Below are 135,312 nucleotides of genomic sequence, written 5' to 3'. Positions count from 1 at the left end.
CAGGCCCATATACCACGATTACCTCCATTAGAGTATTCAGCGCTTTAAGACAGAGTACAACACTAACCCAAAAGATCCCATGGTCATAGGCAACAACATCGAAAATGTCCTTATTTGAGCCTATCAAGATCCCACCCGAGTGGCCCGAGGAAGGTAATACATGCCAATCAAATCTATCCATACCCACGATGGCAGAAAGTTCATTAGGGGAAAAGGATTCCTTAAAAGTTTCGACCAACCCCACGAAGTCGATATGGCTCGAGCGGATCATATCTTTTATTTGGTCACGACGCCCCCTAGCGCCGAACCCTCTAATATTCCAAAATAAGGCTTTCATTTATATGAAAGATTCTTAATGCGGAGACTAGACCTGCTAGGAGCCGCGCATGTTTTAACTCTTTTAGAAGTGCCCCTCCTGGAGGAACAGGGCTGGGGCTGGCCACAACCAGCACCCACACCCGCCTCCGGACCCAAAGGATTGATAGAAACAGTAGCGTCGGAGGCAACGACCTCTTTAGGTTTAGCAATGGCCGCCTGAGCCGCCTCGTTAGCCCGAATAATTGCAAGAAGAGAACTAGGAGAACAAACATTAGGATCAACCATCACTCCCACATCCGACATGACTTTAAAAAGATGATTATCCGAGAGAGTAGGTAAAACCAGGCGAACCGGAGAAGAACCAACGGAATGAGTGGGATGCGTACCTGGGGTAGGAAGATCCTTCGCGGTAGCCCGCTTTTCCGCCCGCTCCAGAACAGATCCACCCGAGTTGGCCACCCTCCGGCCTTTGCGAGCCGTAGACGCCGGCGACCGAATCGCCTGCGCCCGCGGCAAGGGGGAAGCCGAAGATGGACCAGAGCGAGACATGGACCCGAGATCCTTGTCGAGACGACGGCAGACACCGGCAGTGGATTGTTTAGAGCCCAGAGTATTCCTGCTCTTAGCTGAGAATTTGCGCACCAAGGATTTCTTCTTCCGCTGAGACTGGGCACCCACTGCATCACGCTCAGGGAAGGCAGGCAGATCCTCAATCCCGGAGCGGGTGGGGGTGATCGGGCGAGCCGGGAGGTTGGAGCAAGCACCAGACATAGGGGAAGCCAACACAGGCGGAATCTTCAGAGAAGCATCATCAGGAGCATCCACCATGGAATCAGTAGGAGGGATTGCCAAAGCCTCCTGAGGGGCAGCACCAGAGGGAGCTTGAGACTGGAACAATTCCCTTTCAGACTCAGCCAAGCCATCCCATTCAGATTGGGTGAAACGGAGATTGGAGCCATCACTCTGGTTGTTACCACCCATCGATCCATCCCCATCCTTATCGTGTTTATCCGTGGGATTAGAAGGAGGAGAAGGGGGAGGAGGGGGTTGATAGGCAGCCGCCCCCTCCACCCGCACCCTGAGCCTGATACCGTTGGGAGAGGGGAAAACGTCGACCGAACCATGAACACGACCCGGATCCAGACACCAAATCTTCATCCTAGCGGGGCCAACCTTGTTCAGAGATTCCAGATCCACCTCCACGGGCTTCCCAATAAGAACCCCCACCGCCATGAGAAAGGCAGACGAGCGGAGTCCAGCTGGTAAATCATCAATTAGAACCCAGACCTGAGAAAGAGGGCCAACCGCCGTACCATTGCAAGATGCCAGCTTGACTGAGACGACCAGTTGGTTGAGGGGAAGGGTAAAGCTAGTACAGGAAGCAATCATCCACAGACACTCCTTGGAAGGGAACACAACTGAAAACTCATTATCAGAAATCTGGGCCACTTGCCAATCCCATCCAGCCTCATCCCAGATCCGGAGCCCCTCGAGTAAGGTCTGGGGAGAGATCTTCTGGTCCTTCACCGAAACAATAGCAACATTTGAAAGCGAGGGGGCCACCTCCAGAGTAGGCAGATCAGAATCAAAATTAAAGAAGGCACAGCCAGGGAGGCCAGTGCCAAACTGGAGAAGCGAGGGAGGTTTCAGTCTATTAGAGCAGTTGACCGTGAGGTGCCCCTCAGATCGGCAAATCAGGCAAAACGGGGGGTTGGTATAGCGAGATTGGAAGTGGTTGGGCTTGTGGAAGGCGAAGTAGGTGAGCATCGAAGAGTTGCTGTTGGAGGCAGATGAGGGGCGGGGATGCAGGAGGGGAGGAGGAGGAGGCAGGACCCCGTCCCCCACCACCGGAGGGGAGGAAGATCCCGGGAGGGGGCCGGAGGGGCGCCGCGCCGCCCTCATGAAGGACCGAGGCGGCGGACGGGACCCCACGCCCGCACCAGCCGGACGAGGAGGAGGGGGGAAACGCCCCGGGGCAGGCGCCCCGCGCCCCGCGCCAGGCACAGGCAAGGAGCCCGAAGAGGAAGAATCCCCACCACCAGAGGCTGCCGCCGCCTCCCATGGATCCACCACAGGAGAAGGAGAAGGACCAGACCCAGGATGCAGAGGGCCAGAACCAGGGGCGCGTCCCCACTCCGAGCGCTGCGACCACTCCGGACCCGCAGCCCAGGCCGCACGGTCCCGAGCCGCCTGCTCCGCCTCCAGCTTGGAGCGGAGCTCAGCCTCGAGCTCCAGATCCACCGCCGACGCAGGCGACGCCTCGCGCGGCCACTTACTGCCCGACACGGCCTCGCACGACGAGCCCCGAGATTTGTCCATGGAGAGCACCGCAACAAAGGAGAGGAGAAGGGGAGGAGGAGGGCTAGATCTGACGAGATGGCGGATGGGAAAGCAGTGGCGGCGCAAATCTGCAGCGGAAGCCGGAAACCCTAGCACAGGGGGGAATGAGCCACTATGGATCCATAAGTAGCCGGTCGAAGCCGTGCCCACCTAGGCCCGGTGGGTTGAATGGGCCAACGAAGAGGGGGGAGGAGGCAACACAGCGGGTATCCTAACTGGGCCAGTAGATACTAGAGGGGGAAAATCGACGATGGACGAGAGAGGGGGAAGAGAGGGCCCACCTGGTGGGAGAGCAGCGAGAGGCCCAACAAGCCCACCAGAGGGCCCATCCAGCGGCCCACTAGCCAACGGAGCGGCCACCAGATCTAGGTCAAGCAGCATCGGCGGCACCAACCGCCCCGGGAGCACCGCCGCTGGCGGCGCGGCAGACGGGGTAGCACCACCGGAGGAAGAGGATGATGGGGAGCCACCAAGCTCCCCATCAAGGGCGGCGCCCAGAATCCCCGAACCAGAAGAGGCAGCCGAGCACAAACCGAACTTGCACCGACGACGAGAAACCCGGATCCAGCCAACATCGGGCTCCGCAGCCGCCAGAGGCCGTCCCCTCCCACCAGGAGCAAACTTACGGGGACGGGGCGCAGGAGGAAGGGCCAACGGTCGCCCCGGATCCGCCGGCGAGCAGCGCGGGGAGGGAGGAGCAGACCACGGCTCATCCTCAACGGAGGCGAGAGCCCAAAAGCGAGATCCCAACGCGGGTAGAGGAGAGGGAGGAGGGGAAGACAACACCGTTACGCGGGCAGGGGAAAGGGGGAGGGTCGCATCAGCAAGGGGAGGGGAAGACGCCCGGGCCGCCACCGGCGACGGGGAGGGGGATGGAGGGGCGGGGGTGGACGGAGAGCGCCTCGGGCGAGAGGGGGAGAAGGGATTCATCCCTGGAACCTGCATTAATTAATTAATTAACTAATTAAGCAACCCAATTCTGCATTCTTTCAGCCCTGACCAAATGTAACATGATATTGTTGTAAGAACAGAACAAAAACAGAGCGTCGTTTACAAAACAAAAGACAGCAGTCTAGCGTATATAACTCGTCTATAAAACTTGCTTGTTCTGATGAAGTATACAAATGCTACAGCAGATCCGAAGACACAGACACATGGCAATGATCAGAAAAGAGAATGCAAAGCATTGCTTACCAGCGCATGCAAGCTCACCTTGTGGTCACCGTGTTGAAGGTGGTGCCAAAATGGTTCAGCCCGAACACCTCCAACGTTATGATGAGCATGTTTTTATGGATATATAGATGGCTAAGAGATATTAATAATTTGTAAGATGAGCATGTGCAGAAGAGGCATGATTTTGCAACAAATTTAAGCATAACTACATTATGATCAATGATGAGACGGATTGAGTAAACTAAAATAAGGTTAGATGTAAGCCATCAATACTAATGCTTAATCATCACTGGACAATTTCTAAACTCTTTAGTTTTAGATATGCACTAATGACCAAATAAGAAGGAATAAAGACAAACAAGTCAAACCGTGCAAATTTTGACCGAATTTCTAGAAAAAAATTATCCAGAAATTGAATGCCAAATTAGTATCAGTAAATACATAATAATATTTTTTAATATTACTATTTTAGGGTAAATATATTCTTTAGTATTATAGTTATTGATAGTTTTTCCTACAAAGGTGGTCCACTTTACACCGCTTGACTATAGATAAACTTTATGGGCCTTCTTCTTCTGGAGTCAGATGGAGTACAATAATTTTGTCACCAGGTATGTTAGCTATATTTAATTATTTTATTTTTGATGGTATAGAACTAAGGCTATAAACAATTAATCAGATAATACTTAGTCTGGAGGAGAATAACTGGCTGAGGTTGAGGAACACTAAAAAATCATTCTAGGTCGCTAAATAGGATTTTTTTTGCTATAAACTTTTCTATAACCTATGTGAATATAATGGTATCTGAACACATTAACTTTGAAAAAAGAATATGTAAAACATATTTTTATAACGGTAAAACAAATCTAGCCGCACAAATGCGCGGGTTACCCTTAGGAATGTAAATGGCGGCGGCGGTGGTCGAGAGGTGGGCGTGGCTCGGATTGGCGGTGGCGACCGTCATCTTCCTCTGGTCCATGGTGTAGAACTACGTGCCCCCCAATCTTCCGCCTCGACCTCACCAGCTTGGCCTCCAAGCTCGCCGCCTGCTTCAACCCCTACCTCTAGATCACCATCTCCGAGTACGGTACTGAGCGCTTCCAGCGTAGCGACTTCTTCCCCACCGTTGAAGCCTACCTCAGCGATGCCTGCGTCCGCGCCACAGACAAGCTCAAGGCCGAGCTCGGCAAAGACAGAAGAACCTCAGGGTCTTTGTTGATGACCATGTTGACGACCACGAGGAGGTCGTTGACGACTTCTCTGGGACCATCATGTGGAGGTCATTGACGACTTCTCTGGGATCACCATGTGGAGGTCATTGACGACTTCTCTGGGACTCCTACTTTCCTTTCGCCCTCGGCGAGGGCCGCTCTGGCACCGTCAAGAACCGCCAACACCGCCTCTTCACCAACAATGCCAATGAAAGTTGCAACCCCTACTAGGGGAGTGAATAGCAAAAACCATCGACAAAGAATGCTTGGTTTGCAGGAAACACATGTTTACATTTTTGTGCCAACATTCAAATTCTGCACCTATTTTTTTTCTAGAAAAAACTGGTTGGTGGCTTAGACCATTTTGAGCGTGACTATGACAGTTGGGACCTGCAAATGGTGACGTAGCATAACTATTCACACGCAGGCTCCGTTATAAGGTGATAGACCGAAATGTTTTCGTCAAAACCGAACGAATCGTTATAGGGTCAAACCCCTACTCACTCCCACCCCCCCTTCTTCTCGCTCGAGCCCTCTCCTCTCGTGAACTCTCTTTTTGTTCTTCGCACAGTCGTTGCCCGACCGCCGGCCGATGCAATGCCACGTCATATTGTCTTTGAATGAGTTGAAAAGAAAAAAAACCAACGAGGGTTCCATCTAGCATGGTTCCTCCTCCCACGACGACATCCTCAAGGTTAGTTTGCTACGGCTAGGGCTTTCTAATTCCGGAGATTTTCACTAGGAGCTCTATCTCAACTGTTCCTTCCTATCTTTGCATGTTGTTTGCTCGTATAGATCCCTACTACCATGCATGATGTGGATTTCACCGGCAGGGACCCATATCTGAGTGTCTTGTGTGACCAAGGCAAGCCCTCGGAGAGATGCATTGTATTTGAAGGGATTCTCACATTTGCTGAGAAGGTGTGCTAATTCAAGCTCATTTAGATTTGTTAAGTGTGCTTAGAAATTTCGTAAGTGTGGTCTTAGTTTAATTAGTTGGTATTTGTATTGTACTATTCATTTGTTGCATGTTTGCAATCATGTGGTTATTAATTAATTGAGATTTATACTTTGCTAATTGTTTACATGCTTAGTGTTTGACTTTTAGTGTTTTGTTGTTTAGATAGTTCATTAGTTTAATAAGGTGTCTGACTGTGAAGTGGTCGTTGTTAATTGTTCATTGCTCATTGAGATTGTATTGTGTTAATTCTTTAGTGTTGATTGTATATTGATCATTGTTTTTTGCTGAATTTCAATGCTCATTGTTTGGCAGTGCTTAATTAACCATGTTTCAAATAATTCTCCTGGTTAATAGTTATCATTTAGTTTGTCAGTGAATATGAAAACTGTCAGATGGTGCTCAAGTAGTCATATTTTTATACCAAGTTTCAAACAACTGCCCTTGTCATTTTTTTATAACTTATCTGTTCTCCTCTAGTTTACTATAACATATCCAAGTCATTTAGCTTATTGCCATGTTTTTTTTCTTCATAATTTTGCAGGAAGGAATAATTATGGAGTAATTTAGTGGATTGGTTTAGAGTGGCCAGACTCAATGGAGAAGGCACTGGCCCCTTTAAGAGAGCAAGACATATAGGATAAGGGACGATCTGGGAGTTCATTTCAAGTTCACAATCTGAATCGAGAGAAAAGCAAACTAGAGGAGAACTATCAGAAGTTAGTTGTCGATGTCGACGGCCGACCTACCCAACTTTGCGCCAGCCGCTCATGTCGTTCAATCCGAACTAATCGTGCATCTAACAACTACTACCTTATCTCCTCAGCCGATCCGTGTCATCTCTCTCACCCGCATCTCTATCTTCCCTGCGCTGACGACCGCCCGAAAATCGCTATTCCACCTTTTAGGTATCGTGAAAAGTGATACCTGTGAAGATCGTGCATTTCAGTCAAATTCAGATCCGCACTATAAAAAAAACCTAAGTATTTTATTGATCAGGTGGCACCCAGATTTGAACTCACCTCCTTCTCCCCCGCGTCGACGGCCGCCCACCTCCAGCTCCCCGTGTCGATGGCCCCAGCTCTGCTCTCCAGCGTCGCACCCACGGAGCCGCCACCGCGCGCCGGATTTGCCGCGACCAGCGCCGCGCTTGCCGCGTACTCCCCGGCCTTGTCACGAGCACAACAAACACCGACGAGGCTTTTCCTTTAGCTGGAACTGACCAGTTTATTGTTGTGGCTGGCGACGGCGAGGCAATTTTGCTGGAATTGGCTTCTTTTTTGCTGGGCTGAAGAAATTTTTTGCTTCAACCCGCCAATTTTTTTAATAGATCTTGGTATTTTGAAAAATCAAAAGTGAAAGCTTAGAGAAAAAAAAGACTGACACCAATTCATACTTCTGGCCCCCCTCATGCACGACTTAACAGCAACTTAAGGTGACAGGCCCACGGCCTGGCCCGGCTAGAAGTATGTGATGACTGCTTTTTGCCTCGACAGACCCTGGACCAGCAAGCTGGTGTATATGCTTTGCGTCATCGGCGATACGTGTGTCGATACTAGGCTATTTAGACTGCGAAGTAGGCTCCAATGCGAGCGGTGTGGTACTAATTTTTGTTAGGCACGGTGTGGTACTAAAAAGTACGTACACGGCGAACCGAGCGGTGTGCTCGTTCCGGGCCCAGCGGCAGCTAAACGCTCGCTGGGCCACCTCCTCTTCCGCCCTCAACTCCTCCATGGCGTCGCCTGACCAAACCACTCCAAGCAAATCCTACGCGCCGCAAACCTGAACCTCCTCCGTCGTCGCCGCCGTCGTGCCATGCATCAAGTCATCTCTGCCTCTGCATCGTCTTCTATCTGGACAATAAACATACACCAAGAACAGTATTGCATGCTTGATGCTTCGTCTCGCCGACGACTGAGCACCGTGCATGTCACCTGCCGACCTCATGCATCGATCCCTGATCGATCACTTTCAAAGCTACTATTATAAGGAGTATTATACACATGCAAATTAATTACACTACCCTGTTGTGACAATATGCAATCAATCGTCTAAATAAGGTGACAAGATGCAGTTAACCATCGGAATCCTGACGCATCTGTGTTAGCAGTTAGCTAGTCTCTCCCTCTCACCTCTCCCCACCGTACCCACATACTGCATGCGATCGCCCACGATCCATGCACGTAGCCACGACCTGGTGCTCTGCGTCTTTGTTGTAACCTAACCCATATATACGAGTGTATAGATCGGAGAGTACCTAAGGTGCAATCTCCTCTCCTCATAGCATTCTACATGGTATCAGATGCAGGGCTCGTTCCTCGTCCCTGAAACCACTTCCGCTCCCCTCTGCACCTCGCGATCATGGCCGCTCCTCCACCTCCCCCTCCCCCTCCACCACAGCAGCCCAACTCTGTCACCGGCGGCGGCTCGCCCGCCACACCGCCCTCCACCCAGAGCTACCACCAAACCCCTCTCACCCCCTCTACCTTTGTGCGCGGGGCTCTCTTCGTGCCGGACCCGACGGCCTCCTCCTCCGCGCACAACCCGCTCGTCTCTCCTCTCGCCGGCGTCTTCATCAACCAGCACGTTCCCATCGTGCTCACGCTCAACCCCCCCCCCCCCCCCCCCAACTTCTCCCACTGGTGCACTCTCTTCAAGGTCACGTTCGCCAAGCACGCCGTCACCGACCACATCGCCGGCCTGGCGCGCCCCCGTGATCCGGCCTGGGCGCAGGACGACGCCCACGCCCTCTCCTGGCTGTACAACCGTGTCAACGCAGAGGTCTTCGGTCTCATTCACCAGCGCGGCGCTACTGCCGCCGCCGTCTGGGAGTCCATCTGCACTCTCTTCCTCGAGAACGCGGAACATCAGGTGGTGTTTCTCTCCACCGAATTTCGCCACATCGAGCAGGGTTCCTCGACCATCCTCTCATTCTTTGCACGGCTCAAGGACTGCGCCGACCGCCTCGCCGAGCTCGGCGCACCCGTCACCGACCATGATCAGGTGCTCAACATGTTCCGTGGGCTTCACCCACGTTTTCGCTATGCCGTGCCCATCCTGACGATGCAGACCCCGTTTCCGACCCTGCTGCGCTGCCGTGCTTTTCTGCTGTTGGAGGAGAGCCGTCTCTCTGCCGACGGCACCACTGAGACTGCCCTGCATGCCGCCCGCGTCCCGGCCAACAACAACAACAACACCCCGGGCGGCGGCAGTCCTGGCAACGGCCCTCCTCGCGGCGGAGGTGGCCGGTACAAGGGCAAAGGAAAGACCAACAACTCCGGCGGGGGCCAGTCGTCCCACTCCGGCGGGGGTGGGCATGCCCAACGCCCTCCTGCTCCTGCAGCTGCACCGTGGACCGACATGGTTCACGCCTGGCCGATGCCGTGGCGCGCCCACGCCCCGGGCGCGGGCATCCTCGGCCCTCGTCCTGGCGCGAGCACGCCGTTCGCGGGCACTGCCTCGCACCACGCTGCTGGTCCGAGTGCTCCGGGCATCCCTGCGACGGCACCTCCAATGGTCTGGCAGCACGGTGCTGTGCCTGCACACCCGCTGTATGGCGCCCCCAACACCGGTCTCTACAACCCAACCGCGCCTACTTGGGACCAGGGCGCGCTCATCCACGCCCTCAACTCCATGACGATGCAACAGCAGCAGCAGTCACCGCCGACCGCGGACTGGTACCTCGACACGGGGGCGACGTCGCACATGGCCTCCTCGTCCGGTATGCTCTCCTCCTCCTTTCCCCATACTTCATCTCGCATCGTTGTCGGCGACGGGACCACGCTTGCGACCATGCACACCGGCCACACCACCATTCCAAACTCCAGCTCGCCTATCTCTCTCAAAAATGTTCTTGTCTCCCCACACCTAATTCGCAACCTAATCTCTGTTAAAGCTTTAGCTCGCGATAACCCATTAAATGTTGAATTTGATGATCTCAGTTTCTTTGTCAAGGATCGAAGAACGAAGAGGGTGATCCTCTGCTGTAACTCGGACGATGACGAGCTCTACCCCATGTCGTCCGCTCCCGCATCTCGTGATCCCACACGCTCACCACCACCACCCGTGATTTGTGGCACCAGCGCCTCGGCCATCTAGGTGGAGACGCCCTCGGCCGCACTCTTCGTCTCACGGGCGTCGACTGCGACCACTCCGCCTCCGGTGTCTGTCATGCGTGTCAACTAGGGAAAAGCACTAGGCTTCCTTTCGGCTCATCTGGGCATGTATCTTTCTTTCCGTTTCAGTTAGTGCACTGTGATGTATGGACCTCTCCCGTGCAGAGCAACTCCGGTTGCCACTACTATCTACTTATTCTCGATGACTATAGTCACTTTGCATGGACTTTCCCGTTGCGACACAAGTCCGATGTTCTTCCCACGATCCGCACGTTCTTCTCCTTGGCACGCACTCAATTCAACCTTCCCATCCTCACTGTCCAAACGGACAATGGCAAGGAGTTTGAGAACGCAGCCTCACACGCTCTCTTCTCCTCGCTCGGCGCCCAGCTACGCATGTCATGCCCCTACACCTCACCGCAGAACGGGCGAGCGGAGCGCGCTGTTCGCACCCTCAACGACATCACGCGATCGCTCCTCGTCCACGCCCACATGCCATACTCCTACTGGGCCAAAGCACTTCAAACTGCCACTTTTCTCCTCAACAGACGGCCATGCCGTCCTCGCCACGATCACTCGCCATTTTTCCTACTCTACGGCGCGCACCCTGACTACACCTCGCTGCGTGTGTTTGGCTGTCTGTGCTACCCGAATCTCACAACCACAACTCCGCACAAACTAGCCCCACGCTCCATGCCGTGCGTCTTCCTCGGGTACTCGCACGAGCACAAGGGCTACCGGTGTCTCAACTGTGCCACCGGGCACGTGGTGACCTCGCAGCATGTCGTCTTCGATGAGGGCACGTTCCCTTTTCGCGCCACCGCAAGCGTCCACACCCAGCCAGATACATCTCTCCTTGACGACATGGTTCCCCAACAACCCCGTACCGTTCGTCCATCTCACTCATCCACTCCCACCACCGTGGACGCGCTCACACCAACACCGGCGCCCGCTGCCATGGCAGTCCCCGCGTCGACCCCTCCCACACCCGAACCTGTGTCAGCCCTTTCCGCGCCCATGACACCCGAACCTGTGTCTCTCCCCCACTCACACCACATCCGATCACGTGGAGTCAACCGCAACTCCTGCTGCCGACCCCTCCACTGCCTCACCATCACCCTCACCACCGCCTCGCCACCGTGCCTGCCCACTCCCAACACACCCCATCCAGACGCGCGCGCAAGCCGACAAGTTTCTCCCTAATCCTAAATATCACCAGAACCTCACAACCTCCACTACACCTGACATATCTCCGATCCCAAAAACCGTGCGTGCCGCCTTGCGCGATCCTTGTTGGTTGGCTGCGATGCAGGTGGAGTACAGGGCCCTCATGGAGAACAAGACCTGGAGGCTCGTACCACGGCCACGCGGTGCCAATATCGTCACCGGCAAGTGGCTGTTCCGGCACAAGCTCAAGGCCGATGGCACGCTCGAACGCTACAAGGCCAGATGGGTAGTTCGCGGCTTCTCCCAACGCCCTGGCGTAGACTTCGACGAGACCTTCTCACCGGTCGTCAAGGCGGCCACGATCTGTGTCGTCCTCACCGTGGCAGCATCTCGTCGGTGGCCGGTGCATCAAATGTATGTCAACAATGCCTTCTTGCACGGCCACTTGACGGAGCAGGTGTACTGCCAGCAACCGGCTGGCTTCGTCGACCAGGCTCACCCCGACCACGTCTGTCTGCTCGATCGCTCCCTCTACGGCCTGAAGCAAGCACCACGCGCCTGGTTCGCGCGCTTCGCCGCGTTCGCCCGCAACATCGGCTTCGTCACCTCTCGGGCAGACCCGTCTCTGTTCGTGCTCCACAACAACGACGGCACGGCCTACCTCCTCCTCTACGTCGACGACATAATTCCTGCTGCTTCGTCGACTGCGCTACTTCACCAACTCCAGCACCGGCTCTCGACGGAGTTCTCGATGAAAGATCTCGGTCCACTCCACTACTTCCTCGGCATCGCCGTCACACGCACGGCCGACGGGTTCTTCCTCTCTCAACGAAAGTACGCCGAAGAGCTTCTCCAGCGTGCCAACATGCAAGCCTGCAAGCCGATCTTGACTCCCATCGACACCCGCTCGAAGCTCTCTGCGACAGATGGCGCGCCGGTGCCCGACGCCGCAGAGTATCGCAGCCTCGTTGGCGCTCTCCAGTACATGACTATGACACGCCCCGATATTGCCTATGCAGTCCAGCAATGCTGCCTGGTGATGCATGATCCGCGCGTTCCACACATGGCACTGGCGAAGCGGATCCTACGCTATCTTCGGGGCACCACAAGCCATGGACTGTACCTACAACCAGCTGCCTCCCTCGAACTTGTTGCCTACTCCGACGCTGACTGGGCCGGGTATCCGGACACGCGACGCTCCACCTCCGGCTACGCCGTCTACCTCGGTGATGCTTTGGTGTCCTGGTCCTCCAAACGCCAGGCCACCGTGTCCAGGTCGAGTGCGGAAGCCGAGTATCACGCCGTCGCCAACGCCGTCGCCGAGAACTGCTGGATACGACAACTCCTCGCCGAGCTCGCGACTCCTCTTCGCAAGGCCAGCATTGTCTTCTGCGACAACATATCCTCCGTCTACATGGCTGCCAACCCTGTGCATCATCGCCGGACCAAGCACATCGAGCTTGACATCCACTTCGTCCGGGAGAAAGTGTCCCTCGGTGAGCTGCGCGTTCTTCATGTGCCAACGAGCCAACAGTTTGCTGATGTTCTCACCAAAGGGCTGCCCACGCCGGCGTTCGAGGAATTTCGGTCCAGTTTGTGCATCAGGCCACCCGACGCTCAAACTGCGGCGGGGTGTTAGCAGTTAGCTAGTCTCTCCCTCTCACCTCTCCCCACCGTACGCACATACTGCATGCGATCGCCCATGATCCATGCACGTAGCCACGACCTGGCGCTCTGCGCCTCTGTTGTAACCTAACCCATATATACGAGTGTATAGATCGGAGAGCACCTAAGGTGCAATCTCCTCTCCCCATAGCATTCTACAATCTGGTTGCCTACAAACTGAGCTAGCCAACTCTGCCTTTGCCATTGCATCCATGCCCGCCGGTTCTCCTGCAGCTCACCTGCTCCGGCGCCAACAACGACGACTACACGTGCTTAGCTAAGCTTCAATCGAAGCAAATCACCACACGAATGACAGTCACTGGCACACGCAACACGTACACGCATGTCCAGTCCAGCCCAGGTCACTACGGCTTTCCATAACCACACGATATCAAGAGGAGCTCCAGGAACGGCCATGGCCGTGGCGGTGGTGGAGAGGTGGGCGGGCCTCGGATCGGTGCTGCTGACCGTAATCTTCCTCTGGTGTACGTCCCTCGACCTTCTGCCTCCACATCTCCACCTAGGCCGCCAAACTCGCCGCCTGATTCAACCCCTACCTCCGTATCACCATCTCCGAGTATGGCGCGTAGCGACTTCTTCCTCGCCGTCGAGGGCTACCTTAGTGACGCATGCGGCTGCCGCGCGCGCAAGGTCAAGGCCGAGCTCAGCAAGAAAGCAAGAACTTCCATGTCTCCATCGACGACCATGAGGAGGTTCTCAGGGACTACCGTCTGGTGGTATGCCTCCAACAGGCCAACGCCATTAGCTTCTACCACGGCGAGGTTGTCTTCCATCGATGGCACCGCGACCTCATCGTCGACTCATACCTGCCCTTCGTCATTCGCAAGGGTCACGCAAAACCACCAACGCCGTCTCTTCACCAACAATGCCAACCTCTTTACCAACAATGTCAACGGCAGCTAGAGCCCCTACCATGGGAGTGAATCGCAAAATCCATCGGCAATGAAGGCTAGGTTTGCAGGAAACATGGGTTTACATATTCGTGCCAAAAACCAAATTATGCACCTACTTTTTTTTTTGCAGAAAACACTGGTTGGTTGCTTACACCGTTTTGATCGTGATTATTACAGATTAGACCTGCAAATGGTGTCGTAGCATAACTGTTCACACGCAGGTTCCATTAGACGGCGAACCCCTCCGATTCGTTCGGTTTTGACCCTGCTGGAATTGGCTTCTTTTTTTGCTCAAACCGATGATTTCTTTTTTTTGCTTCAAGCCAGCAACGCCGGCGGGATTTTTTGCTTTAACCCGGCGATCGTGGGGCATTTTTTTTTTCTGGAATTGGCTTTTTTGCTGCAATTGGCTACTATTTTTGTTACTACCTCGACCAGAAGGCGTGACGAAGTCAAACCGGTGACCATGGCGAGCTGCGTTAGGTCGCCGCGGCGAGCTAGAACCGTGGCAGCGAGGTGCTGCAACCGTGAATTGGCTTTGCTGGAACCGTTGCCGCGACAAGCTACAATGTCACCACGGCGAGCCCGCAAGCTTCGAGGCCTGCGGTGAGACGTTGCAACCACATACGCCATTGCTCCCAGTGCAAGTGTAGGCTGCGAGCGTCGGTGCGGCGGGATCCATGGATGCTGCAATCGAGGGTGGTGGCCCCGGCGAGGCGCGGTGCTTTGGACCGGCATGGCGCTGTTCCGTGGCCGAGGACAACGGTATCCGCAATATTGGCCGAGATGCGGGATGAGGAAGGGGCGCTGGGGAGCTGAGCGAAAACCATTTCAGCAAATCGAACGGCCCACGCAAGTCGCATCTGATGGCTACGGCACGACCGGGCCAGTCGGTGTGCGCCGGCCATTTTTACAGTATATGTTGATATTTTGAAAAAAAACAAAAATGAAGGCTTATGGAAAAAAAGACTGACGCCAATCCATACTTCTGACCCCTCTCATGCACGACTTAACAGCAACTTAAGGTGACAGGCCCACGGCCTGGCCCGGCCTCCCTATCTTTTTTACCATAAGTATTCATTTGATCTTGATCCTTGTGGAGTGAAAAAGACGCTATACTGGATCTGCACATACTTACTGACAATATCCATAAATGGCTTGTTTTTGGTAATCGGCGAAGATTACCATATTGATATTCGGGCGCATGGTAAACATCAGTACTCCAGTGCATTTCGCCGTCTGATTCAGAATAAATATGCTTTTGTACCCTTTCTTTAAAATGTAAAGTGGACGTTCCGGCACGAATCTCCGCAATTACTTGTTCGGATTTTACATATTGATCATTTTGCACTAGAATCAAGCTTTTTGAGGGAATATTCACACTATATAGAATATCTTGACTCTGAATAGTTACATGCAAGTCTATATAACATAGAAAAGCAGGCTGCCCATGACGGGTACGTGTGGGGTGAACCAAATTCTCATTGAATTTTATTTTTCCATTCGAAGGGGATCGTACAAGGTCGGCAGTACCCCTATGAATACTCCGCCAGTATGAAAAGTTCTTAATGTTAGTTGAGTCCCTGGCTCCCCAATTGATTGACCTGCAATAATACCTACGGCTTCTCCCAATTCGACCAGATCACTATGAGTAGGACTCCGGCCATAGCATAATTGACAGATCCAAGAAGTGCTTCGGCAAGTAAAGGGGGTTCTAATATATATATTGGTTGTGCTCGAAAGGCAGTTATGAATCGATTGACTAATCCAATTCCAATATCTTGATTTCGCACGGCAATGCATCGTGAACCAATATATATATCGTCTGCTAATACACAACCAATTAGTGTTTGGACAAAAAGTTTTTCCGTCATCCCATTTTGAGGACTTACAGAAATACCTCGGATAGTACCACAATCTCTTCTACGCACAATAATATGTTGAACTACTTCAACAAGTCTACGTGTAAGATATCCAGCATCTGCTGTTCGCGCAGCAGTATCTACAACCCCTTTGCGGGCTCCATAGCAGGAAATTATATATTTTGTCAAAGAAAGTCCCTCGCGTAAATTGTTTTGAATAGGTAAATCAATCATTTGTCCTTGAGGGTCCGACATTAATCCTCTCATACCTACTAATTGGTGTACTTGAGATGCATTTCCTCTGGCTCCTGAAAAAGACATTAGATAGACTGGATTAGAAGGATCCGTTATCCGAAAATTTGAATTCATTTCTTGTTTCAAATATTCACTTGTCGCATACCATATCTCAACAGATTGGCGTAATTTTTCTACCGCGTGTACAACCCCATAATAATAGTGTTTCTCCAAAAGAAAACTCTATTGTTCCGCGTCTTGGACTAACCATCCCTTAGAGGGTATTGTTAAAAGATCCTCGATTCCTAACGAAATCGATGTAGTAGTGGCTTGATGGAAGCCCAGAGTCTTTAGTTGATCCAGTATATGGGATGTATATCCCATTCCAAAATGATCTATTAATCTGCTAATAAGTCGTTTCATACCAGTTCCGTCTATCTCTTTATTATGAAAGACCAGATTGGCCCGTTCCGCCATACATAAGTACCCCCTTTTCGGCTGAGTAGGATTCGACAATGGGCCTGAGTCAGTGATTCGAAAATTTAATTAACTTAATTGCCTCAATCTCAATCTGGATTCGCGTGGCAAATAATGATGATACTAGGGAAATCGGAATGCCCCCCGAAAGGGGAGGGGCATCGCCGAATCTAACTTTCTTGTTTAGGTAGTGTATGAATAGGCCTGACTAAATCCTTGTATGGCTTCCTCTATTTCTCTATAAAAAGAAATATGACCAAGAGTGGTTCGAATGTATATCGAACGAATTTCTTTTTTTCTATTTCCCATTATTAGATAGTGGGCATAAATCTCATGATAAGTCCCCAAAGATTCATATTGAACTTCAATCGAAACTTCTCTTGACCCAATGACGCGTTGATCCAGGTTCCATCGTAGCCACAAGGGACTATCTAAACTGATTAGTTTTTGTCTATAAGCTCCCAGTGCATCATAAAAACTAGAAAAATGGGGTTCTTTATCTTTCCTATATTTAGAATTATTATTATTATTATTGTAATTTACTTTTAGATTTGGGTAGTTTCTGCAACTATTATATCTATTTGCACAAATACCTCGACGCTTTCCAATCGTTAATACATAAAGTCCGATAAGCATGTCTTGGGTTGGTACACAAATAGGATCCCAATAGCGGGAGATAAGAGATTCATATGTCTTGGGTTGGTACACAAATAGGATCCCCAATAGCGGGAGATAAGAGATTCATATGAGAAAACATAAGTAAACGGGCTTCTGCCTGAGCTTCCAAAGATAAAGGTAGATGAACAGCCATTTGATCTCCATCAAAGTCCGCATTGAAACCCTTACACACTAATGGGTGTAAAGAAATAGTACGCCCCTCTACTAAAGTGGGTTGAAAGCCCACGCAAGTCGCATCTGATGGCTGCATCTGATGGCTACGGCACGACCGGGCCAGTCGGTGTGCGCCGGCCATTTTTACAGTATATGTTGATATTTTGAAAAAAAAACAAAAATGAAGGCTTAGGGAAAAAAAGACTGACGCCAATCCATACTTCTGACCCCTCTCATGCACGACTTAACAGCAACTTAAGGTGACAGGCCCACGGCCTGGCCCGGCCAGAAGTATGTGATGACTGCTTTTTGCCTCGACAGACCCTGGACCAGCAAGCTGGTGTATATGCTTTGCGTCCTCGGCGAAACGTGGGTCACTACCACACTATTTAGACCGCAAAGTACGCTCCAAAGCACGCGGTGTGGTACTAATTTCTGTTTAGGCACGATGTGGTACAAGTCGGCGAACCGAGCGGTGTGCTCGTTCCCGGCCCAGCAGCAGCTAAACGCTCGCTGGATCACCTCCTCTTCAGCCCTATCCCGCTGACCCTAGAAAAAAACAGCTAACCTGCTCAACCGGTTCTCCTCGAAGCTCCTCCTCACCAGCTCCGACGCCAACGACGATGGCGCTTGGCTAGTTAGCTTCAACTTAGGCAAATCACGTACACGCATATCCAGTCCAATCCAGGTCACTACGGCTTTCTATCAAGACATGATATGAAGAGGAGCTCCAGGTCTGGTAATGACGGCGATGGTGGAGAGGTAGGCGGGGCTCGGATCGGTGGTGGCGACCGTCATCTTCCTCGGTTGACTTCTACCCCGCTGTCAAAGCCTACCTCAGCGATGCCTGCGTCCGCCGCGTGCCCAAGCTCAAGGCCGAGCTCGGCAAGGACAACAAGAACCTCCGGGTCTACGTTGACGACCACGAGAAGGTCGTTGACGACTTCTCTGGGACCACCATGAGGAGGTCGTTGACGACTTCTCCGGGACTCCTACCTTCCTTTCATCCTCGGTGAGGGCCGCGCTGTCACCGCCAAAAACCGCCAACGCCGCCTCTTCACCAACAATGCCAGTGGCAGCTCGAACCCCTATTGGGGTAAAAGCGTTTGGAGCCACATCCCCTTCAAGCACCCCGCCACCTTTGATACGCTTGCCATGATCCCTAATGAGAATGAGGCCGTCATCGACGACCTCATGGCATTCCAGGAGAGCAAGGAATATTACGCCAAGATCGGCAAGGCATGGAAGCGTGGGTACCTCCTTTACGGACCGCCCGACACCGGCAAATCCACCATGATCGCCGCCATGGCCAACTTCCTCGACGACGGCGTCTATGACCTCGAGCTCACGACAGTCAAGAACAACAGCGAGTTGCGGAAGCTCTTCATCGAGACCACAGGCAAGTCCATCATCGTCATAGAGGACATTGACCGCTTCGTCAACCTCACCGGAAAACGCAGCATAGAAAAGAAAACCGCAAGCGACAAGGACTCCAACAATGATAACAAGCCCAAGGTACCGGTAGAGCCGGAGAAGGATGATGTCACCAAGGTGACGCTCTCAGGCCTGCTTAACTTCATCGACGGGCTGTGGTCTGCTTGCGGAGGTGAGGGGATCATCGTCTTCTCCACCAACCACAAGGAGAAGCTGGACTAGGTGTTGATCCGGAGGGGCGGAGTGGACAAGCAAATCGAGATGTCCTACTACCGCTTCGAGGGCTTCAAGGTGCTCGCCATAAACTACCTAGATGTCATCGAGCACAAGCACTTTGGGGAAATTTAGCGGCTGCTCGAGGAGACAGACATGTCGCCTGCCGACGTTGCAGGGAACCTTATGCCCATGTGGAAGAAGCAAAAGAGGGAGCCCGACGAGTGCTTGACAGGCCTCATCGAGGTGCTCAAGCAGGCCAAGGAGGATGCGGCGGCAACCAAGGTGAAGGAGGCAGAGGAGGCCAAGGAGGCCGCAACAAAGAAAGCCAAGGAGAAAGAGGAGGCAGAGGTGAAGAAAGCCAAGGAGGAAGACAAAGGGAAGGACAAAGCACCGGAGGTAGCCAATGGAAATATCAACGAGTGAAGTGATCTCAAGCCAGGTAGCCAAAGGAAAAAGAGTGCGCTTCTTCACTATCGCTCCCTTGCAAAAGAAAAATGCAGTGATCTCACTTGTAATTCTGCTACATATAAAGCGTGCAACAAATACAAAATGCTAACAAGACCCACTGAAGGACAACGAAAGCAAGGTGATGCTCTCATGCTTGCTTAACTTCATCGACGGGCTATGGCAGCATCCGGCCGTGAGCGAATCATCATCTTCACGACGAACCAAAAGGAGAAAATGGACCCGGCACTGATCCGACAGGGCAGGATGGACAAGCAAATCGAGATATCCTATTGCCTCTTCGAGGGCTTCAAGGTGCTCGCCAAGAACTACCTGGATGTCGTGGAGCATGGTCTGTTTGGGGAGATTCAACGGCTGCTCGAGGAGACCGACATGTTGCCCACCGATGTGGCAGACAACCTGATGCCAATGTCGACGAAGAAGAAGAGGGACCCTAATTAGTGTTCATCAGGCCTCATTGAGGCGCTCAAGCAGGCCAAGGAAGACACGGCAGCAGCAAAGGCGAAGGTGAATGAGGAAGATGAGGCAGAAGTGGAGAAAGCTGAGGAGAAAGAGGAGCAAAGGAGAAGAAAGAAAAGGAGAAAGACAACAGGAAGGGCGTAACACCAGAGGAAGCTAAAGGAGGAATCAAACAAGGTGACGAGTGAAGTGATAGGAGTAGAGTGAGCTTGTTAGTGCTCTCTTACAAACACAAACAGATGCAGTGGTTGTCTAAATAAAATATGTATCACTCATCTTCTCGACTATTAATTCAGAAAGGAAGTAGCCATTATAATGTTGCTATGTACTAGTACATAATGCTATAATACCAAATGCTAACATGATACTGAGTGTCGTTTGCATATATATAAGTTTATTCTCTACAAAAGACAGCAGTCTGGCGTATATAACTCACCTACAAAACTTCTTTGTTCTGATGAACAATACAAATGCTACGGCAGACCCGAAACACAAACACATGCCATAATCAGGAAGGGGAGTGCGAAGCAGTGCTTACCGGCGCAGGCAAACTCACCTTGTGGCGACTCCTTGCCATAGAAGCGCCTTTGGAAACCAGAGCCGACGTAGAGCTATGCGTGGAAACCGGAGGAGATGATAGCGTGGCCTACACCCATGACCAGAAGCGTCGCTGCTATGAAAAAGGCCAGCCTACTCCTCGTGAACCTCCCCGAGAAGTTCCAGATGCTCCAGAGCGACACCAGGGTGCTGGTCTCCCTGCTCGTTTACTCAAAGAGAGCCCCTGATCTGGCTGATGTTGTTCACCCTGGCTAGCCCCGATCCCATTCCACAGGCCATCGCAAGGAAGAGCAGTCAGAAGTCAGTTTACACATGGCCTGCACCACATTCATGTTTTCTTTGTGCAACGACATGTCCTGACCAGATCCCATAAGCGCAATGCTAGAGCTGGCTCTTCTCATTGTTTCGATTCCGTCTTGTGAGCTGTTATAACAATAACTGCTGGATACATGATCAACTGCAGGAGTATCGCGAAGCAAACACTCTATCCAGCTGAACTTATCACGAATACTTGGTCACAGATTATGACAACCATCAGGTACCCGGCAACAGAAACGGCCATAAGAGCGAAGGCATCAAGGAACTTCTTGTTGTACCGCCGATGAGCGCTGTGGACGTCGACAAAGTACATGAGCAGCAATGCGATGGATGTGGGTAATATCGCTAGCATAAGTATGAAGCTGCCAGGATCAATATGGAGGGTGTGTTGCACCTGAACCAGTATTGCTCCACTCAACGCCCAGAAAACCCTGTTTGTAAAATGCATAGATCGTTTAATATTACCATAATAAAGGATTTGGACATATCTGTACTTGTGTAACGAGCCAAAACATGATACACTTGCCTAATAAATGCACCTTATGATTGCTAGTTTGCTACGTCTGTCGAGAAACAGAGTGCATGTTAGGATTATTGAGCAAAGCGTGTACAATGCTGGATCCACACAGGTTCACATCGTCAGAGTTGCGAATATAATTAGGTGAAAACTCAAGACAATAATGCTGAAAGTTCGTGCAATTAACACAAATGATAGCTCCGCCCAATGTGGCAGGTACAGGGTTTCAGAAAATAAACATGGCGCTGAAAGGACGAGGCCAGCAAAAGAAGGCTGCATTATTGCCTCTCTGATGTCTTTGGGCAGAGCAAATTATAATGAAACAGTGACTGCGCCTACACAATTGTACTCTTCTTCTAGAACCAGTGATGCTGCCTCCCAAAGGAGCAAGAATTCCTACCATGGTTATACTGTATGTATGAATTATACTATAATAATTCTAATAAATCACATTACTGTACTTTTCCAGAATAGTTTGTATGTATTTTTCTGCTAATTTCAGCATATACAGCATCTGCATACTGTGCTATGCCACCAGAACAGATTCCTCACAGTCACAGCACATAAGAAAGAAAGGAACTGAAAGCAAACAAAACACATGGTTCTTCTGATTTTTGATTCCTCAGTCACAGCAGAGGATGTGGCCGTTTTGATTTCACATGGATTTTTTGATACTTTTGATTTCATCTGTATACTTTGTTTTTTATTTCAGCATATACATCATCTACACAGGGTTGTATTGTAGCATGAATCGCAATAGGTCTAATTAATCACATCATTTAGGTACTGACGCAGAGGAGAGACTGAATACTGCATAATTAGCAGTACAGTATATAGAAAGAAAGCCAGCGAGGGGGGGGGGGGGGGGGGGATCAGGACGGCAGTACCTTCAGGATGCCGTTGACGATGCCGCGGTGGCCGGGGAAGTTCTCGACGGCGGTGACGACATCGGCCGTATATAGGAAGGTCCACGCCTGCGCGGCGAGCAGCATGTCGAGGGCTCGAGGCAGACGAGCGGGATCGGGGCCGGCGAGCCACATGGGGAGGTACCCGGCGGCACAGAGCGATGCAAGGGATTCAGTGGCCCACGGGCGCCTACGCGGAGAGGAAGCCGGCGTTGGCGCCCACGTCCTTGATCGCCGGCAAATATACACCGGATCAGTAGCTGGCCCCCGCGAAGCTGTGGATTAGTGCGCTCGCCGCGAGCGCCGACCATCGGCCCACGCGGCCATCGCCGCCTCCCCCCGCCGGAACAGACGAGGAAAAACAAAGCTTTTTTTTTTGTGTGTGTGGCTCCTGATGTATCTGCTTCAAGGCTAAAAAAAGAAAGGGCTCCTATGATGTGGGGCCTCTTTTATGTTTTTTTTAGCATCAGTACAGACACCAGCGCTCATATACACGCGCATACACGCATCCCTATAAACGCACACACGCACACCCTACCCCTATGAGCACCTTCGCCGGAAATTCTGAAATAAATCCAGAAATAATGCGAGCACCAGAATTTGAACCCTGATGGGTTGAGGATACCACTGTCCACGTAACCAACTCAACCACATGTTGATTCACGGGGCCTCTTTTATGTTGACACGTAAGCTGCTATGCACACGCAATAGCTGCCCGCGTCATTGACGGACGGCATGGGCCAACTGAAAGGAAACAACTGCATTTGTTAAAATAAAAAATTTGAGCATTTTTCTTTATAAAACTTTCAATTTTTTTTGGCTCTGATCTATTTATCATATCATGGCAGTTAAAAATACAAAAATAAAAAACATACATCTATGATCACAGACCATTTAGAGACAACTACAAATACCCGAGCGAGCCGACGGCTTGCCGCAGTTATCGCCTATCTCTCACCGAAGCCATACCAAATTTGTTGTAGTAGGCAATCGAAAAATCATCTTACTAATGCCCCACAAGACCAGCACACTAAAACAATAACCGTATTTATAGAAAATTTGAACATGATGGCAAAAACAAATGATTGATTTCTTTTGTGAAAATGAACCTATAGTGTTGTTCAAATTGTTTAGGGATTTTTATTACATGACTAGGTAATTGCCCGTGTGTTGGTACGAGAGCCGAACAATTTTCAGCTCAACAAAAGTAGTCTCATGGGAAAGGGAATATGATGTTTTGAGTTCACCGGACAATCTACTCGATCTTACAAACATGACCCACATTAAAATAAATAAACATAAATTTTACATAGTAGTGTCAAACAAACATTTACAAAGGACAGTAGAAACAATGATAGGCAAGTTCAAATTAAACGAATCAAATTCACATCATGATAATCAGGTCATCACAACACTCTCTTTCTCTCATACAATTAGTGTGTATTTCTTTTCTCTTTCTCTCCTTATATCAAGCATGTCATGAATCTCATTTGCCAGCCGGTTAATTACCACATAATTACCCTCTATTTCCTTTCTCTCCCTTCCCTTTGGCCTTCCTTCTTTTATCTCTCATGCAATATTCACGCCTTATTCTTTGCTTAATTTCCAAAGCAGCTCGATGCCTGACAACCTAAGAACGTATATAAATTGCAAAAAATTAATGTAAAATAGCAAGGTGGAACTACTTAATAAGTAAACAAATATGAAAAAGCCTCCAACCTGCACCTTGTCCGTCCCGAGGGCCGCAACGCCCGTCTCATCCCAGCATACCGTGCCCATCAAGCGCCCAACTCCCTCGGCCCGAGTACACTTGCTTTCTATTCTTTATATTAAGGAGCCGGACCCCGACATTGGCACGTCCACGAGTCTAGCTTGACTGGTGTGCTACGTTGGCATCTTCATAGCAAACTAGGGTTTGAACCCTAGTTTTCCCATCCCAACATTATTTTCCTATTTTTTATTCAAATACGCACACACACACAACCACGTGGGCCAGATGTAAAAAAATGATGGTGAACCCGACGACGGTTTTCCTATTTTTTATATATTTTTTCCTAGTAATAAAGTACGGATTGACGGCGGACTACTAGTGTCGCGGCGCACTGACTACCAAGGGGTGGTTGATCACCTAACATTGGAAATATATGCCCCATACCAAGTTAAAAAGAAGAGTTTTAAAAGAGTAATAGAGAGAATAGTTTGAAAAAAGGAACTGAAAAGCCTGTCTAGTTGATTGACAACAAATCAATTTGAAAACATCTTGAGAACACACACACCGGCTCTGAGAATCTCATACCAAAATCAATAAATTGGTAAAGATAAACCTCACCTTGTCTGTAGTAGTATCACGACAATTACATACTAAGTACTTATAATATAATCTACAAAAGACTAGTTCCTTATTTCGGATATATAGTTGCATCAACAGTACAACCTATATGACCCGACGACCATATCCGTCATCGTGACATCCCTTACCACGAGAGTAGGTGAGGGTTTTGCCGAGAAGCCACATGAGACCGTTGTCACGAATGAGATGCACTACGTGTCATGTCGTCGGGCCATAAGCCCATAAGCCCGACGACAGCGATCGGGGTGGGGAGAGGAGGATGCAGACAATAGTGGCAGTTAGGGTTTCTCCCTTAAAAAAACCCTCAAGAAAAGAACCCCTTGTCAATACTTAGGTGAGCGCGTGTGTGTGCGCATAGTAATTATTCTCATGAGCAATGTAGCAGCCGGTGAAGTTACAATGGCTGGGAGAAGCCAAGGAGTCTACAAATTGTATCTACTTTACAGTAGTTTGATTTTAGAATTTCATTTTGTAACCCTCTTCAGGCCAGGGAATACAAGTACTCGGCCAAGACTGCAGCAGCACCCCACCCACACACAGCCGCCGCCGCCTCTTCCCCTTCCACCCCACCATCTCGTCCGATTTTACCGGCCTTCCGCTCCCGTCGTCGGCGACCACTTCCCCTCCTCGACACCGCCGGTGGCCGGCAAGGAGATGGCCCCGACGCTGATGGAGCTCCCGGGCAGCCTCCTCACTGAAATCCTCCTCCGGCTGCCCGAGCCGGAGGACCTCGCCCGCGCCTCGGCCGCCTGCCCCGCCTTCCGCCGCCTCGCCACCGACGCCTCCTTCCTGCGCCGCTTCCGCCGCCTCCACGCCCCGCGGTTTCTCGCCTTCATCGACCTCGACGGCTTCCAGCCCGCGCTCCCGCCCCACCCCGCCGCGCCCGCCGCCCGCGCGCTTGCCAGCGCCGCTGACTTCTCCTTCTCCTTCCTCCCCTCCCACTGCCGCTGGATCCCGATGGACATCCGCGACGGCCGCGTCCTCCTCGGCCGGGACCACGGGAAGGACGCGCGGCCCCCGATCTGCAGGGAGCTCGCAGTGTGCGATCCCCTGCACCGCCGCTACGTCCTGCTCCCTCCGGTGCCCGACGCCCTCGTCGCCTCGGCGGAGCGCCCACCCCCCGTTCTACGCAGGCCCTCGGACGAGCCTCTCCTCCTTCCCCTTGGCGAGAACGGTGAAGGGACGGCAACGGCATTCACGGTGATCTCAATGGTGCATTGCGAGACTAAGCTGGCCCCCTTTGTATTCTCTTCGAGCACCGGGCAGTGGCGAGCGGCGGCACCCATGCTTTGGTCGGCCATGCCAGTGTCGCCGATGGATCCTGCTTATCTCAGGCGGCACCACGCATATGGCTGCTTCTACTGGGACTCCACCAATATCAAGAGGAAAGAGTTGCTCGTGCTTAACATCCAGAGGATGGAGTTCTCCATCGCCGAGCTCCCATCCTCTGGTTGGGGCACGCTAGGCGTGGCCATTGTGGAGGCAGGGCAAGGCAGGCTTGGGCTGTTTGGGATCCGTGATGGAACTGCAGGTGGCAGCAAACATGACCTCTGCTATAGCGTTAGGCACAACAAAGGCAAGAATTCCGGTCAGTGGCAGATGGTGAAGACCTTCTCACTAGGTCCTGAGGGCCTGCATTATCTCAAAGCGGCAACAGAGAGGTGTGTGCTCCTGATATGTTCTGAAGCCCCACGGCTCGTCGGCTTGTCTATGGAGATGCCAGACTTGTTGGAGTATATCTCGGTGGACGTCAAGAAGTTGCAGCTTGAGAGGGTCTGTGTCAAGCCTTTCGGGAAGTCCTTGTCCAGGACGCGCATATATGCCCACTTCCCGCCATCGCTGTCTTCGCCGACGATATGAAGTGGTATACTTTCTACTGCATTTCCAGTTATGTTATGCATTTCCCTTCATAGTTTTCACATGGATTGTCTAGTGCTTAACAGTTCAGTGTTGCAATTGGCCATTCTTATTTACACGGCCTAGTGGTGGTTATGTTCTTGTGCTCAATCATGAGAAAGAGAACATATTTGTGATATGTTGCCCTGTTTGTTTCAATTCCAGTTTCAAGAGAATCATACAAAAGAAAATCTCTGCCTAATTACTGTGTTCACAAATAACTGCCTGAGTCATTGCTCTTAATAACAAAGAAAGAGCAGTGTGATTTGGGTCAGTCTCTTAAATCAGTTATAGGCTTCACATCTATCATTTATTGATTGTGGCTAGAACCCCTGATATATTTTCTTAAGTGACTTAAGCTAGGCAAACACTAAGCTACTACCAGTTTAGAATGACCTAAGATTTTCAGTGCTGGTTTCTTTTGTGTACATTTCTCGGTCTTGTTACGTGCTCCAACCTGCATTGCAAATTACAGTGCTGAAGCTGAAGACACAACAGCGTCTCATATTTCAAATCCGATTTAGATGAACCTTACTGATGGAACGGATGCTGTTCTGCTGCCATATATAGCCCAATATAATGCCTATAATTCGTTCCTTTAAGCTCGTAAACTCTCGAATATGTGTACAAATTGGACCCCAAAAGTCTTCTCTGGTCTGACCTAAACTTCTGTCTTGCTTGTTCAGATTCGATGGAGCCGCAAACAGAGCAGCATTCTCAATTCAAGACGACCGTGATTTCAGCAGCATGGGGTTCGTTGGACGTCATCACCATGCCTACAGGATGACACTATTTACATTGCTTTGCCTAGCGATCGTCATGTATATGTTTTGGTTAATTACTGTAGCATCATTGCGGACCTGTTCTTTCTCTGAATGTGGCAGTGTTCGTGTCTATGTTATGTTCTTCCTTTGATACCATAAGAATGTTACATTTTTATTAATGGTCTCAATCAATCAAGAACTGTAGTAAATCCACCTTTATTATTTATACTGAGTGCAGATATACCGGGTGCATTGCGACGCAGCTGGTGCCGACGCCGGTCAACGGACGCAGCGGCGAGTGGCTGCTGCTTGTCCAAGTCCGCTGCTCCTTCATGGTCAATGCACCATCTAGCTTGTCGCCGTAGTTGTCATATCCATCTAATTAGGAAGCCTCCCGTGGTGACTCCAAGAGGTGGAGTGGGGCTGGCCATGGTGGCCATGGCATCGTACCGCTCATACATAACCGTCGCCTCCTGAGTCATGAACATCTAAAAGCTCCATGGTCTTTAGAAAGCTGCCTCTATTGTTGCCTAAGGCTTAGAAGCAACCTGTAATGGTCCACCCCTACACCAATTGAATTCTGGTGTGTTTGGTATCCTGAGTTTGTGTGTTTGGTATTAAAGTGGCAGCTGCTTGCATTTTATCCCAAACAAAAGTCATACATTTTATTTCCCTGTGATAATTTAGATGATTGATTTCTTTAAACTGAAGTTCTATTTTTGATTTTTCATATAGTTCAATGCCTCATGACAAGACCTAGCACAAGACCAATCTTGGATACATTTTAAACTACTTTATATTTCACTATTTCAATCAGCTGAAATATATGTTAAATAATTCAGAAATCAAGTGAAATAATTGAAATATGTGTTAATTATTTATGAAAATATTTAAATGTAACCATAAACATTGAAATTTATGTGAATTTTCACTTACTTTTTTCATCATTAAAAAACAACAACAATAATTCATAAATACTTTCAAATACATTAGTCACTTTTTATCATTTAAAAAAATCAAACTATAATCCATAAATATTTCACATGCATTTCACACATATTTTGATCAATTATTTCACACGATCTCAGTGCTATTGAATATTAACTCCATTCATGTGCTTTCAAATATTATATCACTCCATTTCAAGTTTTGAAATATTACACATTAATATTCACACAAATGTTAATGATTTTAGTTATATTTTAGTCAATTGTAAAAGCCTTCGACTTGCATATTTCACAGACATTCACACATATTTCAATAAATTATTTCACACAATTTCAGTGCTTTTGAATAGTAACTCCATTCTAGTGCTTTCAAATATTATTTTACTAAATTTCAAGTTTTAAAGTATTATTCATAAATATTCACACATATCCTAATCATTTTAGTTATATATCCATCCATTAGAGAAAACATTCCACCTGCACTGAAAAACGGTTTTCAGTTCCGCAGGTTAAGAGGTCTGCTAGAGATGCTCCCTTTCACCCACGTACATTTGCTTTTTTTAAAGGGAAACATCTTACTTTATTTAAACAAAGTCTGGGATCTCGTCTGCTAATACACTGAGGATACAATCAGGAGGCGAAAACCTCTAGACCAGAGAAACACCGTCTCCTACAGCTACCTTAGCCAAAGTATGGGCCGCTCGGTTTGTTGTTCGCCTTCGCCAACTGACTTTACACCCTATCCAGCCCCGCATGAGTTCTTTGATACCCTCCACGATTGGTCCCGCCACTGACAGGTTCCGGGGTGCAGAGTTAATCATGCTGACAGCTTCCCTACAGTCCATCTCCACATGCATCCGCTGGATGCCAAGCTCACGTCCGAACTCCAGGGCCTTGCGGCACGCCAGCAACTCGACGATCTCTGGCCTCGACTGGTTTGGGAAGAGCTGGGTCAGGGCACCCCGGAAGGCGCCTGCATGATCCCTGACCACCACCCCACCTCCACCATTCCCCGTGACAGATGAGACCGCGCCTTCCACATTTACCTTGAACCAATCGGCCTCCGGCGGATTCCATTTTTCTGGTGGAGGCGTAGCAACGACGCGAGCTTTCTTCGTCACCGCTTCTGCCCATTCGTCCATGCGTGTTGACACCGTGCCTGCAACATCTGAAGGGTTTTTGATACGTACCCCATCACACGCCTCATTTCTTGCCAGCCAAAGACCATAGAGACCCTGCATAATCATCTCTTTCTCCTCCTCTCGGGCTTCTCCCATCCAGTTCCAAAGCCACCTGCCAATAGCTTGGTTAGAGTCGATTCCCTCCAGAGGGAATGAGACCTGGATGCTTCGCTTAGCTGCCAAATCCGCCAAGAACTGACGCAAGTGAGGGCAGCTCCAGAAACGGTGCAGCAGCGACTCCTCCCTTCCGCAAGCACAACAAAAGACGCCCGGTTTAATTCTTCTACGCAGCAGTTCGGACCCAGTGGCCAGACCGTTGCGCATGATTCTCCACGAATGAACCTTAACCTTGTTGGGTACATGAGTGCTCCACATGGCCATCCAGTTCCTATGAGAGTTAAATGAAGAAGACGACCCCGGGCGTCCAGAATTGGCCCTTCTCAAGTTCATCGCCAAGTGATACGCCGACCGGACCGAGTAGACTCCATCCTTGGTATAGTTCCAGGCAAGGTAGCCGTCCACCCCCGGACCACAGACCGGGATTTGCTTAATATCCGCAACATTGTTCGGAGTAAACATCTCATCAACCTTGGCGTCATTCCATGCGTTTCCTTCCTCCGATAGCAAGTCAGCGACCCGGGTCGATCCAGGAACGAAGGTCTGGCCCAGTGGCCGAAGACTACTTCTATGAGGTATCCAATTGTCGTGATGAATAAGCACCTTTGCACCATCCCCAATGCGCCACACCACTCCTTCCCACAGCAGATCTCGGCCATGGAGGATGCTCCTGAAGGTGAAGGATCCATTGGCTGGGCATGTGGCACTCATAATCGACGATTCTTTGAAATATCTAGCTCGTAAAACCCTAGCACATAATCCTCCAGGCTTGCTTGCCGAGGAGGGCCTGGTTAAAAGCTTCATAATTTCTAAACCCCATGCCTCCCTCTCTCTTTGACAGGCACATCTTATCCCAGGGCACCCAGTGCACCTTGTTCTCACCATGAGCTGAACCCCACCAAAAGTTAGAAGAGATAGAAGTCAGGTTCCGGCATATTTTCTTGGATAGTTGGAAACAGCTCATAGTGAACGTCGGTGTCGCTTGTAACCCGGATTTGGCTAGCACTTCCTTCGCAACCTTAGAGAGACCCTGTCCTTTCCATCCAAGCACCTTGCCTTTTGAGCTCTCTCTGACGTATCTAAAGGTGCCATCTTTGGATCTGCCCACCGCCGTCGGTAGACCAAGGTACTTTTCGTTGAGGGCTTCAGAGTTGATGCCAATTACTCCCTTCAACACGTTTTCGTTGTCCTTCGTGCAACCCTGCCCAAAGAAAATAGAGGACTTCTGAAGGTTAACCCGCTTCCCAGACGCATGCTCATACACTTGTAAGATGCTCCTGAGGGTCTCGAGGTTGCCTTGAGATCCCTCCAAGAATACAATACTATCATCGGCGAAGAGGAGGTGAGTCACATGGGGGCTAGTGCCACCGAACGAAACACCCCTAATTCTCCTCTCCTGTTGGGCTCACTTAAGGAGAGTAGAAAAACCTTCAACACAGAGCAAGAACAAATATGGCGATAGCGGATCCCCCTGTCTGAGCCCCCGGGAGGGTAGAAAAAGCTCGGATAAGCCGCCGTTGAGCTTGACTGAGAATCTAGCTGTCCGAACACACCTCATAATCATATCCACCCATCCCTGAGCAAAACCAAGCCGCCGCATGACCTGCTCCAGAAAAGTCATTCCACACGATCATACGCCTTCATCATATCTAGTTTGACAGCACATAGCGATTTCTTCCTCCTGCGCCTATGGATCGCATGCACACACTCATAGGCAACCAACACGTTATCAGTTATGAGCCTCCCAGGCACAAAGGCGCTTTGTTACTCGGAAACCATTACGGGGAGAATAATCTTAAGTCTGTTTGCAAGCACCTTAGCCGCCACCTTATACAGGACATTGCAAAGACTGATGGGATGAAACTGGGTTAGTAGCTCCGGAGAAGAAACCTTAGGGATCATGACCAGAACGGTGTCATTGAAAGATTCCGGCGTAGCACCACCGGCAAGAAAATCGCGAACAGCCGCGCAAACATCCGTCTTCAGGAGAGACCAGTGTCTCTGGTAAAATAAAGTGGGCAGGCCGTCCGGCCCCGGGGCTTTCGTTGCACCCATCTGGAACAAAGCTCGTTCAATCTCCTCATCCGAAGTAGCCGCAGTGAGATCGTTATTCATGTCACTAGTAACCACCTCGTCCATAAGATCAAGGACCCTTTCCACCCCGGCTGAGCCTTCCGAGGTGAAGAGGTTGGCATAAAAAGTTCCTGCCATGGCCCTCATATCCTCGTTAGAGGTGCACCGGCTTCCATCATCACGTTTTAGTGTGCACACCGTGTTTTTCCGCCTCCGATGACTGGCTCTGTTATAAAAACATCGTGTATTCTGATCCCCCTCCTTTCACCAGCCAACACGAGATCTCTGTTTGTACATGATCTCTTCCCACTCATACAGCTCGCGAAGCTGGCTCTCCAGGTCCCGGACCTCCAGTGAGATACCGGAAACCAGCGCGCGTTGTCTAGCATGTTCATGGTCAATATTGAGCTTTTTAATTTGCCGTCGCACCGAGCCAAAAACGGTTCTGCCCCAATGCTGCATATCAGCGGTCACGGCCTTTAGCTTTTCGCATATGCTCACCGCCCCTAGCCCGTTCGCAGCCACTTGATTCCAAGCCTCAATGATCATTGGATCGTAGACTTCATGCTTGGTCCACATCTCTTCAAAGATAAATCTTCGTGGCCCATTCTGTCCGGCATCGGGAGCCATCTCCCTAGCCTTAGCAACAATGGCGTTGTGATCAGACTCCTCGGTGATGACGTGGTCAACCGTAGTGTGAGGGTACATGGCAAGAAACCCATCATTGCACACTGCCCTATCCAGGCGGACTTGAATATTCTCAGCACCCTCTCTTCTGTTATCCCATGTAAACGGGTACCCCAAGAATCCCATGTCAGTTAGACCACAATCAGCCAAACACTCCCTAAAAGCATCCATTTGAGCAAAACTTCTCATATTACCACCATGTTGCTCGGTCTAGAGAAGGGCCTCGTTGAAGTCTCCAAGAACGACCCATGGCTGATCATCCTATCTTCTAAGGAACCGGAGTGCCTCCCACGATTTGGACCTGAGCTCAGTTCTAGGTTCGCCGTAAAATCCAGTGATTCTAAAGGCTTTTCCTTCAAAGATAACCGCAGCACCAATGAAATATTGGCACCACGGCCGAATGGACACTTGCACGTTGTCTCTCCACCACAGAGCCGTTCCACCACTTTTCCCCTTACAATCAACAGCCACCCCCTCTTTAAACCCCAAACTCCACTTTAGCTTCTCCATAGCCCTGGCCTTCTTCTTCGTCTCGCTCAGGAACACCACCCTTGGGTTGTGGGACCATATCAGATATCTGGGTTCGCCAACTGTCGAGTCCAACCCCAGTCCTCGACAGTTCCAGCCAAGGAGATTCATCGCTCCCGGCGGGCCCGGCTGTCCAGGTCCGCCGATCCATCATCCTTCTCAACAATGCGATCAAACACTGAAGATGTCTTGCGTCTCGTATCACGAATGAACACATCAGCACCTCCGTGCTTGTCATTGCCGCTCTTCGCAACCCACATTTGCTTAGTCCTTCTTTTTCTACTATCAGCCTCCAGCCTCGAGTACGATGAACTGCCATGCATGGCATCAGACTCCATTCGAGGTTTCCTGACGTAGTATCCCTTGCGTCGCTGCCTCTCCTCATGCATATCGGATCTTCCATGCATAGCGGGTTCACCCAATCTGTCTTCATCATACGCTCAGTAGCCCGGATGCCTGTCCCCATAGTCGTCGTATCCCTTGCCATAAAGATGGCCTTTTCTTCTCCTGTCATAAGCCTCGTCCCGACCAGCTTCTCTATAACGATGGATGTTCTGCTCAATCATCTTCTCCCGCAGATCTCTCTCTTTTTTGTGCTCAAGGTCTTGCCTCAAATCACCCTGCTGCAGGTACATCTGTCTTTCCTCCCCCGATCTTCGGCCAACATCTCGATCCCCCTCCTGTCTATAGCGTCCACCAGTGCAGACTGCTGCAGAAGAGGTAAAGTCAGAGGACACGTTCCTCTTGGTAGGGAGATCCCTTATACGTGGGTAGTCAGTCCTAGCACCAGGCCCCCCCGTTCCTTGCGATCTCACAAAGCTGTTGCTGCTGCTAGCCACTCCACTTGTCGATCCATCCTTCCCATAATTGGTTTTCCCCAGCGATGTGCGTAGCCACTCACCCCAGTAAACATAAGTATCATCAGGTGGATTACACACCCCTCCCACATGTACAAGTCGTCCACAGTCAAAGCAGAAGTGAGGAATCTTCTCATAGTGAAAATCATACCATGTCCCTTCCGTATCTTCCTTGGACTTCTTCAAGTTGAAACAGCGGATTAAGGGGTCGAAAACTGAAATTGTCGGCCTAACACGAAGGTTCTGACCTCGTGCAATACAATCATTCTCAACGTCCACTTTCACCGCAGATCCAAGCCAATTGCCCAAAGCTCTCCCAAATTTTTCAGTCCTTTTGTCAGGTGGTAAATCACCATCTCCGATGGCGGCACACCACCTTCGTAGTCTTTCATTATCAAAACAGAGAAATCAAACTGCCAAGGTCCATTGTGAAGCACATGTCTCCAATCTCCCTCTGAACCAAAGTGTACAACAAATATATTGGATCCCATGTCTCTGAATTTCGCCTCCTTGTGTAAACCCCAAGCCCGGGGCATGGTTCTCTCCAGCACCGATTTCTTCAGAGGTTTCAAAGAGCATACCTTGCCAACGGCCGACCATCTTGACGCCTTGGGAAGAGATTAGTCTGTCTCTTCAAAAACCAGCCCGTCGGCTTCCTTGTCTAGGAGAACCATCCCACCCATCCTTGCTGCCGGGTCTGGGGTCTTGCACTCAGCCTGAGACTTGGATTCTCCCCGGCTTGCAGAATCCCCGATCTTCTCCGTCGGAGTAGCAGCCGCTACCGCCGTCGTCGAAACCGGGGCCGCCTGTTTCCCCATGGCGGCGGTTGCCCTTCCACTCGCCCTCTCCGCCATAGCTCCGCCCCTGGCAGAGGACAGCGTCGCCGACCAACGTCTAGGGCTGCGCTGTCGCAGACCCAGCCGCCGTCAGAATCTCTCCACCCCCAACAGAAAACCCTAATCCTAGCGCCGGAGCACGATCGCCTAGCGGTCGCCCCCAACCGCCTTAGCGCTTTCTCTGTGGTGGACCCACGCAACAATTTCCTAGCAGTACTGTAATCCCCACGTACATTGTTGGATACGTGCAGGCAGACGGAGGAATAGGATGGCGACAGCAGATGATTCCACCCGCCACCAACCCAATTTAAAAGGGTAAACTTCCTTCACAGTTCATCATCCAAAAGAAAAGCAAGCCTTTTCCCGATCAAACCAAACCTTCGTCTTGCATTGAGAACCGACGTAATATTAAAATTGATTGATTCATTCCTATATGTATACATGCATCATGGTACTGGTACGCTGCTGTTGCTACTACCTCGCTACGATTCAATATCACTTTTACAGAGTTGATTCAATCTCACTTGGAGAAGAAGAAAAGTCAGAGAGACTAAAGCTACAGAAGCAGCAAAGGACTTCAGTCTTGAGACGATGGCGATGGCGACGGCTCGGGAGGCCGGCACCGGCGAGGGAGGCAGGCGGGAGTTGAAGTTTCGGTTCCGGAAGGCGGCGTCCTCCCTGTCCGCACCATCGCTGTCACCGCTGCTGCCGTCGTCGAAGTTGAGCGCGTAGCTCAGCGGGTCGTACCTGAACTCGCCCGCGGCCGCCACCCGTCGCCTCCACCTCGTCCTGCCCCCGCTGTGCGGCCTTTCTCCCTCGTTGCCCGGCGACGACGGCGAGCCGAAGCAGCCGCAGACGGTTGTCCGTAGCTTGTGGCGCAGCGACGGCGGCGAGTAGGGCGAAGTGGACTCCACAGCGTCCATGGAGTCTGCCTCTGCCTTGGTGCGTGTGTGCTTCAACTGGTAGAAGCTAGAGATGGACGTGGGTTGTGTCAGAGACTCAGAGTTCTGGAGTGTGTGACAGTTTGCTCAGCTGTTGGAGAAGGAAGGCGGAGGTGGGCGGGACTAAATAGGTAGAGTGAAAAAAAGACAGATAAGGACAGGCGCCGGCGACGGCGTGAAGGGCAAGAGACGCGGGGAAGCTATCGCCGTAGCGCACGCGTGCGGTTAGACGTGAGGGTGTTCTCGGGATTTTGCGGGATTCGGGGCTCCAGAGCCGTTGGGGCGGGAGGGAGGAGGGAGGAGGGCGATGGCAACGGTCGGTCTTTGTGCAAGCTGTCACAGTGCATGCCCAGAGAGAGACAGCTGACCAGCTGACTGGTAACAGTGGTAGCTTAGCTGCAAATGCAGCTCAGACCTTTGTTCAGTGCACTTCTGGCTTTGATTGTCTTTTTGTTTACCATGATTGGCCGTTGTTGTCGTTCAAGTGTCAAACAGCTGGTAGTACTCTTTTTTCCCCTCAAAGAAGAAACAGTTGGCACTTTTGTTCTCTTTTGGAATTGGAGATCAACATCTGATGCTCACGGGGACGTACCCTATGCCTCCTCTAGTCACGTACTACGTTCGCATCATCATACAGAAAAGAGCATGATAAAAAAGCATTGACACGGCCGAATCGATGAATGTGAACGTCGACCGAATATAGGATGCCAAACCTCCCGGCCGGGTGAAAGGTTTCGTTCGTACGGCCCGCGCTGACAGACGGACGGACGGACAGGATCGATGCGAGAATCAATCCACGTCTGCCTTTCATTCCCGCGATGGCGATGGCGACGGCGAGTCTGCTCGAGTGAGCTTCGCGCTCGGTCAAAAACGTTCACCTTGCAGAGGCAGAAATCACGTATTTGACCCGAGAGCGAAATCAAATCACAAACTGACCTGCTTTTAAGAAAAAATCACTCTGCTGACCCTTTCGTGTGGCACCCGACAGCTAGACGTCGCACATTACTATGCAGTGCCCTTCCTTTGGGCGTCACACCTCCTGTCAGCGTGGCAGCCTTGGTCCAGTTGTGGCCCCACAGACAGCACTGCAGCGCCTAAGGCCTAGGCGGCACACTCGTAATGTGCACCACCCGTCTCTTAGGCGCTGCACAGTCTGTGTTCCACTTAGGCTGGCCCCACCCTCTCTCCCCTCCCACCCCACCCGGCCCACACACCCCCACCCCCCTCCTTTAGTCCCGGTTGGTGCCACCAACCGAGACCAAAGGAGCCTTTGGTCTCGGTTGGTGGCACCAACCGGGACTAAAGGGGGGCATTGGTCATGGTTTGTCCCACGAACCGTGACCAATGCTCCGTCTATATAAGCCACACTTGTGAAAATTTTGGTTCAGTTTCTTCGATCCCGCCCCAACGACGCCGCCAGGCTGCCCGTGCTCGCCGTCGCCGCCCCGAGGTCGCCGTCACCGTCACCGCCCGCTCCTCGTCGCCGCCGCCGCCCGCTCCTCGAGCCCGCGCCGCCCTCGAGCCCGCGCCGCCCCGGAGCTCGCCGTCGTCCCCGAGCCCTCCTCCCCGAGCTCACGCAGCCCCTCGAGCTCGCCGTCGTCCCCAAGCCCGCGCCGCCCCCGATCTCGCCGTCGTCCCCAAGCCCTCGTCCTAGAGCCCGTGCCGCCCTCGCCGCCCTCCTCCCCGAGCCATCCGCCGCCCTCGCCGACGCCCTCGCTGCCGCCCTCGCCGACGCTCTCGCCGCCCCCGCCGTCGCCCTCGCCAGTCAACCTCGCTGCTGTGAGCCGCCGCCACCTGTTTATCATTTTTTTCATTTTTTTGTACGTATATATAATGTATATATGTATGTGGCTATATGTATGTATAGATGTTCATATATGTGTATTTTTTTCAGAGCATTTTTTGTTCATATATGTATTTTTTTGTTTATGTGTATTATTTTTTTTGTTCATAGCATTTTTTTGTTCATATTTTTTTTCATAGCATTATTTCCATGTATATATGTATGTGGCTATGTATGTATAGATGGATAGCATTTTTTTTCCATGTATGCATGTCATTGTCGATATACCCCCTCCCCGTTAATTAACTTCGACAGGAGGGGGGGTCGATATAACCCTCCCCGATAACTTCGACATGAGGGGGGGTCGATATACCCCCTCCCTGATAACTTCGACATGAGGGGGGGGTCGAGAACTAGTTTAGGGGGTCGAGGGTTGAGAACTAGTTTAGGGGGTCGAGGGAAGAAGGGGAAGAAGAGGGAGAAGAAGAGGAGAGGAAGAAGAGGAAGTCTTCTCCTCTATTCTTTCTTCTCTTCTTTTTTCTTCTTCTTCCTATATGTATTAGTTTTTTTATTTAGGTTGTTAATTAGTAGATATTAATTTTGTTCATATATGTATGGATGCATGTGATATGTATGTATGTATGCATGTATTGGGTATGTCGTTGTCGATATACCCCCCTACACGATAACTTCGACATGAGGGGGTCGAGAGGGGGTCTAGGGTCGTCGAGGGTTCGAGGGGTCGAGGGGTCCAGGGTTGTCGAGGGTTCGAGGGGTCGAGAATCGCCGAGGGGTCGAGAGAGGTTTCCTAGTGTCAAAGTATTGAAGAAATCCATGGCTTCATCATTAGCCGAAAGTAACCAGGGCATGACGAAGTCCTCCAAAGTTATTTTGGAATGGTGTCCCGGATAGGATAATTTGCCTTTTTGTATGAATTTCAGCAAAGGCCTTCCAAATAATGATATTTGGAAGGTTCTTGCTGAACTTTGTACCAAAAAGTGAATTATCTTATTTGGGACTCCGTTCCAAAATAACTTTGGAGAGCTTCGTACCATCATGCACCTGTTACTTTCGCCTAATGATGAAGACATGGTTTTGTTGAATTCTTTGACACTAGGCAACCTCCCGACCCCTCGGCGATCCTCTCGAACATGAGAGGAAGAAGAGGATAAAAAAAAGAAGAGGAAGAAGAAAAAAAAAGAGGAGAAAAAAAATAGGGTCAGGGTCGCCGAACGGTAGAGGAAACCCTAAATAGAAAGTATCGTCGGTGTGAGATACATGTGGCCGTCGGTGTCGGACACTACATCCACGTCCCACAAGTGGCGCGGGCTTCGACGCCCACGTCACTTGTGGGACGTGGATGTAGTGTCCGACACCGACGGCCACATGTATCTCACACCCACGATATTTAGGGTTTCCTCTATCGCTCGGTGACCCTCGACGACCCTCGTTCCCGATAAAAAAAGAAGAGGAAGAAGAAAAAAAGAGGAGAAGAAAGAATAGAGGAGAAAAGAGGAAGAAGAAGAAAAAAAGAGGAGAAGAAAGAATAGAGGAGTTACTCCTCTATTCTTTCTTCTCCTCTTTTTTTCTTTTTCTTCCTCTTCTTTTTTTATCCTTGAAGCGTTGTCGAGGCCACACCAAACCCTAGAGAAGCAGCGTCGAGGCCACCCCAAACCCTAGAGAAGCAGCGTCAAGGCCACTAGTTAATATTAGTTCTACGTTTTTGCCACTAATATATCCATCTGTCATGTTTGAATAATAATTGCCATGTTGTCAATATTTATAGAAACTATGGACACCGCCCGAGACGAAGTACAAGAAGAGTTGTTGGGGGACATAATCGCACGAGGAAGTGATGCCATCTGCTTGTTGTTTCTCAACGAGACCGATGGTCTGGAAGCAGCTGATTATGATGGCTCCGGTGACCTAATGCCGGTGCAAGAAGGAGACCGTGAGGACGGCTCCGGTGACCCAATGCCGGTGCAAGAAGGAGACCGTGATAACGTCTCCGGTGACCGAACCGAGTCCGGCCAGGTATATATATTAGTTAAGCTTCTGCTGACTAGCTAATTGATGCATTCATTGTTTTGGTATGTACACATATTAATTAAGTCTTTGTTCTTTTTTCTAGCCCTCCGGATCGAGCACAACTTCGGTAAAGAGACGAGGCCCGAAGAAAAAGTTGAGCTCGGATGAAAAGTTTGAGATCATAGCAATCGCGCCCAACGGCCAACCGATTGAACCCCTCCGGACAAAGAGCGCATTTGTTGCTCAGTGCGGGGTTTTGGTTAGGGACAAGATCCCGATCAGCATCCAGCAATGGTTTAAGCCGGCTACAGAAGTGATGGGGAACGTAGCATAAATTCAAAATTTTCCTACGTATCACCAAGATCTATCTATGGAGTCATCTAGCAACGAGGGAGGAGTGGATCTACATACCCTTGTAGATCGCGCGCGGAAGCGTTCAAGAGAACGGGGTTGATGGAGTCGTACTCATCGTGATCCAAATCACCGATGATCCTAGCGCCGAACGGACGGCACCTCCGCGTTCAACACACGTACGGAGCAGCGACGTCTCCTCCTTCTTGATCCAGCAAGGGGGGAGGAGAGGTTGATGGAGATCCAGCAGCACGACGGCGTGGTGGTGGAAGTAGCGGGATTCCAACAGGGCTTCGCCAAGCGCTGCGGGAGGAGGGAGATGTGTCATGGGAGGGAGAGGGAGGCGCCAGGGCTCAGGTTAGATTGCCCTCCCTTTCCCCCACTATATATAGGGCCAAGGGAGAGGGGGGGGGCGCAGCCTTGGCCCTTCCTCCAAGGAAGGGTGCGGCCAAGGGAGGAGTTCCTCCTCCCCAAGGCACCTCGGAGGTGCCTTCCCCCTTTAGGACTCTTCCTCTCCCTTGATTCTTGGCGCATGGGCCTCTTGGGGCTGGTGCCCTTGGCCCATATAGGCCAAGGCGCACCCTGTGGCCCCCCGGGGCAGGTGGCCCCACCCGGTGGACCCCCGGGACCCTTCCGGTGGTCCCGGTACAATACCGGTGACCCCGAAACTTGTCCCGATGGCCGAAATAGCACTTCCTATATATAATTCTTTACCTCCGGACCATTCCGGAACTCCTCGTGATGTCCGGGATCTCATCCGGGACTCCGAACAACTTTTGGGTTACCGCATACTAATATCTCTATAACCCTAGCGTCACCGAACCTTAAGTGTGTAGACCCTACGGGTTCGGGAGACATGCAGACATGACCGAGATGACTCTCCGGTCAATAACCAACAGCGGGATCTGGATACCCATGTTGGCTCCCACATGTTCCACGATGATCTCATCGGATGAACCACGATGTCAAGGACTTAATCAATCCCGTATACAATTCCCTTTGTCTATCGGTACGACACTTGCCCGAGATTCGATCGTCGGTATCCTGATACCTTGTTCAATCTCGTTACCGGCAAGTCTCTTTACTCGTTCCGTAACACATCATCCCGTGATAAACTCCTTGATCACATTGTGCACATTATGATGATGTCCTACCGAGTGGGCCCAGAGATACCTCTCCGTTTACACGGAGTGACAAATCCCAGTCTCGATTCGTGCCAACCCAACAGACACTTTCGGAGATACCTGTAGTGTACCTTTATAGCCACCCAGTTACGTTGTGACGTTTGGCACACCCAAAGCACTCCTACGGTATCCGGGAGTTGCACAATCTCATGGTCTAAGGAAATGATACTTGACATTAGAAAAGCTTTAGCATACGAACTACACGATCTTGTGCTATGCTTAGGATTGGGTCTTGTCCATCACATCATTCTCCTAATGATGTGATCCCGTTATCAACGCCATCCAATGTCCATGGTCAGGAAACCGTAACCATCTATTGATCAACGAGCTAGTCAACTAGAGGCTTACTAGGGACATGGTGTTGTCTATGTATCCACACATGTATCTGAGTTTCCTATCAATACAACTCTAGCATGGATAATAAACGATTATCATGAACAAGGAAATATAATAATAATAACTAATTTATTATTGCCTCTAGGGCATATTTCCAACAGTCTCCCACTTGCACTAGAGTCAATAATCTAGTTCACATCGTCATGTGATTAACACTCACAGGTCACATCGCCATGTGACCAACATCCAAAGAGTTTACTAGTGTTACTAAACTAGTTCACATCATCATGTGATTAAGACTCAATGAGTTCTGGGTTTGATCATGTTTTGCTTGTGAGAGAGGTTTTAGTCAACGGGTCTGCAACATTCTGATCCGTATGCACTTCACAAATCTCTATGTCATCTTGTAGATGCAACTACTATGCTACATTTGGAGCTATTCCAAATAACTGTTCTACTATACGAATCTAGTTTACTACTCAGAATAATCTGGATCAGTGTCAAAGTTTGCATCGGCGTAACCCTTTACGACGAACTCTTTTACCACCTCCATAATCGAGAAAATTCCTTAGTCCACTAGTTACTAAGGATAACTTTGACCGCTGTCCTGTGATCCATTCTTGGATCACTCTTGTACCCCTTGACTGACTCATGGCAAGGCACATTTCAGGTGCGGTACACAGCATAGCATACTGTAGAGCCTATGTCTTAAGCATAGGGGACGACCTTCGTCCTTTCTCTCTATTCTGCCGTGGTCGAGCTTTAAGTCTTAACTTCATACCTTACAACTCAGGCAAGAACTCCTTCTTTGACTGATCCATCTTGAACACCTTCAAGATCATGTCAAGGTATGTGCTCATTTGAAAGTACCATTAAGCGTTTTGATCTATCCTTATAGATCTTGATGCTCAATGTTCAAGTAGCTTAATCCAGGCTTTCCATTGAAAAACACTTTCCAAATAACCCTATATGCTTTCCAGAAATTCTACATCATTTCTGATCCATAATATGTCAACAACATATACTCATCAGAAATTCTATAGTGCTCCCACTCACTTCTTTGGAAATACAAGTTTCTCATAAACTTTGTATATACCCAAAATCTTTGATCATCTCATCAAAGCATACATTCCAACTCCGAGATGCTTACTCCAGTCCTTAGAAGGATTGCTGGAGCTTTGCATACTTATTAGCATCTTTCAGGATTGACAAAATCCTTCCGGTTGTATCACATACAACCTTTCCTCAAGAAAATCGTCGAGGAAATAATGTTTGACATCCTATCTGCAAGATTTCATAAATAATGCAGTAATCGCTAATATAATTCCAACAGACTCTTAGCATCGCTACGAGTGAGAAAGTCTCATCGTAGTCAACTCCTTGAACTTGTCGGAAATCATCTTAACAACAAGTCGAGCTTTCTTAATGGTGACATTTACCATCATTGTCCGTCTTCCTTTTAAAATCCATCTGCACTCAATAGCCTTACGACCATCGAGCCGTTCTGCCAAAGTCTACACTTTGTTTTCATACATGGATCCTCTCTCAGATTTTATGGCCTTGAGCCATTTATCGGAATCCGGGCCCACCATCGCTTCTCCATAGCTCGTAGGTTCATTGTTGTCTAGCAACATGACTTCCAAGACAGGATTACGTACTACTCTGAAGTAGTACGCATCCTTGTCATCCCTCGAGGTTTGGTAGTGACTTGATCTGAAGTTTCATGATCACTATCATAAGCTTCCACTTCAATTGGTGTAGGTGCCACAGGAACAACTTCCTGTGCTCTGCCACACACTAGTTGAAGAGACGGTTCAATAACCTCATCAAGTCTCCACCATCCTCCCACTCAATTCTTTCGAGAGAAACTTTTCCTCGAAAAAGGACCCGATTCCAGAAACAATCCCTTATTGCTTTCGGATCTGAGACAGGAGGTATACCCAACTGTTTTGGGTGTCCTATGAAGATGCATTTATCCGCTTTGGGTTCGAGCTTATCAGCCTGAAACCTTTTCACATAAGCGTCGCAGCCCCAAACTTTTAAGAAATGACAGCTTAGGTTTCTCTAAACCATAGTTCATATGGTGTCATCTCATCGGAATTACGTGGTGCCCTATTTAAAGTGAATGTGGTTGTCTCTAATGCCTAACCCATAAACTATCGTGGTAATTCGATAAGAGACATCATGGTATGCATCATATCCAATAGGGTGTAGTTATGATGTTCGGACACACCATCACACTATGGTGTTCCAGGCTGTATTAGTTGTGAAACAATTTCCACAATGTCTTAATTCTGTGCCAAACTCGTAATTCAGATATTCATCTCTATGATCATATCATAGATATTTTATCCTCTTGTCACGACGATCTTTCAACTTCACCCTGAAATTACTTGAACCTTTCAATAATTCAGACTCGTGATTCATCAAGTAAATATACTCAACATCTACTCAAATCATCTGTGAAGTAAGAACATAATGATATCCACTACATGCCTCAACACTCATTGGACTGCACACATCAAAATGTATTACTTCCAACAAGTTGCTTTCTAGTTCCATTTTACTGAAAACGAGGCTTTCAGTCATCTTGCCCATGTGGTATGATTTGCATGTCTCAAGTGATTCAAAATCAAGTGAGTCCAAACGGTACATTTGCATGGAGTTTCTTCATGCATATACACCAATAGACATGGTTCGCATGCCTCAAACTTTTCAAAAACGAGTGAGCCCAAAGATCCATCAACATGGAGCTTCTTCATGCGTTTTATACCGATATGACTTACGTGGCAGTGCCACAAGTAGGTGGTACTATCATTACTATCTTTGGGCATGAACATGTGTATCACTACGATCGAGATTCAATAAACCATTCATTTTAGGTGTAAGACCATTGAAGGTATTATTCAAATAAACAGAGTAACCATTATTCTCCTTAAATGAATAACCGTATCACGATAGACATAATCCAATCATGTCTATGCTCAACGCAAACACCAAATAACAATTATTTAGGTTTTAATACCAATCTCGATGGTAGAGGGAGCGTGCGATGCTTGATCATGTCAACCTTGGAAACACTTCCAACACATATCGTCAGCTCACCTTTAGCTAGTCTCCGTTTATTCCGTAGCTTTTATTTCGAGTTACTAACACTTAGCAACTGAACCGGTATCTAATACCCTGGTGCTACTAGGAGTACTAGTAAAGTACACATTAACACAATGTATATCCAATATATTTCTATCGACCTTGCCAGCCTTCTCATCTACCAAGTATCTAGGGTAATTCTGCTCCAGTGGCTGTTCCCCTTATTACAGAAGCACTTAGTCTCGGGTTTGGGTTCAACCTTGGGTTTCTTCACTAGAGCAGCAGCTGAATTGCCGTTTCATGAAGTATCCCTTCTTGCCCTTGCCCTTCTTGAAACTAGTGGTTTCACCAACCATCAACAATTGATGCTCCTTCTTGATTTCTACTTTTGTGGTGTCAAACATCGCGAATATCTCAAGGATCATCATATATATCCCTGATATATTATAGTTCAACACGAAGCTCTAGCAGCTTGGTGGTAATGACTTCGGAGAACCATCACTATTTTATCTGGAAGATCAACTCCCACTCGATTCAAGCGATTGTTGTACTCAGACAATCTGAGCACAAGTTCAACAATTGAGCTTTTCTCCTTAGTTTGTAGGCTAAGAAAATCGTCGGAGGTCTTATACCTCTTGACGTGGGCACGAGCCTGAAATCCCAATTTCAGCCCTTGAAACATCTCATATGTTCCGCGACGTTTCAAAAAACATCTTTGGTGCCTCAATTCTAAACCATTTAGCATTATGCACTGAACTATCATGTAGTCATCAAAACGTGTATGTCAGATGTTCGCAACATCCACAGACAACGTTCGAGGTTCAGCACACTGAGCGGTGCATTAAGGACATAAGCCTTCTATGAAGCAATGAGGACAATCCTCAGTTTACGGACCTAGTCCGCATAATTGCTACTATCAACTTTCAACTAAATTTTCTCTAGGAACATATCTAAACAGTAGAACTGAAGCGCGAGCTACGACATAATTTGCGAAGACCTTTTGACTATGTTCAGGATAATTAAGTTCATCTTATGAACTCCCACTTAGATAGACATCCCTCTAGTCATCTAAGTGATTACATGATCCGAGTCAACTAGGCCGTGTCCGATCATCACGTGAGACGGACTAGTCAACATCGGTGAACATCTTCATGTTGATCGTATCTTCTATACGACTCATGCTCGACCTTTCGGTCTCTTGTGTTCCGAGGCCATGTCTGTACACATGCTAGGCTCGTCAAGTCAACCTAAGTGTTTCGCGTGTGTAAATCTGTCTTACACCCGTTGTATGTGAACGTTAGAATCTATCACACCCGATCATCACGTGGTGCTTCGAAACAAGGAACTGTCGCAACGGTGCACAGTTAGGGGGAACACTTTCTTGAAATTATTATGAGGGATCATCTTATTTACTACCGTCGTTCTAAGTAAACAAGATGCAAAAACATGATAAACATCACATGCAATCAAATAGTGACATGATATGGCCAATATCATATTGCTCCTTTTGATCTCCATCTTCGGGGCTCCATGACCAAACGTCACCAGCATGACACCATGATCTCCATCATCATGATCTCCATCATCGTGTCTCCATGAAGTTGTCACGTCATCTATTACTTCTACTACTACAGCTAACGGTTAGCAATAAAGTAAAGTAATTACATGACGTTTATGTTGACACGCAGGTCATAAATAAATTAAGACAACTCCTATGGCTCCTGCCGGTTTTCATACTCATCGACATGCAAGTCGTGATTCCTATTACAAGAACATGATCAATCTCATACATCACATATATCATTCATCACATCCTTTGGCCATATCACATCACATAGCATACCCTGCAAAAACAAGTTAGACGTCCTCTAATTGTTGTTTGCATGTTTTACGTGGCTGCTATGGGTTTCTAGCAAGAACGTTTCTTACCTACGCAAAAACCACAACGTGATATGCCAATTGCTATTTACCCTTCATAAGGACCCTTTTCATCGAATCCGATCCGACTAAAGTGGGAGAGACAGACACCCGCTAGCCACCTTTATGCAACTAGTGCATGTGAGTCGGTGGAACCAGTCTCACGTAAGCGTACGTGTAAGGTTGGTCCGGGCCGCTTCATCCTACGATGCCGCCGAATCAAGATAAGACTAGTAATGGCAAGCATATTGAACAAAATCAATGCCCACAACTACTTTGTGTTCTACTCGTGCATAGAAACTACGCATAGACCTAGCTCATGATGCCACTGATGGGGAACGTAGCATAAATTCAAAATTTTCCTACGTGTCACCAAGATCTATCTATGGAGTCATCTAGCAACGAGGGAGGATTGGATCTACATACCCTTGTAGATCGCGCGCGGAAGCGTTCAAGAGAACGGGGTTGATGGAGTCGTACTCGTCGTGATCCAAATCACCGATGATCCAAGCGCCGAACGGACGGCACCTCCGCATTCAACACATGTACGGAGCAGCGACGTCTCCTCCTTCTTGATCCAGCAAGGGGGGAGGAGAGGTTGATGGAGATCCAGCAGCACGACGGCGTGGTGGTGGAAGTAGCGGGATTCCAACAGGGCTTCGCCAAGCGCTGCGGGAGGAGGGAGATGTGTCATGGGGGGAGAGGGAGGCGCCAGGGCTCAGGTTAGATTGCCCTCCCTTTCCCCCACTATATATAGGGCCAAGGGAGAGGGGGGGGGGGCGCAGCCTTGGCCCTTCCTCCAAGGAAGGGTGCGGCCAAGGGAGGAGTTCCTCCTCCCCAAGGCACCTCGGAGGTGCCTTACCCCTTTAGGACTCTTCCTCGCCCTTGATTCTTGGCGCATGGGCCTCTTGGGGCTGGTGCCCTTGGCCCATATAGGCCAAGGCGCACCCTCTATAGCCCATGTGGCCCCCCGGGGCAGGTGGCCCCACCCGGTGGACCCTCGGGACCCTTCCGGTGGTCCCGGTACAATACCGGTGACCCCGAAACTTGTCCCGATGGCCGAAATAGCACTTCCTATATATAATTCTTTACCTCCGGACCATTCCGGAACTCCTCGTGACGTCCGGGATCTCATCCGGGACTCCGAACAACTTTCGGGTTACCGCATACTAATATCTCTATAACCCTAGCGTCACCGAACCTTAAGTGTGTAGACCCTACGGGTTCGGGAGACATGAAGACATGACCGAGATGACTCTCCGGTCAATAACCAACAGCGGGATCTGGATACCCATGTTGGCTCCCACATGTTCCACGATGATCTCATCGGATGAACCACGATGTCAAGGACTTAATCAATCCCGTATACAATTCCCTTTATCTATCGGTATGACACTTGCCCGAGGTTCGATCGTCGGTATCCCGATACCTTGTTCAATCTCGTTACCGGCAAGTCTCTTTACTCGTTCCGTAACACATCATCCCGTGATAAACTCCTTGATCACATTGTGCACATTATGATGATGTCCTACCGAGTGGGCCCAGAGATACATCTCAGTTTACATGGAGTGACAAATCCCAGTCTCGATTCGTGCCAACCCAACAGACACTTTCGGAGATACCTGTAGTGTACCTTTATAGCCACCCAGTTACGTTGTGACGTTTGGCACACCCAAAGCACTCCTACGGTATCCGGGAGTTGCACAATCTCATGGTCTAAGGAAATGATACTTGACATTAGAAAAGCTTTAGCATACGAACTACACGATCTTGTGCTATGCTTAGGATTGGGTCTTGTCCATCACATCATTCTCCTAATGATGTGATCCCGTTATCAACGACATCCAATGTCCATGGTCAGGAAACCGTAACCATCTATTGATCAATGAGCTAGTCAACTAGTGGCTTACTAGGGACATGGTGTTGTCTATGTATCCACACATGTATCTGAGTTTCCTATCAATATAATTCTAGCATGGATAATAAACGATTATCATGAACAAGGAAATATAATAATAATAACTAATTTATTATTGCCTCTAGGGCATATTTCCAACAAGAAGACCCTGAGGTGTCTTATGTCAATGATATGCAGAAAAATGATCTTTGGACTGAGCTGAAGTCAAATTTCACCCTACCGCCAGAGGATAATCTAGAGAAGCCAGTTAAAGAGCAATTAATCAAGTCTTTTGCTCTTAAGAGGATGGCAGAACTACTCAGGAGGTGGAAGAAAGTGCTGAATAAGTTTGTCGAAAATAATGAGACACCAGAATTCAAGGGCAGATATGAGAAGATCAGAGATCACTGGCCCGCATTTGTGGCCCACAAGACATCGGAAAAGAGTAAGAAGATGTCGGCGACAAACAAGCAAAATGCTGCGAAGAAGAAGCATCACCATCGCACGGGGTCAGGTGGCTACCTCGTAGCCCGGCCTAAGTGGGCCAAGACTGAGAATGATCTGGTTGATAAAGGGATCGAACCAGAGACAATTAACTGGCCAGACCGTTGCCGGACTTGGTTCTTCGGGGCTGGTGGAACCTTGGACCCTGTAACAGGGAAGTGCATTTGGACGAACGATCAAATGGACATACCAGTCAGGAAGCTTCAGCACTATATCAAAGCAGCGCAGCAAGGGACGTTCTTTCCAGACAGAGAGAACGACGAGCTCACAATGGCCCTAGGGAATCCTGAGCACCCTGGACGGACACGAGGCACGCCAGGCTCCATTCTGTGGAAGGTTGGGTTTCCGGACGCAGGCGGTTACAAATCCCATGAGAGGAGGAAAAAAGTGCAGCAGACCCAAATGCAGGCGCTTCAAGCAAGGGTACAAGTGATAGAGGAACGAGAAGCAAATCGCAGCAAATGTACTACCGAAGCTACCCCGCCATCTCAGCGGAGAAGCAGCATGGCTTCCACCGAGCTGCTTCAGCCGGAGCATGCCTTGACGGCTCCTGCCAGCTATCCCGTGGATCCTATCACGGAGTCTCAAAATTGCCACCTTATGACGCAATGGATGAATTTGAAGGTCAAGGCGGCTGTTGGCTCTGTTTATCCTACTGAACCCGGCGCAACTTTTCACTGCCGGCCGATTCCAGAAGGATATGCTAGGGTGATGGTGGATGAAATAACGGAGGGATTTGAGGACCTCCAGCTTGACCACCCTACCGGTGAAGGGGAGACTAGGCTGGGGTCTGCTCTGAAGACTCCATGCCTATGGCGGAAGGAGCTCATCAACCTTCCGAACTGGACGCCTCCGCCTCCTCCTCCTCCTCCGGCAAGTCAGGTCACTCCGCCTCCTCCACCGCCTCCTCCTCCGGCGAGTCAGGGCACTCTGCCTCCTCCACCGCCTCCTCCTCCGGCGAGTGACGATCAGGGCACTCGACCGGCTCCTTCTCCAGCGCGTGGTGGCACTCCGCCTCCTTCTCCGCCTGCGCCGACGCGCCTGAGCAGCCAGCCTCCTCCTTCTCCGCCTTGTCAGCAAGGGCGGAAGAGACCTGCCGCCGCTCCGGCTGCTCCGGCGCGTCGTAGTCCTTCTCCTCCGCCTCGTAAGCAAGTAAAGAAGACAACCGCTCCGTCTGCTCGGCCGACGTCTAGCAGTACAGCCAGAGGCGGGAGGACATACAGATTCGGTCCTTCTCTGAAGACTCTAGAGAAGTTACCATACGAGAGGACCCCGGAGGAGAACGCCGAGATCGCACGAACCGAAGTGGATGACTGGTTTCAAGGGTTGAAAGCAAAGAGACATCCACTTCCGGAGGAGAAGGTAGATCTGGTGAAAGCGAAGCGCACTCTGGCTGCCCTGACAAAACCACCCAAGTCTCCGCCGAAAGGAAACTATGAGCGCATTATTGGAAAGGAATTTGCCGAAGCGGAGCGGTCGGGAAGTACTGTCAGTGATCAAAGGCTGAAAGAACGACGAGCTGGGAAACAAATTGCCTAGCTCGGCGAACAAGCGAAGCAATCGTGCCCCCCGCTCAAGGTGCCTAGCCACAACGTCGCTAATGATCTGAGGATGGTGCCCGGTTATAGCAATCTTGCAGATTATCTGCCCGACGATGTACATTATGAACCCATGGAGGTGCAGATACAAAGATACGAGTACGGGAAGCCTCTCGTCAAAGATGAAAGATCTCTATCAACGATGATGCGAAGATTGCATGATTGGTACTTGAAAATCTGCAGAGACTCTGGGGGGAGGAGTACTTTGTATGTGAAAGTTAAAAAGGAGCATGACCTCGTTGGAATTGAACTGTTGCCTGTTCCATTTGAGGAGTTCTATCAGTTTTTCAATCAATTGGCCCTCGATAAAACAACGGTCGCCTGCTACTGTCTGTAAGTAGTACTACTTCTATCATTAAGTCTCTCTATATAGCTCAGCCCTTTCATTGCATGTATTTATTATCATCCTCACTATATTATGCAGATTGAAGATCATCGAATTGAAGTCGATGATATTGGGTTCATTAACACATATCTCATAGATGCAACTCAGGTTAAATTTCATGCCGCAACTACCGAGGCCAACTTGCTACGATCGTTGGTAATAAATGAAAACAAAGATATAATACTCTTTCCTTACAACTTCAAGTGAGTGTTACTGTCTTGTGCGTATTCGGTTTCCCTTATATATTAGTCAAGGTTATAGTAATGTAATTGATGAGTTATGCATGCGTGTGCAGTTTCCACTATATTCTCCTAGAGATTAAGCTTGAGCAGGGACTAGTAACCGTCTTAGACTCAAGACGAAAAGATCCCCAGGACTATGCAGACATGACTCAAATACTCGAGAAGTAAGTTAAATCAATCATTATCCACCATATCAGCAACTTTGTTCATTTCCTGATATATCAAGTAATTGTTTTCTTTGTCCGGTAGGGTTTGGAGAAAATTCACCAGAAAAGCTCTGGGACTGCCGAAGGAGCTGCAATTTAGACACCCGAAAGTAAGTACTATAGTAGCATGTTCCGCGCATCTACTAGCCATTCAAGCTCTAGTTTCATCAATACCATTTGACATTCTTGCTTATCAGTTTGATTGACCTCTATTTCTTGTAAAGTGGTTGTGGCAGGAACAAGGGAATGATTTATGTGGATACTACGTTTGCGAGTCCATCCGCCACACGACCCTGTGAGCGGGGCTACACTGACGAACAATATGAAGTACGTAAATAACAACATTCACAATTTTATTTTATTACCATCATTTGTGTTGAGTTTCATTCATCCATATATATATATATATATATATATATATATATATGTATTGACCCCCTTCTTTAAATTAGATGTTTCGGAAGCGGGATGAACTCCTAGCACCAGCTCGCATGCGAGCAATTCAAGAGGAATTGGCGGCATTCTTTCTTGACCACGTGATCCCTGAAGACGGAGAATACTATGTGGACCCTGAGTCTGTATGATTATATTTGTAAGAGATAATTATTGTATATATGTAGCCGGTAGTGTCGGATAGATATACGAGAACTTATTGTTCGACCAATCTCTCGGAGAAGGAGAGGTGGTCAATATCACTTCTCTCTGTATGCATATATGTTCATGACGATCTTCTGTTTCCTTCGTTTGCTTACTAGCTAGCTAGCGTGTCTAGTCCTCTCTATACGTATGTATAGTACGTAGCGTCGACCAAGCACGGACATAAGAGAGGACACTTCTCTCTATTAATTATAGCTAGCTAACACAATATATGAAACACCTAAATTAACCCCCCAAACCCCCCCTTTCAAAAAAACAAAAACCCCAACCACAGAAATGCTGACGCGTGGATGCCTATTGGTCCCGGTTGGTGCCACCAACCAGGACCAAAGGGTCTCCTGCCTGGGTTCCGCGCACAGGCCACGTGGAGGCCCATCTGTCCCGGTTCTGTTCTGGATTGAACCGGGACTAAAGGGACAGGGCATTAGTACCGACCCTTTAGTCCCGGTTCCAGAACCGAGACAAAAGGCCCTTACGAACCGGGACAACAGGCCCTTTTTCTACCAGTGCCCACACACCCCACCCCACCCAAACCCTTGGACTTCCGCCCTCCTCTCTTCCCCCCTCTCAAATCCTTCTCAAATCTTGCAAATCCGGAGTATTTGACCGTGGATTTCGAAGCCAACCCCTCCCTTAAGGTATTCTCCTCCGATCCCCTCGTTTTCATCCATAGGAATTGTCACATTTGCTCAAATCTTGCTACTTTGGAGAAACCCTAGTTTTGGCTTGGATTTGCAAATTTGTGTTGAATCATGCTATGTTTCTTTGCTAATTTGGTATGGTTAGGCTTTCATACTATACTAGGGTTAGGGTTATGTGTGTTTGATGTTGGTGTTAGGGTTATGCTATGGTTAGGGTTGTGGTTATTGTTAAGTGGGGGTTAGGGTTAACCAAGAATTCTCGGTTTTGTAGGCATGGCTTCATCCGGTTCCATGACGAGGCCATCATGTGCTAACCAAGAAGACATGCCGAACAAGTGGGAGGACGCATCTTTGGACAAGGTGAAGGAAAAAGATGTCAACATCCCGCCATGTTGGCGTGAAGATGTTTGCAAGGTGAATGTGTCCACCGACCGAAAGAAATCATGGACGGAAGGGCGGAGATATTTTGTATGCCCGAACTATGCTTATGATCGTGCACTTCCAACTAACGCCTATGACCAACCACCGGTAAGCTCGAGAAGTAAAATGTTACTATCAAATGTGTGCCAACACTAACAAAATTTTTGTATGCAGTCACCGCCTCCTCTATGCAAGTACTTCATGTGTGGATAGATCTTGAAGTGCCAGAAGATGTCAAAAAGGACCAATACCAAGATTGTCTTAGGCGTCAACGGCGGTTCGAAGAATCGTTTCGAAGAGGCTTGGAGCAAGAGCATCGTCAGAAGGAGAGGATGGAGCGGAAGAAACGAGAGGAGGAGAGGGCACGCCAAGCGAAACTTGCTCGTGAGGAGGAGAGGGCAAGAAAGCTTGCAAAGGCTCGCGAGGCGCAAGAGGAGGACTCGGCACATGACAAGAAGGGGAAACGACCTCGCTCTACTCAGTAGGGACTTCGCTTCGGTGCACTCGTCGTCAACTATCTTCTAATGAATGTGTCGTGAACTTGTGAGGGCATGTGAGATGTTGGTGAACTATCTTCTAGGGCAAGCTTCCATTTGTCATTTGTAATGAATGTGTCGTGAACCATGTCGTAGTAATGTTTGAATTGTCTTAAGTTATGAACTCATCGGCATAAAATTTGTGTTTGTTCAAATTGCTGTGATGCTGCAGTCATTGTAAGTATTATGATGTTCCGGTGAAATGAACGTGCTGTAAACTCTGTTTTTCCAGTAAAAAACCGTGCAGCGCCCACAGGATAAGCGTCACACAGTACAGTGCAGTGTCTGGCTCTTGGGCGCTGCACTCTGACTTGGTAATTTTCGTGGATTGTCAGTGCTGCAAGCCTTCTGTGGCTCTTTGGATAGCCATGGCCAGTTGAGCAGCACCTATGAGACGGGCACTGCAGTGTATGGTGCGGCGCCTAAGCGTTGGGCATGTGCAGCGCTTGGCTGTGGGGCGCTGCACTGCTGTTAACTGCCAAACTGCAGAAACAGATGCCATTTTGGCCCATGCAGCACTCACATAATTTGCTTGAACATCACTAAAATTACTGGAAACAAAGTCCTCGACACAACGTACCACATGTAGACACGAGCATGTGTCTGGATCACATCATCAGTGGTATCCGGAGGGCACGTCGCAAAGTTATTTTGAATGCACGTGAAAGCAGGTCTGGCTGCTTTATTTTCCCTCTTCTTCTTCTCTTCTCCCTCCTCTACATCAGCCTCAGCCTCAGTAGGAGCCATACCGATAAGAGCAATCATCTGCTCGCGCCACCCATCAGAATCGGTGCTCATACAGAGAGGCATTCCGTCGATAGCAAGACCGGTGATCAACGAGACATCCTCGAGCGTCACGGTCATCTCCCCAGTCCGAAGATGGAAACTGTGCGTCTCCGGCCTCCACCGATCAGCAAGAGCGGACACCAGTGGAACGTTCAGATTCGGCATGGACCGACTGACCAACTGAATCCCCTGGAGTAGTCCTGCCTGCTTGATGTACGGTGTGTACCGCTCATCGTAAGGCATGGCAGGACCAGAGACCCTATGATACCGAATCTTCAAAGGTTCAAGCTTCTGCAAAAAACAAGTAATGACAAATCTTAGGGCATGTAAATTTCAACTTAAGGCAAATTTGCAAAATATTTAGATTACTCGTTATTACCATCTCCTTCTCGCGCATCATGTAGGCCCGGTGTTTTGTGTCGTAGACATCGTCGAGAAGCCAAACCATCCTTTCAAATTTCAAAATAAACATATATGAGTTCATCTCAAATATCGGTAAACACTCAACATTTCATATGTGTTCATCTAAACATCTCATATGTATTCATTTACAAGAATCTCAACATCTCCTTCTCACACAATGAATAAATGATTGTAAATTCTCATATATATATCTAGTATGTCATATGTGTTCAAGTAAATCAACATCTTATATTTCAAATAAACTCAACATTTAATATATATCTAAAAAGACTCAACATCTCACATATAGCTACAAAACTCAACATCTCATAATTATCTACAAAACTAGGCATCTCATATATATATAAAAAATTACAATCTAGGTTTCACTAACAAGAATCATATATAGTGTGTGTGGGGGGGGGGGGATCAAAGGTTCCACCTAATCTTGGGCAAACAAAGATCCAAACCAAGCAAATCAAAGGTTCCACCTAATCTTGGACAAATTCCTAAAATTGCAACACATTTATGGAGGAAAAGAAAGGGAACGAAGGACTTTACCTAGTAGGAGGGATTGGAGATCGAATCCGGGCCTCAAAACTTCAGATCTGAGAGGGGTGTGGGGGGGGGGGGGGGGGGGGTCCGAAGGGGGCGCCGCCACCGCCGCTCTCTGTACAGAGAGCAACTTCCTCGGAGGGGGAAGAACTGCCTAGGAGGGGCTGGCCCGATGCGGCTTAAGTCAATGTCCAGCGCCTAAGAGACGGGCGCTGCACATTACAAGTATAGCGCCTAGGTCTTAGGTGCTGCAGTGCTGTCTGTGGGGCCGCAACTGGACCAGGGCTGCCTCGCTGGCAGGAGGTGCGACGCCCAATAGAAGGGCGCTGCATAGTAATGTGCGGCACCTAGCTGTCGGACACCACACAAAAGGATCAGCAGAGTGAAATTTTTTCAAAAGCAGATCAGTTTATGATTTGATTTCGTCCTCAAGTCAAATATGTGATTTCTTTCCCTCGCAGAAGCAGAAAAATATCCTGCCTCCGTCTCCGTGCGTCGTTGGTCTGGTTCCCCTGCCCTCCCGTCGACGCAGCCTGCTGCAGCGACCAACACAATACGCACGACACATCCCGTGCGTGTACCATGCCGCCAAATGCACGTCTGTCTCGTACAGTAGTACACTACTAGAGTAGGATAAGGCTATCTTCAGGCTTGAATGCTTGAGCACGTGAATGTTTCAGCTTGCGTGGTGGCGCCATCCACTCATTTCGATCACAGCGGACCCATTTAATCAATCACTAAAAGTCGGAGCCTCGGAGAAGCGAAGCTCAGCCTTTCTGAAACACTTATCCGAATATTTTTCTAACCAGACGCATTACATAAGAGTATCTACAGTTGGGCGTTTCAAACCTCACTCAAATGTCCGGACGAACGGTCCGGTCACTCATGGAAAAAAAACCCAATCCATCCGGGCTGACAATCACTCCTCATATCCAGTATAAATCTGAAGCGGATATGGGGCGGAGCGAACGCATCCGCAACGTCAGACTGACGACAGATCTCACACATAATTTTTGAAAACCCAACGGTCTGTGACGGGTGCCTCATTCGGTGTGGTGTGAACGCCGCGTGGCGCTACTCAGGATTGCCGCCCGAGGGCCAAGGTCTGCCTATTTAAGCCGGACGGTGTCCCCAAGCACTAGACACGTCCTCTCTCTCTCTAGCCCGATCCCATCTACTTCTTATCCTCTCTGCCTCCTTCCCTCCACATCCGCCTCCTCCATGGCCCGGCAGAAGAAGAGCATCTATGCTATGCTATGCTAACATCTGCCTCCTTCCTAATGCCGCTTGAGCTTTGCCAACCGAGCCGCCTCTGCCATCGCCTTGCGCAAATATGCAAAGCTTACGTATCATTCATTGATAAGTAGAAAGCAATACAAGATCGGGTATTACACTTAAGGACGTACATGACAATATGGCGTTAAGTGCAACACCTGGGCAGCAAGAAAAATGGGGTTGCTCAACCCAAGAGACGGAAAATCAACCTATGCCAACAATGTTGTGTAGCCCGTTGGCTCCGGCACGAGCCCATAGTTGCGCCTACTGCCGGATGGTCTCGGTTAGGCGGCTGCCGGAGGGGCGTAGCCCATCAAAGACACAACCATTTCTACGTTTCCAAAGCTTCTAGGACGTGAGCAATACCAGGGAGTTGAAGCCTTTGCGAGCACTCACGGGGAGATCAACATCAACATCGATGTGGATCTGGCCGATGTCGACACTGAGATCGTCATGAACTCCTTCTAGCTTGGCGAAGAGGCCATCCAATTTAGCAGAACTTTCATCGAACATTTTGCAGACTTACCCGATGGGCATCGTGTGCTGATCCTCAAGCTTACAATCGATGTCATCGTCGAAGCCATTTCAAAGCAGATCATAGATGTGCCTCCCTATTGTTATCTGTTGGTATTGATCTAAGGCCCAACGGGCTGAAAAGAAAAGAAAAGAAAAACAGAGGATAAATTAACGTAAGGGAAGGGGTAACGAACCAACGTACGTTCCCCTCGACCCCAACTTAAGCGTCCTGATCGGGGGCACCCTAACCAACAAGTGGTTTTGGTCCCCTGTCGCCAGCGCACATAAAAAGATGGGGGAGCAGCCGGCACCTACGTCAGACTAGTTCTCGTACGGTTTATTCCTGCTCCCCACATCCCTAAACCCTAACCGATCTGGGGGAGCGCTGCACGACGGGAAGATCATCTCCAAGCTCTGCCCCTGTCCCAGGGCAGTGCCGGTGGCGCCCCGAGGGACGCCGCTACCTGCAGCGAGCATCTTCACCGAGCCTGCATCAAGCCTGCATTGAGCAGACACGGGACTTCGCACCGTCGACACCAATGGCTACTTCCATTGGTGGTAAGAACTCAACCCCTCCCTGATCTGTGCTATTAGGTGATCTAATGCCTGGCTTACGATCTGTTAAGTAGATCTTACGGGATTATAAGTCTATCAATGGTATCTTGAGCGTGGTTAAGCCTAGATTAGATCCCTAAGATGATCTATTTAAGTTTGATGATCCTGATTACGTACTGATGATTAAGGTTAAGGATAATGGTTCATGATTAAGGCTAGATTGCCCTCTGTTGAAGTCAATGTTTAATCTCTAGGGTTATGTGGTTTCGGTTTAGATCTATTTGCTACAGGATTAGTGCTAATCAAATAATAGAAATTATGATGATTAACATGTTCTGTTAGTCTAGCTATGCCACGTTTCCGCATCAAGATATGGCAATTAGCACTGGTTTTAGTTCCTGTTAGCAATTAGAACATGATGAATTGGCAAAGTTAAAGTCAGACGAACCCTAACTCTAGAAAATCCCCAAATTTGAAACCCCAGTTTTCCTTTTGTGAAATCCTCCATTGGTGAGTCCAAATGATGAATGAAATTGAAATTAAGAGAAAAGGTGACGGGCTCACCTAGATGACGCCGGCCTTCGGGGTCCGCACGGCCGTCGCCGTACGCGCACGCCATGGCCGGGACGCCGCCGCCCTTCGGGATGGCGCGCGGAATGAAGCAGCAGCCACCGCTGCTGCGCTCACGCACGCGCGCGTCGCCTGGCCTCCGCGCCTTGCACGCCGCCGTCGCCGTCGAACGCCAGCGCCGGCAGCAGCCGGCGAAATGTCCCTCCCGCCGCACAGGCGCCGTGTGCGCGACGCTGGAGCTACGCTCGCCGGAGGAGCGCGCGGGACTCGGTCCATTGCACGCTGCTCCGGCGAGGGCAGCCACCGCGCCGCCATGGGCCGGCATGGAGCCGCCGCGCGGCCGCCACTCCTCTGGAGTGAGCGACTGGATCGGGAGGAGTTAGGAGGAAATGGGGATAGGGTTTGACCCTCGCTCGTTTTGCTCCATGCGGGACGATCGCGGCCATAGGCCCGATCGGATGGCTGAGAGCGACGGGTGGCTCAGGGCAGGCCTTCGGGCATTATACGGGCCGTTTTCGCGGCTGGGCTTCGGCCCAAGTTGTCTTAGCCCGCAGAAAAGGTGTTTTTCTTAATGTTTTTTGTTTGTTTGCTGGGCTAGAATTTAAAGAGCTGCCGTGGGTCTTGGGCTAAAATTAAAGTTCTGTGCAATTTTTCCAGTTTATTCAGTGCATTTCACGTATTATGATTATCGTCAAAATGTTCTGCACTGTTATAAATAAAAAAAATTGCCAGAAAAATGATGCTGAAAATTACGTTTTAGTTTTCTGAATGAAATGGAACCAACGAGAAATTTTATTTAGAAAACTTTTATGGATTAATGTTTGTGTCATTTTATGGCATATTTATGTTCATCTCATGGTAACATCAATGAATGATGAATTATTAATGTTGGAAAATTGATATTACACATGAGATTAATGTGATCATTTTTGTAATACGGACCAACGTTGTTTTGCATTTTTGAATCACTCTGTTAATTCCTTATTATTTTCTGCCCAACGGTGATATAATTTGGAGTTAATTTTTGCATAAAAATTGATCAAACCAACGTAGGTTAATTTTTTGTGCAATTTAATTCAATTATGATGTTCTTTTCCTTTACTTATGATATTTTGAAATCATGACAGCTTCCGGTTCTCGTGGCCTCGAGATCGAGCCACTTACTGGGAATAACTTCCAATCATGGAAGGACTCGTTGCTTTTGCACCTCGGATGGCATGAGGTTGACCTCACACTGAGGGAAAGTAAACCAGTGGAACCTGCAAAGGGTGCCACTGGGTATGCTGAGCTTAAGAAAGACTATGATGCTAAAGTTGAGAAGTGGGAGAGGTCAAACAGAATGGCGCTCTTAATTATGAACTTCTCCATCTCGACTGAGATTAAAGGGGCTATTCCTGCCAATGAAAGTGCCGTCGAATATTTGAAATCGGTGGAAGAACAATTTAAGGGCTCGGAGAAAGTGTATGCAGATGAGCTTTTGCACAAGCTGCTTGCAAAATATGACGGGCATGGAAATGTGAGGGAGCACATCTTAAGTATGAGCAATGCCGCGGCAAAGCTTAAAACTATGAAGTGTGACTTGAACGAAGAGCTTCTTGTGCTCCTAGTTTTTAGGTCACTACCCTCACAATTCAATCCATTCAAGATAAACTATAACTCTCTTGAAACCAAATGGAAACTATCTAAACTCATTGCACATTGCGTTCAAGAGGAAGAGAGAATGAAGAGTGAGCAGAAAGATCAAGCTCTCCATGTTAACTCTGCAAAGAGGAAGCATGAGAACCATACTCATAACAATAATGTGCCCAACAAAAAGCACTATTCCAAAAAGAATCCTCCAAAGCCTAAGCAATGCAACGAGGCAAGTTGTTCACGTCCCGCACCTTCAGCGGCTACTTCAGTTAATCTTACAAATGCTGCTGGAGAAAGACTTTGCAATTTTTGCAAGCAGCCAAATCATTTCAAGGCAGACTGTCCAGGTTTTCTTAAGTGGCTGAACAAAAAGGGTAAGGATGAGATCACTCTTGTAGATGAATCTCTATATGTTGATTTTTCTGAATCTACATGGTGGATTGACTCAGGTGCGACGGTTCATGTCGCGAATTCTTTGCAGGATTCCATATAAGCCACACCCCAAGGGGTACAAGAAGACTTAATGTCGCGAATGGGAAGGAGGCTGAAGTTGAAGCCGTGGGCTCCCTCACCTTGAAGTTGCACACTGGCTTCCTACTTCAGCTCAAGGACGTTCTTTATGTGCCTACTTTGAGTAGGAATTTGATGTCAGTTTCATGTTTAGATGATTTTGGATTTCATTGTACCTTCGGGGAGAAACAATGTTTTTTAAAGTATTGTAATAAGGATGTTGGTCTCGCCGTCCGACGAGGCAAACTTTATATGTTAAATCTTTCCGGTTATCCTATGTGTGTGAATCTCTGCGAGATGAATATGAATGAATGCAATCATAAAAAGAATGGGAGAAGTATCAATCCTTCTTCGAAATTGTGGCATCGTCGCTTGGGCCACATTTCGAGGGGGAGAATGGAACGATTGATTAAAGAAGAAATACTTCATCTGCTAGATTTCTCTGATGCGGGCAATTGTATTGACTGTATTAAGGGAAAATATGTGAAAACAATTAAGAAAGGAGCAGTAAGAGCCACATCGGTCCTTGAACTTATTCGTACTGACATATGCGGACCTTTTAACGTAAAGTCTATGGATGGTTTTGATTCCTTCATTACCTTCACAGACGATTTCTCTCGCTATGGCTACATTTACCCCATACGTGATCGATCCGAAGCTTTGGACAAATTTGAGATTTATAAAGCCGAGGTTGAAAATCAACTCAACCTAAAGATCAAAGTAGTACGGTCTGATCGCGGGGGAGAATATTATGGCAGGCATGCTCCTTATGGGCAAATTCCAGGACCGTTCGCAAAATATCTTGCTGAAAATGGAATAATTGCCCAATATTCAATGCCTGGTGAACCTCAGCAAAATGGCGTAGCTGAGCGTCGCAATCGCACTCTTATGGATATGGTACGTAGCATGCTTAGTCATGCGAACTTACCAGTAAGCCTTTGGATGGAGGCATTGAAAACACCTGCACACATCCTAAATCTTGCTCCAACTAAGTCAGCACCGAGCACACCTTACGAGATGTGGGCGGGAAAGAAACCGAGCTTGAATTACTTGCGAGTGTGGGGCTGCCTGGCTGAAGCTAAAGTATTCAATCCACATATTAAGAAATTGGACCCAAAGACAGTCAGCTGTTTTTTCATTGGGTACCCTCATAGAGGAAAAGGATATCGCTTTTATTGCCCAGGTCATACCACCAAGTTTGTGGAAACCAGGCAAGCGGTGTTTTTTGAGGATAATGAAGTCACTGAGGTTAGGGCGATTGATCTTGAGGAGAAGCGGGTGTACGTTCCATCCCCGACTATCCAACAAAACTTTATCCCTATGCCTAATATGCATGAGACACCTACTGGTGATCCCGAACCTGAAGTGGATCCTCAATCTGATGAGGAGCCTCAGCATAATGAAGATCCTCAGCATGATGAGGATCCTCAGCCAAATGATGATCCTCAACCCAATGTTAATCCTCAACCTTCTCGGGCAAGAGAAAATGCACATACTAATGAGCCTACGAGAAGATCACAACGGGAAAAGAAAAAGGCCATCTCTAGCGATTATGTCAATTTCATGTGTGAGGATGAGAATGACATGGGCCGGCGTGGAGCCGCCGCGCGGCCGCCACTCCTCTGGAGTGAGCGACTGGATCGGGAGGAGTCAGGAGGAAATAGGGATAGGGTTTGACCCTCGCTCGTTTTGCTCCATGCGGGACGATCGCGGCCATAGGCCCGATCGGATGGCTGAGAGCGACGGGTGGCTCAGGGCAGGCCTTCGGGCATTATACGGGCCGTTTTCGCGGCTGGGCTTCGGCCCAAGTTGTCTTAGCCCACAGAAAAGGTGTTTTTTTTAATGTTTTTTGTTTGTTTGCTGGGCTAGAATTTAAAGAGCTGCCGTGGGTCTTGGGCTAAAATTAAAGTTCTGTGCAATTTTTCCAGTTTATTCAGTGCATTTCACGTATTATGATTATCGTCAAAATGTTCTGCATTGTTATAAATAAAAAAAATTGCCAGAAAAATGATGCTGAAAATTACGTTTTAGTTTTCTGAATGAAATGGAACCAACGAGAAATTTTATTTAGAAAACTTTTATGGATTAATGTTTGTGTCATTTTATGGCATATTTATGTTCATCTCATGGTAACATCAATGAATGATGAATTATTAATGTTGGAAAATTGATATTACACATGAGATTAATGTGATCATTTTTGTAATACGGACCAACGCTGTTTTGCATTTTTGAATCACTCTGTTAATTCCTTATTATTTTCTGCCCAACGGTGATATAATTTGGAGTTAATTTTTGCTTAAAAATTGATCAAACCAACGTAGGTTAATTTTTTATTCAATTTAATTCAATTATGATGTTCTTTTCCTTTACTTATGATATTTTGAAATCATGACAGCTTCCGGTTCTCGTGGCCTCGAGATCGAGCCACTTACTGGGAATAACTTCCAATCATGGAAGGACTCGTTGCTTTTGCACCTCGGATGGCATGAGGTTGACCTCACACTGAGGGAAAGTAAACCAGTGGAACCTGCAAAGGGTGCCACTGGGTATGCTGAGCTTAAGAAAGACTATGATGCTAAAGTTGAGAAGTGGGAGAGGTCAAACAGAATGGCGCTCTTAATTATGAACTTCTCCATCTCGACTGAGATTAAAGGGGCTATTCCTGCCAATGAAGGTGCCGTCGAATATTTGAAATCGGTGGAAGAACAATTTAAGGGCTCGGAGAAAGTGTATGCAGATGAGCTTTTGCACAAGCTGCTTGCAAAATATGACGGGCATGGAAATGTGAGGGAGCACATCTTAAGTATGAGCAATGCCGCGGCAAAGCTTAAAACCATGAAGTGTGACTTGAACGAAGAGCTTCTTGTGCTCCTAGTTTTTAGGTCACTACCCTCACAATTCAACCCATTCAAGATAAACTATAACTCTCTTGAAACCAAATGGAAACCATCTAAACTCATTGCACATTGCGTTCAAGAGGAAGAGAGAATGAAGAGTGAGCAGAAAGATCAAGCTCTCCATGTTAACTCTGCAAAGAGGAAGCATGAGAACCATACTCATAACAATAATGTGCCCAACAAAAAGCACTATTCCAAAAAGAATCCTCCAAAGCCTAAGCAATGCAACGAGGCAAGTTGTTCACGTCCCGCACCTTCAGCGGCTACTTCAGTTAATCTTACAAATGCTGCTGGAGAAAGACTTTGCAATTTTTGCAAGCAGCCAAATCATTTCAAGGCAGACTGTCCAGGTTTTCTTAAGTGGCTGAACAAAAAGGGTAAGGATGAGATCACTCTTGTAGATGAATCTCTATATGTTGATTTTTCTGAATCTACATGGTGGATTGACTCAGGTGCGACGGTTCATGTCGCGAATTCTTTGCAGGATTCCATATAAGCCACACCCCAAGGGGTACAAGAAGACTTAATGTCGCGAATGGGAAGGAGGCTGAAGTTGAAGCCGTGGGCTCCCTCACCTTGAAGTTGCACACTGGCTTCCTACTTCAGCTCAAGGACGTTCTTTATGTGCCTACTTTGAGTAGGAATTTGATGTCAGTTTCATGTTTAGATGATTTTGGATTTCATTGTACCTTCGGGGAGAAACAATGTTTTTTAAAGTATTGTAATAAGGATGTTGGTCTCGCCGTCCGACGAGGCAAACTTTATATGTTAAATCTTCCCGGTTATCCTATGTGTGTGAATCTCTGCGAGATGAATATGAATGAATGCAATCATAAAAAGAATGGGAGAAGTATCAATCCTTCTTCGAAATTGTGGCATCGTCGCTTGGGCCACATTTCGAGGGGGAGAATGGAACGATTGATTAAAGAAGAAATACTTCATCTGCTAGATTTCTCTGATGCGGGCAATTGTATTGACTGTATTAAGGGAAAATATGTGAAAACAATTAAGAAAGGAGCAGTAAGAGCCACATCGGTCCTTGAACTTATTCGTACTGACATATGCGGACCTTTTAACGTAAAGTCTATGGATGGTTTTGATTCCTTCATTACCTTCACAGACGATTTCTCTCGCTATGGCTACATTTACCCCATACGTGATCGATCCGAAGCTTTGGAAAAATTTAAGATTTATAAAGCCGAGGTTGAAAATCAACTCAACCTAAAGATCAAAGTAGTACGGTCTGATCGCGGGGGAGAATATTATGGCAGGCATGCTCCTTATGGGCAAATTCCAGGACCGTTCGCAAAATATCTTGCTGAAAATGGAATAATTGCCCAATATTCAATGCCTGGTGAACCTCAGCAAAATGGCGTAGCTGAGCGTCGCAATCGCACTCTTATGGATATGGTACGTAGCATGCTTAGTCATGCGAACTTACCAGTAAGCCTTTGGATGGAGGCATTGAAAACACCTGCACACATCCTAAATCTTGCTCCAACTAAGTCAGCACCGAGCACACCTTACGAGATGTGGGCGGGAAAGAAACCGAGCTTGAATTACTTGCGAGTGTGGGGCTGCCCGGCTGAAGCTAAAGTATTCAATCCACATATTAAGAAATTGGACCCAAAGACAGTCAGCTGTTTTTTCATTGGGTACCCTCATAGAGGAAAAGGATATCGCTTTTATTGCCTAGGTCATACCACCAAGTTTGTGGAAACCAGGCAAGCGGTGTTTTTTGAGGATAATGAAGTCACTGAGGTTAGGGCGATTGATCTTGAGGAGAAGCGGGTGTACGTTCCATCCCCGACTATCCAATAGAACTTTATCCCTATGCCTAATATGCATGAGACACCTACTGGTGATCCCGAACCTGAAGTGGATCCTCAATCTGATGAGGAGCCTCAGCATAATGAAGATCCTCAGCATGATGAGGATCCTCAGCCAAATGATGATCCTCAACCCAATGTTAATCCTCAACCTTCTCGGGCAAGAGAAAATGCACATACTAATGAGCCTACGAGAAGATCACAACGGGAAAAGAAAAAGGCCATCTCTAGCGATTATGTCACTTTCATGTGTGAGGATGAGAATGACATAGGGAAGGCACAAGATCCGACCTCATATAAAGAAGCCACTAAAAGTGAAGACTCGTCCAAATGGTTGGTAGCCATGGAAGACGAATTGAAATCTATGAGCTCGAATGATGTTTGGGAATTAGTAGAAGTTCCTGATGGAGCCAAAAGGGTAGGCTGCAAGTGGGTCTACAAAACCAAATATGATTCCAAAGGGAACGTCGAAAGGTTCAAAGTGAGACTTGTAGCAAAAGGTTTTACACAGAGAGAAGGAATCGATTATAAGGAGACCTTCTCGCCTGTGTCATCCAAAGATTCTTTCAGAATTGTCATGGCACTTGTAGCTCATTATGATTTGGAGCTGCATCAAATGGATGTCAAGACATCATTTTTGAATGGTGACTTAAAATAAGAAGTTTACATGACTCAACCTGAAGGTTTTGTCGTGGAAGGAAAAGAACACATGGCATGTCGTTTAAAGAAATCCATATATGGCTTGAGACAAGCTTCAAGGCAGTGGTACCCAAAGTTCGACAAGATTATTAGAACTTTTGGTTTTAAAGAGAATGAAGTGGATAACTGCATATATGTTAAATTTAAAGGCAGTAGGTTCACATTTTTAGTCCTATATGTGGATGATATTCTATTGGCTTGCAGTGATAAAGATATGCTGCATGAGACCAAGAGATTTCTGTCCTCAAAATTTGACATGAAGGATCTCGGTGAAGCCTCGTATGTCCTTGGCATCGAGATTCATCGAGATAGGTCCAAAGGAACATTAGGACTATCGCAAAAGGCATACTTTGAGAGAGTACTAAAGAAATTCAATATGCATAAGTGCTCTTCCTCACCTGCCCCCATAGTTAAGGGCGATAAGTTTGGGACATTCCAATGTCCGAGGAACCAAAATGAAACTGATCAGATGAAGTCGGTTCCTTATGCTTCAGCTGTCGGAAGCATCATGTATGCTCAAGTATGTACATGCCCTGACTTAGCTTTTGTAACCGGGATGCTTGGCAGATTTCAATCTAATCCAGGACCGGACCACTGGAAGGCCGCAAAGAAAGTCTTGCGTTATATGCAAGGTACTAAAATTTTCATGCTTACATATAAAAAGTCTGATAACCTGGAAGTTATTGGTTATTCAGACTCTGATCTTGCCGGGTGTGTGGATAGTATGAAATCCACGTCAGGTTATATATTCACACTCGCTGGAGGAGCCATATCGTGGAAAAGCTCCAAGCAAAAGATAGTTGCCTCATCTACGATGATGGCAGAATATCTAGCATGTTTTGAGGCCACCGGGCAGGCTGTATTCCTAAAGAATTTCCTTCCCGGACTTAAAGTGGTTGACAGCATTTCCAAACCACTGACATTGTACTGCGATAATGAACCCGCAGTTTTCTATGCGAATAACAACAAGTCAAGTGCTGCTGCCAGGCACATTGACCTAAAGTACCATGTTATTCAACATAGAATCCAGGATCAAACTATTAATGTTAAGCATATCAGTACGACACGTATGCTTGCAGATTCGCTTACTAAAGGCTTACCACCCAATATATTTCGTGAGCATGTAGCCGGCATGGGATTATTGGAAGCCTCTTGATTCTGGAATTATGGGACCGCTAATATAAACCACTCCCAATAAGTAAAATGTTTCCTTTTCGAAATAGGATGTGTGCTATGAATATTGAGGTTCAATGGCTTTTCATCGGCTGTTGTAACACCTTACTCTGGTATATTATTCCTATGGAGAATGGACAAAAGTTATTGAGCCTAACGATCAAGGGGGAGAATGTTGGTATTGATCTAAGGCCCAACGGGCTGAAAAGAAAAGAAAAGAAAAACAGAGGATAAGTTAACGTAAGGGAAGGGGTAACGAACCAACGTACGTTCCCCTCGACCCCAACTTACGCGCCTTGATCGGGGGCACCCTAACCAACAAGTGGTTTTGGTCCCCTGTCGCCAGCGCACATAAAAAGATGGGGGAGCAGCCGGCACCTACGTCAGACTAGTTCTCGTACGGTTTACTCCTGCTCCCCACATCCCTAAACCCTAACCGATCTAGGGGAGCGTTGCACGACGGGAAGATCATCTCCAAGCTCTGCCCCTGTCCCAGGGCAGTGCCGGTGGCGCCCCAAGGGACGCCGCTACCTGCAGCGAGCATCTTCACCGAGCCTGCATCAAGCCTGCATCGAGCAGGCACGGGACTTCGCACCGTCGACACCAATGGCTGCTTCCATTGGTGGTAAGAACTCAACCCCTCCCTGATCTGTGCTATTAGGTGATCTAATGCCTGGCTTATGATCTGTTAAGTAGATCCTACGGGATTATAAGTCTATGATTATCAACTCCTCAATCAGCCCTCGTTGCTGGCAAACCTTGTGGCGGGTGTAGTGGTTGTTGCCTGGCAGTGCCAAGACGCGTCTCTGAATACCAGATTGTTAGCACTACTAGTTAAGCTAAGGGATCATAGCCATTGTGCATTGAATTCAAGATAGGGTTTGCATTTCAGAGGAATTCCACCCAACCTCCCTCACCCTTGTTCTAAGATTACAAGCCAACCAAATGGCCTTTCTTCTCTGCAAGTTTTCCTCTCTACGGCTACCTAGGTCCCATTCGCGGCCTACAAGCTGGGCTGGTGGACAAACGGCCCTCTTGGGCTAGGCCACCAGCCCATTTCCTTTGTTTGAATGCTTTCTTGTTCGCAGTTGGAGACCGAACAGTGGAATCTTTGGATTTTTCAAGAAAGAAAGGAAAAAAATGACAGTGTAATCCCGTGGAAGGGTGGTTTCTACGAAACAGAGGAGATGGTACCGTGCATGTTCAGCGCCCGACCGAACTCAACTTGGGGTGAATACGAAACAGGGATGAAGGCCGAGGCCGGTCGTATAGTCTCATTTGAATGCAACCGCGGTTCACCCCTGTTTTTCTGAAAGAAAAGGAAGTGCAGAGGAAGATGGTTCAGTGGAGTTGGCTCTCCTCTTCAGATTCGTCTGGTGTGTGTGGGGTTGGTTCGATATTTCTAACTGTTCTCTACTCGCTAATCCTTTGCAGCACCCTTTTACCCAGATACTGTACATCGTTGGATACGCGCAGCTCACACGGTGGATGGCGATGGCCGACCGGAGATGATTCCACATGTGCGTGGTTGGTTCATCATCACAGAGTTAAACTTTGTTCACAGTTCATCATCCAAAATAAATTCCCGACCAAACGAATTCGTCATCTCCATGTACACATACATGTGGGTCTATCTAGGTCTCGAAGTCTAAGTCGGTTGATGTCACCTAAGACAGATTAGGCCCGTTTGTTTAATCGACAGCTGCTGGGTTTTATTCTTAGCTGGGCCATTTTTGTTTCTCCATTGGTTTTTTTGTTTACTTATTATTTGGGCTGGGTTGTTTGTTTCTTTGTCTTTTGTCTTTGTTTGTTCTTGACACCACAAAAAAGTGTTCAACAAGAGAAGTAAATAAAAATACATTTTTATGTCACTAGTCCATCACATCGCCCAGTCCTTCTCTTTGTGCGTCATCTTGCTTCTCCTTTTATTTTTATTTTTTTATAATTTGTTTAAAAAACATTTTGTATATTAGAACAAAAATCAATTTTTAAATGTAACAAAGAAACAAAATGGAAACAAGACAAACTAGATAGTGTGGCACCGTTTTTCACAAATCAATCTTTATACGTTGCTATCCACAAAAAAAATCTTTATGTTGCATACAAATGGAGGTCATGCAAGTGTGCTTCCAAAGTGGGTTGCATTGTTTTTCTCAAAAAATGATAATAAAAAAAGAATAAAAATTCAAAACACAAGGGTAAAAAAAGAAAAATAGTAGAAAAAGAAAAGGTCAATAATAACCTGCTTAGCAGGCCGCCCAAGCCGGGTGTGTAGTTGCAAAAAAGTCAGTTGAAGCCGGGGGCGAGACTTGAAGTTGCAAGCCTACTAGCGGACATGCAATTGCAGTCAAGGGCGACACTTGCAGTTGCGAGCCTAGTGTCAGACATGCAACTCCCCCCACCCCCCGTCCCTGCCCCCAACATGATTTTTTTCAGTTGCAACCATGTTGGAAGACATGCAATTGCAGTCGGGCCGGGGGGGGGTGACTGTTGCAGTTGCGTGTCTAGTACTGGACATGCAAGTTCCCCCACCCCCTCTCCTGCCGCCCTTTAACAAAAACATAAGACCAGTTGCAGTTGGGAGGGAGACACACAGTTGCATTCGGAGGCGACACTTGCAGTTGCATGGCTAGTATTCGACATGCAACTCCACCCCACCCACCTCTCCCGCCACTCTTACAAGACAAAGGTTAATTGTAGTAGCGATGTGTGGACATGTACTTGCATTAGGTGGCGACACTTGCATTTGCAAAGCCTAGTGTCAGACATGCAACGACCACCTCTCCCGGCGCCCACTTACAAAACAAAAAATGTCAGTTGCATTGGGTGTGTAGGCATATGGTTGCAGTCAAGGGCGACAATTGCAGTTGCAAGCCTAGTATTGGATATATATGCAACTCCCCCTCCATGTTGCTCCCTTACAAAACCAAAAAAGGCCAGTAGCAGTCGAGTGTGTAGGCATGCAGTTGCAGGCAAGGGCAACACTTGTAGTTGCAAGCCTATCGTCGGACACACAACTTCCCCATCTCGTGCCGCTCACTTACCAAAAAAGTTCAGTTGCAGCCGGGTGTGTAGGCATGCAATTGCAAAGAAAAAAAATTCAGTTGCAGCCGGGTGTATAGGCATGCAATTGCAGTGGAAGACGACACTTGCGGTTGCAATACTACTATCGTACATGCAATTGTAGTTGCAAGCGTATTGTGGGACATGCAATTCATCCCCTCTCCATCAAAAACACAAGGCCAGTTGCAGTCGATAGGGTACATGCAGTTCCAGTCGAGGCCGAGACTTGGAGTTGCAAGCCTAGTATCGGACATGCAACTTCCCACTCTCTCGCCGCCCACTAACAAATCAAAAAATGTCGGTTGCCATGGAGTTTGTGGGCATGCAATTGCAGTCGGGTGTGCAGGCATGCAGTTCCAACCGAGGGTGACACTTGTAATTGCAAGACTACTTTTGGATATGCAATCCCCCCCTTCTCTGACAAAAAACACAAGGCCAGTTGCAGTCGGAAGGGGGACATGCAGTTGCATTCGAAGGCGACGGTTGAAGTTGCAAGCCTGGTATCACACATGCAACTCCCCCTGCCTCTCCCACCGCACTTAGAAAATAAAATGTTAGTTGCAGTAGGGTGTGTGGGCGTGCAATTGCAGTAGGGGACGACACTTGCAGTTGGATGCCTAGGAACAGACATGCAATTGCCCTTCTCTCGACAAAAGACTAATAAATTACATTCAATGACGACACTTACAATTGCGCCTAATAGTGAGCATACAAGAAAATGATTTTAAATGCACTAAGAAGACAAAATATAAATAAATAAATAAGAAACATGGATTTTTTTATAAAGTAGATAAATGAATAAAATAAAATAAAAATGAAACAAGAAAAATGGTGAAAATACAAATGCAAAATAAAATCAATGTCACGAGAACGCCGATATTTTTTTTGTTAAAAATCACTTATGAAAAGATAAATAAGAGGCAAGAAAATAAAATAAAAAACACATAAATAAATCCAAAAAAGGCCAGACTATCACACATCCCTGCCCACGCATAAAATAAAGAAGAACGAAGGAGCAGGCCAGACACACCCTAAAACAGCCCATCACCAAAAAAAATGGAAGCAAACTTATTGGATATGAGAGAAAAAATAAAACAAACAAAAAAATTACCAATTCTTGGTCACTTTGAAGACATGGAGTTGCATTCTGGGGCAACACTTACAATAGAGGTCCCATTGCTACCGAATCGACTAAGACTTGGCTAATTCTTTGTCGACTAAGAATAACAAATTCACATAAAATAGATTTTTTTTGGATTAGATATTTCCATCTATACTTCTTTTAGACTGGCATACTTAACACAAAGCCAAAGCTAAAAAACCTAGAAAAGGAGACATGGATGCTTGTTCTATACAAAAATGCGTGCGTGTACACACATCTGAAAAAAGGAAATTCTGGTTCTAAAAAATGGATGCTGCACTAGAAAAACTACATAAAAAACTATACATTTAGGGATATTTTCTATCAACAACAACCACCCATACGCACACGGTTCCTAGAAAAAAGAAAAAGGAGAAAAACTCACAAAAGATGCTACTGCAGTGTACGAATTCTTTTCTTTTTCATTCTTAGACTTTGTAAACTTTGCAGGCAAAAAAAAAAAGACACCGTTCAAGGCCCGCCACTCTCCTGCCTAGCCCACCCAAAAATGACAAGAAAAACAAGACACGAAAGCAGCCCACTAGTCCGTCCATCTACACGGGCCAATTTACAATTAAAAGCAGTTTGCACGTATCTAAAAGCAGTAGTAGATCTAATGATCTACGAGTCGACTGAGACTCAGTCGACTAATTTTTAGCAGTACCGCATAGAATCTGTTGACTTGCATTTTTGTTGTTGTTGAGAAATCTGTTGCCTTGCATTGAGAATGGATGGAACATTAAAAATGAACTGATTGATTCTTACATGTATAATAACTACATGATGCTACTGCTACTCCTCGGTACGTACGTTTCCCCGGCCGTATAAATAAACTGCTTTTACAGATGTAGTGATTCAGTCTCGCTCAGAGGGACAGAGGCTACTAGTGCGACGGCTCGGGAGGCCGGCACCGGCGAGGGCGGCAGGCGCGAGCTGAAGTTCCGGTGCCGGAAGGCGGCGTCCTCCGCGTCGGCGTCGCCGTCGTCGCTGCTGCCGTCGTCAAAGTTGAGCGCGTAGCTGAGCGGGTCATACCTGAACTCCCCCGCGCCCGCCACGCGCCTCCTCCACCTGCTCCTGCCGCCGCCGGTGTGCGGCCTCTCCCCGCTGCTGCCCGGTGACGACGGCGAGCCGAAGCAGCCACACACGGTGGTGCGCAGCTTGTGGCGCAGCGAGGGCGGCGAGTACAGTGACGAGGACTCCACGGCGTCCATGGAGGCTGCCTGCGTTGACAGTGTGCTTTGAGCTGGTAGGAGGTGGAGTTGTGGGGAGAAGAGTTGTCCTGTCTCCTGTGTGAGTGAGGAACTGGAGGTGGGGATTGGCAATGGCTGGATGGATGGAGAAGGAAGGAAGGCGGGGACTAAATAGGGGGAAGGTAGAAGGACGGATAAGGACAGTGACAGGGCGACGGCGAGAGACGCGCACGCCGACGGGGACGCGGGGAAGCAAAGGAAATGATCGAGACGACGATCCACGTCTGTCTGCTTTCCATTCCCGCGACGACGACGGCGACTCGGCTCGGTCAAAACGTGCGCGTCGCGAGAGCAGAAAAATATCCTTGCTACCTCCGTGCAACTGAAAGCGCCGTTGGGTTGGTTTCCCTTCCCTGCTCCTGCTCTCAACGCAGCCTGCCCTGCACCTGCAGACGCGACAACACGCACCAGACGTTCCTCCATTTTCCAGCTAGCCTGTGCTGATCTGATCAGTCCACCACTGATAGTGCAATGCCCATTTAATCAATCACTCCATGCTCTTGCAAAGCCTGAGCAATTTTTCAAAAAGCTAAGCTCGGCGATGCCTTGTTTTTCAGAGGCTCGCGAGTGCTAGTAGAGTAGTAGTGGTATGCCCAGTTGCCCATGATCTATCTATCTATCTGCCGGCTGGGATAAGGATCGATTCCTTTCCATCAACAAAGCCTACTACTGCTTGACAGATAATCTACTAGTACATACAAAGACAATAAAAATCAACGAGCGGTCCACGGCAAAACCACAAGCGAGAGGAATGGTATCAATCAATCAATCCATCCATCGACCTCACATGCTAAATCTTTCTTTAATTCCTACTTGCTGCATATCTAATCACGCAGATTAGTTAACTTAGGCTTTTTCCGTTCCTCACCAACGGCTCCATGCACTGATGTATAATAATCCTCCTGCATACCTACCATTGGCAAAGACACAACACGGATAAGGCCCGCTAATCAGGTAGGCCCTTGCGGAGCCCTGTCACACGAGTGTCAACAATCCTCTCACTGTCATAACCAAAACAAACTTCTCAAAACTGTACCATCTTACAAACACCGTATCACAAACTGTTTAAATTCCAGCGTCACGTTCTTAATTTCAGCCGGGAACAGCCACACCCACACGATCCGTGTTACACCAACTGAATCCTGGATCCATACAACTACAACATGAGAGGAAGAACAACAACATAGTCTACATGCACATGAGGCAGCTAACTGTAGATTAAAATCGCCTGCTTGTAGGCAAGGCGGCCACATCCGCACATGCCAAAGTCCGTGCAGCCAAGGTCGCAACCCCTTCGAGTTCTGACCACGAGGGTGTCCATCTGACAATGACTCTGATCCATCGACTCTGTGCAACACAAGGCAGGAGTTAGTCAGGCGATGCAAAAGAACTTCCAGCTCAGATTATACACATTCAGTAGTTTAAAAAACAAGTTAAGCTGGGACAGATTACAGTGGGGGCTATACTGTATATACAGCATTTGTGCCCCATTGGTAATATTGATCACAACTGAATTTGAAATTTTGTAACAGTAAACACTCAACTTTTATGTGTTTAGCGCCATAACTTGCACAGTGCACGTTGGATCAATAGCCAGGTAGAGGCATGTATAAGCTTACCATAACAGTTCTCCTAAATAACAACGCTTTTCAATCGGTGCACAATCAAAAATTTGTACGTTGGATTTGGTGGCACGCATCTCAGAGCAAGCTTTCTTGCGTCTTCTGTTTTTGTTTGCGGGGTTTCTGTGCGGTGGGTTGTCAGGTTTCCCCCCAAAAAAACTGACCCGGTTTTCGGGGGTTTCATGAGAGTTTTCAGTTAATTTCTGACAACCATTCTGATACAATCTCTGGCATCCATTCTTTTTGGGAACCTTGCCTTTTACATCGTTGATTTATGGTCTATCCTTCATACCAAAACCTCCAAGATAGCTGGTGCATATATGCTCAAGTTCAGCATGTGAAATAGCACTCTGAAATCTGTATATGACATGTCTGTCTCCCGGTAAAGATGAACTTGATGGATGATTTTGAGGCTTCTCCGCATGTTTTGAGGGGATTCGAGACTGACATTTAGACAGTAGTAAACTATATAAATGGAAGAACGTGCACTCGTTTTCCCCTTATTGAGATGGAAATCGTTCTGGACTATTTATCAGGCTGGTATATTTTTGTGTAACATTGGACCGATCTGTAGGTCATTCTTCTTGAAGTAACATCATCAACTTTACTAGTGAACTTTTGATTGATGTTGTGCAGAGCAGTAGCATCAGCAGACAAAAAGACCACTGTCAATTTTCAAAAGCTAAATCCAAAGAAGTATAGAACTCCACCAATAGTAATTTCTGTACCCACTTTCATCTTTTTGGTCAATACTGTACGAGAATTACTACATTTTGTAAACAATAATTATGCTACATATGGGCATGTAGTTAGGAACTGGCATTCTAATACTTCAAAATCTTGGTATACTGCTCTATGCAAGTAAAATCTTCAGAGCTGCAGGTGAGCTGTTGCGGCGAGTTATTTTTCGTTTCAAGTGTTCTTTATTGTTTAGGCATATTAAGTTCTACACTTCTACGCATGTCGTTCTCATTCACATTATTTATTTCACTCTCTTCTCTTTGTATGTATTCATCCTTCTTTTCTATGTCTGTTTGTTGACCAAGTCTATATCATCCTTCTGTATATACATATTTTTCATGTCAGTTTAGAAGTGATATTAACTTCTCTCCTTTTTCGGTCCCTCAGTGTTGTTCGGTCACTAATCTCTGTCCTCAGTCTCTAGTCTCTCTTCCTTTAGTTTTCGCTCTCTCTTCAATGTTTACTCTGTATCTTCAGTCACCTTTTTTATGTCTTCTAATTTTTAATTATCTTGTCATCAGTTTCTCATTTGATGTCTTCAGTCTACTTTCTTCTTCAGTACGTCTTTTCCCTATGTCATTCTCAGTAATTTTTGGTCCTAGCTATGCTTGTTATCATTAAGAGATAAGGGCTGCGTGTTCAGTTGTAATTCTTCGGTTTAGTTCATCCTTTATTGTTTTTCTCATCATTCAGTCTTTTTTTTAACTTTTCTTCATTATCTATTCTTCTATCTCTCTTTCTTGACTGAAAAAATAAATGACCAGAATAAGACTTTATTCAGTGTTGGGTATTTTCCTATTACCGAGTCTAGGTACCTTTTTCCATTTCTTGTCTTTCATTATTATATTTTGGCCCTCAATCTTCAATCTCTTTTTCTTCTCCAGTACTTCTTTTTCCTATGCCATTCCCAGTATTTCTTTAATCTTAGCTATTCTGGTTATCACTCAGAGATAAGGGGTGTGTGTTCAATCTTTCATTCAGTCAGTTCGATATTAGGCTCTAATAAGTTTGTTCATTCTTCAGTTTGTGAGCTACATTTTTTTTTTCAGTTTGAGTAAAACTAACCAATTACAACCTTACTTCAGGGAATGTTTAGTCATAGTTAGTTCTCTGCCATGTTCAGGTTTTCATTCCTTTCTACTTCAGTTTTCCTATGACCTAACTAACTATCAGGTTATGGTTTATTCGGTACGTTGTTCCATCCTTCATTGTTTCTGCTCTGTTCTATAAGATTTACACATTCTTTAGTGTACTTTTGCAGCGCCACATTCTTCTTGTTTATTCGGTCATCATTTTTTTTGCATGTTCGGTGTACATTTAGTATGCATTGCTCAGTCCTAACTCCATTGAAGCTACACCCTAAAGGTTTTCTAAAGTTAGTTTTTGTGCAATGTTCAGTCCTATAGCATTTTATTCTTCAATTTCATTATATATACTGCTTATTTTGTATTTATTTTTCCTAGGAAAAAGGTCTTTCAGTCTTTCATTGATGGTATTTTTATTGTGTTTCTCTGACATTCTTTCTGTGTATCTATCTTTCAGGTCTTTCCTATTAAGTACCTAACCATGCTTGCTCATCTTTTGACCATAGGATCCAGTCTATCAGTTAACTTATCTATCGGTGCTCAGACCATCAGTTATAGAATATCAAGGCAAAGAGTAGTAGATGACATTGACTATACATGTCCATTTTTATTACTTAATTTTTTTCTTGACACATGCCATGCCCAGTCTGCTACGGCTACGATAGCTCTAACAAAGATATCAAGAGCCAATCCCTCTTTGCATCTCTATCAAATCACTTCAAAACATCATTGGTCTGTTGTGAGTAGTGTACATGTTAACGTTGTGGTCAGCCATAACGCACCGTGCAGCACGTTCCTCAAGTATTTTTGCCCCGTTAGTCTTTCATTCATCAGACTTTATTCCTCGGTCTGCAAAATTGCACAGCTGCGACAAACTTTATATAGTACTCCCTCCGTCCCAAAATAAGTGTCTTAACTTTGTACTAACCCTAGTACAAAATTGTATTAAGATTGAGACACTTATTTTAGGACAGAGGAAGTACTTATCAACTACTACCTCTGTTCACTAATGTAAGACATTTTGGCAGTTCAAATTGAACTGCCAAAACGTCTTATATTTTTTTAGGAACAGAGGGTGTAGCATTTTCTCATGGCCGAGATTGAGTATGCATGTTCAGTTGTTCAGTTACTTTTCATTTTAGGAATTCTTCAGTCGTCATTAATTTTTCTTTTCATTCTTCATCAGCCCTGGATGTGTTTTTATTATCTTTATTCAGTTCTTATCTTCTTTTCTCGTTAACCAAGGTATTTTGTCATCCACACTTGATGATGGGTATCGACAGACCCTGCCCCACAGGGAGAGGCTGGGGGAATCAGAAAAGACTTCTTTCTGTCCAGAAGCACTAAAAATTAAATATTTTGGCTTTGCATACTTTATCTTCGCCTTTCTACATATTTTTGTTTCGTGTAAGTCACTAAGTTTATACTTGTTATTCCTTGATAATTTAAACAAGAAAATATTGTATTTTCAGAGGAGTTCTAAATTACATCCGCGTGTTCATATAGCACCATTCAGATTTCATCTTTTTCTTTAGTTTAAGGCTGTTTTAGATGATGCTTCAAGAAAGGCTGGCAAAGGGTTGTGTCAAGGCTGATGTAAGATCAGGCTGCTTGTGCGTGCAACCTTCCATTAAAATGAATGCCATTTTGTTTTCTCATAGCATCATCTGCTAGCAACTGTTTTCGCAAATTGTTGTTTGTAGTACACTGAAGTTTGTCATGCCCAGTTCAGTTGCCCATCATCTATCTATATATCTATCGGCTGGGATAAGGATCGATTCCTTGGTCACACCATCAACAAAGCCTACTACTACTTAACAGATAATCTACTACTGCAAATAAAACAACCAGCGGTCCGCGGCAGTGGCAAAACCACAAACGCGAGGAATGGTATCAATCAATCCATCCATCGACCTCACATGCTAAATCTTCCTTTAATTCCTACTTGGTGCATATCTAATAACGCACGTTAGTTAACTTACGCTTTCTTGGTGCCCCACATACGGGTCATGTCAACACCATTCCCTGATGTATAATAATCCTGCATACCATTGGCAACGGCAGAACGGGGATAAGGCCGGCCAATATAACCAGGTAGGCGTTAATCACACAACTGTCAACAATCTTCTCACTGTCATAGCCAAAACAAGCTTCTGAAAACTGTACCATGTTTTGCACCCTCATCTTACAAACAAACTGTATCACAAACTGCTATTTAAATTCCAGGGTCACGCCCTTAATTTCGGCAGGGAACAGCCGCACGGTCGATCAATGTTACACTGACTGAATCCCGGGTCCAGACAACTACAACATGAGAGGAACAACAACATAGTCTACATACGCATGAGCCAACCAGCCAACTGTAGATTAAAATCGTTTTCTTGTAGGCGAGGCGACGGCCAGGCGACCGAGATCACAACCACTTTGAGTTCTGACGACGAGGGTGTTCATCTGACAATGACTCTCATCCATCGACTCTGTGCAACACAAGGCAGGAGTTAGTCAGGTGATGTAGAAAACAAGCTAGCTAGAACAGATTATAGTGGGGGCTATACTGTATATACACAGTATTATTACAGGCAGAAGCAGAACAACATTTGTGTCCCATTGGTAATATTGATCTCACCTGGATTTGAAATTTTGTAACCGTAAACACTCAACTTTTATGTATTTAACGCCATAACTTGCGCAATGCACGTTGGATCAATAGCGAGACAGAGGCATGCATAAGCTTAAAATAACAGTTTTCCTAAACAACAGCTGGCTGTTTTACAATCGGTGCACGGTCAAGTATAGAACTCCACTAATAGTAATTTCTATATCCAGTTTCGTCCTTTCGGTCAATTCTGTAGACTTACTACATTGTACAGACAATAATTATGCTACATGGGCGGTTAGGAACTGTCCTTCTGGAACGTCTGTGGCCTTAATTGTAGGGCTAAGCGCACTGTTGTTCGCAATGTAATCTCAGCTGTTTCCCCGAACATTGTCTGCCCCCAGGAAACTAAGTTGGATTCCTTCTCGTTGCCCCATGTCATCGAGACGCTTGGTCCTTGCTTTGTGGATTTTTTCTTTCTCCCGGCCATTGGCACCCGCGGTGGCATTCTCCTTGCCTGGAACTGCAACAGGTCTCCATCTCTAGTCCGTACGTTGGCCAGCACCACATCACGACCCTTGTCTCCTCCACCTCCGGCGCGCACCCCTGGTGGATCACCGGCGTGTACGGACCGCAGGAGGATGACGAGAAGATCCTGTTCCTTGAAGACTTGAAGGATACCCGCGCGTCTTGTGCTGGCCCTGGCTCCTAAGGGATGACTTCAACCTTGTCTCATCATCGGAGGACAAGAGTAATGGACGTATCAATCGCTGCACTTCGAGCCGTTTCCGTCGTTTCATTGCTGATATGGAGCCAGGGGACGTGTACATGCATGGCCATCGTTATACTTGGTCCAATGAGCAGGGCTCTCCCACGCTGGTTCGCAATGATCGGTTCATGTGCACCTCTGAATATGAGAGCTCTCGCAGCCGTACTGCCTTCTTTGGTGCCTTGCCTCGACAGGCTCTAATCACTGCCCGATGTTTCTTACTACTCGCCGCGTCACGCTGACCCAAAACGGTTCCACTTCAAGCATTTCTGGACCAAGCTCGACGGGTTTCAGGACACGGTGGCGGACGCGTGGGGCGTTGTTTACGACCCGGATCCGTATCGGCGCGTCTACCTATGCCTCAAGCACACGGCTCGCCACCTCCAGAGCTGGGCGGCTCGTACCTCCGACCATGTATCGTTGCAACTCATGATTGCATGGGAATTGATTGCCCGCGGCTCAAGATTTTAGAGCCCTATCCCCCTCCGATTCCTGGCTACGCCGCAATCTCAAGCGTGCTTACCTGGGCCTGGCTTCCCTTGAGAGGTCCATTGCTCGCGAGCGTGCACATTTCTTCTAGCTCAAGGAGGGTGATACCAACACCGCATTTTTCAAGAACCATGTGGCTCATAGGCAAAAGAAAAACCGCATCTTCTCCCTACGGCACGAGAACACCACGATCTACGACGAGCCGGGCATGGCGGAAGTGGCGTTCCACCACTTCTCCTCGCTCATTGGCACCTCCAGCCCTTGCCAGTTCTCCATCGACCTCGACCAGATTGAGGACCGCTCCTTTGATCTCTCTGATCTTGAGCACCAATTCATGGAGGACGAGATTTGGCAGGCTGTGAAGGCGCTCCCTCGCGGCAAGGCCCCGGGCCTCGATGTGTTCACCTCGGAGTTCCTTGTGGCGTGCTGGGATACTATCAAAGCTAACATATGTGCCGTGCTCGACAAGTTCTACTCGCTCAATGGGTGCAGCATGCAATGCCTCAACGAGGCCCTCATCACGCTCCTTCCGAAGAAGCAATATGCCTCCACCCTCTCGGACTACCGGCGAATAAGCTTGATTCACCTCATCGCCAAGCTCATTGCCAAGGTTTTATCGCTCCGCGTCTTGGTCAGTTCGTGTACACCAACCAGAGCACGTTCATAGCGGGCCGGTGCGTGCACGACAACTTCATGCTAGTCAAGCAGACAACCCGCCAGTTGCACAATCTCCGGGTCCCCAGAGTTTTCCTCAAGCTCGACATCATGCACGCCTTCGACACGGTCTCCTGCCATTCCTCATAGGTGTACGCCACCTGGGCTTCAGGAGACGTTGGATTGGCTGGATCGTCATTCTTTTCTCCACCTCCAGCACTCGTGTCCTCATCAACGGATCTCCTAGACCTCCGATCGCCCTTGCTTGCAGATTGCGCCAGGGAGACCCCATCTCCCCCATGCTCTTCATGATGGCCATCGATGCTCTGAACTCGCTCCTCCTACATGCTCATAGTCGCGGACTGCTTCAGCGCCTCACCGCTCGCCATGCCCCCTCGAGCATATCCCTCTATGCTGACGACGTCGTTGTCTTCTGTCATCCTTCAACCCAAGATCTGTGGGTCATCTGCGAGCTGTTACGTGCCTTCGACGAGGCGCCTGAGCTTTGCACTAACTTCGCTAAGTGCTCGGCCACGCCCATCTGGTGCAATGACCCCCCGCTAGCCACAATCAACTACGAGCTCGCCTGTGTCGTCGTCTGCTTCCCCATCACCTACATCAGTATCCCACTCTCAATGAGGAAACCCTTCGCGACGTCGCTCCAGCCTATCGTCAAAAATCTTGTCAAGAAGCTTTCCACCCGGCACGCGACGCTTCTCTCCCATGGCGAGCGCCTTCCTCTGGTTCGCCACGTGCTATGTGTGATCCAGTCCCACATCATCGTGGTCATTGCTCTTTGCCCGCCAGTGCTCAAGCAGGTGAACAGTACTATTCGTGAGTTCCTCTGCCACGGCCGAAGGAGACCCACAGTGGCCACGGTCCCATCCATTGGCAACGTGCCTGCCGACACCTTGAGCTGGGTGGCCTCGGCATCCCGGACCTTCACCGCCAGGGGATCTCGCTCCGTGTTCATTGGCTGTGGTTGCAAAGCAGGGACCCCACCAGACCTTGGTCGCATCTTCACCTCCCCAGCAACCTAAACGCCTCCTCCATCTTCTTGCATCCACATCCTGGTCCGTCGGCGATGGACGTACCTGCCGCTTTTGGACAGATCCTTGGATCAATGGCAAGGCCATCTCTGAGTTGGCTCCATCCCTCCTTCCACTCGTGCCTCGTCGTTGGCATAAGCGCGGGGTGTTGGAAGATCTTCATGGTCGCAGCTGGGTGGCCGACCTCCATGGCGCCTTGACGCCAGGGCTATGACTGAGTATGTGCAACTCTGAAGGTTACTCAGGCCCATCTCCCTCTCCAGTTCTCCAGACTGCCTGGTCTTGCGTTGGATCACCGACGCCAAGTACTCCGCCTGGTCCTGCTATCGTATTCTATTCGTCGGATCTACTTCAGCCCCCCACTGGCGCCTCACGTGGAGAAGCTGGGCACCTCTTCGTGTCAAGATGTTCACTTGGCTCGCCCAGTGGCCATCTGTGTGGTCCACTCGGCCATCCTCGGATCACCCAATGACCACCGCAAGGGCCTAGCCACGTTGGCTCTTCTCATGGCTTGGTCCATCTGAAGGCAGCGCAATCGGTGCATTTTTTATGGCGAGAATCCCTCCATCTCACGGCTTTTCGTGTCTAGCTATCAGGATGAGGCTAGATCTTGGGCTAGGGCAGGCGTGCACGGCTCAGCATGTTACTAGCATAGGGTCCTAATCTTGCACTCGGACTGAGCAACCCATCACGAATGATCTGCAACTCTGTCTTGCCTCTTCCGCACAAGACATTGAGTTTGCACCCCCAATCTCTTTTGTACCCTCTCTTCCTACCAATGAAAAGATAAACACTCTAGCATATTTGTGAAAAAAAAGTACTTCAAAATCTTGGCATATTGTCTTATGCAATTAAAATCTTCAAAGCTGCAGGTGAGTTATTTATCGTTTCATGTGCTTAGGCATATTAACTTCTAGCTGTGTCATTTTCATTCACACTATCTATTTCCCTCTTCTCTTTGTATATATATTCATCAACCTTTTCCGTGTCTGTTCGTCACCCAAGTCTATTTCATCAGTTCTGTATATTTTTCATGTCAGTTTTAGAATTGATGTCTTTCATTATTTAATTTTGTCCCTCACTCTTCAGTCTACTTTTCTTCCTCATTATTCAGTCTTTTTTTCTAGTTCTCTTCATTATGTATTCTTCTATCTTTCTTTCTTGACTGAAGAGATAAATGACCAGAACAAGACTTTATACAGTGTTGGGGCATTTCCTCATTCCCTCCAGTCTAGGGACCTGTTTCTAGTTGTTGTCAACTCCCCCCCCCCCCCCCCCCCCACACGCACACACGCACAAACACACAAGCACCCCCAGGCGAAGGGGAGACAAGAAAACGACTTCCATTTTCCTCCTTCAGTGGTCCTAGCCGCCTTCCTTAACAAGCGCTCGAGCCTCCTTTGTGCCGCCTTCCTCATAGAAGCCGCTGGGTTGACCCCGAAGGCCGAATTCAATGGTAGAGAAGGCTTTAATAATTTTTTTGCCTCTTTTGCCTATGTCATTCTCAGTACTCCCTCCGTCCCGAATTACTTGACGCGGAAATGGATGTATCTAGACATATTTTTACCATTATATCCTTTCCGTGACAAGTAATTCGTATCCATTTTTGCGACAAGTAATCCTGGACAGAGGGAGTATTTGTTTAGTCTTACCTATTCTGGTTATCACTCGGAGATAAGGGTGTGCGTTCAATCTTCCGTTCAGTCAGTTTGATATAAGGCTCTAATAAGTTTGTTCATTCTTCAGTTTGTGAGCTACAATCATTTTTTTCAGTTTGAGTAAAAGTAACCAATTACAACTTACTTCAGTGAATGTTTAGTCATTGTTAGTTCTCTGTCATGTTCAGGTTTTCATTCCTTTCCACTTCAGCTTTCCTAGGACGTATCTAAACTACCGGTTTTGTCCATGACCAAACTAAACTATAAGGTTTTGATTCTTTAATTAAATCCTTCATTTTTTTTGCTTTCTACTTCAAGGCTTATGCATTCTTTACTGTACCTTTCCAGCTCCTCATTCTTCTTGGTTCTTCGGTCATCATTTTTGTGAATGTTCGGTGTTCATTTAGTATGCATCGCTCAGTCCTAACACCATCGAAGCCTACACCCTGCAGGTTCTATTATAAGTTAGTTCTTGTTCAATGTTCAGTCCTATAGTATTTTAATCTTCAATTTCATTATATTTTACTTCTTTATTTTTAATTTTTCCTAGGAAGGAGGTCTTTCAGTCTTCTATTGATGGTATTTTTCATTTGTTTCTCTGACATCCTTTCTGTCTATCTATCTTTCAGGTCTTTACTAGCAAGTATCTAACTGAGCTTGCTCATCTATTTACCTTAGGATCCAGTATCAGCCTAAATAGTTAACTTATCTATGGGTGCTTAGACTTTCAGTTATAGAATATCAAGGCAAAGAACAGTAGTAGCTGACATTGACTATACATGTCCATTATTTATTTATTTCTTGACAAATGCCATGCAGGCATGCCGAGTCGGCTACGAAGACTCTAACAAGGATGTCAAGAGTCAGTCCCTCTTCGCATCTCTATCAAATCACTTCAAAACATCATTGGTACATGTTGTGGTCAGCCGTAATACACCGTGCAACACATTCCTCAGTCTTTTTGCCTCGTTCCTCTTTCATTTTATTAATATTTCATCAGCCTTTGTTCCTCAGTCTATCCTGCAAAATTGACAGCTATTTGTAGGCGACCACACTTTATTTATAGTACTTATCATCTAGCATTATCTCGCAGCTGAGATTGAGTATGAATGTTCAGTCCTTCAGTTAGTTTTCATTCTAGGAATTCTTCAGTCACCATTAATTCTTCTTTTCATTCTTCATCAGGATTGGATGTGTTTTATTATCTTTATTCAGTTCTTATTGTTAAGGAGTATTAGTATTGGTCTAGGAGTCCTTATTAGTCTATGTTTAGTTTCCTTGCACCTCAAGTCTTGTGTAATATATATATGCCCCTTAGGCCTTCAATAAAGATAAGTTGCTTTCCTAACATGGTATTAGAGCCTAGGTTTAGGTCTCCGGACGCCGCAATTCGTCCTTACGATCCACTAGTTTTTTTTTCTCGGTCAATCTATTCTTCTCTGGGTCGATCTCGTCTTCTGCTGTCGTTCGCGGGGCACCTGCCGCCCAGCTGCTTCGCTGGATCCAAACTGGTGACGAGTGCGCCCATGACGTGCGCCTGCACAGCCGTGATCGCCTGCATGGATCAAAGCCCGCCTCGCCTGGTTGGCTACTGTGCTGCGTTCGCACCTGTGCGCCAGATCGGGTTACCTCGTCCAGCTCCAGATCGATGTGCGTGCTGCTGCGTTCAGGCTGCTGTGCTATAGCTGCTGCTTTGCTGCTGAGTTCGCTCCTGCATACTAGCTGCTGTCTTTCCGTTCCCATCTTGATTTCAACAACAAAAAAAAGGAGTCCAATGTCTTCTGCATACACGATGGATTTTGCATCTTTGTGTCGTGTATGCTTCCTAGATTTTACCTTCCTTGTTTTCTGCTGTGTCCACCAAATCCGTTGATATTTTGTGTTTCTCATGTCATGCGAGTCCACCAAACTTTTGTCCGTCAGCCTTTTTCTGGTCATTGTCCTCTCTATAGGATTTCTATGGCCTCTCTTTGCATTGTTGATCTAAGCTCATTCTCTTGCCGCCGAGCTTCTTTCGCTGTCAGTTTTCATGGGCCATGATTCTTTAAGCAATGCTTCTTCTCTTGATGGCCATCTTCTTTTAACAACCCATCTTCTCTTGATACTTCTATTGTATCTTCTATTGGTGCGGTGTCTTCCTCTGATGTGCCATCTCTTCGTTATCCCCTTTGGCGACTCGACAGGTTTTGAAGACTCTTCATGCTACGACGACACTCTCAAGACGCGGATTTGGATTATCATTTTTTTTAGTATTACACTTCTTCAAATGCAATGCTATTGCATACGCTTTGCATTTGAGGGGGGGTGTTAAGGAGTATTAGTATTGGTCTAGGAGTCCTTATTAGTCTATGTTTAGTTTCCTTGCACCTCAAGTCTTGTGTAATATATATATGCCCCTTGGGCCTTCAATAAAGATAAGTTGCTTTCCTAACACTTATCATTTTTCTCGTTAACCAGTTTTTTGGCAGCACATTTGATGATGGATATCAATAGACCCTGCCCCATAAGGAGAGGCTAGGGGAATCAGAAAAGACTTCTCTCTGTCCAGAAGTATTAAATATTTATTTTGTTGGCTTTGCATTCTTTATCTTTGCCTCTCTACGTATATTTGTTTCATGTAAGTGACTAAGTTTATACTTGTTATTCCTTGATTCAAATTTAAAAAGAACATATTGTATTTCCAGAGGAGTTCTAAATTACATCCTTGTGTTCTACATGCTTGTGTTCATATAGCATTATTCAGATTTCATCCTTTTCTTCAGTTTAAGGCTGTTTTAGATGAACTTGGTTTTTGCTACATCTAATTTCAGGTGCTTCAAGAAAGGCTGGCAAAAAGTTGTGTGAAGGGCTGATCTGATGTCAAGATCAGGCTGCTCGTTCTTGCAACCTTCTATTAAAACGAATGCCGTTTTGTTATCTCATTGTGTCATCTGCTAGCAATTATTTTAGGAAAATTGTTGTTTGTAGCACACTGAAGTCTGTCTTGCGTATTTTCCTTTTGTCGAGCCTGCCTTTTGTGTTATTTTGTTTTGCATCACACCTTGGGATGAAGAACTTAGCTGGAGCTTTCCCCAGCTACCTTTTTGTTACTTTAGGCCTTCTACAACCTAGTCGGCTTTTACGGAGACTTGGAGGTAAACAACTTAGTCTACATGAACTGCGAAACAAAGAAAAACTTGGGCAGCCTAAATTTTGTTTGTTTTAGTTTAACAATGCCCAAAGCAGTTACGGCATATGGAGTCGTTAGGGGGGAGGAGTGGCGGACCTCGTCGTTGGAAATTACAAAGCGTTTTCGCTGCCAAAACAAACATTCCATGGTCAACGCCACAAACAATGGTGTCGAGCTATTAGAGGTCAACATTACAATCCATGGCGCTGAGCTCATGATGGGGGTCAATGCAATGGACTATATCATTGAGTTCTAAAAGCTCCATGACGTTGACGCCGGAACCTTTGTTTTGATCGTGAAAACGGTATTTTTTTTCCAAACCTGAGGTATGTGGCGCAGGAAAATTCAACGCCAGAGAGGTTGGCGTTCAGAGAAAGGGTTAGATTTGGTGTAAGTTTGTGAGGTGGGCCATGGAGAATCAATTTTGTCATTTCTCAACCCTTGGCCAGCGCCGTTGCTGTGCCGCTTCACTGCCCCGGCCATCTCTCTAAATCCTGCTGGAGCTGGTGGGAAGGGGGGGGGGGGTCTAAACTCAATCACAAGTACCTGCATCACCTCCCACCCCACCGCTAGTTTCTTCATGGCTCGCGGCTCGCAGTCAGCCGCATCGTCTTTGGCTCGTCTCGCCTGACTTGTCTCCACCGTGTCAGGCCGGGGCGTCGGCGGCCCGGGCTCAATCGGACCAATCATTGTCATTCTGCTTTTCCTTGTTTTCTTTTCCGCCTTGTGTCATAGTCCTTGTTATCGTAGTTGCCGTGGCGGCACCATGAGACAATTGTTGTTGGAGTTATTGCTAGCTGTGGTTGCTGGCGTGGATACTGGGGAGATAAGGCGGACACGGAAATTCTCATGGAGATGGGAGAAGACAAGGAGACATTACTGGAAAGTTCGTGGGGAGGCCCCATATTTGACGGCTGCAGCAATTTTTTGGCATGTGAACCACCACGCGACATAGAGATTAATGTTTACATATTTGGCATGCATATGCAGGGAAGACTCCGAAATACGCAGGTGAAATGTTCAAACTATTATCTAAAAGGAAGAAAAAGAAACAGTGCCCCACCTATAACGGATGTTGTGAGGCGGATTCGAATCAAGCTGCCATACAGACCATAGCAGTTAAGCATATTTATAACGAAACAGTATCAAAGATAATATCATAGATGTGCACATCAACACTTCTTCTATTTATAAAAAAGGCAACAAGATGAGATGTGCTTGAATGGCATGCATTTTCGTGAGGTGAGTGAAACAGTTGAAAGGTAAACTGCAACTATCAATCCTTCTACACCTTGACCACACAATATTCCTCGAAAATAATTGTTGATTTCATAAGGCCTAATTAATGTTATAGTGGATGCGTAAGCTATGCCAAAGATCTTTTCTCTTGTCTGAGTCTCTGAAAACATAACAATTTACTTCTAAAAAAGCACAGCAATTTGAACAAACAAACACAACAACGAATCACAATTAGGTACCGGTGCTTGATTAGCTTCTCCACAAGTACAATATAAATAACCACTAGACAAACAATCAACTGCAGTAATGAACAAGCTGGGAGATAACCATGAAGGGAATGATATAATATAACTAGGATGCAATAGAAAGCTTACCAGTTCATATTGTTGGTGAAGACAATAATGATGGCGGGAAGTTGGTATATATGTGCGCTCGAGAACAACCAAACTTGGAAGGTTCAATAAACATCCTCTCAAGCTGCGCTGTCTTGACATCCAGTGAGAAAAATTCTATCTTTGATGGGGTCCGTGATAAGACTTCGTACGGGCTAGCTTCAGCCCTTAATAGGATCAAGTAATTCTGTGTTGCATAGTCTGTGAAATAATACTGATGCCCATAACCTAGTGAGACTTTCTTCAGCTGGCCAGAACTCTCACCTTCGTTTTGCCCAACCATATAACTAAGAACAGATTCACCACCTTCATCTCCATCATGGATGCCAAACATTCCAAACCTGCCTTCCCCTGCATCGACAATAGCTAATTTTTCGTCCCATTCTCCAGGTGGGAAATCTGCAATGGAGAACTCCATAGTCTTAGTGTCAAGCACGAGCAACTTGTTCTGGTTTAACGGCGAGTCCCAGTAGATGCAGCCACCTGCGAAATGAGGCCTCAGAAAACAGAAAGGGTCACTGACAACGACTATATCCCTCCAGTCCTGGGACGATGAGGCGGCACGCCATTCCCCGGTGCTCGAAGAGAAGACGAGGACGGCCAGATTAATTCCACAACGTGCCATCCAGATCACTCTGAAGTCAGTCTCTTCAGCCTTGTTGGGTGAAATGAGGAAGGGCACACAAAAGCGCCCGAAAAAATTGTTGACCGAGTTCCAAGGTTTTGGATCCCAAGCGAGCCTTTTTTCTCGAGGGGCACCGAAATTCACGGTTCCCACGGTAACCACGAAATACCGGAAAAAATTCGGACGAAATTCAAAATCAAATTTTGAATTCAAATATTTCAAATTTGATATAGATAAACTTTTAACTCTATGATATGACAGACTTTCTCCTAGCGTAGTGGCTGAACACACGCACCCACCGATGCCGCTTGGTCAGAGATTTCGAGTTCGACTCCTGCGGCTCCAGAATTTTTCAACTCTGTTAGTTTTTTACTTTCGCATTCTAAAAAAGAAAGAAAAAGTGTGGTAGGTAATACTCGAACCCGCGACCTGCAGCTCCACAAAGCAAGCCTTTGCCACTATGCCAGTGTGAGCACCGTTGCTACATGAGAGATGCCGCTTATTTAACAGCACAGTGATCGTTTGAATTCAAATTTCAAAAAAACTCGAATTTTTTTGCTTGGTATGAGTGTTTTCTGTGGGGTAGCGGTAACCGCTCGGGATCGCGAAATTTCGAGCGGTACCCAAACAATGCCGAGTTCTCCACCGATGCCACTAGATCTTCGGGCACTGGGGGGAGCAGGATGTACCTCCGGTGCAAGGGGTCGCACACCACGAGCTCGGTGAAGATCGGGGGCTCCTCGTCCTTTTCGGGCTTGCGAGCGAGAAGGACGCGGCCGTCGCGGCTGTCGCGGACGCCCCATCTGCAGTAGGAGGGGAGGAAGGAGAAGCTGAAGTCAGCGGCTAGGGCGAGCGCACGGGCGGCAGGCGCGGAGGGGTGAGGCGGCGGAGCGGGATGGAACTGGCTATGCGCGAAGAAGCCGAGGACTAGTGGTGCATGGAGGCGGCGGAAGCTGCGGAGGAAGGAGCCGTCGGTGACGACTCCGCGGAACGTGACGCAGACGGCGGAGGCGTGGGCGAGGTCTTCTGGGGTGGGCAGCCAGAGGAATATCTTCTCCAAGAGGTCGCCGGGGATGTCCGGCAAAGTTTTCTGGCTGGTCTCCATTGGGAAGAGGAGGCCGGGCGAGGGGAGAGCCGGCCGGCGGGGGAGCCGGCCGCCGGAAACCCTCGACGACGACGACGGCTAGACCAGATGGGATCGGGAGTGTTGTGTGCTGCTGGAGTTCAGTTGAGCGATTTTTTGTGCTGCCATCTGGATCTCTGGGTCTTAGAACGGCAAGAATGCGTAGCGGAACATCTCTGGGCCCATACGGGGCCGTCCTTCATGCCATTTTTTGTTTTGTTCAAACTGCTAGAGTGCCAATTTGGAGAGCATTTAGATTCAGATTTGTATGAGCTCAAAAAAATAGATTCAGTTTTGTATTGGCAAGTCCGGCTGTGCTTTGTAAACATAGTTGAGTGTATGATAGATATTTTTTCTTTACTTTGTATATAGATGAAATAAGTTTCGCCTAGTCAAAATATTTGTCCATCATATATAATGAACTTGTTTGTCTTTCATAAAGGTAAATATGTCTTGTAACAAAACTCAAACGGGCATCTACTCTAAGTTGATTGACCTTGACTTGAGTGACATTGGGGGCGGCGAATACCCGGACAAAGATCTTTGGTTGGAGGTGGTCTGGAGGTTGCCATTAGCGACGAGGCCATTTCCATGCTGGCCTCGAGTGAGGTGGGGATGGCGAGTAGTCAGACGAATATCTTTGCTTGGAGGTGGTCTGGGATTGCCATCAACGATGAGACCATTTCCCTACCAACCTCAAGTGAGGTGGGGAGGGCAAGTAGTTAGATGAATGTCTTTGCTTGCAGGTGGTCAGGGATTGTCATCAACGGCGAGGCCATTTCCCTGTCAACCTCGAGTGAGGTAGGGTAGGGAAGGTCAAGGTGTGGAGGAGCTGACTGCCAAGAACCTCGGAACGACAGTACGATAAAGCTTTCTTGCCTTTCTTGGGTGGAGTGGGGCTAGGGGGACTCGTAATTTTCTCATGTCGTTGAAATAGGCGTTGCCCAGTCAGTTTCTGTAAGAGCATCTACAGCCGGGCGTCCCAAACCCTCCTCAAACGTATGGACGGCCACCCGGTCACTCACCGGTCATGAAATTTTGACCCAGACAGACGCCTCAAACGGGCCTCAAAAGCCCGGGCTGACCGGCACCCCACATATCCAGCGCAAATATGGGGCGGATATGGGGTGTGCCCGGGCGCGCCTGGCCCACCTAACCCCACATATATTCATCCCCGTCCGCTCGACGGACCAAACCCTAGGGACTTCACACTCCTCTCCCTCCGCCACCGGAGCTCACCTCTGGCGATTTCCGGCCATCTCCGGCATGGTGGGCATCGGATCTGACTCCGACTAGTCCGGATACGTCAACTGGGGTGTCATCCCGTGCGGGTTGTAGGAGGCAATGGCGGTCCGCATTGCACTCTGCTGCTCCCGGGAGGACAACGCCCAGCCGACAGAAGGATCTGTCCGACGTGACTCTATAACGTTAGCTCAACGGGCACTCGGGTCCTCTTGGGCTGGATCATCATGGTCCCGGCAAACGGAAAATCTCTCCTTCCCCATCACGGGTCGGGCGGACTATGAGTCCCACCAGGAACGGGCAGCCCGCTGTGGGAAGGAGAGGATAAGGGCCGCGGAGGCCCGTTTCGCGGCGGAAATGGCGGTTGATGCGGCGGCGCAGGCGGCCTAGAGAAGGACGCCATCCACGCTCGCATTGTGAAGAAACGACAGTGGAGGAACACGCTCGCCCTCGCCCGAAAGCAGAATCAGGCGGTCCGTGTCATTGCCGGACTACCACTTAAGGAGGAGAAGGAGGACAGCGACGGCAAGGACAGCGACGGCAAGGAGCGGATCCGGCTCGATTCCTACCACATCTTCGACCGGTAGTTCCGCGAGAAATACAACAAGGACGCCAGGAAGGGCAAGTACAGCCGTGGATGATCTCCACCATAGCCAAACATGCCAAATTTTGGTAGTCGGGTGACCTGGGTGACATGTTAGTAATGATGGAGTAGCCGGACGATGTGTGTAATGCATCGACATAGTTGCATGAGTTTGTATGAATTTGAGATATGATAATTGAGGTGTCCAGTTGTGAGAAGGCAAATTTGAGGCTTGACCAGTTAGTGTCCGCGGTCGTGCCCGGGCGCATTCGCTGCCGTTTAAAGTGCCGAATTTAGATAAAAAATTCCATCTATTAATTAAAAAATGTCATCTATTAATTTAAAAATGCCATGTCTTAAAAATTAAAAATATCGTCTCTTAATAATTTCAAATGCCATATCTTAATTAAAAAATGACAAATCATAGTAATAAAATATGCCACCTCTTTAAATAAAAAATTCCATCTCTTAATTGAAAATGCAATCTCTTAATTACAAAAATGTCATCTCTTAAAAATAAAAAATGCAGTCTCTTAATAATTTCAAATGACATCTCTTAATAATAAAATATGCCATCTCTTAATACAAAACTGCCATCTCTTAAAAATATACAAATGCTATCTCTTAATAATAAAATATGCCATCTCTTAATACAAAACTGCCATCTCTTTAAAATATAAAAATGCCACCTCTAAATATAAAATTGTTATCTCTCAATTAAATATTGCCATCTCTTAATGATAAAAAATGCCATCTCTTAGTACAAAAGTGTCATCTCTTTAAATATAAAAATGTCATCTCTTAATATAAAACTGCCATGTGACATACTTCAAAAAACAATAAACTTCAAAATCAGACCACACAAACACTAAACTAGGTAAAAGCGGATGGGGCAAATGAGATTCTAATAATCACCGCAGTGCCTAACACAACCTAAAACCAAAGTCTCAAAATGGAATTTTGGTGTACTCCACTTCGAAAAACAATTACCTAAGTTGCACAATTCAGGGACAGCTGGAAAAACAACATCTCCCAAAAATAACCATACAAGGATTACATAAAAGCATTTAGATAGATACACATCAGTTATAACACTAAGATGATTATTTTACGAAGAGATGTGAGACCAGGGGTGGAGAGTAATTGTTTGTGCCTTTGTTAAGTATGCTCATGAATGATTCGCCTCCTCCCCCCCCCCCCCCCCCCCCCCTCGTGAAAAATACCAAAAGGCATTTTTTTGCGGGGTACCAAAGGCCATATATTAACTAGCATAACCACAAAAGCTGCAAATTTTACCTCCCTTACCACATTGCCCAAATCCTAGCCATGCTCTTGGGGAACAACAATAACTTAGCAAGATTGAGAGGCAAGGGACTCGGCAAACCGAGAGGCGTGAAGCTGATTGATCTTGGAGATACAACTACCCTTCTAAGCATACAACCAATGGTTGATTTTCAAAAGATCTCACTAGTAGCTAGAGAAACCAACGGTTCACCGTATTGACCCTGCAACAGGGATTCACGAAACCAAAAGGATAATACTAATTGAGCTCCTCCTCTTTAACTATCTTGTATTCCCAGTAGTAACAGATACGATATAGTAATGTTGATGACACTTTCCTGTGCTCTCTGCTGCAACTCATGGCTTAAATTATTACAAATTGAAAACCCACGCATGATACAATTCAGTTACCTACATAGCCTACTAACTAAAAAACAGATTCTTTTGAAAGAAATTAAAAACAGATTGATTGTCATGCTCAAAGCTTAAATTATACTACTCTCTCTGATACAAATTAATTGATGCTCTCTTAGTTCAACTTTAGTAGATTGGAGGGAGTATTTAAATTCAATCAGAAACATAACTAAGCTGATTTAGAGTCTCAAATTGAAGCAAGGTTAAAATACTAGATTAGTTCTGGAAACATGTGTGCCCCAATACGTAGCGAACTAGTGATAACAAGGGGTAGCGTCATATCGAGAGAAGGCAGCACTGGTAAGTGATAAGTGCTAGATTCTTGGTTAACTGGGAGTCTGGGGCCGACACTCTTAGTCAGCGAACAGACAGATCGATGTTACTACATTAACCGAAGCTACCCGTAGCATGAAAGGAGGAACAAAGACATGACTACATTCTGACTCAATCGTTTTTAAAGAGTTATTTGTACAAACTCAACACTACATGAGCAAAAAAGAACAAACTGTAGATATTCTATTATAGGCTGACAAAGAATAGCCTTTGTCCCATAGGTAAGATTGATCTCAGCTGAATTTGAAAATTGTAAATGAAAACACACATCTTTATTTGCACGGGAACATTATAATATGCAATGCAAGCTGGAATACATAGTCATCTAGAGGCATGTAAACATAAATCATCAAGTCTTGGAAAACTTAGATCATGCAAAATTGGTAGATTTGTGCTGCGGGCTTCGAATATTATACCTGGTAGAGTGGCAGTGATAAACTTCTAACTTCACGCCCACAACGATGTTAATTTCAATGTCACATTGTTTAGGCAGGGAACAGCCAGACACATCAATGTTACACAAACGGAAGCTAGAGGCAGCATGGAAGGAAGAACATAGACATCAGGGTCACTTTGTGATAAGTCCACGTCATAGAAATTGACTCGACCTTAACAAACAAGACCCTTTTTTTCAAACAATAGAGAAGAGGAATACTGATCTAAATTCGATTCCGTCTGTACATATTCATTACTCCGGGAGCAAAAGGAATAAACTATAGATATTCTATTGGCTAGATATAGTATCATAGGCTGACAAGAATATCAAAGGAATAACGCCTTCTAAATTAGGATACCAAAGCGGGGAAAATAGGGGGGTTTTGAAGGACAATCAACAAAAAGAAAACATTCCTCCTCCATACAATTAGCATGACCACTGCCAGCTGAATCATTCTTGATTCAGATGTCACACTCTTAGGCAGGGAAGAACCAGATCGATTCTACACTAACCAAAACATACACATCAGGCTGGCGGGTTCTGCCTCGTCAAAACTGCGCTACGGAGGGGGCAGCAAATAGCAGTATTCAGAAGTTCAAATATATACAGCCAAAAAAAGGCATGTAAACATGGCGAAATGAGTCCTAGAAAACACAGGTCAAGCAGAAGTGGTACGACCTCTGTTTCCAAATATAAGACGTTTTGGCAGTTCAAATTGAGCAGACAAAACATCTGATATTTAGGAACAGAGGGTGTACCTTTCGTTTACAGGACGTCGTATATTACCTAGTAGTATAACAAACTTTCAACTTAGGTCGTTGGGCAGCCACACTCAACAATCTATGTGGTCCTCTAAATCATATATATACATATATTATACTTATACTGGGTGTGAAATGTTGAGCTGCCTATAACTGATGTTATGAGGCTGATTTAAATCACACAGCTTCTAAGCACAAGCTGCTCTTTCTATTCAGAGCAGCAACGGATCTCTTTTTTGCAACCATACCAGTCAGATTCATTTCAAAACAACTGACACTAGATAGATTTATATACGCGAACAAGATGAGTCGTACTTCACCTTCACAAACTATTCGTCAAAAATAATTGTCAGGTTCTAGTACTTTGTGATTTCAGGAGGCCTAAATTAATAGTTGATGCATGTCACTGATTTGTTTCCTCGTCTGATTCCTTTGAGCAGCAGTTTGAACAAACAAGACAACAGATAACACAGTTATGTTCCATCAGCTTTCCCACAAGCACAAGAAAAACAACCACTATTAATTAAGCCACGTGAACATGAATGGCAAAATGACCAGTAGTACCAAGTGCAGCACCGCAGATTCCCACATCTTGTAAGCAAGGTGTGGCCACCTTCTGCGAGAAATCCGTGGTGTTGCAATCACAATCTCCCTGAGCTTTGCGGACATGAACGTTGATCTGACTATGACTCCATGGAATCTGAGCAAAATAAATAAAAATTAGAAATTAAGCTCAAATTGTTTCAAGAGCTTATGAGCAGAATGGAACAAATCATTGGTCTTATATTAGGCCTGAAATAATAGTCGTATCAAAGGCAGAAGCAGGGTATCATTTCGTCCAATTGGTACTGGTCTCAACTGAATTTGGAATATGCAACTGGCCAACTGCAAACAATCACTTTTATGTGTTCAGCACTATAACTTTGCAATACTTGTAAGTTGGAATATATAGCTACACAAAGGAATGTAAACATAACAAAATCAGTGCGGCAAAACTTAGGTCATGCAAAATTTGGTTGCTTTGTGTTACAGGACTTGGTAAGGTACCTAGTAGAGTATACCAGTACAAATAATAACTTCTAAAGGCATAACCATGCAACAAACTATGCGTGTCATCTGCCATCCAACAGAGATGCCAACACTACTCTAAAGGCATAATTGTGTTGTAATTGTACACCTTAGGCCACTAATTTCCTTTTGGATGGCTCCGATCTCAACGTTTTACTATGTGTTTGCAGCACTAGCAGCATCCCAGGAAAAGCCTGGCATAGAAGCAAGCTCTGGCATAAGAACAGTAACTCATTCAAAAGATCAAAGATTTTTATTGGGTTTTGTGGATTTTCTTTTGAGAAAGGAGCAATTGGACCCGAGAAACACCTTAGAATTTTCCTAACTCCTTGTTCCTATCAACCTGCCTTATCCCTCCCATATTTCTCATTGTTTCCAGCATCGGCATTCGGTTCGTCACTCTTGGCCATAATATGCTCCCAAGCCTTGGAGAATTTGCTTCCCATAGTGTATCTGGTCCCTGGTATAACAACACGAAGTAGCATCGGTTCCAGCCAGGAGACCATGGGCAGTGAGAAGCTCCAGCGTCAGAGAGTGAGCATGGGCAGAGAGAGGCTTTGGCGGCCCAAAGGCAAGCACAGGAAGGAGCGATAGAGGATGATCATGAGCAAGCGGTTGTGAGTATGGCGGCAAGCATGGAAATAGTTTCGGACTGCGTGGAATTAAGGACGAGCAGCAAGCACCTGGAGTAATCCTAATTTGAACCAGTTTTACTTCTTTTAACAATGAAATGTCCTTATATTGTCGTCGCAAAAAAAATCATTGTATTGGGCCGGGCCTTCTAGGTTTCGAAGCACTACGTAAGGCGTTTGAAATCGGAACCGTCCAAATGGAAAGAAAGGCTGGGATGTAAAATGGCACGACTATGCCGTTTCAATTACCATCTCCGAAGCTAAAGTGGATCTATACTTGTATCGAAATGGCTTCACACACGACACGGACTGCACGATCTGCGAACTACACAGTGTGCATGCATCAGCTAATAGAAAAACCAACTCCCTCCTGCATGTACGTGCGCTGCTGTGCTGCCACATGGGATCGTGCACACGTTGGCTGCAATTTCATCGTGTGTATAGCATCGCTCTACTTGTATTCCTTTTCAATTACCTTTACCATAAAAAGTAGTCCTCCAAAATAAATACTATGATTAGCATTTTGTGAATTGATGAGGCCTAAAATAACAGGCTACGTATAAGCTAATTTGTCTTGTCTGGTTATCTTAAAAATGGCCAGTGGAACAAACAAGACAATGAATCACAAATATATTCCTGAGCTGATTAGCTTTCCCACAAAGGAAGAAAGATAACCACTACCAAATCATGTAAACAAGAATGAACAATTGTGATAATTACGTATCAGGCATTAGGAAAATTGCGTGATAACTATGAAGGGAAGCAGATAACTGAGATGCAATAGAAAATTTAGATGAGCCAGCGTCCCTAGAAAGGCCCGGTATATGTGGATGAGCCAGCTCTGCCATGCTATCGTTATGCCTTATCCCACCTGTATTTGTGACTATTTGCGCATCGGCATTTGATTCATCACTGCTCTACCCAAGATTGCCGAACTTGCTTCCCGTAGTGTATTTGGTCCCTAGTGCAGCAACACAAAGTAGCGCCGGCTCCCGCTGGTGGAATATGGGCAGTGAGAAGCATAAGCATAATGGGCAGTGAGAAGCGTTGGTGGCCAAGAAGCAAGCACATGATGCAACATCGGAGGACGATCATGAGCAAATAGTGCGGCAGCACACATGGAGATAATTTCGGGACTGCGTGGAATTAAGAACAAGCATCGAGCTCCTGGAGTAATCCTAATTTGTGAACCAATGTTACCTTTTTTTAGCAATGATATATTCATGTATTGGGCCGGGCCTTCTAGGCCTTAAAGCACACGGTAAAACATTTGAGATCAGAACCATCCAAATGGAAGGAAAGGCTGGGATGTACGACGACACGACTATACCTTTTCAATTGCCTCCTCCAAAGGTAAGCTGGATCTATACTTGTATTTATTTTCAAAGGCCTTGACGATAAAAACTAGTCCATGCAAATAAATGATGTGATCTAGCAATTTTGTGAATTGACTAGACCTAAAATAACAGGTGATGTATAAGCTATGTCATAGTTATTTTGTCGTATCTGACTATCGTTAGAACGGCCAATGGAACAAACAAAACAATGAATTAAACTAATATTCCTGAGCTTGATTATCTCTCCCACAAGGAAGAAAAGTAACCACTACTAAATTGTGTAAACAAGAATGGTCAGTTGTGATAATGAGTTATCAGGCATTAGAAAATTTGTGTAATACTCCCTCTGTAAATAAATATAAGACGTTTCACATCACTACTTTAGTGATCTAAAACATTTTATATTTGTTTACAAAGGGAGTAACTATGAAGGGAAATAGATAACTGTGATGCAACAGAAAATTTACCCATTCATATTGTCGGTGAAGACAACAACGGTGGTGGGAAGTTGGTATATAAGTGTGTCCTTGATATGCCAGACGAGATAGGTTTACACCAAACACTCTCAAGATGCAATGTCTCGACATCAAGTGAGAAATGTTCCATATTCGGCGGGTCCAACCCAAGGCACCTAAAACAGCGAGCCTTCTTCCCTTTCTAGGAGCAAATACCTCCCTGTTGCAACTCCGATACAATGATGGTAGCTATAATCTAGCGAGATTGTCTTCTCCATCTGCCAGTGGCTAAGATTCTCACCTTGTTTTCACCCAACCATATAACACAGGATACCCTCAAATTCATCACGAATACCCAACAGCCCAAGCCTGTCTTCCCCTGCCTCCACGATAGCTATATCTGCCATGTTCCATGCTTCGAGTGGCAGGTCAGCAATCGAGAACTCCATCCTCCAAGTATCCAGAACGAGCAACGTCTTCCACCTTTCATTTGTCTTCCACTTCCACTAGACGCATACACAAGCATAATAGTGCCCGAGAAACAAAGGGTGCTGCGGTGTAATCATGGTCAACTCGCCCTCCCCAGTGAGCAAATCCGCCAAGCCCTAGGATGCAGCGGCTCGCAATTATCTGGTGCTCGAAGAGAAGACGAGGATGTATACCTTGATGTTGGAATGTGTGAACCAGGGTCTGGGTCCTCCACTGAAGCAACTAGGTCATGGGGCACTGGGGGAAGCATGATGAATCGCCGGTGCAAGGGGTCACACACCATGAGGTCGGTGAATACTGGGGGTTGCTCATCCACCTGGTGGTCGGGGTCACGGGCGAGGAGGACGCGGCCGTCGCGGACGTCCCGGACAGTCCAACTAAAGTGGGAGGAGAAGGAGAAGTCGGCGATGCGGGTGAACGCGGGTGGCCGGCGCCGCGGGGTGAGGCAGGAGGGGCGGGTGGAACCCTTCACAGTCAACGAAGCCGAGGAGTGGCGGGGCGTGGGGGCGGTGGAATCGGCGGCGGAAGGAGCCATTGGTGGCGATTCGTCGGAAGGTGCTGCAGGTGGCGCATGCGCGGGCGAGGTCCTCTGGGGTGGGCACGCAGAGGACGATCTCGGCATTTGTCCCGGTTCTTTAGCCCAGGGGGCCGGCCGGGGCCTCGTGGGCATTGGTCCCGGTTCGTATGGACCCATTTGTCCCGGTTCTAGACACGAACCGGGACCAATGGGCCTCGCTCCTGGCCCACAAATATTGGTCCCGGTTCTTGGCTTGAACCGGGACAGAAGGCTAGGCTTTAGTCCCGGTTCCAGCCACGAACCGTGACAAATGAGTTGCCTATATATACCCCGTCGCCGCATCAGAACACTCCACAGTGCTTTGTTTTTTCTGGCCGGCGAGGAGAGGGCATTTGGGTGCTCTAGCTCACCTCCTATGCACATGAGGTGTTGATAAAATGCCCGAGCCACGCTAGTTAAGCTTTCTCCTATCTAAACTCGACCATCAAGCTCCATTTTCCCCGAGATTTGTCTAGGTTTAGCGGTCTGTCATGTCCCGTCCCCGTCTTCACCGCCGCCGATCGCCCGCGCCGATCTCGTCGCCTGCACCACCGTGGTGAGCCTCTTGTTCTTATCTTCTTCTGAAAGAAAAAAAATTCTTACTTTAGATAGATACTTGTCTAATTTTCTTACTTTTATTATTGCTTGTTATTATATAGTGCGATGGTTTTGGTATCCGCCCCCGTCAGCCCTCGTCCTGGCTATGATTCGGATGTGGTATATATATTATCTTTTAAAACTATTTGGTTCATTTATTGTTTATGACAATTATGCCCATCAAGTTGACATAGATTTTATTTATGTAGGAGGTAGTTGAACCGGAAATTCCAACCGACCCTATTGTCAAGAGGTTAAATTTAGTTGAAGAAGAAAACAATTATTTGAAGGAAAAAATAAAAAAATTGAGGAGAAGATGATATTGGAGTTGCATGTTGCGGATGTCGTCGATGATCACCAGATCAAGATGGATGCAATGCGGTTGAAGATTAGAAAGATTAGAAAATATGCCATTCATACCGAGACTTGGTATCATTATGCTGTTGGATCAATTTTTACCTTGGTTGTGATTATGATCGCATTTGTTGTTGCATTGAAATGTTTTACATAGTTTCAATGTATGGTTTAACTAGATGCTCTGGAGAGCTATACGTTTAGTACATATAGCTATCATTATGTACTTTGTTTTTAATGTGATAATGAACTTCTATTAATTTGGTCAGTTGTCTATTCATGAGAGCTATATGTACTAAATTGATGATGTGGCTTTGAATGATGCATTCTTAACACAGAAAAACTATGAAGTTCAAACAAGTTAAAAAATGAAATCCCTTTGTAACAGACGAGTTTTCGTATGAAACCCTCATACTTCGAAAGAGATTGTCCGTTTTGTACACGAAGTGCATTCAGTTTTTGCCGTAACCCTATCTACTTTCTTGCACATGCTATGTGGGTGAAATGATGATACCATGCCAACTTTCGACCTTTTCAGAGTTCATTTGAAATGCTTTTCAATTTCAGGGTCTTATAGCTCAAAATAATCAGTAAATGCATGAAAAATAACAAATGAAGTCAGAAAGGGTTAAAAATTGATGATGTGGCTTTGAATGATGCATTTTAAACACAGAAAAACTCTGGAGTTCAAATAAGTTAAAAAATAAAATCCCTTTGTAACAGACGAGTTTCTGTATGAAACCCTCATACTTCGAAAGAGGTTGTCCGTTTTGTACACGAAGTGCATCCAGTTATTGTAGTAACTCTCTCTACTTTATTGCACATGCTATGTGGGTGAAATGATGATACCATGCCAACTTTCAACCTTTTCAGAGTTCATTCAAAATGCTTTTCAATTTCAGGGTCTTATAGCTCAAAATAATGCCACCAACCGGTACGAATGCCCCCCTTTGGTACCGATTGGTGCCACCAACCGGGACTAAAGGGGTCATTGGTCCCGGTTGGTACCATGAACCGGAACCAATGCTCCTGGTATATAAGTAACACTTCGCAATTTTGCAGAGTTCATCGCCACAGTTGCCCCCGACGACGCCGAGACGCCTCCAGGCTGCCCCGACGCCGCTCGCCGCCCGCCGCCCCAGCTGTCGCCGTCGCCCGTGCCCTCGCCGTCAGCCGCACCCTTGCCCGACGCCATCGTCACGCGCCATCCCTGCCCCGACGCGTGCCACCCCTGCCCCGACGCGTGCCGCTCCTACCCCGACACCGTCGCCGCGCCACTCCCCGGGCCCCTGCTCGCCCCGACGCCGCCCGCCGCACGCTCCCCCCTCTATGAGCACTGCGCCTCTGCCAGCCCCGCCGCCGCCGTGCTATTTTTTTTAGTTATACATGCTATTTTTACATGTTTTTAGATTTTCATATATGTATGTATGTATTTTTTTATGTATGTTCATATATGTATGTATGTATGTATGTATTTTTACATGTTTTTTGTATGTATGTATGTATTTTTTCAATTGTAATGATGTTTTAAAGTATACATATATGCAAAAGTTAGATTTTTAGAAAAGTTTTATCTATATATGTTCTCTGATTTAATACATTAATTTTAGGTTAGTTTTATTTTTAGAAAAGTTTTATATATTTAGGAAGACGGAAGAGAAGGAAGAAGGAAGAAGAAGAAAAAGTTTTATATATGCAAAAGTTACATTTTTTAGAGAAGTTTTATATATCTAGCTAGGAAAGGAAGAAGAAGAAAAAGAATGAGAGGAAAAGGAAAATAAGAAGAGGAAGAAAGGAGAAGAAAAGGAGAGGAAAAAGAGGAGAAATAAATAAGAAGAGGAAAAAAGAAGAAAAAGAAGAGGAGAAGAAAAAAAGAGGAGAAGAAGAAAGGAGAAGAAGAGGAGAGGAAGAAGAGGAGAAATAAATAAGAAGAGGAACAAAGGGAAAAAAGAGGCTTTTTTTTCTTCTTTTTTTCTTCGATCTTCTCCTCTTTTTATTTCTTACCCCCGGCCCTCTCGCTCGACCAAAACTCTCGAGGTCACCCAAACCCTAGAAAAAAACGAGGTCGGTCTCCTACCCCCTCCCGCCGCGCCCCTACCCGACAAACTCTCTCGAGGCCACCCAAATTTTCCAAGTTAAAAGAGCGTTGTCGTCGAGGCCACCCCAAACCCTTGAAGCGTGGCCGAGGCCACCCCAAACCCTAGAGAAGCAGCGTCGAGGCCACTAATATGATTCCTTATTGTGATTAGCTAGCTAGTTCTACGTTTTCCACTAATATATCCATCTGTCATGTTTGAATAATAATTGCCATGTTGTAAATATTTGCAAAAACTATGAAGCACCCCCGAGACGAAGCAACAGAAGCGGTGTTGGGGGACATAATCGCACAAGGAAGTGATGCCGTCATGTCGTTTCTCAACGAAACCGATGGTCTGGAAGGACAGGGTGAAGAAGCAGGCTATGATTATGATGGCTCCGGTGACACAATGCCGGTGCAAGAAGGAGACCGTGATGACGGCTTCGGTGACCCAATGCCCGTGCAAGAAGGAGACCGTGATGACGGCTCCGGTGACCGAACCGAGTTCAGCCAGGTATATATATTAGTTAAGCCTGTGCTGACTAGCTAATTGATGCATTCATTGTTTTGGTATATGTACACATATTAATTAACTCTCGTCTTTCTTCTTTTTTCTAGCCCTCCGGATCGAGCACAACTTCGGTAAAGAGATGAGGTCCGAAGAAAAAGTTGCGCTCGGATGAAAGGTTTGAGATCACAGCAATCGCGCGCGATGGCATGCCGCTTGAACCCATCCGGATAAAGGAAGCATTTGCTGCTTAGTGCGGGGTTCTTGTTAGGGACAAGATCCCGATCAGTATCCACCAATGGTTAAAGCCTAAGAATGAAGACCCTGAGGTGTCTTATGTCTCCGATATGCAGAAAGATGATCTTTGGACCGCGTTGAAGGCAAATTTCACCCTACCAGCAGAGGAGGATCTGTAGAAGCCAGTTAAATAGCAATTGATAAAGTCTCATGCTCTTAAGAAGATGGCAGAACTATTCAGGAGGTGGAAGAATGAGCTGAAAACATCATTTGTCGACGAAGATAAGACACCAGAATTCACCGGCCGGTATGAGAAGATCAGAGATCACTGGCCCGCATTTGTGGCCCACAAGACATCAGACAAGAGTAAGAAGATGTCAGTGACAAACAAGAAAAATGCTGCGAAGAAGAAGCATCACCATCGCACGGGGTCAGGTGGCTACCTCAAAGCCCGGCCGTTGTGGGCCAAGGCTGAGAATGACCTGATTGATAAAGGGGTCGAACCAGAGATGAGGAACTGGCCAGACCGTTGCCAGTCTTGGTTCTTCGGGGTTGGTGGAAGCTTGGACCCTGTAACAAGGAAGTGCGTTTGGACGAACGAGCAACTGCAAATATCCATCACGAAGCTTCAGGAGTATATCACCGCAGCGCAGGAGGGGATGTTCGTTCCAGACAGAGAGAACAACGAGCTCACAATGGCCCTCGGAAATCCTGAGCAACCTGGACAGACACGAGGCACGCCAGGCTCCGTTTTGTGGAAGGCTGGGTTTCTGGACGCAGGCGGTTACAAATGCCAGGAGAGGAGGAAGAAAGTGGAGCAGATCCAAATTCAGGCGCTGCACGCAAGGGTACAAGCGATAGAGGAACAAGAAGCAGATCACAACAAGCGACCCGCCGAAGCTTCCCCCGAAGCTACCCCGCCATATCAGCGGAGAAGCAGCGTGGCTTCCACCGAGCTGCAGCAGCTAGAGCCTGTCTTCACGGCTCCTGCTAGCTACCCCATGGACTTAATCACGGAGTCTCAAAATTTCCACCTTATGATGCAATGGAAGAATTTGAACGTCAAGGCGGCTGTTGGCTCTGTTGCATCTCCTCAACCTGGCGCAACTTTTCACTGCCGGCCGATTCCAGAAGGATATGCTAGGGTGATGGTGGATGAAATAACAGACGGATTTGAGGACCTCGAGCTTGACCACCCTACCGGTGAAGGGGAGACTCGGTTGGGTTCTTCTCTGAAGACTCCCTGCCTATGGCGGAAGGAGCTCATCAACCTTCCGAACTGGACGCCTCCTCCTCCTCCTCCGGCGAGTCAGGGTACTCCGGCTCCTCCTCTGCCTCCTCCTCCGGCGAGTGATCAGGGCACTCAGCCTCCTTCTCCGGCGCGTGGCGGCACTCCGCCTCCTTCTCCGCCTGCGCTGGCGTGCCTGAGCAGCCAGCCTACTCCTTCTCCGCCTCGTTAGCAAGGGCAGAAGAGACCCACCGCCGCTCCGGCTGCTCCGCACGTCATAGTCCTCCTCCTCATAAGCAAGGAAAGAAGACAGCCGCAGCCGCTCCGTCTGCTCCGGCGTCTAGCAGTACATCCAGAGGCGGGAGGAAATACAGATTCGGTCCTTCTCCGAAGACTCCAGAGAAGTTACCATACGAGAGGACCCCGAAGGAAAACGAGAAGATCGTGCGAGACGAAGTGAGGAACTTCTTTGAAGGGGTGAAAGCAAAGAAACATCCACCTCCAGGGGAGAATGTAGATCCGGTGAAAGCGAAGCACACTGTGGAAACTCTGAAGAAACCACCAAAGTCTCCGTCGAAAGGCAACTATGAGCGCATTATTCAAAGCTCATTTATCAAAGCGGAGCGGTCGGGAAGTACTGTCAGTGATCAAAGGTTAGCGGAACGACGAGCTATGAAAAAATTGCCCAGCTCGGCGAACAAGCGAACCAATCGTTCCCCCCGCTCAAGGTATCTAGCGATATCGTCGCTAACGATTCGAGGATGGTGCCCGGTTATAACAATCTTGCAGATTACCTACCCGACGATGTACATTATGAATTCTTGGAGGTGGAAGAACACAGATACGAGTACGGGAAGCCTCTCGTCAAAGATGAAAGGTCTCTAACAACGATGATGCGAAGATTCCATGATTGGTACATGAAAACCTGCAGAGAGTCTGGGGGAGGAATACTTTGACGCTGAGAGTTAAAGAGGAGCATGACTTCGTTGGATCTGATCTATTGAATGTTCCCTTTGAGGAGTTCTTCTAGTTTTTCAATCAGAGGGCCCTCGATAAATTATCGGTCACTTGCTACTGTCTGTAAGTACTACTTCTGTCGTTAAGTCTCTATATATAGGTCAGCTCTTTCATTGCATGTATTTATAATTATCCTCACTATATTATGTAGATTGAAGATCGTCCAATTGAAGAAAAGACAAATCGGTGATACTGGGTTCATTAACACAAATATCATAGATGCATATTTGGTTGAAAGTCAGGAAAAAGATACCGAGGCGAACTTGCTACGATCGTTGGTATTAAATCAAAACAAAGCTATAATACTCTTTCCTTACAACTTCAAGTGAGTGTTACTTTCTTGTGCATATTTGGTTTTCCTTATTAGTCGAGGTTATAGTAATGTAATTGATGAGTTATGCATGCGTGCGCAGGTTTTACTATATTCTCCTAGAGATTAAGCTTGAGCAGGGACTAGTAACCGTCTTAGACTCAAGACGAAAAGATCCCCAGGAGTATGCAGACATGACTCAAATGCTCGAGAAGTAAGTTAAATCGATCATTATCGCACCATATCGGCAACTTTGTTCACTTCCTGATATCAAGTAATTGTTTTCTTTGTCTGGCACGGTTTGGAAAAAAATCACCTCAAAAGCTCCGGGACTGCCGAAGAAGTTGGAATTTAAACACTCGAAAGTAAGTACTACTAGCATGTTCCGCGCATCTCGTAGTGATTCAAGTGCTAGTTTCATCAATACCATTTAGCATGCTTGCTTATCAGTTTGATTGACCTCTATTTCTTGTAAAGTGGTTGTGGCAGGAAGCCGGGAATAATTACTATGGATACTACATTTGCGAGTCCATCCGCCACACGACCTGTGAGCGGGGCTACACTAAAAACAATATGAAGTGCGTAAGCAATAATATTCAGAATTTAAATTTATTACCATCTTTTGTGTTGAGTTTCATTCATTCATATATGTGTATTGACACCCTTCTTTAAATTAGATGTTTCGGATGCGGGATGAACTCCTAGCACCAGATCGCATGCGAGGAATTCAAGAGGAATTGGCGGCATTCTTTCTTGACCACGTGATCGATAAAGCCGGAGAATACTATGTGGACCCTGTGTTCATATATAATTAGGGGATTATATTGTAAGAGATCTTATATTGTATATATGTAGCCAGTAGCGTCGGATAGATATACGAAAACTTGTTGTTCGACCAATCTCTCGGAGAAGGAGAGGTCGATATCACTTCTCTATGTATGCATATGTTCATGACGATCTTCGGTTTCGTTCATTTTTTCTTACTAGCTAGCGTGTCGAGTGCTCTCTATACGTATAGTACGTAGTGTCCACCAAGCACGGAGATAAGAGAGGACACTTCTCTCTATTAATTAATTAGCTACCTAACACAATATATGAAACACCTTAATTAACCATACAAAACCCCCAAATCCTCCCCCCCGCACTACTAGGAAAAGGCCTACTAGTGGCGCACCAGTTTTGCCTACTAATGGAGCACTACTCGTGCGCCACTAGTACCACGCCACTAGTATTATATACTAATGGCGCACCACTGGTGCGCCATTAGTATCTGGTATACTAATGGCGAAGTATAGACCAACATGCGCCATTAGTATGCCTCCCAGGGGGCCATATTTACCCATGTGCTTTGGCATACTAATGGCGCACTGTGGGGTGATGCGCCATTAGTATCCTTTGGCACACTAATGGCGCACTGTGTAGTGATGCGCCATTAGTATCCTTTGGCATACTAATGGCACACTTTGAGGTGTCATTAGTATGAATATTAGGTTTTATTTTTTTACTTTTCTGATTTTTGCACAAGTTACAAAATATATTATTAGACAGAATAAAGACAGCACCACACAGCAACAGCAGATTCATCGAATACAATAGAAGATTACTCTCCGAATACAATTCATCATATTAGTCTCTGAATTCAAAAGACCAAACAAAGATAGAACATTACAAGTCTCGAGACTGCGAGTAGCGAGTTTGTCTTCACATTACAAGTCGATATCGATCATCTAAACTACCATCACATAGAAGAGAGCTGCGGTCATCACGATGAGCATCATCGCGATGAAACTGGTCTTCATCCGGTTCCTCCAACGCTCCCTCCTCTCTCCCGCTAGATAGCGGGCGTATCTAGATTCCGCCTCCGCCCTAGTGGTGTACCCTTTGTAACTGTTACCGCTGAAATGGTGAACCTGTCTCCGACACTCCTCCCAGTCGTCGTAGACTCCGGGAACCTTACCCTTGTACACGACATACGACGGCATCTCTATGCACAAGCCAAACAACAGACAATACATAAGCAATATATAAGTATGCAACAAAAGGATCAAAAGAGAAAAGCAAGACATTAATAGCACGATTCATGGTCCTACTAATAAATAGCATCGATTACATCTAAGTTGAATGACTATCCAAACCAAAGAGACATACAATTCATTAAAGTTTAATTACAACATGGGCCAATCAATGTTTCAGAACTACACATAGCATCACTACTTTCGACTCGACTCATGGGACCGGAGCGTGGATGAAGCCGCCGTCTGTCGTGATGGTCATGAAATCGCGGGCGTTGTCAGCCTGCATTTTTAGCATTGTGTCTATCTCACTGTTGGACGGTTGATATCTGAGGTAGAACTGCCCCGAGGTATGAAGGACATCTTGATGGATGATTTCCGCAAACTCCGACTGGATGCGAAAGAATTCTTGTCTGATGTCCGCGTCCTGGATTGCCGACAAGCTCGCGGCCCAATCTTTGAGATTATCTGGTAGCAGAAGCTGATGAAGGTCCCATACGATCGCCCGCATGTGATGGAGGGCGTAGTAGGCATCCTTCTGACCACCAGGCGGCTGCTTGACGCAGCAAACTTAGTATTGTGGGCGAACACGTGCCCGCCATACCTACGAACTGGCCTGGTGAAGGTGCCTCCAGATTTGGCGTAGCCGGGGAGAACATCATCAAGAACTTTCTTGATATTTGTGTAGTCTATCTTGGAGTCACGGTTCGCCTCGAAATACGTGGCCATGGAATATTTCGGGCTTAAGAGGATGAGTGTGCAATGTGTGTCACTGCATAGAACACAGAATGTTAGAAAAAAAAGAACGATCGAAATCTAAGAAATCATATGTTACGGGACGGTTAGGGAATGAATTACTCGGGAAAGTAAGGCACGAGGAAGTTATCTTTATCTGGGTTTGCCAGAATGATGCCTTCGAGGTATGAACTCGCGACTTGGCGGTCCCCAGCGCTGCCCAAGAGCTTGGCACGCATGTAGAATGGGTCGACTATCACGATGTCCGGGGTCTTGTCTCTAATGATCCGCATCTCCATACTCAGCGAAAACAGCCGAACGAAGGTGTAGGGCAGCGGATGAAGGTTAAACATAGCAAAGATGTCATCAAACCGCAGGACGATCGTACCCCCGATGGCGCCATCCACAAAGCCCTTGCCCTCTGGCACCTTGGCCATGAAAACCGGGTATGCCACATCATTCTCTCTGAGACGCCGCTTCTCCAAAGAAAGAACACTGTCATGCAGACTCCGCATAGCACCAGTTGCAGTATTGAGCATATTTGTCGGTAGCATCGCCCTACCCGCCACATGCACCCTCCTCGACATATCCTTAGGTGAAGGTGGCCCGTCTTGAGCACGGATCGTACTCGGTGCCGGCTGGCTCACACCGGCGCCCTTTTTAGCCTTTTGTTTCCGTCCCTTCTTCTTGATCTGCTGTAATGGGACCGTGCTCACAGACCGCCTTCTTGAGCGTGTTGGGGCTGATAATATTTCGCACCTCAGCTATCTGAGGCTCGGTGAAGGCGGCAGCTGGAGGCGTCTCCTGAGAACTGAACGCCAGACGACGCCTGTTGCAATTGGGTTTCTCCGCCGTACCAGCTAGATCGCGGTCGTCTTGGTTGGGTTCTTGAGAAAGAGGCCTGCAGAACTCGTCACCGTACCCATGTTCGGCAAAGTAATTATCGACGTTGGTAAATGTACCGTCGTCGTTGTCGTCGTCGTCCGGATCCTGTGCCATATGCATGTCTGGATCCTGTGCCATAGGGATGTCCGGCATGTCCGGTAGCGTTGCGGCATTCTTGCCATGGCTTGGCACCGGCACGACTGGCGGTCTTGTCTGTGGGGTGGTGTCCCCCGCCCCAAACGAATCTGGCTCTTCGGCCAAAGCAGGGGCCAGCTTACGCAGGCGCTGAGGGTCATCTCATCTTCTTCGTCGGCCCCAGCGGGTCGAATCGGAGGTAACAGCTCGTCGCAGCCTGGCAGCACCAGAACCACTTCGACCCTATACACTGTGGGTCCCATCGGATTACCGTGGAACACGGGGTTGCCCGGTTGAACGATTCTGCCCTTGGCGACATCGACCAACTCACCACCCACGAAGTGCAGGAGAGTGCAAGGAACGTCGGCGGCGCCCTGCGAAAACATGTATGGCGTCAGGGATGCCCAGTCAAAGGCAAGGAGATGAAGTCATCGGCCGAGAGGCTTAGTTACCGTGATGCCGTTGAGCTCGACTAATGTGGAGGCACCGCCAACGGCGGGCGTGCAACTGACGGAGGGGCCGCTTGCTGGCGAGGTGCCGGCCAACGTATACCCAAGTGCATTAAGGTCCAATGCCCGTGCCAGCGCCGGAGACACGAATACCGCCTCCGCCGGAGACACCAATGGTGCCACCTACGCGTTGTGCGAGTTGCTGGCCGTGAAGCTGGGAATCGGGGGAGGCCCCTGTTGGTCGCCCGCAATCCACGTCGTCAGCCCATGAATCAACGTAGGCACCATGGCGTTGAGCGTCGTTCCCAGTTGTTGTTGCACTTGCTCTTGGACAATCTCCGGAATCCGCGCCACTTGTGCCTTGAGTGCTTCAACCTCGCGCGACTGGCTTTCCGAGCTGGTCTTTTTCTCCTTTCGCCCACCAGTGGTATAGTATGACGACCATTTTGTGGAAAAGCCTTTGCCGGCCACACGACCAGCTGACGTCGGCTTACTGAGCTTATCCTTGTTTTTCATTACGTTCAACGCCCTATTTAAAGGGGTGTCGAAAGGGGAGCTCTGAGACGACCCCGCGCTACTGCTTTCATTGTCCTGCGGAAGGAACGTGAACCATTTAGAAATATTGGGGATTAATTAGAATGCAACCATATGGAGCTAATTACGCGGGGCTGTATTCCTTACCAGAACAAGCTCAAGCACCCTGGTCTTCGGATCCGTGGTAAGCTCCTTTGTTACTGGGTCCTCCTTGTACCGGGTCCTGAGAAAGTTCTTGGTCTGCTTGTCACGGTATTTCTCAAAGCGGGGCGGTAGGCCTTGCTCAGCACGCTCCGCGTCCTCCTTGTCCCATATAGGCTCCGCCACTCTGTAACCACCGGGACCGAGTTGGTGGACCACTAAGTTCAACTTCCGCATTTCTTTCCCCCACTGACTTGATTCAGAGGTTGCGCTGCTCTCGCACTTGATCTTGAACTCCTTGTAGTCATCTTCGCTCATCAAAGGATATTTCACCTTGATCTTCTTATAACTAGCACCTTTTTCAATCATTGCCTTCACCGTGCTTCTCCAAGTAGACAGGGCCGTGCTCATCCTTGTGAGGGCGGCACTGTTCACTTTATTCCCTGAGAGGCATGTGTTTGCAAACTCAGCGGGGAACTTGTATCGTTCGTGCAGCTTCGTGAAGAGGAGGCTGCGCAAATTCCCTCGGTCCTTATGCCTTAGGTTCTCGGTGTTGATCGAGATGGTGCTCCGGAGAATGCACCCGCACTGAACCGAGTACCCCTTGACTACTTCTTTGGGCGCCGTCGGATGCCCGTCGGAGTTCACTTCAGTAAATTCCTCCTTGACGCTGCCGAGCATGCTCGGGCGCCGGTCCTTCCGTTGCCTCTTCGGTTGGCTGCCATCTGTGCGTGCGCCGCCATCATCAGTGGTGGCATCCTCGGCGGCACCATCAGTGGTGTCATCCCCGACACCACTAGGGGTTGTGTAGTCAGGATCGGTGTCTTCCGCGGCGTCCTCATAGCGGTGAGGTTCTTCCTCCAACTCCTGGGACAGCTCCCAGAATTGCTTGCCGCCCGAATCGCCGGCCTCATCGTTGTGGGCCATGTTTTGCTCTAAATAGGAAAAAAGTTTGGTTAAAAAGTTGGTTATTGTCAAGGAACAAGATCATGGTCTCATCATTTAGGGTTTGTCGACACCGAGGCATCCTAAAAGCTAAGCTTTTATCATTTAGGGTTTGTCGACGCCGAGGCACCCTAAAAGCCGAAGCGTACATCATTTACGTTCTCATTGACACCGAGGCACCCTATAGAAGCCAAGGTTTCATCATTTAGGGTTTGTCGACGCCGAGGCACCCTAAATGCTAAGTTAAGTTTTCATCATTTAGGGTTTATCGATGCAGAGGCACCCTAGGTTGGGCCTAATCACTTGGCACTAATCACTTGGCTCTATTGCCACGTATGTTGAGTTTATCATCTAGGGTTTATCGATGCTAAGGAGAATTCTAAGTTGGGCCTAATCACTTGGCTCTATTGCCACCTATGGTTTAATGCAGCAAGAATGGCGGGGCAGTTGATCCTACTTAACTAAGTACTAAGATACCCCGGCCCCTGCATTAGTCACAAGTACCCCATATGTCCTATTTTTAGCAAAGTCATGCTAAAATTCACGGAAAATTTTAGCATGACCTTTGCTGAAAATAGGACATATGGAGTACTCGAATTTGCCGGAATGGAAGTTAATCAACATTCCGGCAAACTCAAGGGCCTCTCAGGGTACCTGCAAAATCATCACGACACGATGGTCGGAGACAAAACCCAGCAAACTTGGCATGTAGTGCCTAACCAAGTTCCACACTTGTTTAGCCACTAAGTAAAAGTAGTCACAGAACAAATGGTGAGCCTCAACTTCAGCATAAGATTGGCAATTTTTGCCAGCCACATTCTGACGCTCACTGTGATTATCCTCGGTGAGTGCACAATTATTAACTGATTATCTTAGCTCCGATCCAAGCTCATCTGCTCCGTGTGGTACAAACCCCCTACCAGCTGTGAGAAATATTATGAATTCGGCAACAAGTTGCTAACACTGGCCCTTCTGAACAGATCTAGGGCATTCAAGAGTGAGGCATCAGTTACTGTATGCTTAGACAGTTTAGTTACTCTGCTCATATTTCCATGGACACTCCATAAAATAACATGCTCAAAGGACGAATAAACAGGGGATCATCAAAAGACAAAACGACTGTCTTAAGAAACTACTTTTTGCTGAACAAAACAACATTTTACAGTATATTAATGTAATAGTAGTACTATGAAATAGATCACGGGCACTGGAATATACAACAGCAATGCATCACACAAGCAGACAATATTTTTCACGAAAACAATGAGCAAATGTGGGGAAATCGTAAAAGTGCATGCTGTTATGAAGAAAATGAGTAAATCACATCTCATCAGCTAGAGGCCTTTCTAAGTTCCCATAACCCCAGCAACTGTAGGCTATCAAGAATGGGTCCTCTTTCTCTGTATTTGTTTCATAGATGTGCAACTGAACTTATTCAGTCATCAAGCAACATAGTACGTGTTCTAGAATCTAGTGATCTCGGCTGAATTTGGTTTGGTGGCACTTGATATACACGTAAAATACAGGTTGGGGATACTCCTTGGCTTCTTCAGATTCAACTGAGCAATAAATACAATACGTAGGATTCATCCCACCACACAAATCTAAAACTACACAGCATTGCAAAATCATGAATAGACGGAGAACAGAGCAAATAATTTACGGTAAGTCAGAGAGATTTCTGACATTTTCTTTCTCAGCAGAACAAAACACATCGACACCATTACCCAAACAGCAAACACTAATTCTATTAGGAAGCACTGGACAGTAATCGACTAAGCCTTCTTGGGGGACAGCACGGGGTAGTGACTGCTTACATCGAGGCGGAGGTCGCGGGGCAGCAGGGACAGGAATTTGGGCGGGAGCACCAAGCAATCCTACCACCGGAACAACGCAATCAGAAGTTCAGAGCCCATCGAATCCACGGGCTTCACCAAAAATTTAAACTGAATGTACATACAAAGAGCCAGAGGAGAATCGGTGGCTTACTGCGAGTTCCTGGAGGAGGGGCAGGACGGGCTCCTCGTCGGAGTCGGCGCCGCCGCCAGTCGAGGAGGAGGCGAGAGGCTTGGAGGAGTCGGAGGAGACAGCGAGCGGGGGACCCGGGCACCTTCGCCGCCGTATGTGGGCGCGCGAGGGACGGGAGTAGCCGGAGCACGAGGCGGCGGCGGCGGACGGACGGCGAGGTCGGTGAAGAGAACGGCGACGATGTCGCAACGAAGCCGCGTGGGCTAGCGTTAGTCAGCCGCGGGGGTGCGGGGGCGGCGGGGGTGGAGTCCGGCGGGGGTCGGGGCGGCGGGGGTGGGGGCGCGGGGGCGGCGGGGGTGGAGTCCGGCGGGGGTCGGGGCAGCGGCGTCGTGGGTCGGGGCAGTGCGCGGGTGGATCTGGCGAGGGAGAGAGGGACGAAGGGTGAGGGAGTCCTGGATTAGGGGGTGTTCGGGTAGCCGGACTATACCTTCAGCCGGACTCCTGGACTATGAAGATACAAGATTGAAGACTTCGTCCCGTGTCCGGATTGGACTTTCCTTGGCGTGGAAGGCAAGCTTGGCGATGCGGATATTCAAGATCTCCTACCATTGTAACCGACTCTGTGTAACCCTAACCCTATCCGGTGTCCATATAAACCGGAGGGTGGTAGTCCGTAGGACATCAACTCCATATACAACAATTATACCATAGGCTAGCTTCTAGGGTTTAGCCTCCTTGATCTCGTGGTAGATCCACTCTTGTACTACCCGTATCATCAATATTAATCAAGCAGGACGTAGGGTTTTACCTCCATCGAGAGGGCCCGAACCTGGGTAAAACATCGTGTTCCCTGCCTCCTGTTACCATCCGGCCTAGACGCACAGTTCAGGACCCACTACCCGAGATCCGCCGGTTTTGACACCGACATTGGTGCTTTCATTGAGAGTTCCTCTGTGCCGTCGCAATCAGGAAGGATGCCTCCTCCCGTTTTTAAAGACGGCACCGTTGCTAAGGGAGCCTTGGCTGTCGGCCAAACTCTCCGGCTAGGTGGTTTCCTCATGACCGCCTGTTCGGCTGTTGCGCCGACGGTGGCCTCTCGGGTCATCAAAAGCAACCTACACGTCGGCTCGGAGCTCGTCGAGCAGCTAGATCCAATGGAGCTCTCTTCCGTAAATGAGCTCTTGGATCGCATCGCCGCCCTGGGGGTCGCTACGGATTACGACCGGGTTGGGCTTAAACCCGATCTAAGAGAAATTAACTCTCCCCAAGTCACCCACCACGTTGCCGTGGTAGAGGCGCAGTGCGGCGACCCTTCATCTATTTTAAGGACTAGCTACGTCCGAATTCCTGACTCCTCCAAGCCGGATACCCGCGGAGAGGAGGATGTAACTCAAGACCTGAGCTTAGGATCAGGCAACGGGCTAGATTCGTTGGACAACATCCAAGAATCCGAACTTCAGAGTTCAGAAACTCTTCGGCCTCCGAATCTTGGATTGGGTGAGGTTTCAGATTCAACGACACCCGCCCACCCGAACATAGCGATCTCTCCCAAATCAGGCAGAGGCCCGAGGAAACAGTACATCATTACTGGGCCAGATTCCTCCTGGTTATGAACAGGATAAAGGATTGCCGCGAGGGAGATGCAATCTCAATTTTCTGCAGTAATTGCACAGACGAGGGAATCCTTAACGCCGTAAGTCGTCATGATATTACACGCTTCGCTGACTTGGCGTCCATAGTACAAAAATACTGTGCGATGGAAAGCGCCTGGAAAACCAAAATAAAATTTTGGGATAATCCGGCCTTGAATAGTAATCCCGTCCGAACTAAGAGGGTGCATCATCATAGGACACCCGGGATAAACACCAAAAAGCCAAAACCCTCTACAGGGCATGGAACCGTACTGGAAAGGTGGCTTGATGGACCCTGTAGAATCCACAGTACAGAGGATGCCACACCAACTCACAGCCTTAGAGCATGTTGGATACTCCGGCGGGTGGCCAAAATTGGCGAGGACCTCTTAATTCTGGAGGCCGCAGAAAGCCAGCCCCAGGACACCAGTACCGTTCTCACAGTCTTCGAGACTTCCGCATCAAACAGTATGCGAAAAAGAACACTCCGCAGCCTCGCCGAAGTCTATCAAGTTGCAATAATAAATCCATGGAGCGACACTGCTATTACCTTCAACGCAAGTGATGAACCTAGATTCCGAACAACCCGAGCACCAGCCGCATTGGTCCTCAGTCCCATAGTGGACGGCTTTCGCCTCACCAAGGTGCTCATGGATGGAGGCAGCGGACTGAACCTCATTTATGAGGAAACCCTTCAAAAAATGGAAATAGACTGGAACCGCATCGAGCGAAGCAGCACAACCTTTAGAGGAATAATCCCCAGTCGGGAAGCGCGCTGCACAGGAAAAATCACACTAGATGTGGTGTTCGGCATGCCGGATAATTACAGGTCCGAAGAAGTCACGTTTCAGGTGGCCCCGTTCAAAAGCGGATATCACGCTTTACTAGGACGGGAAGCATTCTCAATCTTCCAAGCAATACCCCATTACGGGTACATGAAGCTTAAGATGCCCGGGCCGAATGGAATTATCACTCTAGCTAGTGATCCGGACGTAGCACTCCGCGCCGAAAACAAGACGGCCGCATCAGCCCTTGAGGCACTATCCGAAGCCTTAGCGGCCGAGGTACTGACTACGCTGCGCTCCACGGTTAACAGGGATGATGTGATACTCGATTGTAACACCCCGGATGTAACTTTCCCTATTTGTACTCCAACTCTTGCCGTTTCCGGCGTTAAGTTATATTTATTTTCTCGGGTTCGGGTCTTTGTCTCCGTGTGTTGTTTTCGTTTTCATGCATCTCATATCATGTCATCATGTGCATTGCATTTGCATACGTGTTCATCTCATGCATTCGAGCGTTTTCCCCGTTGTCCGTTTTGCATTCCGGCGCTTCGTTCTCCTCCGGTGGTCATTTCTAGCTTTCTTTCGTGTGTGGGGATTAAACATTTCCAGATTGGACCGAGACTTGCCATGCGGCCTTGGTTTACTACCGGTAGACCGCCTGTCAAGTTTCGTACCATTTGGACTTCGTTTGATACTCCAACGGTTAACCGAGGGACCGAAAAGGCCTCGTGTGTGTTGCAGCCCAACACCCCTCAAATTTGGCCCAAAATCCACCAAACTCTGCTCCATGTCCTAGAGCGTTCGATCACGATCGCGTGGCCGAAAACCGCACCTCATTTGGACTCTCCTAGCTCTACTTATGCCTATTTATACCCCCTCCATTTTCGGATCTCTCCTCCCCCTCGAAACCCTAGTTCAAAAAAAACATCTCCGCCGCCGCCGGACGTGTCCGCACAGGCCGGACAACGTCGGGATCCACCCGTCGCCGCCACGTCAGCACCCGCGAGCCCCACTTCGCCGCTGCCGTCAGGGCCCGCGGGGCCCATCGCCAGCCCTCCCGGCCCGAGGGGACGAGCCGCCGCCCCCGCCCTTCTCCTCCATCGCCGGCCGCCCGCGCCACCGCACCGGCACCGCGCCGGACCGCGCCGCCGCGGCCGCCTCTCCGCCGCCCGGCCCGGCCGCCGCCTCCACGCCGCCGTCTCGCCGCCACCGGCCGGCTCCGCCGCCCCCCTCAACCGGCCGGCGCCGCCGCCCCCGTCCTCCGGCGAGCTCCTCCTCTCCTCTGGCGTGTTTCTCCGGCGAGCGCGAACTCCGGCGCCGAGCTGCTACAGTGCCGCCGTGAACAGTGCCCGAACCCTAGATCTGAGATCTAAAAACTGAGGGTTGACTTTTTCCTCTCCCCCTTAATTTTTAAGCAAACTTTGACTGATGATATCTTTGCATCCGTAGCTCCGATTTGGGCATATAGTATATCAAAATGTTCGTCTCGACGAGTACATCATTTCATTCCATTGCATCATTTTCATTTGAGTTCATCTTGATGCCCAAAATGCTGTTAGAAGGAGGCTTCGTGAGTTAGTTGTCAGATCTGCTAGTTCATCTTAGACTTTTGTCATTTTTGCCATGATTATTGTGTGCATGCTATGCCTGTGAGTCCTTCATATGTTTTGTTAAGCATTTTGTATTCTTTCCAGAGGTGCAACCCATGCATTTTTAGGATGTGTGAGGTGACTTGTGCAAGCTTGCAAAGAGAGGCACCCGGTAAATCTGTTTTCAGGGACTTAGTTGTTTTCACTAAGTCCGGGATATTTTAGTTCATGATGCCATATGTCCAGCTTGTTTCCTAGTGATCCGTGCCTCTTTTGAGGATGATCAGTAAAGGAGTTTTGTTAATCATGTTATGTCTATCCATCCATGTCTTTGTTTGCAATTATGGAGCACCATAGCTTGAGTCAATCGAGCTCTACTTTTGCTTCGTGGTGAATCTGGGCAGATCGTCAACTCGTTTGCGATTTTGCCGGCGTTGTTGTAGTTGATCCGTGCATGCTATGCCATTGTTCTTACCATGTCTAGCTTGTATTTTGTGCCTTCTTAATGGATGTATGCTTGCCTTGCTGTGACTTGAACCATGGTGAGTGCATCGAGCTCGTTTACATGCCTTCGTGAGTTATATTTTAGCATGTCTCAGTTTCACTAAGTCTGAAAACTGATTGTGTTTTAGCTATGTTCGTGTGCCCGTTAATATATTTTGTGATCCCTTTTGGCCCCAGGTCACTTTGGGACTTTTGTTAAGCTTGTTGAGTAGCTCCATGCAATGTTCTTACTTGTCATGATCAGGTCATGTATCATATTGTTTTGCGGCTCCGAAGAGAGCATCGTGGTCTGAAATTTCAGACTAGTGTTAATTTCACTAAGTCTGGAATCTGTTTTGCATTTGCGTTTTTGCCATGCTTGTTTGAACCTCTTAATGGATGAATTGGCCGTGGCTCAGTGCTAGTCTTTTGTTAAGCATCTTGTGTGCATCCCTGCCATGTATTTTGTTGTCATGTTTGGTGGCTGTAGCATGTTCATTTCATTGCATTTAGATGCCTACTTGCTGTAAATCGCAGACCGGTGTCATATCTTAAAACGATTGCCATTTCCAAACCGTAACTCCGTTTCCAATGATCTTTATATCGTTTTCAAGCGATTTCATCCCCTATATCCAGTGGCACCCTTGGAATTCCAAGTTGAGGCCAGGTTCATGCATTTCCTGTCATATCTTGCATTTTGCATCCCGCATCGCATCCCGCATAGCATATCATCATTTCATCTTATTGCTTGGTCTTGCACGTGGTTGATTGTATCCTTGTTGCTTGTTTGTCTTGTTGGGTAGAGCCAGGAGACGAGTTCGCTACCGAGGAGCCCGTTGAGTTTGCTTGTGAGGATCCAGTCAACTCTGACAACTGTGCAGGCAAGATGATCATACCCTCGAAATCACTACTATCTTTGCTATGCTAGTTTGCTCGCTCTTGCTATGCCAATGCTACGATGCCTACCATTTGCTTGTCAGCCTCCCAATTGCCATGTTGAACCTCTAACCCACCATGTCCTAGCAAACCGTTGATTGGCTATGTTACCGCTTTGCTCAGCCCCTCTTATAGCGTTGCTAGTTGCAGGTGGAGATTGGAGGCCGTTCCTTGTTGGAACATCTTTTATTTACTTGTTGGGATATCATTATATTGCTATGTTATCTTAATGCATCTATATACTTGGTAAAGGGTGGAAGGCTTGGCCTCTCGCCTAGTGTTTTGTTCCACTCTTGCCGCCCTAGTTTCCGTCATATCGGTGTTATGTTCCCGGTTTTTGCGTTCCTTACGCGGTTGGGTTATAATGGGAACCCCTTGATAGTTCGCCTTGATTAAAGCTTTTCCAGCAATGCCCAACCTTGGTTTTACCATTTGCCACCTAGCCTTTTCTTTCCCTTGGGTTCTGCAGACTCAAGGGTCATCTTATTTTAACCCCCCCCCCGGGCCAGTGCTCCTCTGAGTGTTGGTCCAAATCGTCAGCCGCCGGTGGCTACTAGGGGCAACTCTGGGCTGGCCTACCGGAAGTTTAGACAATCTGAGTGTGCCCTGAGAAAGAGATATGTGCAGCTCCTATCGGGATTTGTCGGCACGTTCGGGCGGTGTTGCTGGTCTTGTTTTAACCTGTCGAATTGTCTTGTTGTACCGGGTTACCGAGTCTGATCGGTGTGTCTCGGGTGGAGGTCTATTCCTTCGTTGACCGTGAGAGCTTGTCATGGGCTAAGTTGGGACCCCCCTGCAGGGATTGAACTTTCGAAAGCCGTGCCCGCGGTTATGGGCAGATGGGAATTTGTTAATGTCCGGTTGTAGATAACTTAAACCTTAATTAATTAAAATGAATCAACTGAGTGTGTCGCCGTGATGGCCTCTTCTCGGCGGAGTCCGGGAAGCGGACACGGTGTTGGAGTTATGCTTGCGCAGGTTGTTCTTCTAGATTCTCGCTCGCGCTTTGCCTCCTCTTCTCGCTCTCTTTTGCGTATAAGATAGCCACCACATATGCTAGTCGCTTGCTGCAGCTCCACATATATTTGCCTCATCCATTCCTATAAGCTTAAATAGTCTTGATCGCGAGGGTGCGAAATTGCTGAGTCCCTGTGGCTCACAGATACTACCACTCCAGATGCAGGTCCAGGTGATTCCGCTCCAGGTGACGAGTACGAGCTCAAGTGGGAGTTCGACGAGGACTCTCAGCGTTATTATGTTTCCTTTCCCGATGATCAGTAGTGGTGCCTAGTTGGGGTTTGATTCAGGGCCTTGTCGCATGTTGGGTTCTTTTCTATTTTGGCGCCGTAGTCGGGCCATGAGTGATTGTTTGATGGATGTTATTTATGTACTCTGATGTGACGTGGCGAGTGTAAGCCAACTATGTTCTCCCCCTTTTATTATGTATTACATGGGATGTTGTAATGATTGCCTGACTTGCGACACTGCTTTCAATGCGGTTATGCCTCTAAGTCGTGCCTCGACACGTGGGAGCTATAGCCGCATCGAGGGCGTTACATCGATAAGAGATCCAAATCCACATCCTTCAAGCCAGCTGACGAAATAGTCAAATTCCAGGTCCATCCAACGGACCCCAATAAAACAGCTTCCATCGGGGCACGACTGAACCCTGATGTAGACGCCGCACTGCGAGAGTTCCTACGAGAGAACTGGGACATTTTCGCCTGGCACCCTTCAGACATGCCAGGGATCCCACGCAGGCTGGCCGAACACAGCTTAAATATCCTAAAAGGATTCAAACCTGTCAAACAAGCCCTTTGGCATTTTTCCGAACCCAAGAGACAGGCTATGGGAGAGGAGCTAGCCAAGCTATTGGAGGCCGGATTCATTAGAGACATAAAACATCCGGACTGGCTAGCAAACTTGGTGATGGTACCAAAGAAGGACATATCCTGGCGCCTGTGTGTCGATTTTAAAGACCTCAACAAGGCTTGCCCAAAGGATCCCTTCCCCCTCCCACGTATCGATCAAATTATCGATGCCACCGCAGGACACGACTCGTTGTGTTTCCTCGACGCATACTCCGGATACCATCAAATCAAGATGGCAGAATCAGACCAAGCCGCAACAGCATTCATCACACCATACGGCCCATTCTGCTTCAACACAATGCCCTTCGGGCTGAAAAACGCCGGCGCAACATATCAGCGCATGATCTAGACATGTCTGGCAAATCAGATCGGCAAAACAGTGGAGGCGTATGTTGATGATGTGGTCGTCAAATCAAGACATGTCGAATCTCTAGTAGACGACTTGAGGCTTACATTCGATAACCTCCGAAAATATGACATCAAGCTCAACCCGGAAAAATGCGTCTTCGGCGTTCCAGCTGGAAAGCTCTTGGGCTTCATTGTATCCGGTAGAGGAATTGAAGCAAATCCAGCCAAGATCCGAGCTTTGTCACAATTGGATATCCCAAAGGACCTCAAACAAATACAAAAATTAACCGGATGTGTGGCGGCTTTAAGCCGCTTCATCTCCCGCTTGGGAGAAAAGGCACTACCCCTCTATCGCCTCCTTCGGCGCACCAAACACTTCGAGTGGACGGAGGCCGCCACGGCCGGACTTGATGAAATAAAAGCCATATTGGCAACAAACCCAGTCCTGGCCGCGCCGAACACCGGCGAACCAATGTTATTGTACATTGCAGCAACACATCAAGTTGTCAGCGCAGTGCTCGTTGTCGAGCAGGAAACGGATGGACACAAATTCCCCCTTCAAAGGCCGGTCTACTACGTATCCACTATCCTCACTCCATGCAAATCACGGTACCCGCATTATCAAAAGATTGCATACGCGGTATTCATGGCATCCCGGAAGCTACGACACTACTTTCAAGAGTGTTCCATAACAGTAGCCTCGGAAGTACCACTCAACGATATTATCAACAACCGTGACGCAACGGGCCGGATTGCAAAATGGGCCATCGAGCTTCTCCCGTTCGATATAACCTATAAGCCACGGCGGGCTATTAAATCACAAGTTTTGGCCGACTTCGTCGCAGAATGGACGGAGGCCGAGCTCCCTAAAGAGTACGGCACATATTCAAACTGGATTATGCATTTCGACGGCTCCAAAATGTTGGCCGGACTGGGGGCTGGCGTCGTCCTGACGTCCCCCACAGGAGACACAGTCCAATATGTGCTCCAAATCATGTACATGGATTCCAACAATGCAGCCGAATATGAGGCCCTCCTACATGGTCTTCGGATAGCTGTATCCATGGGTATCCAGCGCCTAGAGGTACGCGGGGATTCAAACCTCGCAATATCCCAAATAAATGGAGACTTCGACGCCAAGGACCCAAAAATGGCAGCTTACCGCAACGCCGTCCTAAAAATGTCAGCTCGGTTCGAAGGGCTGAAGTTTCACCATATAGCCCGAGAAAACAATCAAGCAGCGGATGTCCTGGCACGCATCGGAGCAAAACGCGATGCAGTCCCCCCCCAACATCTTTTTGGAAAGATTGTTCAAGCCATCCGTAGCATGGGAGGGGGAACCCGCAAATAACAGCCCGGACCCAGCCGCACCACTCGACGCCGAACAATCTGACACAATTGGAGGCTCTGCCAATGAAATTACACCTTCAGCCCACGTAATAATGGCGGTCATCGCCCCGTGGACAGAACCATTCCTAGCCTACCTTACTAGGCAGGAACTCCCGAAGGACGAAAACGAGGCCCGCTGCATAGTGCGGCGATCTAAAGCCTATAGAGTCCATGAGGGAGAGCTTTATAAGAAAAGCACTAGCGGAGTCCTTCAAAGGTGCATCTCCGAAGAGGAAGGGCGGAACCTTCTGGCTGAAATTCATGCCGGACTCGGTGGTCACCACGCCGCTGCTTGGTCCCTTGTTAGCAAGGCTTTCCGTACAGGCTTTTAGTGGCCGACGGCCCGGGCAGACGCTCAGGACCTAGTCCAACGATGCGCTGGTTGCCAACTTTTTGCCAACCAAAGCCATATGCCACCCACCGCACTCCAAACTATACCCATCACCTAGCCTTTTGCGGTCTAGGGGCTTGACATGGTCGGACCCCTTAAAGGTGGGACCGATAGGAAAAAATACTTACTGGTCATGGTGGATAAATTCACCAAATGGATAGAAGCCAAGCCTGTTAAAACGGCCGAATCCGGACCTGTGATAGACTTCATATCCGGGGTTGTACACCGTTATGGCGCCCCCCACAGCATCATAACCGATAACGGTACAAACTTTACTGCCGACGAGGTAAAACTCTGGTGCAAAAACATGGGCATCAAGCTCGATTATGCTTCCGTCTATCACCCACAAACCAACGGCCAGGTCGAACGTGCAAATGGTCTTATCATGAGCGGCATTAAACCCAGACTGGTGCGGTCCCTCAAGGAATCTAACACGCACTGGGTAGAGGAGCTCGACTCCGTGCTATGGGGGCTGCGGACCACGCCAAATCGCACCACCGGATACACACCATTTTGTATGGTGTACGGCGCAGAGGCAGTTCTGCCCTGCGACATAATTCATGACTCACCTAGAGTGCGCATGTACGAAGAAAGAGAAGCCGAGCTCGATCGGCAGGACAACTTGGCGCCCTGGAGGAGGAGCGTGACGTGGCAAAAGCCCGTTCCGCATTTTATCAACAGCGGGCCCGAAGATATCAAAGCAGAGAAGTACGGGCCAAAAATTACAATGTTGGCGAACTAGTTCTACGCCTGCCGGATAAGAAAAAGGACAAACTCAAGCCCAAGTGGGAAGGTCCATTCATAATCGACCAAGTCCTGACTGGCGGGGCGTACCGCCTGCGAGATGCGTCGGATAACCGACTCGAGCCGAACCCGTGGAACGCCACCCGTCTCCGAAGATTCTATGCCTAGCGCCGGACTCTGTGTTCGTCTCCTTCCTCCGTCCATTTTTTGCATTTTTTTGTCTTACATTTCTCTCCTTCCCCTCTTTTCTTTTATAGCCCTTAAAGGCTCATCTAGTGACGCGCCACTCGCGCTCATTAAACCTGGGGGCTTCTTTAACAGAAGCTTATTTATACGGGCTTCATGCCCAACACATGTGTCAAACTTTCGCATGTACCTTTTTCTTCACCATTATATGCATCGATATGACTTAAGTTTTGGCCAAGCTGGGTTGCCTGGCTCCTGTGCTTACCCCTACGTTCCCGATTGTTCGGCTAGGCGGTAAAGGGAGCACCTCTGCGATTATTACTGCCGGGTCAGCCGGATGTGTACCTTAGACTGGGTGAAGCCGAAAGCTAGCGTTCTTAAGGGAATATTCGGTCGGTGAGATAAAAGATGATCTTTTTACTCATTTTATGCGCCCCCAGATGCTTTTTCTGCGTCTTTTTACGCAGTCCGGACATGCACTTTAGGGCATGCCTCCCAGCGAAAGGAATCCCTAATGGAACTATTCTCTCTGGAAGATGTTTCTTACTAACCATGTAATATAACATAACTAGTTGGGCACTTGTCTAATAAAGCACTAATGACCCCTACGCCTGGTCTCCACGCATACCATGGTTCTTATATAATCGCTATGGTATTCGGGCACACTCCGGACCGTCAGGTCCCGAGGTTGAAGCGAAAAGGTTGGCAATGACAAACGATCTACAATCCGGCTAGAAGGCATTACACATGTCAATTCAAAATTACATAGTCATTCTGACTGATTGTATTCCTCTTCTATACCATCTAACAGGCTGTCTAATTTACAGTCCTGCTGGGAATACTTCGCGGCCAACTCTACTTGGCCGTATACTAAGCTCACAGGGATCTCCTTCCCGTCAGGCCCCACTGGTCCGACCTCGGCCATGTGGTTTGGGTCAGACTTCGTAAAACGGGTCTTCACCATGGCCCAGGCTTCCCTAGCGCCTTATCGGCAGGCCGATATCTTCCACAACCAGAAGCGCCGCCGAGCTCCCTTCAGCTTCTCCGCAAGCTCTCCAAGGCCCTCGGGCATGGAGTCGGCAGGCCATAAGGCTTGGGCAACACCTCGCATCGCCTGCCGAATTCGCTCGTGTAGTTGCATGAGTTCGGGAAGAAGGACACCCGTAGAACTGGGCATCTCCTCTGCAGGACGACCTGTGAGCATACCTACAGACATTACTCTGTTAGTCGACTTCCTTGCCGAACTCTTTTTTTTTCAAAGTTCATTCAAGCACTTACTGAATATGCCGCGTCGAAGCCGCTGATTCTCCCTCGTGGAGTCCGACAGCTGGCCACGAACATCTTTAAGTTCGACGTCCAGCCTGGTGTTGGCATCCTGAAGATCATTCTTCTCTCGCCTCACCTTTGTCAACGTACTCTCACCGGCCTTTAGCCGGCGTAAGAGTTGTTGCTTTTCCGGATCGAGTCCGGCGCCATCTGCAACATGATTTGTCAGATTTGCACCCACACCGCACAATACTAATCTTTCGAAGCGTATCTTACCTGAGGGGGTCTCTTTGGGCTCCCCTGCTGCGGCTAGTGCGGCCTCTAGTTGGGCCTTGCACTTTTCCAGCTCCTGGGACAGTACAGTATTCTTCTCTGTAAGAACCTGCTTATTAAATGATCCTTAAATCAGTTGCTCTAACTGTTTCAAGTCTCGGGGGCTACTGGTATATCTATATTTGACCAAAATTTTCTTACCTGTATGTCTTTTACATACTGCTCTGTGGCTCTGGCTAAACCATTTTGAGCGGCACGGAGGTACGCATCTCCCGAATTAAAGGCATCTAAAGCCTCTTGGGAGAAACAAGCATCGCGTAGAACTGTCCGGCGACGCCTGTGGTTCATGGCACTCTCCACTTCAGAATTTGTGGCAGACAGCCTGTCCGCATCCTCTGTCGGAGGAGCGTCCGGTGCGCGCCTTGTGCTCGCCTCCGCTTCCTGGCCAGACGTCGGAGCCTGGCTGGTGGGGGCGCGATTGGCAGCCTCTCCGGATGTAGTCCGGCGAGGTCTCTTCGTTCTGAAGATAGCACGAACGTTAATATGCCCTGACAGAATAACACCAGGGAAACAGAGGGTGCGCTATACCTTTGCGCCGGCATCTCAGTCCGTACTGCATTCCTTTTTGCCCCACGGGGTCCTGCGGCCCCTCGTTGGGTAGCCGCCGCAGGTTCGGCCTCCTGCCTCGGAAATCTCCCCTGAAAAACACGGTTGTCGTCAGAAACACCGGAATACGTGAGAGTGGAATCTCTCTCAAGGGAATGAGACTCTGGTTTCTGTCACCTGGGAGGCCGGGATTAACCCTGGGTAATCAGTCGTGATGGCTACCAAGGTATTGTCCTTGCTTAGCTGATGGAACACCCCGTCGATAAGCTCCACCGATATGTCCGGGTCCTCTTCGGAGTCCGGATCGAGGGACAGTTCTGGGTCCTCGGGCTGTGCAGGGCAGCTGTTTATATCCTTTACCTCCTGTCGCAGTTCCTGCACTAAAGTCGTTAGACTACATATCTAACCGTGGGAGTATAAAACAGATGGGCAAGCGCAATTATTCACTTACCGAACTTGGAGGATCGTACATAGTAAATCCGGCCTGCGGATTGACGCGGAGGAATTCCTCCTTTTCTCCCTTGTACAAAGAGGATAAGATCCTTACTAGGGCGGCAGCTGAGGCCGGCCCCTTACGACCGTAACGGGTAGCATCATCCTCCCTGTTGAAATCCCACATGGGGTGGCCTCTATATTGAAGCGGCTGCACCCCTCGCATAATGCATGCGGCCATGACTCCAATCATGGTTAGTCCGGAATGAGCCAACAGTCTTATCCGGCCCATCAGGTAAAGGACGTCTCTGTCGCTTTCTTTCTGAGAGCTCCGCGGACGCCAGCTCAAGCGTTTCTTCAATGGGGCACTATTGAACTCAGGGAGATTGACCCGGATAGGGTCCGGTAGCGGGACGTCATCTATGTAAAACCATTCCAAAGGCCAGTCCTCGGACGCCTTCTTTGGGGTTCCGGATAGGTATCCGGTCCCGGCGATGCGCCATACTTCGGCTCCGCCCACTTGGTATATAGACCCCTCTCGAGAACGGGGCACCAGGCAGAATAACCTCTTCCACAGCGCAAAATGAGCCTCAACGCCTAAAAATAGCTCGCAAAGGGCGACGAAACCCGCAATATGTAATACGGAGGCGGGCGTGAGATTGTGCAGCTGGAGGCCGTAGAACTCCGGAAGCCCGCGGAGAAATGGATGAATTGGAAACCCCGGTCCCCTTATTAGATAGGGGACGAGGCACACCCGCTCTCCTTTAGACGGATTGGGGGTGCTCTCTGCTTGTTTTCTGCCATTATAGGTGGCGAGACCGGCTCGGACCGGGACCATGTATGCCTGAGGGAGAAATCCCTTGGCCTGAAGCGACACTAACTCGCTATGCGGGATGGTGCAACTCTCCTAGTCCCCGGGTTTGGGACCGAAGGGGCGAGGGGAGGAGCTGCGACGGCTGGTCATGTTGGAATGGACCTTTGCTGGAAGCGCTTTGATGATAACTCGCGGAGAGGAGAAGATGTGGTTTGGACCTAAATCCCCATCCCATTAAATAGGCGGCTCGTTTTACGGCTAGGGGCGTGGATGTAAAAATGCCCTGGCTTTTCGCATTCATTTGACACGTGGAAGACGGCCATTATTGGGCGTGGGAGTCGAGGAGCGCTACATTACAAAAATCGAACATTATTCCTACAGGTACACAGGATTTGGAGAAGAACCCGCCTTGCAATGCCGAACAATCTGCGCACCGGACTCATCGTCATTGAAGCCTGGTTCGGGGGCTACTGAGGGAGTCCTGGATTAGGGGGTGTTCGGGTAGCCGGACTATACCTTTAGCCGGACTCCTGGACTATGAAGATACAAGATTGAAGACTTCGTCCTGTGTCCGGATGAGACTTTCCTTGGCGTGGAAGGCAAGCTTGGCGATGCGGATATTCAAGATCTCCTACCATTGTAACCGACTCTGTGTAACCCTAACCCTATCCGGGGTCTATATAAACCGGAGGGTGGTAGTCCGTAGGACATCAACTCCATATACAACAATCATACCATAGGCTAGCTTCTAGAGTTTAGCCTCCTAGATCTCGTGGTAGATCCACTCTTGTACTACCCATATCATCAATATTAATCAAGCAAGACGTAGCGTTTTACCTCCATCAAGAGGGCCCGAACCTGGGTAAAACATCGTGTTCCCTGCCTCCTGTTACCATCCGGCCTAGACGAACAGTTCGGGACCCACTACCCGAGATCCGCCGGTTTTGACACCGACAAAGGGGATCTGGCGAGGGAGAGGGAGGAATTAGCTAGGGGGGAAGCTTACTAATGGCGCACCCTGCAGCGGTGCGCCATAAGTATGTTTTTTTAGATAGCAATGGCGCAGCCCGTCGGTGCGCCATTAGTAATCTTTTTTTATATAGCAATGGCGCACCAACAGAAGGTGCGCCATTAGTAATCTTTTTTATATAGCAATGGCGCCCCAGCCAGAGGTGCGCCATAAGTAATTTTTATTATTATTATTTTTTGTTGCATCTAATAATTTTTAAGAAAATGAATATGAATATGAAACAGTAATATTTTTTTATAAAAACAGTAATAATTTTTAAAAAATATCATCAAATTTGTTATTTCAAAATATTTATGAATATGAAAAAATATCATCAAATTTATTATTTGAAAATATCATCAAATTTGTTATTTGAAAATATAATTGTTTTATTTTTGCAATTTTAGTTGCATTTATTTGTGACGGTGGAGCGGGCTGGGGAGGGTGCGGGGGACGGTGCGGTGGGTCGTCGGAGGGGGATCGAGATCTGGTGAGGTGGGATAGCGATCGAGATGGTGGGGGATCGAGATCGAGTGTCCATGAAATTTAAGAACATTCATGAGTTCAAAAAGTGCCCATGAAATACAATCGAGAAATGAAGGCTACAATTTAAATACAATCGATCTTAGCTAGCTATCTGTTCACAATCTTCTTGCCCTTATTTTTCGTAAATGGAGTTCTTCTCTTGAACGGACGTCCTTTAGGTAGGGTGGTCCTGCTTCTTCTTGTGGTGTATGCTGCTACTTCATCGTCGTTGTCATGTTCGATCTTCGGGTCGCCGTACTTGTCGAAGTCTTGCTCATTGGCTACTCCATCCATTCCGGTAATCTTCCTTTTGCCTCTCCTCACGACAACACGACTGGACTTTGACGGTTCGGTAATGAAGAAGCATTGGTCCACTTGGGAAGCCATTACCCATGGCTCATTTTTCGCGGTGACGTTTGCGCCCGCGGTCTTGGATTTGGCTTCGGTATAACCATGGTGGTGAAATATCGGTCTTCTTTTAGGACGCTCTTGGCCCATCTGACATGGAACATCGGGACCTTCTCTCCAGCGTAGCTCAGCTCCCAGATCTCCTCGATCCTTCCGTAGTATCTGTCCTTGTCGTTACCGGTGTAGCATTCCATTGTTACCCCGGAGTTCTGATAACCATCGCTCTTCATGTCCTTGTCGTCGGTGTAGAATGTGTAGCCGTTGATATCGTACGCCTCATAGGTCATCAGGTTGTGCTCGGTGAAGGAAATATGCCCTAGAGGCAATAATAAAGTTATTATTTATTTTCTTATTTCATGATAAATGTTTATTATTCATGCTAGAATTGTTTTAACCGGAAACATAATACATGTGTGAATACATAGAAAAACAGAGTGTCACTAGTATGCCTCTATTTGACTAGCTCGTTAATCAAAGATGGTTATGTTTCCTAACCATAGATAAAGAGTTGTTATTTGATTAACGGGATCACATCATTAGGAGAATGATGTGATTGACTTGACCCATTCCGTTAGCTTAGCACTCGATCGTTTAGTATGTTGCTATTGTTTTCTTCATGACTTATACATGTTCCTATGACTATGAGATTATGCAACTCCCGTTTACCGGAGGAACACTTTGTGTGCTACCAAACGTCACAACGTAACTGGGTGATTATAAAGGAGCTCTACAGGTGTCTCCAAAGGTACATGTTGGGTTGGCGTATTTCGAGATTAGGATTTGTCACTCTGATTGTCGGAGAGGTATCTCTGGGCCCTCTCGGTAATGCACATCACATAAGCCTTGCAAGCATTGCAACTAATGAGTTAGTTGCGAGATGATGTATTAAAGAACAAGTAAAGAGACTTGCCGGTAACGAGATTGAACTAGGTATTGAGATACCGACGATCGAATCTCGGGCAAGTAACATACCGATGACAAAGGGAACAACGTATGTTGTTATGCGGTCTGAACGATAAAGATCTTCGTAGAATATGTAGGAGCCAATATGAGCATCCAGGTTCTGCTATTGGTTATTGACCGGAGACATGTCTCGGTCATGTCTACATTGTTCTTGAACCCGTAGGGTCCGCACGCTTAAGGTTTCGATGACAGTTATATTATGATTTTATGAGTTTTGATGTACCGAAGGAGTTCGGAGTCCCGGATGAGATCGGGGACATGACGAGGAGTCTCGAGATGGTCGAGACGTAAAGATCGATATATTGGACGACTATATTCGGACATCGGAAAGGTTCCGAGTGGTTCGGATATTTTTCGAAGTACCGGGGAGTTACGGGAATACGGGGGAAGAAGTATATGGGCCTTATTGGGCTTTAGGGGAGAGGGAGAGGCAGGCCGCGCGCCCCCCCAAGGCCTAGTCCGAATTGGACTAGGGGGAGGGGCTGCGCCCCCTCCTTCCTTCTCTTCCCTCTTCCCCTTCCTTGTCTCCTACTCCTACTACACGGAAGGACTCCTAGTTGGACTAGGAAAAGGGGAATCCTACTCCCGGTGGGAGTAGGACTCCCCTAGGGCGCGCCATAGAGAGGGCCGGCCCTCCCCTCCTCCACTCCTTTATATACGGGGGCAGGGGGCACCCCTAGACACACAAGTTGATCCACGTGATCATATTCTTAGCCGTGTGCGGTGCCCCCTTCCACCATAGTCCTCGATAATATTGTAGCGGTGCTTAGGCGAAGCCCTGCGACGGTAGTACATCAAGATCGTCACCATGCCGTCGTGCTGACAGAACTCTTCCCCGACACTTTGCTGGATCGGAGTCCGGAGATCGTCATCGAGCTGAACGTGTGCTAGAACTCGGAGGTGCCGTAGTTTCGGTGCTTGATCGGTCGGGCCATGAAGACGTACGACTACATCAACCAAGTTGTGCTAACGCTTCCGTTGTTGATCTACAAGGGTACGTAGATCACACTCTCCCCTCTCGTTGCTATGCATCACCATGATCTTGCGTGTGCGTAGGAAATTTTTGAAATTACTACGTTTCCCAACACTCGGCGCCCTGTGACAAGGCGAATATGAGTTGTTCTTCCGCGGAAGAATCCTCATGTAAAGGGTACGACAGAAGCTTCTGCTTGAACCAACACGTGAAACATGAGTTGTGCTCTTTGATTATATTTCCGTCCGTCCTCTGTTGGCCTCGGTCATTGGACGTCTTCTCAATAAAGGTTTTGTGCTATACCACCCAAGGATCGACCACGTCTATGTGTTGTAGCGCGACTAGGTTTGCTATTTCAAAGTCGGCGAGTCGACCCTCGAAGTCGACATGCATTTCGCGGCGACCCTCACGGTGACCCCATCTAGCGAGCCTGCCGAGGTGCCTGTTGACGGGCAGACCAACGTGGTTCTCGATGCCTAGATAATTCGTGCAGTAGGAGATGCACTCTTCGGTCAGAAAGCCCCTGGCTATGCTTCCCTCTGGACGTGACATGTTGCGAATGTATCCTTTGATGACACCATTCATCCTTTCGAATGGCATCATGCTGTGCAGGAATGTTGGCCCGAGTTGGATGATATCCTCCATGATATGGACCAGCAGATGCACCATAACGTCGAAGAATGCGGGCGGGAAGTACATCTCAAGCTCGCATAGTATCACCACGATCTCTTCCTGTAGCCTTCTGAGTTGCCTCACGCCAACCGACTTCCGAGAGATGACGTCGAAAAAGTTGCATTGGCCAAATAGCATTTCACGGACGTGCGCGTCCATGATCCTACGGATTGCAACTGGAAGTATCTGCGTCATCAGCACGTGACAGTCGTGAGACTTCATCCCGCTGAACTTCTGCTTCGCTGGGTCTAGGTATCTGCTTATCTTCCCCGCGTAACCGTAAGGAAGTTTTACTCCTACGAGGCAGGTGAAAAACGGCTCGATCTCCTCCTGACTTAGAGTGAAGCACGTGGGGTAGTCATTTCCGATCTTCTTGGCCTTTTTGCCTTTGCGACGACTTTCTGTGTCCTGCTTCGCCTCATCATCATCATCATTAGCGTGAAGCTCCTGCCTGATGCCCATTGATTTCAAGTCTGCCCTTGCTTTCGGCCCATCTTTGGTCCTCTCTGGCATGTTGAGCAGGGTACCAAGCCGACTCTCGCACACGTTCTTCGTGATATGCATGACATCAAGGCTGTGAGGCACACGCTGGATCTTCCAGTACGGCAAGTCCCAGAAAACATACCTCGTTTTCCATACCTTCACCAGCGGCTCTGGCGTCTTTCGCTTCTTTCCCGGCTCTGGCGCCTTTTGCTTCTTTCCCGGCAGTGGGCAATCTTTCCAATTTTTCAACAGCTCGTCTATTTCCTCGCTGCTCCTCGTACGTGGGCGTCTTCGGGGTTCGGTTTCACCATCGAACAGATCCTTGCGTTTTCTCTGGCTGCCAAACGGATTGACTCCATCGGTGCTCGTGCCCAGCATGATGTTCCTTGGATCGTTCCCAAATTCCGGGTCTTCGAAGTTCAACGCTTGCCACTGGCTCGCATCCTTAGGGTGACTCAGCATCTTCTCTTTTTTATTTATCTCCAGATCATTTCCGTCATCTTCCCGCTTCTTCTCCTCCCTATCCGCATGCCAACGCAGGAGCTTTGCTACCTTAGGGTCCGCGAAATACCGCTGCAGACGAGAATTGATCGGAAAGTACCACACCACTTTTCGAGGAGCTTTCTTCCTCTTCTTGTATCGCGTGACGTCGCACACTGGACATATGGTAGACTCTGTGTGCTCATCCCGATAAATGATGCAATTGTTCATGCACACATGGTATCTCATGTGCGGTAAATCCAGAGGACACACGATTTTCGTCGCCTCCTCGAAACTGGTCGGACACTTGTTCCCCTTGGGAAGACGTTCGTACCAGAATGACATGTTCTCGTCGAAGCATGCGTCGGTCATTTTGTGTTTTACCTTCATCTCCAGAGCCATGAGCGTTACTTTCAGGCGGGTATCCTCGGTCCTGCATCCTTCATACAATGGAGTAACCGCGTCTATCTCCAGTTGATCCAGCTTGGCTTTCTCTCAGGCGGTAGCTCTTGCGTTATCCGTGTGCTTGAGAAGCAGCTCTTGAATATGAGGGTCCCGCACCTAGCCTCCATCGTCGTCTGCTCCGGCATCTTCATCTTCATGATCATGCCCTTCGTCTTGATCTTCCTCATCATCATGTCCGGCATCTTCTACATGATGACTGTGTACAACATCACCTCGTGATCATGTCCTGGAGATTCTTCGTCTTCTCGCCCGCCCGAGCCGCGGTGGTTGTCTTGCTGCCCTTCCTCATTTCTTGCCCGGCCCCCATGGACGACTTCATAGTCATCTTCATCACCTTGCCACCGATAGCCATCCATGAAACCACGCAAGAGCAGGTGGTCCCGCACCTGCCCGGAATCCGGGTCCGCAATAAGGCTCTTTAGCTTGCATCTTCGACACGGACATCTTATCTCCATCTCGTTCTTTTGAAGCATCTCGGCCTTCGTGGAGCTCAAAAACCTATTCACAATGCCTTCGGTCATCATGCGGACCATGGTCGCCTGCGGGGTAGAGCAAAACGATATTTTAGAACCAAGAAAAAATTTGGCATGACTTTCCCTAAAAATAGGACCAAAAAGAATGCATAGTGCCAAAATTCTCGCCGAAACGGAAATGAATCAACATTCCGGTAAAATATTGGCAACTATCGCATTTCAAATATCGGTACCTGCAAACACAAACATATATGCAACACCACAAACATATGCAACACCACAAACATACATAGATCTAGCTAGGCCACAAAAGGTGCGTGTGCACGTTGTTGGAGCGAGCTAGGGAGAAAAAAAGTAGATCTACAACATAAAGATAGCTTTCCCCTTACTTACCTATGAAAAAAGGTAATTTAACCACTTAATTTTGATGAATCTATGGTGCAAATGAGGTGAGGAGGAGGAGGCAGCCGACACAAGCTTGGAGAAGGAGGTGGAGGGAATGAAGTGGGAAAGTGAGTGTGTAGGTGTGGCTGTCCAAAATATCTAGCTGGTCCCAGGTTACTAATGGCGCACCATCCACTCATGCGCCATTAGTAACCCTACATACTAATGGCGCACCTGCTGGTGGTGCGCCATTAGTAGTTTTGCAAAAAACTAGTAATGGCGCACTATGCCACGGTGCGTCATTAGTAGTTTTGCAAAAAAAATACAGTAGTGGCGCACTTCGTGGCTGGTGCGTCATTACTAGTTAGAACTAGTAATGGCGCACTGTGCCTGGATGCGCCATTAGTATGTTTGGAAAAATGAAAAAAAAATTGTTACTAGTGGCGCACTATGTGTCTGGTGCGCCATTAGTATATATAGTAGTGGCGGATCACATGTCTGGTGCGCCATTAGTGTTAATTCCATCTATAGCCCTTTTCTTAGTAGTGCCCTTTAGAAAAAAAACGCTAGCCCCTGAACAGCTGACGCGTGGATGCATATTGGTCCCAGTTGGTGCCACCAACCGGGACCAAAGGGCCTCCTGCCTGGGCTCGCCGCACCGGCCACGTGGAGGCCCATCTGTTCCGGTTCGTGTAAAAACCGGTACTAAAGGCCTGGTGCTTTAATAACGACCCTTTAGTCCCGGTTCAAAAACCGGGACAAATGATCATTTTTCTACTAGTGTTGGGATCTCCGTCAGCAGCAATTTCCCTTTCTTATCGGTGGCCATCGGGAGGTGGACCGGAGTTGGACGCCGGCGGAAGAGCACCCAGCCGCCAGGAACCCTCGGGGAGAGAAGATGGGGAATGTGAGCGATTTTACGTGCTGCCAAAGTGGGCTTGCTGGGTCACGGGCCACATTGGGACGAGTCCATTTGTCATCCTAGGAGGGAAAAAAATGTTAACTACAGCCTCGGTAGCGTATTCTACTGTAGCAATGATTTTTTTCGCTCACCAAGAAAAATGTAGCGACAAGTGGCTGTCCGTTCTTGCAAATCGCCACATAAAAACCACATGTCAATGTCCTATCTGTCGGTGGGGTGCGGAAGATATTCAACATCTAATGTTCACTTGCAAACGTGCAAAGGAAGTGTGGAAATCACTCGGTTTATTTGAAATGATAACTTCAACGATGCAGCTTGATAAGTCAGGCTCTGAAAATCTTGCACAAATTTTGACCGATCCAAGTAATCGGTATTTGGCGTTTGGTCAAATTGGTTTGAAGGAAATTATTGCTGTAGGTGCGTGGTTCATTTGGTGGCAGAGGAGAGAGGCTGTAAAAGGAGTAAAAGTTGCCCCGGCCATGAATACAGCATTTGCAATACAGGCGCTAACCTCAAACTATGCAAAAGCATCACAACGTCCAGTAGCTGTTGATGCAAAGTGGACTAGACCTTCAGTGTCTTTTTACAAGTTAAACGTTGATGCTTCCTATTACCCTGATGGGTTTGGTGCAGCCTCGGCAATACTGCGCGATCATCAGGGGTGAGCTGTGGCTGGTTCCTCCTGTGTGTTAAACAACTTGTTGAGCGCGGCAACAACGGAGGCAACAGCAGTTCAGAAGGGACTTGATCTTGTTGAATGCCTTGGTTGCAGCAAAGTAATTGTTGAATCTGATTCACTTGAGGTAATCCAAGCATGCACTGGGGTTGTTGAAATATGGACACCGTATACTGCTATTTTAGTGGATATTTTTCAGAAAGCTTTCAGAATTGGTCTGGTCTGTTTTAGTCATTGTCCTCGGAATGCAAACAAAGCGG

The 135,312-nt window shown here is 47.8% G+C and overlaps 6 protein-coding genes, 2 long non-coding RNA genes and 5 pseudogenes across 11 annotated transcripts; 6 read left to right on the top strand and 7 right to left on the bottom strand.

Moving 5' to 3' along the window:
• Positions 1-8,361: 8,361 nt before the first annotated feature.
• On the top strand, positions 8,362-11,114 carry LOC147961898 (uncharacterized). Its single transcript, XM_087533979.1, has 2 exons — positions 8,362-9,721; positions 9,955-11,114. The coding sequence occupies exons 1-2, from the start codon at positions 8,362-8,364 to the stop codon at positions 9,987-9,989; spliced, it is 1,395 nt and encodes a 464-aa protein (XP_087390105.1). The 3' UTR covers positions 9,990-11,114.
• Positions 11,115-18,019: 6,905 nt separating this feature from the next.
• LOC125519970 (AAA-ATPase At3g28510 pseudogene) lies at positions 18,020-19,338 on the top strand (annotated as a pseudogene).
• Positions 19,339-19,539: 201 nt separating this feature from the next.
• LOC125519967 (AAA-ATPase At3g28540 pseudogene) lies at positions 19,540-20,027 on the top strand (annotated as a pseudogene).
• A 169-nt stretch (positions 20,028-20,196) lies between these two features.
• On the bottom strand, positions 20,197-22,536 carry LOC125519410 (uncharacterized). Its single transcript, XR_015611583.1, has 3 exons — positions 22,120-22,536; positions 21,110-21,146; positions 20,197-21,005 (listed from the first exon to the last, which is right to left on the bottom strand). It is a non-coding gene; the product is annotated as an uncharacterized LOC125519410 (long non-coding RNA).
• A 2,396-nt stretch (positions 22,537-24,932) lies between these two features.
• LOC125522168 (uncharacterized) lies at positions 24,933-27,369 on the top strand. The gene is made up of 2 exons (XM_048687247.2): positions 24,933-26,351; positions 27,070-27,369. Exon 1 carries the CDS (start codon positions 25,142-25,144, stop codon positions 26,345-26,347), a length of 1,206 nt encoding a protein of 401 aa, XP_048543204.1. The 5' UTR covers positions 24,933-25,141; the 3' UTR covers positions 26,348-26,351; positions 27,070-27,369.
• Positions 27,370-31,729: 4,360 nt separating this feature from the next.
• On the bottom strand, positions 31,730-32,323 carry LOC147961897 (uncharacterized). The gene has a single exon (XM_087533977.1). It carries the CDS (start codon positions 32,321-32,323, stop codon positions 31,730-31,732), a length of 594 nt encoding a protein of 197 aa, XP_087390103.1.
• A 2,453-nt stretch (positions 32,324-34,776) lies between these two features.
• Positions 34,777-35,427, bottom strand: LOC125519968 (uncharacterized). Its single transcript, XM_048684748.2, has one exon. The coding sequence runs from the start codon at positions 35,294-35,296 to the stop codon at positions 34,856-34,858; it is 441 nt and encodes a 146-aa protein (XP_048540705.1). The 5' UTR covers positions 35,297-35,427; the 3' UTR covers positions 34,777-34,855.
• An 18,181-nt stretch (positions 35,428-53,608) lies between these two features.
• On the bottom strand, positions 53,609-58,134 carry LOC125524688 (uncharacterized). Its single transcript, XR_015610746.1, has 3 exons — positions 57,743-58,134; positions 54,255-54,324; positions 53,609-54,166 (listed from the first exon to the last, which is right to left on the bottom strand). It is a non-coding gene; the product is annotated as an uncharacterized LOC125524688 (long non-coding RNA).
• A 734-nt stretch (positions 58,135-58,868) lies between these two features.
• LOC147961896 (uncharacterized) lies at positions 58,869-59,745 on the top strand (annotated as a pseudogene).
• Positions 59,746-62,281: 2,536 nt separating this feature from the next.
• Positions 62,282-63,158, top strand: LOC147961895 (uncharacterized; annotated as a pseudogene).
• An 8,271-nt stretch (positions 63,159-71,429) lies between these two features.
• Positions 71,430-72,043, bottom strand: LOC147961894 (uncharacterized). The gene has a single exon (XM_087531645.1). The coding sequence runs from the start codon at positions 71,904-71,906 to the stop codon at positions 71,535-71,537; it is 372 nt and encodes a 123-aa protein (XP_087387771.1). The 5' UTR covers positions 71,907-72,043; the 3' UTR covers positions 71,430-71,534.
• Positions 72,044-87,394: 15,351 nt separating this feature from the next.
• Positions 87,395-89,138, bottom strand: LOC147961893 (uncharacterized). Of its 4 annotated transcripts, XM_087535347.1 has the most exons (3): positions 88,666-89,138; positions 87,975-88,115; positions 87,395-87,905 (listed from the first exon to the last, which is right to left on the bottom strand). In XM_087535347.1, the coding sequence occupies exons 1-3, from the start codon at positions 89,136-89,138 to the stop codon at positions 87,395-87,397; spliced, it is 1,125 nt and encodes a 374-aa protein (XP_087391473.1). The 4 variants fall into 4 exon arrangements, with proteins under 4 accessions (XP_087391473.1, XP_087391471.1, XP_087391472.1 ...); XM_087535345.1 differs by having other exon boundaries at positions 87,395-88,115; XM_087535346.1 differs by having other exon boundaries at positions 87,395-88,100.
• A 9,046-nt stretch (positions 89,139-98,184) lies between these two features.
• LOC147961892 (uncharacterized) lies at positions 98,185-100,889 on the bottom strand (annotated as a pseudogene).
• Positions 100,890-135,312: the final 34,423 nt, after the last annotated feature.

This window comes from Triticum urartu, chromosome 7A, assembly GCF_056163025.1.
Source record: "Triticum urartu cultivar PI428250 chromosome 7A, HENAU_Tu73, whole genome shotgun sequence".
Lineage (NCBI taxonomy): Eukaryota > Viridiplantae > Streptophyta > Magnoliopsida > Poales > Poaceae > Triticum > Triticum urartu.
Note: the sequence above shows the minus strand (reverse complement) of the source record. Positions and strands in the feature narration are given on the sequence as shown.

Coding starts and splice junctions, on each gene's coding strand:
- LOC147961894 (XM_087531645.1), bottom strand. CDS start 71,906: ATGGACGCCGTGGAGTCCTCGTCACTGTACTCGCCGCCCTCGCTGCGC.
- LOC147961898 (XM_087533979.1), top strand. CDS start 8,362: ATGGCCGCTCCTCCACCTCCCCCTCCCCCTCCACCACAGCAGCCCAAC. Junction 9,722..9,954: donor GCACATGGCCTCCTCGTCCG/GTATGCTCTCCT, acceptor TTCTTTGTCAAG/GATCGAAGAACGAAGAGGGT.
- LOC125522168 (XM_048687247.2), top strand. CDS start 25,142: ATGGCCCCGACGCTGATGGAGCTCCCGGGCAGCCTCCTCACTGAAATC.
- LOC147961893 (XM_087535345.1), bottom strand. CDS start 89,138: ATGGAGACCAGCCAGAAAACTTTGCCGGACATCCCCGGCGACCTCTTG. Junction 88,116..88,665: donor GCATCGGTGGAGAACTCGGC/ATTGTTTGGGTA, acceptor TTGGAACTCGGT/CAACAATTTTTTCGGGCGCT.
- LOC147961897 (XM_087533977.1), bottom strand. CDS start 32,323: ATGGATGCTTTTAGGGAGTGTTTGGCTGATTGTGGTCTAACTGACATG.
- LOC125519968 (XM_048684748.2), bottom strand. CDS start 35,296: ATGGACGCTGTGGAGTCCACTTCGCCCTACTCGCCGCCGTCGCTGCGC.